The 144,179-nt window shown below is 39.7% G+C and overlaps 2 protein-coding genes, 1 non-coding gene and 1 pseudogene across 5 annotated transcripts; 2 read left to right on the forward strand and 2 right to left on the reverse strand.

Moving 5' to 3' along the window:
• Positions 1–2,161: 2,161 nt before the first annotated feature.
• Positions 2,162–69,463, forward strand: NR1H4 (nuclear receptor subfamily 1 group H member 4). 2 transcript variants are annotated; one of them, XM_055395372.2, is made up of 9 exons: positions 2,162–2,255; positions 18,195–18,560; positions 46,120–46,260; positions 48,426–48,559; positions 50,840–50,938; positions 51,259–51,358; positions 57,596–57,742; positions 66,603–66,716; positions 68,887–69,463. In XM_055395372.2, exons 1-9 carry the CDS (start codon positions 2,177–2,179, stop codon positions 69,123–69,125), a joined length of 1,419 nt encoding a protein of 472 aa, XP_055251347.1. In that variant the 5' UTR covers positions 2,162–2,176; the 3' UTR covers positions 69,126–69,463. The 2 variants fall into 2 exon arrangements, with proteins under 2 accessions (XP_055251347.1, XP_055251346.1); XM_055395371.2 differs by lacking the exon at positions 2,162–2,255 and adding an exon at positions 12,996–13,123.
• A 6,267-nt stretch (positions 69,464–75,730) lies between these two features.
• GAS2L3 (growth arrest specific 2 like 3) lies at positions 75,731–117,237 on the forward strand. Of its 2 annotated transcripts, XM_055396017.2 has the most exons (10): positions 75,731–75,846; positions 76,831–76,968; positions 93,524–93,571; positions 99,658–99,826; positions 101,787–101,902; positions 106,188–106,329; positions 106,978–107,041; positions 108,380–108,518; positions 111,505–111,612; positions 113,247–117,237. In XM_055396017.2, the coding sequence occupies exons 3-10, from the start codon at positions 93,548–93,550 to the stop codon at positions 114,558–114,560; spliced, it is 2,076 nt and encodes a 691-aa protein (XP_055251992.2). In that variant the 5' UTR covers positions 75,731–75,846; positions 76,831–76,968; positions 93,524–93,547; the 3' UTR covers positions 114,561–117,237. The 2 variants fall into 2 exon arrangements, with proteins under 2 accessions (XP_055251992.2, XP_055251993.2); XM_055396018.2 differs by lacking the exon at positions 76,831–76,968 and having other exon boundaries at positions 75,774–75,846.
• Positions 87,754–88,419, reverse strand: LOC129536861 (superoxide dismutase [Mn], mitochondrial pseudogene; annotated as a pseudogene).
• A 1,494-nt stretch (positions 117,238–118,731) lies between the features above and the next one.
• Positions 118,732–118,833, reverse strand: LOC129537367 (U6 spliceosomal RNA). The gene has a single exon (XR_008682019.2). It is a non-coding gene; the product is annotated as a U6 spliceosomal RNA (small nuclear RNA).
• Between the last annotated feature and the right edge of the window lie 25,346 nt (positions 118,834–144,179).

The following is a 144,179-nucleotide window of genomic DNA, read 5'->3' on the forward strand; positions in this document are numbered from 1 at the left end:
AACTGCAATACTTTGGCCACCTCATGGGACGAGTTGACTCACTGGAAAAGACTCTGATGCTGGGAAAGGTTGGGGGCAGGAGGAGAAGGGGACGACAGAGAATGAGATGGCTGGATGGCATCACCGACTCTGTGGACATGAGTTTGAGTGTACTCCGGGAGTTGGTGATGGACAGGGAGGCCTGGCGTGCTGTGATTCATGGGGTCGTGGAGAGTCGGACACGACTGAGCGACTGAACTGAACTGAGGTTGGTCATAACTTTCCTTCCAAGGAGTAAGCGTCTTTTAATTTCATGGCTGCAATCAGCATCTGCAGTGATTTTGGAGCCCAAAAAAATAAAGTCTGACACTGTTTCCACTGTTTCCCCATCTATTTCCCATGAAGTGATGGGACCAGATGCCATGATCTTTGTTTTCTGAATGTTGAGCTTCAAGCCAACCTTTTCACTCTCCTCTTTCACTTTCCTCAAGAAGCTTTTTAGTTCCTCTTCACTTTCTGCCATAAGGGTGGTGTCATCTGCATATCTGAGGTTATTGACATTTCTCCCAGCAATCTTGATTCCAGCTTGTGCTTCTTCCAGCCCAGCGTTCCTCATGATGTACTCTGCATATAAGTTAAGTAAGCAAGGTGACAATATACAGTCTTGACGTACTCCTTTCCTATTTGGAACCAGTCTGTTGTTCCATGTACAGTTCTGACTGTTGCTTCCTGGCCTGCATACAGGTTTCTCAAGAGGCAGGTCAGGTGGTCTGGTATTCCCATCTCTTTCAGAATTTTCCACAGTTTACTGTGATCCACACAGTCAAAGGCTTTGGCATAGTCAATGAAGCAGAAATAGATGTTTTTCCGGAACTCTCTTGCTTTCTCCATGATCCAGCGGATGTTGGCAATTTGATCTCTGGACTACCTTACCAGCAGCCAAATGTCTGCTCGAACTGTCACTTCTGCTTGATCTGGAACATTTTTCTGAGTGAGGAAGAAACAGAAAGCTATGAATAGTAAGGAAGTTCTAATAAAATCAATATTTGCCCAACAAACCACCTGTATTCTCTTCCTGAGTTGGCAAGAGTACTGGAGTGGGTTGCCATTTCCTTCTCCAGGTAAATATAAGTAGTTATCTGTAAATGATATGATTTCTTAGAAAAGATAGGAGGCCTTGGAAAAAGTGTTCTGAGAACATACCTTTTCATTATTCAACTTTTTTCATTACTTTTTCAGTGGGGTAGAAGACATATTGGAAGGAAGGAAGGAAGAACTAGAAATATAGGTAAAAGTGAACACCGCATCTCTTGGGTTCTTGGATATACTCTGGACATCTTCTCAGGATGAAACTTCAGACATTTGGGTGAGATTTACTACTTTTTTTCTTCTTGCCATAGCTTCTTTTACCCTAGATTAAATACACAACAAGGTAGACCATGAGAATGAAAATGTAAGCCCCTTAAATTTTCTATAAAAGGCAAAAATAAAGATCTTGGGTGAACATCTTCTGAATTTTTTATCTGCTAATATGATATCTACTCAACTTAAGAAAATTCCAAGGAATTTCCTGGTGGGCTGGTTGATTAGACCCTATGCTTTCACTGTTAAGGGTGTGGGTTCAATCCCTGGTTGGTGAACTAAGATCCTATAGGTTTCACAGTACAGCCAAAAAAAGAAAATGAAAAATTCTGGTAGGAAGTGATCTGAAATCATTTTTGTGTCTTGCAAAGACCTGTTCATCTTTAGTGTAAAATTTAAGAAAAATCATTGATTCATCCCATTTTTAATCAAGCCTTTTATATTTTTTTCTGTTTTTTCTATACACAAAATAGACATATCCAAAATATCATCATAGCTTGCTCAAATCTACCAAGTGCTGAAACAAATGAAAACATACGGTGTTTTCCCAGATAAATCAGAGAGTATCTAGTCTGAAAGCATATATCTTAGACATTTGTAAGTCCAAATGTGTGTAAAAATGGTAATTATCAAGGAAGGACATGTAAAGAAAAGCTATGATAAAATGTCTACAAAGGGAATCTTTTGTGCTTGTTAAAATTAACTTGCTCTGTCTCTCCCTCTTTCTTAATCATCTCCCTACCCTCCCCAACACTCTATGTATTTATTTACCTTTCAGGGGATTTTTTTGAAGACCACCATAACGAAGGTAATACATTCTCATAGAAAAGTTTGGATGGGATCAAAAATGAATCTCATTGAACACTCCCACTTACCTGCCACAGATGAATTTTCTCTTTCTGACAATTTATTTGGTAAGTTGTCAAGTTCATTTGAATATTAGTAAAAAAAAAACAAAACCACAATTTGGACATACAAAAGGAAAAAAACATAACTGATAAGTCCAGAGAGAATCCAGAAAATTTTTTTTGTTCTGAGTACTCCATAGACATTAGCTACTCCGCAAGGTTAGAGATAGATCAGACCTTGGATTCACTGAACCTAATAGTCTTCTTTTTTATAGATGAGAACTGCAAGAGTCAGAGAGTTTTGTGACTTGTCCAAGGCCATGAGGCTAGATAATTAACAGAGCTGGGAGTAGAAACACATTCCTGTCTAGGGATAATTCTAATATTATTATAGCACGTACTAAAGTATGAAATCATAATTCTTATGGTTTAATATTATACCTATTACAGGCTGAGGTTACTTCGATTATAGCTCTGTGCTGCGTTTCCTTTCCAACCGTCTTCCGGTACTGGGGGAGATATGGCTCAGTGTCAGGATTAGTCATTTAAACTGGATTGAGCACAAATTGTACTAAGTTGTTTTCAGTAGATCTGTAACTAGATGATACCATAAAATGATCTATTGCTCCACTTTATGCATTTATTAAAAAAACACCTCATTATAAAGAGTTTGAATTGAGAATATCAGCAAAATGTTGGCAGGGGCAGTATTTTGGGTGGGGTAGAGCAGCTTTCTGCCACTCTTAAAATAGTTCCCTTCTGCTTTGTAACTCTGCTGGGAGGCTTGGATGCTCCCAGGTTTTTATGCTATATTAAAATATGACCCATGATCGATGATGATAGTGAGAATGCAAACACTTGAAATTACACAAAATTCAATGTGTTAAGGCATCATCCCTTATTTGGTTGCAGAAATCCCTGAAAGATATTAATCAACAGCTTATACTATTACCTACTAGTCATTAGCATTAGTGTGCAGTGGTTTATCAGGTCATTTCTATAAGGTAGAGTGGCCCAATGATGTTGAATAAGAGAACCCAGACGCCAAACAGATAATGTAACAGGCTTTAATGGCTGCGCATCCCGGGCGGAACCCCAAGACCTAACAGAGCGAGGTCAGGAAGTCTGCACAGAACAAAGGCAAGAGGCAACTTATATAACTTTAGGCAAGATTTGAAGTGGTGGTCTCTCATAGGTCAGTTAGCCGGGGGCAAGACTGGGTTGGTTGCTGACGCAGCGGATTAGTTCTTGCTGTTTCTGAGCAGAATGCTGTTTCTGGACAGGAGGTTAGGAGGGGGAGGTTAGGAGAGGGTTGATTTCTACCAGGAACTGATACCTCAGGGACATTCTAGCAATGGGGGAGGGAATGAGGGAACAGAGCACAATAGTCAGTCTTTTTCTGCCAGTGGGAAGAAGAGAAGGGGGGAAGGGAAGAGACCAAAATGGCCATTGAGGTCCGACCTTACAATTTCCAAGGAGGGGTCATTATTATCTCTTTACATGTCTACCTGCCCCCATTCAGTTTAAGAGCCTCTCAGGGCAGCGACTCGGAGAAGGCAATGGCACCCCACTCCAGTACTCTTGCCTGGAAAATCCCATGGATGGAGGAGCCTGGTAGGCTGCAGTCCATAGGGTCGCTAAGAGTTGGACACGACTGAATGATTTCACTTTCACTTTTCACTTTCATGCATTGGAGAAGGAACTGGCAACCCACTCCAGTGTTCTTGCCTGGAGAATCCCAGGGATGGTGGAGCCTGGTGGGCTGCCATCTATGGGGTCGCAGAGAATCGGACATGACTGAAGCGACTTAGCAGCAGCAGCAGCAGCAGCAAGGGCAGGAACTATATTTTATTAATCCTAGTATCTACTTAATAAGTAAGAATCAAACAATAAATAATAGTAGGGAAGGAGAAAAGAGGTTTAAGGGGAAAAGATGTTTATCAATAACTCTGAGAGAACTACAGGCAGCAGTAATTATTTATGAAATGCCAGTTCTCAGACATACTTGCTACATCCCTTCCAGTTGGCTTTTCTTCATCCTGTGGATACAGTCAAGGGCAGTGGGACATAGACCTCCATGTCTGGACATTTGACCCTTTGCTTCCAGCCTACCCTTATATGGGTCCTTAAAAATATAATGTATAAATATCTTTATAATATTTTATCTACTCATCAGAACTCATAGGATGATTAGGACTGTAGGTGCAGATCACAGACTAAGGAAAGTTGCACTTGAGATGATTTTTTTCACATACAGACTCCATTTCCTGCTCTGAAATTTTATGACTGCATGTTAAGATCTCCAAATCTAAACTCTGATGTCATCATTATTAAACAAATCCATCCAGCTTTAATTTGTATATACATCAAGAGGAAACTAGATTTTTCTTACAAACTAGTCTACTTTAAGCAAGCTCATCAGACTGAAAGCTGACCTCAGTGGTGGTGAGGTGAAAAAGAGGTAAGTAGATAGAGGAAAAGCTGTGAAGGAGCTGTCAAGTTAGAAACATCTGAAAATGATTTCTACGGAAGCGTTGTGGTTCATGCTTTCTTTCAGTGGTGCTCTTTCCTCATCTCTCCTTTGCAGGACCACATCCTTATCCAGTTTCCTAACACTTTTTGTAGTGTTTCTTAGAATACATAGAACAAAATGCATAAGCTGCAATTCATGGCTGTTATTCTGAGTTGGAGAAGATTCCTTCAATCTTCTCTATTAAGTTCTAGAGCTGGGTCTAGTGTGTTTTTATTTTTCTCCCACATACATTTCCCTCGGGGCCTCTGTCTCACTATGTTCTCTCCATATGTTCAACATACCTAAGCAAAATCTGCCAAAGGGGAGGATGAAGAGCATTTTGTTATTCTTCCTGCCCATCTTCTTTCGTGTCTTGATGACACTGATGGATTCTCTGAACCTCCTACTCTGAGCCTAGGGTACAGAGCACCAGGGAAAAGACTGTGGCTCATGGATGAGTAGCGCATAGTACCTAAGTCACCACTTGTAGATCTTTAGATGTGCCCAAAATTCAGAAGAGATGGGAATACCAGACCACTTAACCTGCCTCTTGAGAAACCTGTATGCAGGTCAGGAAGCAACAGTTAGAACTGGACATGGAACAACAGACTGGTTCCAAATAGGAAAAGGAGTACGTCAAGGTTGTATATTGTCATCCTGCTTATTTAACTTACATTCAGAGTACATCATGAGGAACGCTGGGCTGGAAGAAGCACAAGCTGGAATCAAGATTGCCGGGAGAAATATCAATAACCTCAGATATGCAGATGACACCACCCTTATGGCAGAAAGTGAAGAGGAACTAAAAAGCCTCTTGAGGAAAGTGAAAGAGGAGAGTGAAAGGTTGGCTTGAAGCTCAACATTCAGAAAACAAAGATCATGGCATCTGGTCCCATCACTTCATGGGAAATAGATGGGGAAACAGTGTAAACAATGTCAGACTTTATTTTTTGGGGCTCCAAAATCACTGCGGATGCTGACTGCAACCATGAAATTAAAAGACGCTTACTCCTTGGAACGAAAGTTATGACCAACCTAGACAGCATATTAAAAAGCAGAGACATTACTTTGCCAACCAAGGTCCATCTAGTCAAGGCTATGGTTTTTCCCGTGGTCATGTATGGATGTGAGAGTTGGACTGTGAAGAAAGCTGAGCGCCGAAGAATTGATGCTTTTGAACTGTGGTGCTGGAGAAGACTCTTGAGAGTCCCTTGGACTGCAAGGAGATCCAATCAGTCCATTCTAAAGGAGATCAATCCTGGGTATTCATTGGAAGGACTTATGCTAAAGCTGAAGCTCCAATACTTTGGCTACCTCATGCGACGAGTTGACTCACTGGAAAAGAGTCTGATGCTAGGAGGGGTTGGGGGTGGGAGGAGACGGGGACGACAGAGAATGAGATGGCTGGATGGCATCACCGACTCGATGGACATGAGTTTGAGTGAATTCCGGGAGTTGGTGATGGACAGGGAGGCCTGGCGTGCTGTGATTCATGGGGTCGCAAAGAGTCGGACACGACTGAGCAACTGAACTGAACTGAACTGAAAATTCAAAAGTTTAACTCATAGGCTCAACTAACTGGAGAGCTGGACTCTTTTCCTATGGTCTAACTGTGTAATGAAAACCAGCCATTGTGTTGTTATAACAAGAGCAACTTAAGTTTATGGTATTGCACATGGATGGCTATAATTTCTTCCATCTAGATATTGAACACTGACCATATGCTCAGTGTTGGAATAAAGCAGGAAATAAGACAGGCAAGATCCTAGTGGAGAGTAAACTCTCAAGAAACAGGCAAAGGAATAAATAAATGAAATAATATCAGGTTGTGGTGAGTGCTATGGAAACAACAAAAGAGGGTGATGTCGTAGCAACTGGAAGAAGGAGGCCGCTCTAACTTGTGTGGTCAGGGGAGGCCTCTGAGGAGTTGACAACTGAGCTAAAAAAGACAGTCTTAATCTGAAGAAGTTTTCTGGGTAAAGGAAATGCAAATGCAAAGGCCCAAAGTCTAGAATGACTTGGAACGGCCTTGTCTTCTCATTTTTATTGAGGAAAGTTGAAAGAGTCTAGAGAACTGACTCTAGACCCCATATTTCCATTAATCAACATTGGTAAAAGGAGATTATTAGGCTGCAAATTCTAGGACACCTAGAACTAGCATTCAAGTCCACAAATCTCTAGAGTCATGTCAGGAAGTGGCAACTTGGACTCAGTGGTACTCACCTGACATATGATGTGGCTTTAAGGTGGTCCTGGGCATGGTCCCCCTTCCTGCAGGTCACCCAAAACGCCATAATTAAACCCCAAGACATTGACATTTAATTTAAGACATTGAGAAAGTGATATAAATGTTACTCAACAAATACTGATGAGCACTCACTAATGGACTGTGGTTACACTAATGACTTTGTAAATAAGGCCTTTCAGCTGCTTCCAGAGAGGACTGTGGGCCCCTCTAGAAGGCTTTGCTTAAGGAGAAGGGGAAGCCTTTCCATCTATATAAATGGTTACCCTGAAAAGCAGAGCCTGAAGCAAGGATTGTGTACAGACTTTATGTGAGAGATGACCCTAGGGAGCAGAAGCCAAGGACTGGAGTGATAAGACAGGGAAGGAGGAAAAACCAAGATGAGTGAATTATAGAGATCACTGCTGTGGGCAAGGGGAGCTTGATTGCACTGGGAGAAGCAGAGAGAATTGTCCACCGAGGTACCAGGCACTGGAGAAGTTATTAATTGACCTCTGGCTCCCCTTGGTTGAGGGTCACTCTGGGGGCATTAATGTCCTTGCACTTCTGGGCCATGCTTTTGCTACTCTCAGTGGAATCAAGCCGTGTGGTCTCCTGTGGCCTTGGAGAAGCTCTGGGCTAAAAGCAGAGATATGCAGCCAGCCTGCTCTTGAAATGACAGGGTGCAAGTGTGAAGTGAGTCCGAGCTTGTGCATGATCCCCTGCTACAGCTACAGTTGACGTGAGCGGTGGGCCAAGGATGCACACCATCGCCAGAGGGGCTGCCACAAAGTGCTAACAGGTTTCCCCCGCTACCAAACCAGTCGGGATACTGAAAGGAAAGCTAAGATGGGGTGGGGGAATGGTGTACATTTGTCTTATAGTTCTCTTTTTTTTAGGTTGCACCTTGTAGAAAAGAAGGAAAGAAATAGAATTACAGAGATGGGTCTGGAATCACCTTGCAAGATCCTTCAACTCATTCTGTGGCCAGGCCTGCCTCACAAATCCACATGGGGATCTAGCTCATTGGTCACTCAATCCATACACAGGACTCAGGACTGAAGGACATGGTGACCTAAAAAAGACAAGTTTCCTTTCCTTTGGGAGATCCCGAAAGCCAGGAAACTTGGTCAAAGATTAATTTGAGTGGGTTAAGAAAGACTTCTCTGATGAATGAAGAAGGCAGAGTCTTATGCAATTAGTACATAATAAAAGGTAATAATGACAAAGTCCACAGCTTCCCGTGGTGTGACATAATGAATAGGGTAGAATGTGACATGTCAATTAAAATCTGTCTTCTTTTAGCAAATTGTCGTTTAAGAACTAAAGGGAAAAAATAACAGAATTTGAAAGACTCAGAAAATAGAAAACCATTCTTATAATAGCAAAGAATAAGCAAGAAAATGTACAATCTTTTTTTACTGGAGTGTAATTGCTTTACAATGTTGTGTTAATTTCTGCAGTACAACAAAATGAGTCAGCTATATGCATATGTATATCGCCTCCCTCTTGGACCGCCTCCTAACCCACTCCCCACCCCACCCCCTCTAGATCATCACAGCACTGAGCTGAGCTTCTGTGTTACATATACAGCAGATTCCAAAATAGCTATCTATTTTGCACATGGTAGTATATATATGTCAGTGCTGCTCTCCCAATTCATCCTACCCTGTCCTTCCCCAACCTGTGTCCATGTGTCCATTTTTTATATCTGCCTCTCTATTCCTGCCCTACAAATAGATTAATCAGTACAGTTATCCTAGAATTCCATGTATATGTGCTAATATACAAGATTTGTTTTTCTCTTTCTGACTTACTTCACTATGTATGGCAGACTCTAGGTCCATTCACATCACTGCAGATCTTATGTTCCCATACCAACTATTTCAAGTACGATGAATCCAGTTCCTTTAGCTCGGTGTTACTGGGAAATGTTCAATGAATGTGAGTGGAAATAAGTGATGAAATTGAAAGAAATAAAGTTTCAGAGGCAATTGAGACTCTGAACTTCAGTTTTCTCCCCTGTAAATTGGGGTTAATAATAACGCTTCACTGCTTGTTGGAGGATTGAATGACTGTGTGGGAAAGTGCCCTGTAAATCTGAAGGCATCATAAAGCAGTATAGCTCCTCCAGGGTTTGAAATGTAGTTGTTATTATTTAAACTGTTGGAATGATAAGCACCACTTTACTTATTAAATGGAGGAAATTCTGTTGATCTTAACATTGTTGAGTGCTAACAATTTTCAAGGAGCCAACAGAAACCAACAGTATCAAGCTAAATTTCTGGGTGTTCTAAGGAAAAAAAACATGTTCTCTCATGTTGGCATTATAGCATTGTTAACAACAGCTATGGAATCTGCATTTTTGTGTTACTTTTATTATTGTTTCTAACAGTGTTTCCAAAGCCCCATTATGAATGAGGTCCAGCAAGTCACAGGAGGTCAGATCCTAAATAATCCTATCCACTTACACTTCATTTCCTTTAGCTACTTCTCATTACATTATGCTTTTCTCAGCTGTTGATGTTCATTTTCTCTGTATAGCTTTATTTTTATTGAAATCTGGTTCTTGCCTATGTCTTTTGCTTAAATTAATAGAAACTTTCAGATGTTGCAGAACCAGCCAGATGGTTTTAAAATACAATCAAGGGTCTTGAGCTGCAATGTTGTATAATATTTCTGACATTTGATTTCAAGTCTTTTTCTATCTCACTGAGTTTAACACAAGTCAATGTAGTTCTGACCTGGTGGGCGAATCAAAGCTGAAAGTTTCCAGAAGATGGAAAGATACCATTGTCTCAGACAAAACAGAGCTTTGCTTTAGCCTTATTTAAATATTTTGTTACTACCTTTTATTACCTATATCTCTTCCACAGATTGAAGCAGTCTCTAGGATTTTTATTAATTCACTGTGGCTTTGGATTTTGCTCTCCCAGGATTCTCAGATCTGGTACTGTTGCTATAAGTTAAAGAAATGGGAGAAGGAAAATAAAGATCAGTAGACCTTTCCCTATTACAAAATAAATTACTGCTTCTTTTAGATAGGGCATGCATCATTTGGAAGAGGTATGCAGTGAGGTACTGGCTGACCAGCTAGTTAGTGAATCCACTACCATCCAGGGCCTGGTTCTCAACCTTGCAGGCTAAGAAATAGGTCTCAGGGACTCTCAGGATAACCAAACTGAGAAAGGTTGATTATGAAATCAGGCTGCAAATTTATACATTTACAGTGGTTGAAAAAGAAAAATGTGATCATAACCACTGCCGTTTCTTGAGCCCTTTCTACATGTCAGGCATCATACGAAGTACATTTTAGATTGGTTAGTGGATTCTGCATTAAGTCCCCTCAAGGCTAGTCCCATATCACTGGTATGAGGTCATAGGCAGATTACTTAACTTTGTGCGAGTTACTTATCTCATTTAAAGAATTCTCAGAGGAATGCCTGGCACATTGTAAATACTCTATTTGCCATTAGTGTTAATTCTCATAACACTTTTATAGGGTAGATAATATACCATTACTATTCCCCTTTTGATGATGAGAAAATAGAGATCTAAGGATGTTAAATAATCTGCTAAGATTCCATAGATAGTGAGTAGACAACCAAAATATAGTCCAGACCAGGAAATCAGAATTGGATGATTAAGGATTCAGGCTAAGAGAACATTCCTGTTCACCTTCTCAGTGGAGAAAGTCTTTCCAGTGAGACTGTATCACTCAAATCTGTTGGTCAAGTCTCTTCTCAAGGATAGTTCTCAGAAAATCATTGCTAGAGTTTGCTCTGGAACTTCCCTTTTTTAAGGCATCATAGCTAATGCCCCCATTTGGCACAACTGACATATCATTCACATTGCTCCCAAGTACCATCTACAACAGTGCTGTCCAGTAGAACTTTCTGTGGTGATAAAAAATGTTGTTGGTTTACTTTGTCTAATGCAGTAACCACTAACTACCTGTGGCTACTGATCACTTAAAATGGGACTAGTGTAACTGAGAAATTAATTCTAATTTTATTTAATTTAAATTAATTTATACTCCGGGAGTTGGTGATGGACAGGGAGGCCTGGCGTGTTGCAGTCCATGGGGTCACAAAGAGTCAGACACGACTGAGCAACTGAACTGAATTTAAATTTAAGTCGCCATATATAGGCAGTGACTACTGTTTCAAACAGCACAGACCTTCAGGGGAAAAATGTATTTTGAGGATTGAAAGCAGCTTTGCAAATTGTGATTCTTGGTTGAGCAATCCAAACTGAAATACACCCAGGAACCATAACTCTGGCAATGAGGGCAGGTGTGCTTTAGCTTTTCGACCACAAGGCTTTGAGTGAGAAGACCGGGATTAGAGCCTTAGTTTCATCCCTTAATAGCTGGGTAACTTAAGACAAATCATATCACTTCACTGAATTGCCTTTCCAAGTCTGCAAAACAAGGTAAAAGATAGTGGGCATCAGAAATAATACCTTCCTCAAGGTGTGCAAGTAAGAATCAGGTGAGATAATGTGTGTGTGTGTGCGTGCTTAGTCACTCAGTCGTGTTGGACTCTTTGTGACCCCATGAACTATAGCCTGCCAGTCACCTCTGTCTGTGGGGATTCTCCAGGCAAGAATACTGGAGTGGGTTGTCATGCCCTCCTCCAGAGGATCTTCCCAACCCAGAGATCGAACCCAGGTCTCCCGCATTGCAGGCAGATTCTTTACCATCTGAGCCATCAGTGAAGGCCAGTGGATAGAGAGCCACTTTGTAAACCTGTAAAGGTTGTAGAAATGGCTTGCTGCTGCAGTGATTATTATGTTTATATAGATTATGTTGGCCTTTTAAAACTGCTTTCATACTTATTATATCATTTTATCTTCACAACAGGCCGATGAGGGAAGTAGGGCAGGAATTATTATCTATATTTTTACCATCTGTTGATATGTCTGGTTGCATTATCCTTGAGCTGAACCCCAGAACTACTGAGTCCTATTCTAAAGCCCTGCCTTCCAAAAAGTAACCCACAGTCACAAGCTTGGTATCCACAGATTATGCCACAGAAATTATTCTTACTCAGGAAGCAACCACCCTACACTGTGAATCCAAGGCTGAATAATTAAAATATCAATATAATGATGATGGGTAGCCACCCAGTGTGCTAAGCATTTAATAAATATTATTTTATTTAATCCTCATAATACTTCTCTGAGGTTGTGTGATTATCAGTCCCATTCTGCAGACGAGGAAACTGAGGCAGTAGTTTGTCTGTGATCCATAGAGCTAGTGAGTGCCAAGAAAGCCTGCATGTATTAGTTTGCTAAGGCTGGTGTAATAAAATACCACATATTGGGTGACTTAAATGACAGATGTATTGTTGTACCAGTTTGGAGGCTAGAAGTTCAAAATCAAGGCTGAGTTGGCTCTTTCTGAAGGCTGAAATGGACGGATCTGTTTCTGGCCTCTCTTCTTAGCTTGTAGATGATGTTTCCCTGTGTCTTTTTGCACCGCCTTTTCTTTGAGCTTCTGTGTCTGAACTACAGATTTTCCATTTGCATAAGAACACCAGTCATACGGGATTAGGAACCAATCTAATGACCTCATTTTAACTTGGTTACCTCTATAAAGACCCTGTCTCCAGACAGTGTTGCAAGTTGAGGAGCTGGGTAAGTATGTACAACTTCCACATACTTACTGTGGGGAGGGGACATAGTTCTACCCATAACACTGGGTATAAACCCAGATTAATTGGCCTCACACCATTCAGTATTATGCTTTCATGTTTCCTGACATTACAAAATTATACCATTCTGTACCCTTTTGAGAGGAACAAATGCCAAAACATAGAACATGGCACTAGACCCTCAAATCCACTTTTAGAGCCACTGAACCAAAATCTATGCTCTGAAAATTCCTAAATTGGAACGTGCTGCCCCAAAATGTTTATCTAAGAGGCTGGTTTCCAGCTTACCAGGCAATTTGGCATTGAGGACTTTTCTCATAAACATTTACAAATATTCTGCTCAGTAATGAAGTTAATCAGTAAACCACACAACCTCTGGCCTCTGTCACTCCTCACCTAGTCTCATTTTCAGTTGCTGTGAGTAAGTTAAGAATGGTAATGCAGTTTCAGGAGTTAGAAAATCCAGTTCAAATCAGTCCTTGTCACAGCCACACATCTTCAGGATTCGACATGGAAGTCATGAGCGTGAAGCCCGCTAAAGGTAAGAGAGTGTTCACAGCTGCTCGCGGTGGAACTTTTGCCAATGGACTGAGGAAACGTGGGGGACTTTTGCTTGAGATTTCAGCAATAGATCTCCATCAAAGATGGCTTAGTCAGAATCAGAAGACTGGGGTGAAAAGCTGGCTGGGGTGATTTTTGTAGGGTTCAAGGTAGGTGCGTATCTCATAGAAATTAAATCTAAATGTGTTTTCCCTACAATTCTTCACTGGATATTGTGTTAAAGTAGCACAGTTCTTCCAAGTTAAACACTAGGCAGCTGAAGTATTAATGCCCTCAGACACTTGAAAAAACATTTTAAAGTACATTGTTTAACGCAATGTTTTTAAAATGGCAAGTCTTAGATCCTAGTGGGTCATGACATCTATTTTGTGACTTGTGACCAGCATTAAAGATTTAGAATTGAATAAGTACAGTAGAAATATCAGAGTGCAGTCAAGGGTAAGGATAAGTGTTATTTCATGGAAATTTTGTTTCACATTATTTATACATAGGTTTATAAGTGTGTATAGGGATCATGGTATAAGATTTATTTCAAACTGTGAGTTGTGGTGAGAAAAATAAAAAGAAAAAATAAAAATAAAAATCCAAAAAAATTAATTGAAATAGTTTCACAACAGGTTTCTCCCAGTAGTCAATGGAAAATCAGATGAGTAAAGAGTTCAGCATGAAGCCCAGTATGTTTGTTTTCTCTGAACTAAAATATAGATTATAATTAAAATATAGATAGTATAAAGAATATTGTCTGTTTTCATATTTTTCAAAATAGAAGCTTACCTTTTGAATTTCCAGCTAGAGAAACTTATCATTTTTACAATAATTATAATTTTTAACATATTTCTGATTGTAGACTTCGCAGCATGTTATTTCGGTTAAATGTGTTATTTAAAAATGACTGAGACTGTATTTAGAAACGGAAAGTAGATAGAAGGCTGGAGAAACAAATTTCCCATCATTTCAATTTAATAAACATTTGTTAAAGATTTAAACTGTGTCAGGCACTGTGTAAGGTGCCACAAATGAAGGAAAAAAGGGAATATAATATTTAGTAATCTAATGTATTCCCCTAAAGTCCACAGACTAACCACAACAATAGCAAAAATGTATTGAATGTTTATGCTTAGTCAGGCACTGGGCAGTTTACATTCCTTTTCTTAGGTTATCTTTAACCTTTCACCTAGGCACTATATTTTGCTTCAATTACTATATTGTCCTATCCTTTTTAAAATCAATTTTCATTGGCATATAGTTGTTTTACAATGCTGTATTTGTTTCTGCTGTATAGCAAAGTGAATCAGCTATCGTGTACATATTTCTTTTTTTTCTGGATTTCCTTCCCATTTAGGTCACCACAGAACATTGAGTAGAGTTCCCTGTGCTATACAGTAGATTCCCACTAGTTAACCTATTTTATACATAGTAGTGTATTATATTACCCCAGCTTTATAAGAAAGGAGCAGAAGCTTAAAGAAGTTCAGTGTGTTTCCCAAGTTCATACTTCTAGCATGTTGCATGAATCCAGATTTGTCTGCATGGCAGGATGCTTGTAACGCATATGTCCTACCACCTTAAATGATGTAGTCTGAAATATGAGCCTGTAAACCAACAGAAGCAATGGTACCTTCTTCTGAGTGTGCAGTACCAGTGTGTGCAGAGGAGAGGAGATGAATTCTAACTAGGGAAACTGGATCAGGCTTCACAGAGCAGGCGATGGGTTGACAAACTTGGTGGGAAGAGGCACCAACATCACCAAGGCCTGGCACCAGGAATGGCAAACAATTTCACAAACCAAGTCGTATCATCTACTTGAGGAACCATGGGTTAGGAAATAAAGAAAGGACAAGAAGGCAGTTTTTCCATTCATGAAACATTTCAGCAAACATTCATGAAACATTTACCAGAGTCAGCATTGTGCCAGGGAGAAAAACTGGATATAATCTGAATCCTTTATTGGGCTCATCAGCAATTAACTACAGGTTCAAGAAAAAACGCCATCCTTCTCACGTGAACCTGATTCTCCCATCTGGGTACCCAGTGGTTCTGGTCACAAACTCCTTAGAGCTGTGCTGTTGGATATGGCCATCATTAGCCACATGTGGCTATTTTAAATTTTAATTATTTAAAGTTACAGAAAATGAAAAATTCATTTCCTCATTATCACTAGGCATGTTTCAAATGTTCACTATTCCACATGGTTAGCAGCTAACACGTTGAAAGCTATAGAGGGCTTCCGTCTCAGAAATTTCCCTTTGGTCTACTCCTTTAGAGAAACTATTAAATGCTACTAAATGACTCTCTACCCAGAAAATTTTTCTTCCTTTTACAGGGGGTCTCAGACTATCCTGAAGTCCATTCAAGTGTTCCCATTTAAGAACTCTTCCCTAAACTCCCACAGAAAATTTCCTATTATAAAGAAATCCAAATTCTCCTAATTCTTGCTAAACTGATTCTTAAGAAATCATTCATAAATTGTATTAAAGCAGAAATAAATTTACCTTTTCAGAAAGTACACTCTGAGGTTGACCTGCCTTTGCCCTCTCCACATCTTATGCTCTGTTGAAAAATTCTGTATTCATTTACTTGGTTTTATCCCAGCCCTTGACATACCTTACCCCTCCCCACCCCAAGCACACAGACAAGAGAAAGTCTGGGGCCTCTTCCATCTCTTCTCTGTCTTGTTCACTGTTTTATTCTCAGAAGCTAGTTCTGTGTTTAGCAAATTGTAATATATATATATATATATCTTATTTAAAAGATAGATAACGTATCAGAACAGATTAATGTGTATTAATGTTTACTAATTAACTATCAATTAACTGTCATTAGAATCAAGATTTCTTGGTTCTTTGGGAAACAAACATGCCTTTTTATGGTGTTTAACTTATCAAAACTTTTTCTCATAAACTGTGTCTTATACTCAAAACTACCTTATGAGATAGGAAGGCTGGTTGTTAGTAGCTTCGTTTTACAGAAGAAAACAGAAAAATGTTAGGCAGTTGTTTAAAATCTTGTAGTCAGTTCATGAAAGCTCTTCTTGTTCCACTATTTTGGAGCATGGTGTTCATGCTGGATTTTTTTCTTTAATTGTAAGTTGCCTGCATATTTATTGTCTCTACACTATGAAATACTAGAAGTGGATGTGCTTTGGGAACAAAGGTGTTATTTATAATACTGTGTGTACTGATATCATAAGCTCACCCTGTTTATTAATTTCATATAGTAGAATTGATGTCTTTGTGAAAGCTTTCCATTTTAATTTGAAATGATTCCAGAGATTGATATGATACTGATAACATGATTTGACTTGAGTTGGAACTCCATGGTGTCTCTTGATTTGTAAAAGATTTATTGAAAGAATGCTCAGAGATCCTGAATTTTGAAGAGAAAATGACTATACATTTCTTTATATTCTAGAGAATCAACATTCTGTCTTTAATTGATTATGTGACTTCAGGCAAGTTACTTAACCTTACTGGTACTGGACCTGTAGATGGAGAGAATCTGGGGCTGGAGGTGGGAATGGGGAGTTGAGTAGGGGTAAGATGGGTTGGAGGATAAATCTAGGTGAAACTAATGATTTTAATGCTTTTAACTATTTTCAGTTGTATTCACTCCAGGAATTTTAATCATATTTAGCTACTAAATAGATCAAAATTTTGCTTATGTTTTATCTTTTTTCTGTAATAATTTCATATTTTTATATTCTTCCATTTTGTGGTCATAAGAAAAAGCACCATTGCCAAAACTGTTTGACTGTCAGATATACTGACTCAGTGCTGATTTTATATAGATAAGTTGGGCATGAAAGAAACAAAATTGATTTCACACAGATACTGTATACTTTGTGTTCCATTAATCATTTCCTAGATCAATGCAGAAAGCTTTTTTTTTTACCAACTAATATTTAACGTACATATTTTCCACTTTGTCATTGTAGAAAGACTGTTAATTGTAATGCCCATAAACTGTTGGTCATAAACTTATAGAGGTTTTTGATATAAAGAAGAACTATAATATCATGAAGCATGGAGTCTTCTCTTTACAGATAAGGAAGGCCTAGGCAGTGTAGTAAGTACCATATAACTAGGTTCAGAACCAAGGCTCCCAGAACCCAGGGTCAAGGAATACTTCCCAAGAGAAGCTACACTTAATGAGAAATTTAAAGATAAGTGGAGAATAGTGAGATGATGTTCTTGGAGGGGGGTACCTGTGTGGAGGAAGGTTCCAGGCTCAGAAAGCAGCATGGGGGAGAGGTTTTCAGTCTGGAAGTAGCAAGGCACATTCAAGGAATATGGAAGTCAGAACATGGGAAATGGCTGGGAAAGAAAGAAATAGTAGGATCATGCATAGTCTTGCAGGCCTAGTTATAGGTTACCTGCAAATGGAGGCACTAAAGGGACTAGTAAACTCAAGTATAAAAGAAGGAAGAGAAAATATTTACCATCATTCTTTAAAGCATCACACATTTGAAGTCATCCCAGAGAGGAACAATTCAGCACATGAGCTTTGAAGTCAGACTCAAAGTTTAAATCTCAGCTACTTAAGTGTATAGGAATAAAGTTGCCTAACTACCCTCAACCTTGGAATACTCAGTTGTAAGTGAGGATAATACTATTACCCACTTCATAGGATTTCATGAGACAGAAATGACAAAAGACAGCATTTGTATATTTACCTGTTACCTTTTTTTACTATGAATTGTTGAATGTTTTCCAACTTTCCTTTTTGTTTTTCTTTTAAGCATCCTATATGTTTTCCTTTTTTACATGTTGGATATTTTCTTATTGATGTGCAAAAGCTCTTTATATATTAGTGATATGAGTGTTTTGTCTGTCCTCTATGTTGCAAATATCTTTCTGAGCTTTTAATTTTGTTATTTAATCTTTTAATAGTTTTTTTTACTGTAAAATGTTAATTTTTATGTTAAAATTTTAATCTAAATATTTAAATATTTCAGTCTTTCCTTAGAGCCTGTACTCCTAACCATATGCTAAACTGCCTCTTATTTATAGAATGATGATATCAATTCCAGTTTTGTTGTCACTTTTTTTCAGGTGTACTAACAGAACAAGTGGCAGGTCCTCTGGGACAGAATCTAGAAGTGGAACCATACTCACAATACAACAACGTTCAGTTTCCCCAAGTTCAACCACAGATTTCCTCTTCTTCCTATTATTCCAATGTGGGTTTCTATCCCCAGCAGCCTGAAGAGTGGTACTCTCCTGGAATATATGAACTCAGGCGAATGCCTGCTGAGACTCTCTATCAGGGAGAGACTGAGGTAGTGGAGATTCCCGTAACAAAGAAGGCCCGACTGGGAGCATCAGCAGGGAGAATAAAAGGGGATGAGCTATGTGTTGTTTGTGGAGACAGAGCATCTGGATATCACTATAACGCCCTGACCTGTGAGGGATGCAAAGGTAAACATCTTTTGGTTGGCAGTTTTCTCCTTATTAAGGTTTTTCTATATTTGTTGTTGAAATCCCTCAAACTGGATTCTTTCCTTTTCCCAAATAACTTCCCATTTCTCTTCTTCTGCTTCTCCCTCTTCTTATCTCCTCACCTCCATTGGGATGTCATAGGTTTCTAGGAAGATCTTATTAGAATATTTAGCTTGGATATAAGTAACATTTTCCCTATTCACAACCTCACATATAGTTAGAAGGAATTTATGATTGTGGTTTTGTTTGTTTTTATTGTCTTTTTAAGAAAGAGACATTGCTGAACTCCTCTGCCTTAAAATTAAGGTCAAGGAGAATAAGACTCTATTCAGTAAATATTTAAAAATACATTTTCATGTACTCTAGTTAACTGATCAAGAGACAGAGGAAGGCAAACAGAAGGAAACAAAAAGGAATAGCTGATAGTCAATAAATATTTCACTTAGCAGGGACATAGAAGTGCTGTAGGGGAACCAATAAAATTGCAATCCATATCAGTTCAGTTCAGTTCAATCGCTCAGTCGTGTCCGACTCTCCGCGACCCCATGAATCACAGCACGCCAGGCCTCCCTGTCCATCACCAGGGTAAAATACAACATATGAAACATGAAAGTGACTCAGTATGAATCCCTATGTGATCATTCTCCTAATGAGGGCACAAATGATAAGCTTGTAAAATTTCAGAGGAAGAACATAGTGGACTAGTTGGTTTATCTATTTATTTTTTAATTTGTTCATTCAACAAGTATTTATGGGATGCTACCATGTTAGCTTCTAGGTCATCGAAAGCTGATTAAGAACTATCCCTTGAGTAGAATCTGTTGAATGGTATGCCAATTTAGTGTTTCCAGATGCCAGTGATTGCCACAAAAATAAACAAAAATCTACAGACGAATGGTCGAGGACATTTCAAACTTTTGAAAGTGCAGATGATCAGGTTGTCTAAAACTTGGTGTGACTTCATGAGATTTTTTTCCCCAAAAGCAGTATTTATACCCCAAGTTAAAAAATTAAGACAGATCTATAAAGAAAAATTTAAAGATTCTTTTATGGCCTTCAAAATACTTTTATCCTTTTTGTGGAGAGTCAAGTCCATAAGGATAAAAAGAAAAATGTAAATTCTTTGAAGACATAGATTATGTCTTCTTCAGCTTTGCCACGCCTCATAGCATCTAACACAGTGTCTGGTATGTAGTAAATGTGGAGTAAGTGGTTTTTTGGAATGACATAATGAAAATCCATGCTCATCACTTCCTAAATAAGAAGGGACATAGCCTCAAATCTCCCGCTTCTAAAGCTGACTCCAGAGACTTTATTACTGCTCTTTGAGCTATTTGTTCAAGACAACACTGACTAACTTGGTGGCCAAAAGAAGAGAATCAAGTGCTCCATTTAGGCACTGAGATATTGGTATTATCCAAGCTAAGGGAATAGAACCCTGAGGTCAGTAACCTGGGCCAGATCGCCCCCTTACAGGTGGAGGCTGTGAAGGTGAAGGCTGGCGTGGAATCTGGTTCTCCTCAGAAGAATTCACAGCTGTGGTGGAGTGAGTAGAGGAAGACCAGAGTGCTGTGGACAACCATAAGAAACAGCAACTGCAAAAGCAGACGGGATGAGAAGCCCACCAAGGATACAGAAGAGAAGTCAGAGCTGGGAGGCTGGGAGACAAGTGCAGCGTCAGGAGACAAGGGCACAGAAGTCTGGTCCAAGGAGGACTGATTCTCAGGGCAGTTCAGGGAGGAAAAGCTGGATCTGAACCTGGATACATTTGTGAGAGCAGAGAAAGGCAGAGCTTTTCCATTGATTTGATATGAGACTTTGCCCCCATGATGACAGCAAAAGGACAAGAGTGCAAGACAGGAAATGAGACAGAGCCAGGCAGGGCCCATGTTCTATATCAAGGGTTGGCAAATTTTTTTTCTGTAAAGAGATGGATAGCAAATACTGTATGCTTTGCACTGTAGCAGTCTTTGTTGCAATTACACAACTCTGGCAAACTCAGCCATGAAAGAGTGGCTTTACTTAGCCTACAGAAATAGGGAGGAAAATAAAAAAGAGGTAGTGGATCAAATTTGGCTCATGGGCCTAGCTGTAATTTGCTGACCCCTGTTCTAGAGAACTAACTCTTCTTGACCTTAATTTTTAAAGAGTTGAGTCCAGCATCAGAATTAACTGGGAGTTGTGCAGTGAGAGAGCCCAACACTCAGGGTATGCATGCAAGAAAAATATTTCTTCTCTTATGTAACTGGGTTTAATCCAATTTCAAGCCCTGGTGGAAACCTCATTTCATTAACTCAGGATGATTCTACTGAATTTTTCTGAGATTTCCTCTGAATTCCAGAATAACATAGCGTAGTGGAGGGATTGGGCTTCCCAGGTGGTGCCAGTGGTAAAGAACCTGCCTGCCAACGCAGGAGGTGTAAGAGACCTGGGTTCAATCCCTGGGTTGGGCAACCCATTCCAGTATTCTTTCCTGGAGAATCACATGGACAGAGGAGCCTGGCAGGCTACAGTCCATAGGGTCGCACAAGGTTGGACACAACTGAAGCTACTTAGCACGCACACATGCACATGGAGGGATTGGGCCCAGGGGTGGGACTCAGTCCAGCATCTGTGGAGGAATGTTCTTTCTGGTCTTCAGCCATTAGTGGGAAAGGTCTCTGAGGCACTATCCTGGTGTCCTGACCACACTCCTCCTTCCTCTCCAGCCCCACAGTGTCACCTGGAATGCCTGGTTCTCCAGGGAAACCACGTGGCCATATCATTTGCTTCTGTGCCTCACTGGGTGCAGGGAACCCCTGGGGCCTCCCTGTACTCTCCCCTGGAAAAAGCACAAGAATCCCTCTATTTTAGGATTTCCCAATTATGTGGAATTCCTATAAGCTTTCAGTAAACCTAATCCCAGGACTCTTATCTGACAATTAGGGGGTGGGAGGGACAGAGTTCAGGACCTTCTCAGATATTCAGTGTGTCATTACTCTTTGATTATCTGCCTCTTCCAATTTGGGGAAATTTTATTAGTGTCTGGGATCTTGGGGCTTAGACTTTAGTGACTGAAAAGTCAATAATCGGCTCCATCATGCTTTCTTCATGAAAAATCTGTCTGCAATTCAGGAGACCAGAGTTCAATTTGTGGGTCAGGAAGATCCCCCGAAGAAGGGAATGGCTACGCACTCCAGTATTCCTGCCTAGAGGATTCCATAGACAGAGGAGTCTGGTGGGTTATATAGTCCATGGGGTTGCAAAGACTAGACACAAAGAGTCAGACACAACTGAGCAACTAACACACTTGAGGCAACAAGTGAAAATTGTTCTAGCTTAGTGAATAGGGAGGAGAATAGGGTAGAGTACAAGCCAAAGAACCGTCATCTGCAGGCCTAACAGCTTGGCCTACTTGGTGTCCCCACCGCACACCCCTTGGGTATCTCCATTTACCACACGCAAAAGGAATCTCACTCCATAATGTTCCATCAAAGGGAGTGTGAGCTCTGGGATTTGACAGGCATGCATTGAATCTGTACTTCTTGGCTGACTACGCAAGTTACTTACCATATTAATTAGTCAGTGTTCAACAAAGTAAAGCAGAAACGGAATTTCAAGCAGAGAAGAATCCATACAGGAGAAGTTGGAAGGGCAGAGGAGCAGCGTCTGTGCTGTGTTCCAGGAGGATAGTTGAAGTCACAGGCAGAACTGGAATGCCAGGGTAGTTGTTGTCCAAGAAGATGGGGAGTCAGGAAGCTAAAGAACTGTTGACTTCAGGAACACAGCACCATATCTGCCCTTTAGGGATCAGGGATCTGCCTTACTACAATTACTGGCTCCAGAGCTATGGCGTGCCTGCTAAATCTGTACATATAAAAGATGAAGGCCCTGTGACAACTCTCTTAGTGCCCTGCAAGCTAACAACTGGAAACCAAGATGCTGTCATAGCAGAACTTTGTGATCCTGCTTGCTAGCATAAACAGCAGAAGCACAGCTCTTGTTTCACTTCCACTTTTCAAATATCTTACAAGAGGATCTGTTTGGCAGAGGTTAAGTCATATCCACATTTAGCAGCAAGGGAATCTGGGAAAGACTGTGTTCAACTATCCTGCCCTTACAGTAGAGGGTGCATGCATCCAGTTAGCCAGTCCTTAGCTGACAGAATATGTAACTTCTTTGAACCTCCAGTTTTCAAACTAGGGATAATATCTATTTCACGGAGTTTGTGAGGATTAAGTTAGATTTTTATATGCAAAGATCCTGGTAGCTCTCTTGCCTTAGGATGCCACTCAGATCAGTCATGTATGTAATACTTTAAACACACATACACACTAATACATACCCACGAGAAATTTTTTTAAAGCTTAAAAACAAAGGAAGGATTTTAAACTTTTTTAAATTTCCTGATTTCACTTGTCTCTATATCTGTTTCTGCTGGAAATATTTTAATTTTTCTTGAGGTTTTATTTGATATAAGCACTTATGGCATCAATAAGATAAATTCTGATTTTTTTAAATGTAATAATTGCAGAACACAAGCATAAAGCCAAGTGACAGTGACTGTCATTTGTTTGGTACTAGATTAAATCGAGACCTGTCCCTCCCCTTCAGTTATCAGTGGAGCATATAGAAATATGCTAAGGTCTGGATGAATTTTGATTCAAACCTCAAGCCTCAGCTAACACAACTGATCTGCATCTGACTGGATATTTGAAATGGCTGCATTCACAAATAGGTCAATGTCACTCACAACCCATCTCCATGCCAGGAAAGTCTAGCCTATCAGTGAGAAAATAGTAGAACTTTTAAAAGGCATTTTATGAGTAAATGAGAGGCTTTTCATCCATTTGAACATATTTTTATATAAGGTAGTGAACCCACATTAGACTTAGTTCTGAAGTTTAAGAGAAGATTCCAGAATTATTGAAACAATTGTGGTATATTGGGCGAATATAGTGTTTCCAATAGATGTTTTGTTTATGGTTCAGAGTTGAGATACCCTGACTTACTTATAAACTTACTGAAATCCTATTTGATTTTGAGGTCTGATTTTATAAAATGCAATAAGGATCTCAAAGAACTCTATAGGTCAAATTATCTTAGAGTGTGATTCAAGGGGTGGGGTTTAAAGAATTTCACTGCATGGGATGCCTTTTGTAATAAGTGTTACAAAATCTTGGGAAGAGCAGGACTCGGAGGGCAAATAACCTGGATTCTAACCAGCTTATTCTCTTCCAAGTTACTTAATGTCTCTGGGCTTCAGAGTTCTTACCTGTAAAATGAGGATAATAATAAAGATGAGGAGGAGGAGGGTAAGATGATGATGATGATGGTAATGTGAGGATGAGAGACAGATAAATAACATATACTGAGTGATGATTTTGTTCAGGCTTTATCTGCAGACTTTACATGTACTAACACCTTTCATTATCAAGAAAGCCCTTTGACATAGATTTAAATAAGGTAATGTGTATAAAGCAGTTAGCATAGTATAAATTTCCATCCACTATTATTATTGTTATCACTGGATTGCCATGAAGAATAATATGAGACATTGATTTTAAAACATCTAGCTTAAGTCATGCTCAAAATTCTCCAAGCCAGGCTTCAGCAGTATGTAAACCGTGAACTCCCAGATGGTCAAGCAGGTTTTAGAAAAGGCAGAGGAACCAGAGATCAAATTGCCAACATCCGCTGGATCATGGAGAAAGCAAGAGAGTTTCAGAAAAACATCTATTTCTGCTTCATTGACTATGCCAAAGCCTTTGACTGTGTGGATCACAATAAACTGTGGAACATTCTGAAAGAGATGGGAATCCCAGACCACCTGACCTGCCTCTTGAGAAACCTGTAGGAAGGTCAGGAAGCAACAGTTAGAACTGGACATGGAACAACAGACTGGTTCCAAATAGGAAAAGGTGTACGTCAAGGTTGTATATTGTCACCGTGCTTATTTAACTTATATGCAGAGTACATCATGAGGAACGCTAGACTGGAAGAAGCACAAGCTGGAATCAAGATTGCTGGGAGAAATATCAATAACCTCAGATATGCAGATGACACTACCCTTATGGCAGAAAGTGAAGAGGAACTCAAAAGCCTCTTGATGAAAGTGAAAGAGGAGAGTGAAAAGGTTGGCTTGAAGCTCAACATTCAGAAAACAAAGATCATGGCATCTGGTCCCATCACTTCATGGGAAATAGATGGAAAAACAGTGGAAACAGTGTCAGACTTTATTTTTTTGGGCTCCAAAATCACTGCAGATGCTGATTGCAGCCATGAAATTAAAAGATGCTTGCTCCTTGGAAGGAAAGTTATGACCAACCTTGATAGTATATTAAAAAGCAGAGACATTACTTTGCCAACCAAGGTCCGTCTAGTCAAGGCAATGGTTTTTCCCGTGGTCATGTATGGATGTGAGAGTTGGACTGTGAAGAAAGCTGATCGCCGAAGAATCGATGCTTTTGAACTGTGGTGTTGGAGAAGACTCTTGAGAGTCCCTTATACTGCAAGGAGATCCAACCAGTCCATTCTAAAGGAGATCAGTCCTGGATGTTCATTGGAGGGACTGATGCTAAAGCTGAAACTGCAATACTTTGGCCACCTCATGGGACGAGTTGACTCACTGGAAAAGACTGATGCTGGGAAAGGTTGGGGGCGGGAGGAGAAGGGGACGACAGAGAATGAGATGGCTGGATGGCATCACCGACTCTGTGGACATGAGTTTGAGTGAACTCCGGGAGTTGGTGATGGACAGGGAGGCCTGGCGTGCTGTGATTCATGGGGTCACGGAGAGTCGGACACGACTGAGCGACTGAACTGAACTGAACTGAGCTTTGTACCTCGCACATTTGAGTGTTCAAAAAGCAAACCCTATTGTTATTTTGTTGATGAATTCCTGCTGTTTTATCGTTGTTATTCTTGTCTTCATCCAACCTCCCTAATTTGGATCATTTGTTGTTGTTGTTCAATCGCTAAGTTGTGTTTGACTCTTTGCGAGCCCATGGACTTGCAGCATGCAAGGCTTCCCTGGCTTTCACTGTCTCCCAAAGTTTGCTCAGATTCATGTCCATTGAGTTTGTGATGCTATCTAACTATCTCATCCTCTGCTGCCCTCTTCTCCTTTTGCCTTCAATCTTTCCTAGCATCAGGGTCTTTTTCAGTGAGTTGGTCCTTCACGCCAGGTGGCCAAAGTATTGGAGCTTCTGCTTCAGCATCAGTCCTTCCAGTGAATACTCAGAGTTAATTTCCTTTAGGATTGACTGGCTTGATCTCCCTGCAGCCCAAGGGACTCTCTAAAGTCTTCTCCAGCATCACAATTCAAAGGAATCAGTTCTTCAGCACTCAGCCAACTCTCACATCTGTATATGACTACTAGAAAAACCACAGCTTTGACTAGATGGACTTTTATCGACAAAATGATGTCTTTGCTTTGATTTTTAATATGCTGTCTAGATTTGTCATAGCTTCCTTCCAAGAAGCAAGCGTGTTTTAATTTCGAGGCTTCAGTCACTGTCCACAGTGATTTTGGAGCCCAAGAAAATAGCATCTGTCACTGCTTCCACTTTTTCCCCATCAATTTGCCATGAAGTGATGGGACCAGATGCCATGATCTTAGTTCTCTCTTCCTATTAGTAAACTAATTAAACCTCTAGCTGCTGGGAATTTGAATTAATTCAGTTTTGTAAAGTAAATATTATTAAATACCAGCTATGTTCCAGGATATGTTCTAAGCATAGGAAATGCAATGGTGAACAAAACAAACAAACTTCTTGCACTCAGTGTCACCATTTAAAGCAAAGTAGGAAAACAGTTCACACGGCTGAGCTAAAATAAATAAAAGGGAGAAATCAGTAAAACAAACAAAAAAGATTAAAATTACAAAAAAGATTAAAATTACAAAAGTGATAAAATAGTATCTAAAAGAACATGCAGAAAAATGAAATGGTAGAAGGGTGATTTCCAATGGATAAAAATTGATATTTTAAATAAATATAGAGCAGTGATATAAGAGAAAATGAAGACAATAAAAATTAGATTTAAACAAGAAAAAAAGTTTAAATATATAAACAGTATGTAAATATGAAAGTAGTGACTAAAGGGAACAGTGTAAGCCTCCAACTCCTGGAATTTGCCTACCTGGGAGTTTAAATGCTGTTAAAGACCTGCTAGGCAAACTCCTGCTGAGTGACTTTATACTTACCCTCATTCTTCCAAAGATACCCAGTAGGAGTGAGGGTGTCAGTGATTTTTGCTTTCAATTCCTTTAGGCACTAAGACATTTTATCAAATAAATGAGCACACGTTTTTCAAAAGTCAAATGGTAGAAAAGCCCCTGCCCAACCATTTCCACCTCAACTCCTGCTTCCCAGAGGCAAACACTGATAACCACTTGTGGTTTCGTTTTTTGTGTGTGCTTTGCATTTTGTTTTTTTGTCATTTGGATAGTCTCTATTTCCACAGAACTATCTTCCCTCCTTACAAACACAGAATTAGAGATATAGAGAAGGTGCATATAATTTTAAAGGTAATATTTCTTTATTATGCTCTTAATATCCATGGGATTAGCAGTAATGGCCCTCTATTTTTTTTTTTCTGATAGTAGTAATTTATGTCTTCTCTCTATCTTGATTTACTCAAGAGAGAGGAAGCACATATTTGTGTCAAACATTGATGGTGGTTCAATCAAGATGAGCACTGAATCAAGTGGAGGATCCTTTTCAGTTGTGGTGGGGTAAAGTGTGATTGGCATGGGTTTAAGAGAAAAGGGAGGAGATCAAGTAGAGACAGCCAATGTGGATTGCTCGTTAAAGAAGTCTTGTCATAAAGAGGAGCAGAGAAGCAGGGCAATGAATGGAAGGATGGGGGCTGAGGCAGGGTTTTATTTTAGGGTGGGTTTGGTTTAGAAGAGGACCAGTCCATCTTTAGTAAAAGGAAGGAAGGCAGATTATGTAGTACAAATACAGACAGGTTGATGGATTTCATGGTGGTACATGTGGAAATTCTCTTCTGAAAGGTTTAATTTTGTCAGTCAAATAAGAAGCTCAGCCATTAGCTGAGAGTTATAAGTATGGATGTGGTGTTGAGAGATTGAAAAGGAAAGGTTGTAACAAAGTCTAGGAGAGGAGAGGATGCTGACTAGGGACATGACAGGATTGCCTGCAGGATGGAGGACCCCACTCCAGATGTGTCATCAGGAATAAATAAAACTATTAAGATGGTTGTGTGTTTCTTCCTGGCACATTAAGGCTACATAAAACTATTAGGATGGCTCTCTTTTTTTCTGATAATAATAATTTATGTCTTCGGTCTCTCTTGATTGACTCGAGAGAGGAAGCACTTAATTGTGCAAAGACAATTCCCAAATGACTAGAAACAAGAGTAATCTCATTGAGTAGACAAGGAGATTCCTTGCCTACCTCTCTAAGGATGCTCTTTGTGTTTCTGTGGCCTGCTTTTCCCTGTCAGGAGGAAGGACAAGATTTTGCTGTTAGATGGAATGTTCTGGTTCTTGTCATCTGGGCATAAGGATTCCCTGTTCCTCCTTGCCTTCCCTCACTGACCCGGATTCATTGCTTGAGACTGCACGCAAGTACTACTGCTATCCCTGGCTTAGCATAGGGGCTGGCAAACTTTTTCTGTATGTAAAGAGGCAGAGAGTTAGTATTTTAGGCTTTGCAGGTATTAAGGTCTCTGTCACAACTCTTTGACTCTGCCATTGTAGTGCAGAAGTAGATATGTAAATGAATGGTTATGGTTTTGTTCCAATAAAACTTTATTTATGGATGCTGACATTTAAATGTCATGTAATTTTTCCGTTCCGTTTCGTCGCTCAGTCGTGTCCGACTCTTTGCGACCCCGTGGACTGTAGCCTACCAGGCTTCTCCGTCCATGGGATTCTCCAGGCAAGAATACTGGAGTGAGTTACCGTTTCCTTCTCCAGGGGATCTTCCCGACCCAGGGATCGAACCCGGGTCTCCCGCATTGGAAGCAGACGCTTTAACCTCTGAGCCACCAGGGAAAGTACAAATATTCTTCTTTTGATTTCTTTCAACTATTAAAATGTGTAAAAATCATTCTCAGGTTGTGGGCCATACAGAAATAGGGAGCTAAACGGATCCTTTAAGCTGTAGTTAGCCAACCCCTGGCTTAACCCAGTGCTCCTCATTGATGTTTCAGGGCCCTCTCTGCATCTACTTGTATCTGAACGTAGAAATTCCCCATTGCTACTACTCTTGAACTCTTCTGCACCAGTTTTGGGCCATGTTTCTTCGTAAATTTACTCTGATTTCTTTCTGAGGTTTGTCAACATTTTTGATACACTGATGAAGTTGTATTCAAACATTTTTATAGACTATTATATTTTATTTATTTTTTCTCTTATTTCATGGTATTTTTTTTTTCCCCAGAGGGAGTATAGAAGTATGATGAATGCCCTTTGACTACTTAGTTGTCTGCAGATTTGTCTGCTTTGGAGTGACATTAGATAATTCAAAGTCAGATCTTTTTAAACTTATTTACTTTGAGTTTGAGTGAACTCCGGGAGTTGGTGATGGACAGGGAGGCCTGGCGTGCTGTGATTCATGGGGTCGCAAAGAGTCGGACACGACTGAGCGACTGAACTGAAGGTAAAAAGATTATTACATATTGTAGTGGACTTCCCTGGTGGTAAAGCATCTGCCTACAATGCAGGAGACCCGGGTTCAATCCCTGGGTTGGGAAGATCTCCTGGAGAAGGAAATGGCAACCTACTCCAGTATTCTTGCCTGGAAAACCCCATGGATGGAAGAGCCTGGTAGGCTGCAGTCCATGGGGTCGCAGAGTCGGACACGACTGAGCAGCTTCACTTTCACTTTCCCTGGTGGTTAAGAATCTGCCTTCCAGTGCTGGGGACATAAGTTTGATCCCTGGTCAAGGAAGATTCCACATGCAGCTGGGCAACTAAGCCCAGGTGCCACAACTACTGAGCTCATGTACGGCAGTTACTGAAAGCCCACGTGATCTGGAGCCCATACTCTGCAACAGGATAAGCCATGGCAAGGAGAAGTCTGTACACCGCAACTATAGCCCCTGATTGAAGCAATGAAGACCCAGTGAGCCAATAAATAGATTTATTAGTTAATTAAAAAGATAAATGGTAGTGATACAAGTAAGTGTTGAAAAACCAGGTTGACATATTTTTGTGGCTCTTTTGAACTGTGGTGCTGGAGAAGACTCTTGATAGTTCCCTGGACTGCGAGGAGAGCCAACCAGTCCATTCTAAAGGAGATCGATCCTGGGTGTTCATTGGAAGGACTGATGCTAAAGCTGAAACTCCAATACTTTGGCCACCTCATGCGACGAGTTGACTCACTGGAAAAGAGTCTGATGCTAGGAGGGATTGGGGGTGGGAGGAGACGGGGATGACAGAGAATGAGATGGCTGGATGGCATCACTGACTCGAAGGACATGAGTTTGAGTGAACTCTGGGAGTTGGTGATGGACAGGGAGGCCTGGCGTGCTGTGATTCATAGGGTCGCAAAGAGTCGGACACTACTGAGCGACTGAACTGAACTGAACTGATTGAAGAAATAAAGGCGGAAAAGGCAATGGCAAGCCACTCCAGTACTCTTGCCTAGAAAATCCCATGGATGGAGGAGCCTAGTGGGCTGCAGTCCATGGGGTCACTAAGAGTTGGACACAACTGAGTGACTTTACTTTCACTTTTCACTTTCATGCATTAGAGATGGAAATGGCAACCCACTCCAGTGTTCTTGCCTGGAGAATCCCAGGGACGGGGGAGCCTGGTGGCTGCTGTCTATGGGGTCGCACAGAGTCACACACAACTGAAGCGACTTAGCAGCGGCAGCAGCAGGAAGAGATAAAGGGTTGGCGGGGGGGGGGGGGGTGGGACTTGTTGTTTAGTCACTAAGTCATGTCTGACTCTCTTGCCACCCCATGGACTATAGCCTACCAAGCTCCTCTGTCCACGGGATTTCCCACACAAGAATACTGGAGTGGGTTGCCATTTCCTTCTCCAGGGGATCTTCCCAACCCAGGAATTGAACTAGGTCTCCTGCACTGGCAGGCAGATTCTTTACCACTGAGCCATGAGAGAAGCCATTAGCAAGAACTAAATAGTTAAGACTAATTTTCATCAACTGTAATTCAAGAGTTTGAGATTTGCTTTTTCAAAAACAGTGATCTAAAACAGTCACCTGCCAGGTGATCAGGAGTCTGTTGTTGAGTTCTAAAATTTTCAGCAAGCAACTCAAAGAGAAGAATTGAGATCCTGAAGTCTAAGAAATTATGTGATGTGGACCAAGTTTACCTAGTTTAGTATTGGCAGCAATTCTCTCTAGTTTGTACTCCACTGCAGCTTTCTACCAGTGAGACAGATGTGGAAACGACAGCTGAGGTGGGAGAGGGAGAATAGGATGTTTCTGAAGAAGTTTTGATTTTTTGTTTTAAATATCTATTTATTTATTTATTTATTTAGCTCTGCTGGGTCTTAGTTGCAGCATTCAGGATCTTTAGTTGTGGTGTGTGAACTCTTAGTTGCAGCATGTGGGAGCTAGCTCCCTGACCAGGAATGAAATCCAGGTCCCCTGCATTAGGAGCGGGGAGTATTAGCCACTGGACCACCATGGAAATGTCCGCAAAAAAGTTTTGGGGATAGGGATGAAACTGTGGAGCATTTCACAGGAATTGGGGATTTGGGGACATTAATGTCAAAAGATAATTTTTAGGAATGAAATCTTACCAGAAGGAAAGCATGATATAGTGATTATGTGCATAGAGTTTGGAACTGAGCCTATCAGGGTTCAAATCTGAGCTCTACTATTTACTATCTGTGGGACCTTGAGCAAATCACTTAATTTCTATGTAACTCAGTCCCCTTATCTGTAAGAGGGAGATAAGAATAAGTCTACCTCAAAGGATTGTTATGAATGTTAAGTGAAACGCCATATGCAAAATGTTTTAAAGAGTCTGATACAAAATAAGTCATGTATAAGTGAGTGTTAGTCGTTCAGTCATATCTGACTCTTTGCGACCCCATGGTCTGTCCATAGAATTCTCCAGGCAAGAATACTGGAGTGGGTTGCCACTCCCTTCTCCAGTGGATCTTCCCAACCCAGGAATCAAACCAGGATCTCCTGAATTTCAGGCAGATTCTTTACCATCTGAACTATCAAGGAAGCCCCTATAAAGTGGGTTGTAGTGTCCTTTTTATGCTACAGTCTGCTGAGGCAGAACTAAACGCTGACTCTATTTAGGCCATAGATAACTAATTGCTTAGTCCTATGTGTTTGTTGCTGTTTAAAAATCCATGTGTTTGTTGCTGTTTAAAAATCCCCTATGATTATACAGTCGAAGTGACAAATATATTCAAAGGATTAGATCTGATAGAGTGCCTGAAGAACTATGGATGGAGGTTTGAGACACTGTATAGGAGGCAGTGATCAAGATCATCCCCGAGAAAAAGAAATTCAAAAATGCAAAATGGCTGTCTGAGGAGGCCTTACAAATAGCTGAGAAAAGAAGCGAAAGGCAAAGGAAAAAAGGAAAGATATACCCATTTGAATGCAGAGCTCCAGAGAATAGCACAGAAAGATAAGAGAGCCTTCCTCAGTTATCAGTGCAAAGAAATAGAGGAAAACAATAGAATGGGAAAGACTACAGATCTCTTCAAGAAAAATAGAAATACCAAGGGAGCATTTCATGCAAAGATGGGCTCGATAAAGGACAGAAATGGTATGGACCTAACAGAAACAGAAGATATTAAGAAGAGGTGGCAAGAATACACAGAAGAAATGTACAAAAAAGATCTTCACAACCCAGATAATCATGATGGTGTGATCACTCACCTAGAGCCCAACATCCTGGAATGAAAAGTCAAGTCTTCCTAAGTCAAGGGCCTTAGGAAGCATCACTACAAAGAAAGCTAGTGAAGGTGATGGAATTCCAGTTGAGCTATTTCAAATCCTAAAAGATGATGCTGTGAAAGTGCTGCACTCAATATGCCAGCAAATTTTGAAAACTCAGCAGTGGCCACAGGACAAGAAAAGGTCAGTTTTCATTCCAATCCCAAAGAAAGGCAATGCGAAAGAATGTTCGAACTACTGCACAATTGTTCTCAACTCACAAGCTAGCAAAGTAATGTTCAAAATTCTTTAAGTCAGGATTCAATAGTACATGAACTATGAACTTTCAGATGTTCAAGCTGGATTTAGGAAAGGCAGAGGAACCAGAGATCAAATTGCCAACATCTGTTGGATCATCAAAAAAGCAAGGGAGTTCCAGAAAATCATCTGCTTCTGCTTTAGTGACTATGCCAAAGCCTTAGACTGTGTGGATCACAAAAACTGTGGAAAATTCTCCAAGAGATGGGAATACCAAACCACCTGACCTGCCTCCTGAGAAACCTGTATGCAGGACAAGAAGCAACAGAACTGGACATGGAACAACAGACTGGTTCCAAATTGGGAAAGGAGTACATCAAGGCATATTGTCACCCTGAATATTTAACTTATATGTAGAGTACATCATGTGAAATGCTGAACTGGATGAAGCATAAGCTGGAATCAAGATTGCCAGGAGAAATATCAGTAACCTCAGATATGCAGATGACACCACCCTTATGGCAGAAATAGAAGAAGAACTGAAGAGCCTCTTGATGAAAGTGAAAGAGGAGAGTGAAAAACTGAGCTTAAAACTCAACCTTCAGAAAACTAAGATCATGGCATCCAGTCTCATCACTTCATGGCAAATAGATTGGGAAACAGTGGAAACAGTGAGAGACTAGTTTTTTGGGCTCCAAAATCACTGCAGATGGTGACTACAGCCATGAAATTAAAAAGATGCTTGCTCCTTAGAGGAAAAGCTATGACCAACCTAGCATATTGAAAAACAGAGACATTGTTTTGCCAACAAAGGTCTGCCTAGTCAAAGCTATGGTTTTTCCAGTAGTCATGTATGGATGTGAGAGTTGGACTACAAGGAAAGCTGAGTGCCGAAGAATTGATGCTTTTGAACTGTGGTGTTGGAGAAGACTCTTGAGAGTCCCTTGGGCTGCAAGGAGAACCAACCAGTCAATCCTAAAAATCATCTCTGAATATTCATTGGAAGGACTGATGTTAATGCTGAAACTCCAATACTTTTGCCACCTGATGCCAAGAACTGACTCACTGGGAAAGACCCTGATGCTGGGAAAGATTGAAGGTGGGAGGAGAAGGGGACAACGGAGGATGAGATGATTGGATAGCATCACCGACTCAATGGACATGAGTTTGAGTAAGCTCCGGGATTTGGTGATGGACAGGGAAGTCTGGTGTGCTGCAGTCCATGGGGTTGCAAAGAGTTGGATATGACTGAACTGAACGGAAAAAGCCAGGGGAGGACTTACCTGGTGGTCTAGTGGTTAAGAATCCTTGCTTCCACTGCAGAGGGCATGAGTTTGAGCCATAGTCAAGGAACTAAGATTCTGCATGCCTTGGGCCTTGGTGAAAAAAAAAAAGAAAAAAAGCCTTAAAAGTTTAAACATCAACCAACATTTTATTGATTTCAAATTAATGGGTGGCCTACTGTCAGTCCCTGGAGTCCAGTATGTGCATGTGTGTTTGTATAGGCATGTGTGTATGTATGAGTTGGGAGTATATGGATTCTGTCTGTATGTGAAAAGAAAGTATTAATTGCTCAGTTTTGTCTGACTCTTTGCAACCCCATGGACTATAGCCCACCAGGCTCCTCTGTCCATGAAATTCTCTAGGCAAGAATACTGGAGTGAGTTGCCATTCCCTTCTCCAAGGGATCTTCCCAGCCAGGGATCGAGCCCAGATCTCCTGCATTGCAGTCAGATGCCCAGGGAAGCCCCAAACAAAAAAGCAGGATGTCCAGTATTCTGCATAATTGAGGGGTCCATTTTACCATAGCTATTCACCTGCCCCCTCCAGGAATCCTCCTAGTGCAACATACTCCTCAGATGGCAATGCCAGCCCTGTCTACTCATCTCTGATTACCAGGGAGCCTCTGTTCCTCAGAGAATTTTCTTTCTATTCATTTTCAAATGGCTTTTTTGATATGGGCATTGTTGAATATGCACTAGATAGAGGCAGAGGTATGTGTATGGATGGATTTGCATAAGTATAAATAGTGTATATGTAGCCTTATTTAAGTGATATAATGATAGTATTGTGTTGCCACCTCAGAGTGAAAGCTAATTAATTCAGCTATTGAGATGATAATGATTTCCTTCTCAGTATTAATTCAATATTAACAGAATAAAAACAAAAAAAACCCTGCAGAATTGTCCTTTGACTCATCTTGGAATAAGGAATTTTATTTATGTTTATTATTGAACTATCAGTATTGATTATGATTTTAGAGGGAATCATCCTTGGGAGGGGCAGAGAATAAGTGGAAATATTAACTCAGGTAGGCTAAAGTGGTCATTGAGTTCAATCATTTGGTACCAGGAAAAAAAATTTTTTTTTGTCTATAGTTTCTTTTGAAATCCATGATCTGGTATTTGCACTCCCAATATCAAGTCTTTTTTTAGACTTCATGTGGTTAGATTTGACATTTAGGAAAACGGTAGTATCTTTCCTACTGAGAGTTACACTAGCTGACAAATTTACAAGCAAGTTTATGACTTTTTTAACCTTGACAACTCTAACCTTTTCTTCATATTGAGTTAGTTATCCAGGCCTGAATGTTCCTGTTTCCTCCTCCCTGTTTTCTCTGCCTCTAAGTCAGGCACCCATCACCCTCTGGCCATAACAGCCTCTTGTCTCCAGTCTCCCTGTCCCACCTTGATCTTGCTCCAAGGTATCTTCCCAACATACAGATTAAGTTAGACCCTCCCCTGCCAAAACCCTTTAAAGGCATTTCAGCTTCTTTGCTTGGAGTTCAAGTTCATTTAACCATATTCTGTCACATGCCCTCATCCAGCTCCCACTAATTCTCCCCACACTCTACCCTCCCATCAGTATGGATTATCTACCCTTCTTTGGAATTTCCATAACTCCATGCCATTGCTCATTTCCCAGTCTTTCCTTTCTCCTTCAAAGTCCATGTTTTAAAATTCTACTTATTCTCTGATGTCCAGCTTAAATTCTGATTCCATCATGAGTTCTGTGACTCCCCCTGTGCTTAGTTGCTCAGTTGTGTCTGACTCTTTGTGACCCAGTGGACAGTAGCCTGCCAGGCTCCTCTGTCCATGTGGATTCTCCAGGCAAGAATACAGGAGTGGGTTGCCATGCCCTCCTCCAGGGGATCTTGACCTGCAGGGATTGAACCCAGGTCAAGTCTAGTGTCTTGAGGAAAAGACATATGGACTCAGAATAGCCCTAAATAATTCCAAGTGACTTCCCCTACTTGAAATTAATCAGGGTCCCATGGACGGAGGAGCCTGGTAGACTACAGTCCACGGGGTCACAAAGAGTTGGACAGGGCTGAGTGACTTCACTTTCACTTTCTTTCATTCCCAGCCCATATAATGCCTTTTCCTCAGACACTAGACTATCGGGGTCCAGCCCCGATACGACCCAGGGTATCCTCAGGATGAACGGCGTCGGCGTTAGAGAGAGAGAGAGACAGACAGGGGCTGATGATTCCTTGGTTTACGCTGGAAACCAATAAAACCCCAGCACGGGGCTTGCTCTGTTTACGTAGGCCGCAGGCGCCCTCTCGAATCACTGGAGGTACCCCACCAGGGCACCCCCTCGAGTGGGTCTTAGAAGCCCAGGCAGATAAGTAAACTCAGAGGGCCCAGCGCTCCAAGGATCTCAACCAGAAAAAGGAGAATAGAGAAAAGGATGGAAAAAGAGAAAGAACGACACGGGGAGACCAAGCTTCAGTGAGCAAGGCCCAAAACTTTATTTTCCAGTGCTGCTTTTATACCCTAAGTTGTGCACATAAAAAACAGAGAAAGAGAGGTATAGAGTCACGCCAAAATCACGCGGGGTCAGCAGTCTTGACCCTTATCAGGATCAGGGCTCATTTTTGTATGTCTCGTGATATACAAAAGTTTTGGGTGGTTTACATCATCTTCTGGCCAGGTGGCCTGCTAACAGTTTATGGCCCTCTCTCCTAACAAAGGTTAGTTAGCTAGAAAAAGGCTTATATTCTTTTAAGTTGATTTTCCTAAAGTCAGGTGCTATACACATGACAAGGTTACATTCCTATAAGGTACAGGTGTAGTGAGCTACAAGAAAGGAATTTATTAACTTAAGATCTGATGTGGTTAAATCAAAGGCTACTACTTATATTCTCTATATGTGATTAATATATTTCCAAGGATACAACAGATACAGGAAACTTTGCAGCAAGCATTGATTCAACAATGAAATCTTTTCTAGTACTATTCTAATGATTTTAACTTCTTCAACAGATTCCTGTATTTTAGAATATTAGGCTTTCTGTCCTTGCATGGCTGGGAGGCTATAAACAGTCACACTCATAGTTGTAAGAGCCCGGACAAACTTGTCATGCAAGTTAGAAAGCTATCAGAGGGGCTTGGATTGGAACACTCCTATTAAGCCTAGGAGAACTTTTAAACTACAGCTCTGAATTAATGTTTTCAGAGAAAGGTGGTTGGGGGGAAGCCCCTGTAAGTATTAGAGGACTTGGTAAGAGGCGTAAGATAGTAAAGCAGTCAGACTCCAGTTTTCTTTGGGGTAGATGCTCAGGTAAGTCCAGGGGGTTCCTCGAGCCCTGATTAGCCTTTGCCCGTCAGGCCTCTTCCCCAGTTGACCTTTGCCACAGGTAGGATTTCCCTCGCTGGCTCCCGGCACTAGACTTCTCAGTGATGGGAAAGTGTCATATACTTATCTTACTAGAACAATTTTATTGCCTTCTGCTTGGAAAATTTTAATAACAAATGTGCAAGTCTCTAAGTCTATGATGGAACTGCTGTCTCCCCTTTAATGTGGCAGATCCTTCACAAGAATTTAGTGTGGCCATGGAATGATCACTTTTTCATCTACATTACAATAATTCATTACTTAATTAGCTCTCTTATTACTCTCCACTGCATTATACTGTGATTTTACTTCTTTGTCTTGCCACTAAGTTGGAAGCTCTGAGGAGAGGAATGTTTTCTTCATCCTGGTATAGCTCTTGCATTCTTTGATGAAGCTTGCAGATAGTAGGGAGTTAATATTAACTGATTCTCTCGTGATGTGAGAGGGGCAATTATAGCCTCATTGTTAAGAGTGTGGAGTTTGGTGCATGACTGCCTGGATTTGAACTTTCTAGTCCACCTATTAACAATGTGCTCACAACCAAAGTTCTTAAACTCTATGTACCTTTTTTCTTCATCTGTAATATGGGGATACATAATATTATCTTCATAATAAAATTGATATAAAGACTAAATAAATAATACAAGTGAAGTGGTTAGAACAAAAGCCAGTGGGTGTTTGGTAAATGTCAGCTATTATTCCAATAGGCTGTTAAAATAGAAGGACACAGCTGTCTCAGTTTTGACAGAGGCAAGAAGACAATAGGTGTTATAATTCTAAGCAAGCCCATCTTGTGGTGGGTAGTTAAAGACTAGTTAAATATCATGCCCACTTTGAAGGTTTGGAGTGAGGAGGAATTTACAGAGGGAGCTTTAAAGGTTTAGGAAATGTGACTAGTGTGCTGGGAATCCCACATCCCCATTGCAGAGGGGTGGGGTGCAGCTGTCTGCCCCTGGGGGCCACCAGTGGAAGTTCAGTTCAGTTCAATTCAGTGCTCAGTCGTGTCTGACTCTTGGAACCCCGTAGACTGCAGCACACCAGGCTTCCCTGTCCATCATGAAATCCCGGAGCTTAATCAAACTCATGTCCAACGAGTCAGTGATGCCATCCAATCATCTCATCCTCTGTCATCCCCTTCTCCTCCCACCTTCAATCTTTCCCAGGAACAGGGTCTTTCCCAGTGAGTCAGTTCTTGGCATCAGGTGGCCAAAGTATTGGAGGTTCAGCTTCAACATCAGTCCTTCCAATGAATATTCAGGACACATTTCCTTTAGGATTGACTGGTTGGATCTCCTTGCAGTCCAAGGGACTCTCAAGAGTCTTCTCCAATACCACAGTTCAAAAGCATCAATTCTTCAGTGCTCAGCTTTCTTTATAGTAGTCACATCCATACGTGACTACTAAAAACCATAGCTTTGACTAGGCAGACCTTTGTTGGCAAAGCAATGTCTCTGCTTTTCAATATGCTAGGTTGGTCATAGCTTTTCCTCTAAGGAGCAAGCATCTTTTAATTTCATGGCTGTAGTCACCATCTGCAATGATTTTGGAGCCCAAAAAACTAGTCTCTCACTGTTTCCACTGTTTCCCAATCTATTTGCCATGAAGTGATGAGACTGGATGCCATGATCTTAGTTTTCTGAAAGTTGAGTTTTAAGCCCAGTTTTTCACTCTCCTCTTTCACTTTCATCAAGAGGCTCTTCAGTTCTTCTTCTATTTCTGCCATAAGGGTGGTGTCATCTGCATATCTGAGGTTACTGATATTTCTCCTGGCAATCTTGATTCCAGCTTATGCTTCATCCAGTTCAGCATTTCACATGATGTACTCTGCATATACGTTAAATATGCAGGGTGACAATATGCAGCCTTGACAAACTCCTTTCTCGTTTTGGAGCTAGTCTGTTGTTCCATGTCCAGTTCTAACGGTTGCTTCTTGACCTACATATAGATTTCTCAGGAGGCAGATCAGGTGGTCTGGTATTCCCATCTCTTTCAGAATTTTCCACAGTTTATTGTGATCCACACAGGCTAAGGCTTTGGTGTAGTCAATAAAGTAAAAGTAGATGATTTTCTGGAGCTCCCTTGCTTTTGCAATGATCCAGTGGATGTTGGCAATACGATCTCTGGTTCCTCTGCCTTTTCTAAATCCAGCTTGAACATGTGGAAGTTCACTATTCACGTGCTGTTGAAGTCTGGCTTAGAGAATTTTGAGCATTACTTTGCTAGTGTGAGATGAGTGCAATTGTGTGCTAGTTTGAGCATTCTTTGCAATTGCCTTTCTTTGGTATTGGAAGGAAAACTGACCTTTTCCTGTCCTGTGGCCACTGCTGAGTTTTCAAAATTTGCTGGCATATTGAGTGCAGCACTGTTACAGCATCATCTTTTAGGATTTGAAATAGCTCAATTGGGATTCCATCACCTCCACTGGCTTTGTTCATACTGATGCTTCCTCAGGCCCCCTTGACTTCACTTTCCAGGATGTTTGGCTCTAGGTGAGTGATCACACGATCATGGTTATCTGGGTCATTAAGATCTTTTTTGTGTAGTTTTTTTTGTGTATTCTTGCCACCTCTTCTTACTATCTTCTGCTTCTGTTAGGTCCATACCATTTCTGTCCTTTATTGTGCCCATCTTTGCACGAAATGTTCCCTTGGTATCTTTTAATTTTCTTGAAGAGATCTCTAGTCTTTCCCATTTTATTGTTTTCCTCTATTTCTTTACATTGATCGCTGAAGAAGGTTTTCTTATTTCTCCTTGCTGTTCTTTGGAACTCTGCATTCAGATAGGTATATCTTTCCGTTTCTCCTTTGCCTTTCGCTTCTCTTCTTTTCTCAGCTATTTGTAAGGCCTCCTCAGACAACCATTTTGCATTTTTCATTTCTTTTTCTTGGAGATGGTTTTGATCACTGCCTCCTACATGATGTCTCAAACCTCCATCCATAGTTCTTCAGGCACTCTGTCTGTCAGATCTAATCTCTTGAATCTATTTGTCACTTCCACTGTATAATCATAAGGGATTTGATTTGGGTCATACCTAAATGGTCTAGTGGTTTTCCCTACTTTATTCAATTTAAGTCTGAATTTTGCAATAAGGAGTTCATGATCTGAGCCAGTCAGTTCCTGTTCTCGTTTTGCTGACTGTATAGTGCTTCTCCATCTTTGGCTGCAAAGGATATAATCAATCTGATTTCAGTATTGACCATTTGATGATGTCCATATGTACAGTCTTCCCATGTGTTTTTGGAAGAGGGTGTTTGCTGTGACCAGTGAGTTCTTCTGGCAAAACTCCGTTAGTCTTTTCCCAGCTTCATTTTGTACTCCAAGGCCAAATTGGCCTGTTACTCCAGGTATCTCTTGACTTCTTACTTTTACATTCCGCTCACCTATAATGCAAAGGACATCTTTTTTGGGTGTTAGTTCTAGAAGTTCTTGTAGGTCTTTATAGGACCATTTAATTTCAGCTTCTTTAGCATTATTGGTCAGGGCATTGACTTGGATTACTGTGATATGGAAAGGTTTGCACTGGAAATGAATAGAGATCATTGTGGAGAAGGCAATGGCAAGCCACTCCAGTACTCTTGCCTGGAAAATCCCATGGATGGAGGAGCCTGGTAGCCTGCAGTCCGTGGGGTCGCTAAGGGTCGGACACGACTGAGCGACTTCACTTTCACTTTTCACTTTCACACATTGGAGAAGGAAATGGCAACCCACTCCAGTGTTCTTGCCTGGAGAATCCCAGGGACGGGGGAGCCTGGTGGGCTTCCATCTATGGGGTCACACAGAGTCGGACACGACTGAAGTGACTTAGCAGCAGCAGCAGAGATCATTGTGTCGTTTTTGAGATTGCATCCAAGTACTGCATTTCAGACTCTTTGTTGACTATGAGGGCTACTCCATTTATTCTAAGGGATTCTTGCCCACAGTAGTAGATACAATGGTCATCTGAGTTAAATTCACCCATTTCAGTCCATTTTAGTTCGCTGATTCCTAAAATGTTGAAGCTCGCTCTTGCCATCTCTTATTTGACCACTTCCAATTTACCTTGATTGATGGACCTAATGTTCTAGGTTCCTATGCAATACTGTTCTTTACAGCATCAGACTTTACTTCCATCACCAGTCATATCCACAGCTGAGTGTTGTTTTTTCTTTGGCTTTGTCTCTTCATTTTTTCTTGAGTTATTTCTCCACTGTTCTCCAGTAGCATACTGGGTACCTACCGACTTGGGGAGCTTATCTTTCAGTGTCCTATCTTTTTGCCTTTTGTTCATACTGTTTCATGCAGTTCTCAAGGCAAGAATACTGAAGTGTTTTGCTCTTTCCTTCTCCAGTGGACCACAGTGGACCACATTTTGTCAGAACTTTCCACCACGCCCCATCCTTCTTGGGTGGCCCTACACAGCATGGCTCATAGTTTCATTGAGTTAGACAAGGCTGTGGTCCATGTGATCAGTTTGATTAGTTTTCTGTGATTGTGGTTTTCATTCTATCTGCCCTCTGATGGATAAGGATAAGAGGCTTCTGGAAGCTTCCTGATGGGAAAGACTGACTGAGGGGGAAACTGGGTCTTGTTTTGGTGGGTGGGGCCATGCTCAGTAAATCTTTAATCCAATTTTCTGTAGATGGGAGGGGCTATGTTCCTTTCCTGTTGTTTGACCTGAGGCAAAACTATCCTTCAAAAGTCAAACTCTTATCTTTCTCCATCAGAGGACAGAGAGACTGAAAAACACAATCACAGAAAACTAACTAATCTAATCACATGGACCACAGCCTTGTCTAACTCAATGAAACTATGAGCCATGCCATGTAGGCCACCCAAGATGGATGGGTCATGATGGAGACTTCTGACAAAACTTCTGGTCCACTGGAGAAGGGAATGGCAAACCACTTCAGTATTCTTGCCTTGAGAACCCCATTAACAGTATGAAAAGGCAAAAAGATAGGGCACTGAAAGATGAACTCCCCAGGTCGGTAGGTGCTGAATTAGAATCAGATCATGAACTCCTTATTGCAAAATTCAGACTTAAATTGAAGAAAGTAGGGAAAATGGCTAGACCATTCAGGTAAGACCTAAATCAAATCCCTCACAATTATATATGGGAAGTGAGAAATAGATTTAAGGCACCAGATCTGATAGACAGAGTGCCTGATGAACTATGGACAGAGGTTCATGACATTGTACAGGAGACAGGGATCAAGACCATCCCCAAGAAATATAAATGCAAAAACGCAAAATGGCTGTCTGAGGAGAGCTTACAAATAGCTGTGAAAAGAAGAGAAGTGAAAAGCAAAAGAGAAAAGGAAGGATATACTCATTTGATGCAGAGTTCCAAAGAATAGCAAGGAGAGATAAGAAAGCCTTCCTCAGTGATCAGTGCAAATAAATAGAGGAAAACAATAGTATGGGAAAGACTAGAGACCTCTTCAAGAAAAATAGAGATACCAAGGGAACATTTCATGCAAAGATGGGCACAATAAAGGACAGAAATTGTATGGACCTAGCAGAAGCAGAAGATAGTAAGAAGATGTGGCAACAATATACAGAAGAACTATACAAAAAAGATCTTAATGACCCAGATAATCAGAATGGTGTGATCACTCACCTAGAGCCAGACATCCTGGAATGTGAAGTCAAGTGGGCCTGAGGAAGCATGACTATGAACAAAGCTGGTGGTGGTGATGGAATTCCAGTTGAGCTATTTCAAATCCTAAAAGATGATGCTGTAACAGTGCTGCACTCAATATGCCAGCAAATTTGGAAACCTCAGCAGTGGCCACAGGACAGGAAAAGGTCAGTTTTCCTTCCAATTCCAAAGAAAGGCAATTGCAAAGAATGCTCAAACTAGGGCACAATTTCTCACACGCTAGCAAAGTCATGCTCAAAATTCTCCAAGTCAGGCTTCAACAATACGTGAACCATGAACTTCCAGATGTTCAAGCTGGATTTAGAAAAGGCAGAGGAACCCAGAGATCAAATTGCCAACATCCATTTGATCATCAAAAAAGCAAGAGCGTTCCAGAAAAACATCTATTTCCGCTTTATTGACTATGCCAAAGCCTTTGACTGTGTGGATCACCTCAAACTGTGGAAAATTCTGAAAGAGATGGGAATAACAGACAACCTGACCTGCCTCTTGAGAAATCTTTATGCAAGTCAGGAAGCAACAGTTAGAACTGGACATGGAACAACAGACTGGTTCCAAATAGGAAAAGGAGTACGTCAAGGCTGAATGTTGTCACCGAGCTTATTTAACTTATATGCAGAGTACATCAAGAGAAACACTGGCTTGATGAAGCACAGGCTGGAATCAAGATTGCCTGGAGAAATATCAGTAACCTAAGATATGCAGATGATACCAGTCTTATGGCAGAAAGTGAAGAAGAACTAAAGAGCCTCTTGATGAAAGTAAAAGAGGAGAATGCAAAAGTTGGCTTAAAACTCAACATTCCGAAAACTAAGATCATGGCATTCAGTCCCATCACTTCCTGCCAAATAGATGGGGAAACAGTGGCACACTTTATTTTTTGGGCTCCAAAATCACTACAGATGCTGACTAAAACCATGAAATTAAAAGAAGCTTACTCCTTGTAAGAAAATTTATGACCAACCTAGACAGTATATTAAAAAGCAAAGACATTACTTTGCCAACAAAAGTCCGTCTAGTCAAAGCTGTGGCTTTCCCAGTCATCATGTATGGATGTGAGAGCTGGACTGTAAAGAAAGCTGAGCATCGAAGAATTGATGCTGTTGAACTATGGTATTGGAGAATACTCTTGAGAGTCCCTTGGACTGCAAGGAGATCCAACCAATCCATCCCAGGGGAAATCCGTCCTGAATATTCTTTGGAAGGACTGATATTGTAGCTGAAACTTCAATGCTTTGGCCACCTGATGCGAAGAACTAACTTTTTTAAAAAAACCCTCATGCTGGGAAAGTTTGAAGGTGGGAGAAGGGGACGACAGAGGATGAGCTGGTTGGATGGCATCACCAACTCAATGGACATGAGTTTGAGTAAGCTCCAGGAGTTGGTGAAGGACAGGGAAGCCTGGCGTGCTGCAGTCAGTGGGGTTGCAAAGAGTTGGACTTGAGTGAACAACTGAATTGAACTGAATGAAGATAATAGCAACCTCCTTCAAAAGTTCCCATGCACACACTGCTGCATTCATTGCCCCCAACCCTGCAGCATAACCCCACTGACCCAAGCCTCTGCTAGACTCCTGGACACTCATGGGCAAGTCTGGGTCAGTCTCTTGTGGGGTCACTGCTCTTTTCTCCTGGCTCCTGATGCACACAAGGTTTTATTTGTGCCCTTGAAGAGTCTGTTTCCCCAGTCCTGTGTAAGTTTTTGTGGCTCTGTGGTGGGGTTAATGGTGATCTCCTCCAAGAGGGCTTATGACATACCTAGGTCTCCTGCACCCAGAGTCCCTGCCCTAGTGGCAGGCCACTGCTGACACATACCTCCACAGGAGACACTCAAACACTCAACACCAGTGGAAAAAGTATGGGGCTTATATGGGAATTAGGAAAAGATATCCCTAATCCCCAGATAAGGTCTGTACACTAAGGAGCCCCTGCTGCCCTGCGCCCAATGGAAGGGTCGTCAACAGGGTCACATGAGGGGACTGACAAATATTCCCCACAACTGAGGGACACCAGAGATTGATGTGTGACTTTCACCTGAGAGGTTGAAAGGTCAAGAGGGCAGGTAGCTGACTGCTCATAGATAGGTGGGAGAAACTTTCTCTGAGTTTGTTGGAGCAGAGAAAATGGCATGGAGTTAGGTCTATGCTAAAAGAACCACATGGAGGGACCTCGGAAGAAAGAGAATGGAGGGGAATTGCCAAATTCCTAGAAGCAGAGGGAGATACAGGCCATGGGCTAGAAGAGAGAATATTTGCTGTCATCAAGGAACTTCAGAGGAGAGGGGAGGAGTTCTCAAAATAACACAACCAATGGAATAAACAGTCAATTTCAGAAACTTGCTAGATAGAAACCAGCTTCTGACAACACCAGGCAAGTAAACACTTTCCTGTCACTTCCTCCCCTGCCTCCCACAATTCTTTCTTGATTCACCACAGAAGTGCCAGGAACTATGGTCATCCAGGTTCATGGGTGGAGGAGGAAAAAGAGAAGCAGAGAGGGATTCAGTCAATCCCTTGCCCTACTCCAGACAACTGAACTGAAGCAGCAGTGGGTATGGCTACATCCCCTTCAGGGAGATGCTTATTTTTAAAGCAAGGTTCGCATGGTTATTATTATACCAAGCTGGTATGTTAAGTACTGATATGAAACCTTAAATGTGACCTCTCCCTGTCTGCCTGGTAAACAGTCCCTTGTTTTTTAAGACAGCTCATTTCTCACTTCTGATTCTGACCTCTGCATCCAGAACTGACCATTCAGCCAGCTTCTTTGCCCCAGCACAGCCCAGAAACATGGAATTTCACTGATTTGGTTGTTTGCATCTCTTTGTTCTCAACCAACCTGTAAACTGTAAGAGGGCAGGGATGACTTATTCAGCTCCTTACCACTGGCACCTCGAGCTCATTAGCAGGTAACTGTCTCCCTGTAAAGATACACTAATGAAAGCAATCTATCTTTTAAAACTGAGGGTTTTTCTAAGAGAGGCTATCATTCAAGTGTGCCTTTATTTTTGAGAGATAAATCTTTGAAATAGCAGCCAATCTGGACCACGCAGTGCAACTGAAAGGACATTTGTCACAGGTATGGTCGAGGATGGCCTGGGTGCCCTGCAGGGGTTCGTGAGAAGATGCTCTGCCATCTCTGAATTCGAGTGTGTTGTTGGGAGCCTCTTACTCCTGTCTGTGTTTCTTCCCCAGGTTTCTTCAGAAGAAGCATCACCAAAAACGCCGTGTACAAGTGTAAAAACGGGGGCAACTGCGTGATGGACATGTACATGCGAAGGAAGTGCCAAGAGTGTCGACTAAGGAAATGCAAAGAAATGGGAATGTTGGCTGAATGTATGTATACAGGTATTTGCATCAAGCAATTAAATTCCACTAAAAATCTCTTAAGGAGGCAGATGTCAGGTAATTCGTATGATTAGAATGGTAGGTCACAAATTGAGGAAGGGACTTAGTAAACCATCTAAGTTCTTGAAAAGAATAATGAACCATTGAAATTGTCCAAACTGTCAGCTGCAGAGCACTTCATACACCTGAAAGAAACAGCTGTATTTTGGTGTCCATTCTTGCGATGAATTATATGTGAAATGAAGTGGCTTTAACATACAGCCAAAATAGCATGTTTTAATTAGCTACAAAGAATAAAAGTCTAAAAGTTTCCTCCAAATATGATTTAATATCCTGCTTACTTATTGTTTAATTAGCATAAAAATTCACAGCTGTGGGGAAAATTAAGAATGTTTTAAAAGGTATAACTGCCTCTGAATTGTCTAGATAGAGTTTTAAACCAAGTCGTTTTATTAAGACTCCTTCTCTTTGTGCAGCTTTGAACCAATTTGTATAGGTTTACACAGGAAATTAACTACTCCGAGTTTTAATATAATTTGGTCTTTCGATCAGATAAAGAGACACTGTATTAACTGCTGGCTTTGTGAGAAACCGTAATCTTCATCAGAATTTGAAATGCACGCTAGTATGTAACATATTAATTTTTCATTCTGAAAATTCTGCAGAACCCTCAGATTCTGAGATACGCCCTCATCCTTCTCAAAACACAAATAGACAAACAAATGTCACCAAGGAGATGTTAAGATTCAGAGAGGGAATGCCACATGAAATAAAAACCTCTGGAAGGTGACTCCAGTTCTATTGTTCCCCAACCACAGGCAACTGGGATGGACCCAAAGAAATAATGCCTGCAGGAAGGGTGAAAAAATAGGGCAGTGTAAATAATCCAGCTCTGGATGGATGAAAGTTTTATAGTGGCTGATCACAATCTCTTCTTAGCATGTATGAAACAAGAGACTGCGGCAGGGGCTGCGGCTGGAATCCAATCTTACAGTGGAAACACTCACTTCAATTCTAGGTGGTTCATGTTCCTCATCACTTAAATATGAACCTGTTCCAGCTAAGTCCTGAGGACATTTTTCATATCCTACCTACAAAAGTCTATAATATTATTTCTGAAAACACAGACTCATCCAGCAACAGATACAGGAACTTTTGTATGATCCTATAAAATACATGCCCTGGACAAAGAAATTCGTGGAAATTTGTTTCATTAACATTGAAAGAATGAGGAAGTTAAATGGGAACATGGGAGATTGTTCTCCACTATTTTAGATTGTTCTGTTTAAGTGAAAATTCATGATGATATTGTATTATTATTCAAAGTGTGAAAGTGTTAGTTGCTCAGTCATGTCTAACTCTGCGACCCCATGGACTGTAGCCTGCCAGGCTCCTTCGTCCATGGAATTCTCCAGGCAAGAATATTAGAGTGGGTAGCTAGTACCTTCTCCAGGGGATCTTCCCTACCCTGAAATCAAACCCGGGTCTCCTGCATTGTAGGCAGATTCTTTAAGTTTTGAGCCACCAGGGAAGCCCCATGATTATTCAAAAAAAATTTTCAAAGTCCCCTGAAGTTATTTTCATCTATAACTATATTCTCAATAATTTATACAATTCTGAAAATTAACAGAACTTTAAGATTTTTCCCTAAAGGATGTTGACATCATTTTACCTAACACATTTACTTCTGTGTTTAATGTAAAGTTGAATATACTTCTTACAGTACATTATGTAAACATCAATGAAAAATAATATTAATATTATGTTTTGAAACACTAGCTTTCGGGGCTCCCCAGGCCAGAAAGAGGGTGAGTGTCATTCACCTTCTTTTATTGACTACCTTACACTTGTACAATGCTTTGTTATTACAGATTCTTTGTTTACTCATTTAAAAAAGTGACCTAGTCATATTTAATCTACAAAAAACTCTATAGGGTAAATATCATTTACATTTTAGCAAGGAAGAAACTGAGACTCACAGGAGACATATTTCTTGTTCAAGGTCAAGTCTTACAGTGTCAGCAGGGCTAGAATCAGCTCAGTGCCAGATGGCAAAGGAGACCTTTAGAGCTGACTATAGCTCAGCTGCCTTGTGACCACACACACCCAGTAGGACTTTCCTTGGATGGTGAAGACTCTGCTTATTTTTTCAGGCTTGTTAACTGAAATTCAGTGTAAATCTAAACGACTGAGAAAAAATGTGAAGCAGCACACAGATCAGGCCATCCATGAAGACAGTGAAGGACGTGACCTGCGACAAGTGACCTCGACGACTAAGTCATGCAGGGTAATGATGGGCCACAGTGTTGGTCAGAACCAGTGGCTGCTGAGCTTCCAGGATGTCGTGGCATGGGCGGGGGGCTTTCAGACGAGGGCCACAGCCACAACCAGGATTTCATTTCAAGTGTGCGTCAAGTGGATTTCTTCTTTGCTTTTTAATTATTTATTTAAAATATTTATATATTAATTTTACTGTGCCAAGTCTTAGTTGCACCACATGGGATCTAGTTCCCTTACCAGGAATTGAACCCGGGGGTTCAATTCAATGCCTGTGTTGGGGGCATGGAGTCTTAGCCACTGGCCCACCAGGGAAGTCCCTCTTCTTTGCTTTTTAATCAAAAGAGTAATATATGCTTCCATGTAAAAATTCAAAAGATAGCAAAAGCCATTCCCTTCTCCAGGGGAGCTTCCCAACCCACGGATCAAACCTGGGTCTCCTGCTTTGCAGGCAGACTCTTGACCATCTGAACCACCAGGGAAGCCTATGGAAACATGGATGAAGTAAAATAAGTGCAAGTTCCCCATCTCCTTGACTCCATTCCTCTCCTGCATCGCTGAGTTTGCCAGTGAGAATGGCTTGGGATATAAAGAGGATTTTTTTAAACCACATATTGATGACATTTTTTTCCTTGTCATTGAGAAGGGAGGCTCAGACCAGAAAGGATGTGTATTCAATAGAGGCTTGTGGATTAGTCCTTCTCAAGGGGTAAGACAGGGTGAATACACATCTGTGGATCAATAGAGAAAGGCCATTTCCACCGAGGTCACCAATTACTCAAGAAATCCTTTCAGCTACTTGGACAAAACAGAGGAACAGCATCTTGGATGCTTGGCCAAACATATGATGATGGTGCACAGGACTTTTGGAAAAATTTTAACTTTCCATTAGTTGAAAAACCAGTAATCCATGATCAGTCAAGTCATACTTTTCTCAATATTATACCACTGATGAAAATGTCATCCATGTTTAATTTTGCAACTATGTTCTGTTGAATTCATTTCAAAAACTTAATTTTATATTAGAAGTACAGATAACCCTTAAACAACATGAAGGTGATTAGGGGTACCCACTCTCAGGCAATTGAAAATCCTCATGTCATTTCACATGCTGCTGCTGCTGCTGCATCACTTCAGTCGTGTCCGACTCTGTGCGACCCCATAGACGGCAGCCCACCAGGCTGTCCCATCCCTGGGATTCTCCAGGCAAGAACACTGGAGTGGGTTGCCATTTCCTTTTCCAATGCGTGAAAGTGAAAAGTGAAAGTGAGGTCGTTCAGTCCTGTCTGACTGAGTGACCCCATGGACTGCAGCCTACCAGACTCTTCCATCCATGGGATTTTCTAGGCAAGAGTACTGGAGTGGCTTGCCATTGCCTTTTCCGATTTCACAAGCTAGCCCTCCAGTAACCTCAGTTCTTCATCCGTGAACTCAAAAACCAGCCACAGATTCTGTAGTGCAGCAGAACATGTTTAACAAGAGAAATTCATGCATAAGTGGACCCACATAGTTCAAACCCTGTGTTGTTCAAGGGTCGGCTGTATTGCTTTGCCATGGTGCTTTGTCAATAATACTTTGGCAAAGGAAGCAACGAGTTGACACAATTAGTCTCATCTCACAAAACATGCTAATCAGAGGGAAAGAGGTGTTTGGCATCTGAATTGTCCAGATTGATGACTCACTACTTCAGGGGTTGGTAACATTTCTATAAAGGACCAGATATTTTAGGCCTTGGCCACACAGTCTCTGTAAGAACCATTCAACTCTGCCATGGTAGTACACAAGCAGTATAGACAATACACTGAAAAGCAAGTGTAGTGCTGTTGAAATACATTTATAAAACCAGGTGGATTTGGTCCATGGGCTACAGTTGGTTGACCCCTGTTCCACATAACTACACTTATGTGAGGTCTCCATTTTATATGTGGGAAGCTGTTCTTAGTTATGATCAAACTTTAAATTTTTAGTAATTTTGTGAATTGTCTTGATAGGCTTCATATCCAGATTATTATTTCTTCATAAGAAATACATGAAAGGAATATTTTGCTATCCATGTTTTGTAGATAGGAAAATTAGCCACTTGGGACAAATTTAGTGAAATGTGATATAGCTTGTCCAATGGCCCAGAGAAAGCAAGTACACATTATAACAGAGTGCATGCACAGTTTCTGCCATATTTAGGGCTTTTTTCAACAGTTTCTGCTAGTGGTTTACTCTAGATGAATGTATATATGAGAAACATGCCTTATAACCACCTTCCCTAACACCTTTTATTTTTTTGCCAGTGTAGGAGAAAACTGAACTCACCCCAGATCAACAGAATCTTCTTAATTATATTATGGATTCATATAGCAAGCAGAGGATGCCTCAGGAAATAACAAATAAAATTGTATGTACAATATCTGAAAATTATGTGTTTGAAGTTAATATTTTCTGGAGCTTTGACTACCTTGGAGGTCAAATTTATATATGAATATGTTACTTTAAAATGATTATGGCTTAGAATTAAAGTTATACTTTAAACTTTTTGCTACATTAAACAAAGAGTAAGTCTCATATTTAGCTTGGTAATAGCATTTGTTCTCCAAAGATCTGAAAATATGAGTTGGGTCTTAAATTTTATTATATAAATATGTTTCTGTAGTCTAATAATTTTATGTTGATTTCTATGATCTACTTATTGTTTGCTTTTTTTCCCTTAAATTTTAGTTAAAAGAAGAATTCAGTGCAGAAGAAAATTTTCTCATTTTAACGGAAATGGCTACCAGTCATGTACAGGTTCTTGTAGAATTCACAAAAAAACTTCCAGGTATCTTTGCACATACTTACTTCTCTACTATTCTGTACAGTATTCTTGTGACATTGAAAGGCAGGTGTCTGTTTATTATTGAATGGGAGTCATCTCACATCTGCTCTTAATTCATGTGTCTACTACAGACATGAAATATTAGAGCCATATCATGTTCCACTCATTTATAATAATTCACCAAATGATCGATTAAAAATTGAAACTTTGCAGAATTGTTATTTGTCCATTTATTAATCCAATAAGCATTTTTGATGCCGCAGCAGCAGCAGCAGCTATACTAAGTGAGAGGTGCTCAGTCATGTCTGACTCTGTGTCTCAACTGCTGTCTCAGATGGTCAAGAATCTGCTTGCAATTTGGGAGACCCAGGTTTGATCCCTGGGTTCAGAAGATTCCCTGGAGAAGGGAATGGCTACCCACTCCAGTTTTCTTGCCTAGAGAATTCCATGGAGAGAGGAGCCCGGCAGGCTACAGTCCATGGGGTCACAAAGAGTCAGACACGACTGAGCCACTAAGATGTTCCCTTTCACTACACTAAGTACCTAACAATTACCTTCAAGTAGAGTAACTAAAGGCTAAAAAATTTTTAACGTATACAAAGAGCTGTTTGAACAGAGAGAAAGTGGTTCCTAATTGTACCTGAGAAAGACCAGAAGGCTTCAGAAAGAATCTTATTTGATTTGGGTATAAAACAATAAAAGGAGTTTTCCTGGTGATATGAAAAAAGGGGCATTCCAAGTTGAGAGATCTACTTGTGAAAATGTAATGAAGCATGAACAAGAATAGGATTATTAGAGATGGGAGAGAAGATTCAGTGTATCTATGGTGGGCTCCTTGGTTTGACATAAAGCAGATTGGTACCAGACTGATGAGGACATAACTAAAGGATTTAATTCTTATGCCCTGGATGGTAAGGAGTTTTGGTGGCTTTATTTATTTATTTATTTTTGAAGTAGAACAAGATGAAATTTATGTTACAGAGATATGACTTTATTGGGTTTGTATAAGATGGATCAGAAAAGGGAAGCATTGCAGGTAGTCAGAATCAGTTAGTATGCCTACTGCACCAATCTAGGTAAAGGGCTTGAAATAAAGCAATAGCAGTGAAAGAGAAGAGGAAATGAAGAGAGACTCAAAAATTGATAGGACTTAATGAACAATTGTATGTGGGGGATGAGGGAGAGGGACTTATCCGTAGTCATTTAGATTGTGTGTGCATGCTCAGTCATGTCTGACTCTTTGTGACCCCATGGACTGTAACCCACCAGGCTCCACAGTCCATGGGATTTTCCAGGCAAGAAGTGGATTGTCATTCCCTTCTCCAGCTGATCTTCCCGACCCAGGGATTGAACCTGCATCTCCTGAGTCTCCTGCATTGGCAGGCAGATTCTTTATCACTGAGCCACCTTGGAAGCCCCATTTAGATGGTGCCAGTGCAGAAATTGGAATTCAAGATTCTTATCTCCCAAAGTTACGCCCCTCCCCACCCTCCATTTTCCAGCCGCATTATCAATGCTAAGTCAATAGGTTTAAGTTGTTTCAGTGTTTTAAAAATATGTTAGTACATTAGAAACCCATGGTCTAGTAGAGTATATACCTGGTATAGTAGAACAACACTGTAATATTGTTATAGAAGGTAACTTCTGATGTAGGATTTTAATTAGACATTTAATTTGCTTTCTTTTGCTAGCATTATGCTATTATTTTATTAAATGTGTCATGGATAGACATAAGGTTATGTAAAAGTCATAAAATGTGGGGAGAAAGTTCTTGTTATCACTGAAACATTAATATAGCTCATTCCTTTATTAACAATGAAAGAGAAACTTAATTTGTTGTATGCTAATTTAGCTAACTGGAAAAGAGTCTGATGCTAGGAGGGATTGTGGGTGGGAGGAGACGGGGACGACAGAGAATGAGATGGCTGGATGGCATCACTGACTCAATGGACATGAATTTGAGTGAGCTCCAGGAGTTGGTGATGGACAGGGAGACCTGGCATGCTGTGATTTGTGGGGTCACAAAGAGTCAGACACGACTGAGCGACTGAACTGAACTGAACTGAATTTAGCTAAAGCAATCTTGATCAAAACCAAGATTGTACAAGAGTGGAAACTGTGTGTCAGGGATAGAACTGGGAAAGGGAGAATGTGATGTCCTTGGTTGTTTATGGGAAAAGGTTTTTCAGTTCAAATGGTCAGTTGGTATTGAACCAAGGAATGACTGAAGAAAAGAAAGAATCTTATTTACAAGAAGGTAGCTTATCTGAAAGCAATGGCAAGAATCTTTTACACCTCTTCATTTCCAGTGCCTAACATAGTTCCTGAGGGAGAGAAACAATTAATGCATGTTTAAATAAATAATGCATGTTTTGTGAGTAAAGTAGAAGGAAAAAAATTTAAATACAGCAGGACATTAAAGACAAGAAAATCTTGAGAAACTAAGAATATTGATTAACAATAACTTTAGAAATGACATTATTATGTATAATAATAATAGTGATATAATACCAGTATGAAAGGGTGTTTTGTGAAAGACACAGCAAGTCTTTCAGCACTTTGAGTATAACCTGTGCCAGGCACTGTCCAGGGTGCTGGAGACTCAGCAAGGCTCCTGCCCTCAGAGGAGCTCTTAGAGTCTTTAAGGTAGTGACTTTTTTTTTTTAAAGAGACAGAAAAGACTCAAACTCTTAGAACAGGGGAAGGTTATTCATTACCAATAGGAAAAGAGATGGTTACAGCAGAGCTGCTACGTAGAGAAGATGTTCTGAGACTTGCCTTGGTCAGGCATTTGTGACACTGAGATGGAAATGAGACTTCAGGACTGATTTAAGTTTCTGAGTTATATTTCAGAAAGAGAAACAAAAGGGCATAGCCTCTAAAAGTGTGATTCAGAATCTTGGATAAGAGGTAGACAGGGAATATAATTTGAAAAAGCTTATTCTTTACTCTCACGCTCTGATTTTATACTTGGGAAAAATACAAATTATGGAAAAGGACTTAAATGTTTGCTTATCAATGGGGGGATGAATTTAAAAGATTAATGGACTTTGATAAAAAAAATTCCTACCAGAGACATTTCCAAACCTCCTTAAAATCATACCTCATAGATATGGGTCATCTCAGAAGGCAGGCTCAGCAGGCAGGCAAAGAAGGAATCTTTCACTCCATTTTTAAAGTTTTAGATGGAAAAACTCTGAATAAATTGGTGTCCATTGTAAGTAATTCAATCGCCTGACTCAATGCAGAAATATATGCAGCAGAAAGTTAGGGTTAGAAAGTCCCCTCTTCACCGACCTGTATCATCTTTATTCTATGTTACTGTTAATAGACGTCTGGTTTGATTTCTTTCACATATTTTTATCTCTACAAACATACACATACCTAGGTTTTTTTAATGTTTATGAGATCATATAATATGTATTTCTTTGGGAGTATTTTTTTTAAGCATCTATGATTTCCCATGTCCATATGTGTAAATCAGCCTCATGCTTTTAAGAACTGCATAGTATTCTATTGTAATAATAATAGTTAACATTATTTAAGTACTTACTGTATGTCAAAAACTGTACTAAGCATTTAATGAAATTGCTTCATTAATACTTCTGCCAATCATAAGGAGCAGGTACTTTTATAATCCCCATTTGGAGATGAGGAAAGTGAGGCATTGTTTGCTAATACCACAAAGATAGCAAGTGTCAGAGACAGAATTTTATTCCAGGCAACCTGATTTTAGAGACCTTATTTTATACTGTCCTCCATACTGTCATCATATTTTATACTGATTTACCATAATTTATTTAAGTAATCACCATTAATGGTCTCTTGCTATGTTTTTAGTTCTTCAATTCATTCATTTATTTATACTGTCCTCCATACTGTCATCATATTTTATACTGATTTACCATAATTTATTTAGGTAATCACCATTAATGGTCTCTTGCTATGTTTTTAGTTCTTCAATTCATTCATTTATTCATTGAACAAGTATTTTTGAATGCCTGTCATCAACGTCAGATCAGTTCAGTTCAGTTCAGTCGCTCAGTCGTGACCGACTCTTTGTGACCCCATGAATCACACCACGCCAGGCCTCCCTGTCTATCACCAACTCCCGGAGTTCACTCAAACTCATGTCCACAGAGTCGGTGATGCCATCCAGCCACCTCATTCTCTGTCATCCCCTTCTCCTCCCGCCCCCCAATCTTTCCCAGCATCAGAGTCTTTTCCAGTGAGTCAACTCGTCGCATGAGGTGGCCAAAGTATTGGAGTTTCAGCTTTAGCATCAGTCCTTCCAATGAACACCCAGGATCGATCTCCTTTAGAATGGACTGGTTGGATCTCCTTGCAGTCCAAGGGACTCTCAAGAGTCTTCTCCAGCACCACAGTTCAAAAGCATCAATTCTTTGGTGATCAGCTTTCTTCACAGTCCAACTCTCACATCCATACATGACCACGGGAAAAACCATAGCCTTGACTAGACGGACCTTGGTTGGCAAAGTAATGTTTTTGCTTTTTAATATGCTATCTAGGTTGGTCATAACTTTCCTTCCAAGGAGTAAGCGTCTTTTAATTTCATGGCTGCAATCAGCATCCGCAGTGATTTTGGAGCCCCCAAAAATAAAGTCTGACACTGTTTCTACTGTTTCCCCATCTATTTCCCATGAAGTGATGGGACCAGATACCATGATCTTTGTTTTCTGAATGTTGAGCTTCAAGCCAACCTTTTCACTCTCCTCTTTCACTTTCATCAAGAGGCTTTTGAGTTCCTCTTCACTTTCTGCCATAAGGGTGGTGTCATCTGAATATCTGAGGTTATTGATATTTCTCCCGGCAATCTTGATTTCAGCTTGTGCTTCTTCCAGCCCAGCGTTCCTCATGATGTACTCTGCATATAAGTTAAATAAGCAGGGTGACAATATACAACCTTGACGTACTCCTTTTCCTATTTGGAACCAGTCTGTTCCATGGCCAGTTCTAACTGTTGCTTCCTGCGTAGTGACTTTTAATTCTTGGCATTACTCTCTTCTCTGAATTCTGTTGCTCTTTAATGCTTTTCCAGGGCATTTAGACTCTGATGGCATTAGTTTATTTCTGTCTGTGTTCATGTGTCCATGTGTGTCTGTGTATTAATACATACATGCACACGAGTTTGTGTTTCCTGTTCATTCATTTAGTCATTATAAAATTATTTAACAAATAATTCTTGGATACAAGTTATATGTCAGGCACTTAGAACAAAAATGAATGAATTAAACAGGCAAAGTTTCTGTCTTCAAAGTTTATACTCTAGGAGAGTGGCAAACAATTAACAAATAAGCCAGTAACCCTATAGTATCATGTCAAACAGTGTTGTTATATGAATGAAAATAAAGACGGTAGGGACTAGTGAGTGCTAGGAAGTACTATTTTAGGTAGGGTCACCTTGAAGCAGAGACCTGCCTACAGTGAGGGAGTGAGGCATGGGGATAGTTGGAGAAGAGCAAACACCTTGAAGCAAAATTAGACTTGTGGGCTCACAGCAGAGCCAGGAGTCAGTGTGGCTGGAGCATAATGACTGAAGAGGAGGTGATGAAGGAGAAAATGGGGTCAAAGAGGCTGCTGGGGACTGTAGCCTATAAGCCTGCAGAAGGACTTTGGATTTTCCAGGCAGCGTTATATATTTCCTCAGCTTATCAGTTCTTTCCCATATTTCTCCTATTTTCTGTACCCTGCATGTGCAGTGTTGAGCTCAGAGCAGACACCTCAACCTGGCCCTGATTGTGTTTTTGGCAAGGAGGGTAGAATGCCACTTCTTCACATAGATTAAAGACTCATGAGTTGGTCAAATATTCATTTAAACCTCTGAGTACATGTAAAATGTTTTCTGGCTTGTGGATACTTCCATTGTACAGAGTTAACCCTCTCTGACCCTTTCTGACATGACTAAAATAATGGTTCAAAGACAATATGCTTTGTCTCCAGTATTTCATCTGAATCAGCCTGTGTCTTCCATAGTGTACAAGTATACATATTTGGTGATGTCCTTTTTTGCCCAACTCATTGAACAAATCCTGCTCAATAAAGATAAAAGTCAGCTTCTATTTGGGGTGTACAATAGATACTTATTAACTCGATTTGGCTACTCAGTCTTAAAACAATTCCAAAGTCACTTTATGGAAGTGTTCTATCAGTGGGGATGATGAAATATTGTTATACGACATTCAACTTTTTGATACTGATTTGATTATCATCTTCATTCAGGATTTCAGACATTGGACCATGAAGATCAGATTGCTTTGCTGAAAGGGTCTGCAGTTGAAGCTATGTTTCTCCGTTCAGCTGAGATTTTCAGTAAGAAACTTCCAGCTGGACATACTGACCTACTGGAAGAAAGAATTCGAAAGAGTGGTAAGTAATTTGGTTAATGGTAAAAAGCGTTTGTTCCTGCAAGTAAGAATTTGAATATGCCATGAAGTCAGGCCTCTTGCCTGTCTTATGCAGTTTATGCCTATTGTGACTAGCGTGGAAAATGACACAAAAAAGAAAAGATGCAATTTAAATAGATGCAAATTTTGTGACTTGGTTCAAAAATTCTTGTTGTAATAGCAAAATACCAAAAATACTCTTTTCACTGCCTTAAGATGAAGGACCAAAGGAAAAAAATTTTTTTAATATTGGAAAATTAGTCTGATTTTTAAAATAACATAAAGGAGTGGGATTATTCAGTCTAGAAAAAAGATCCATTTATTCAGAAACTTCAGCTATGAATGACTATGTATCACGCTATTAATCTATCTCAGTTCAAAGCCAAATAAGAAATAATACCAATAGCAACATTTATACATCACTTATTGGGTTTCAGGCACTGTTCTAAATACTTTATATATTGGTTCCTCAAATCCTCACAGAAATCCTTTAAGTACTATTATTCTTCCAATTTTATAGATGGAAAAACTAAGACGGAGAGTGGTTAAATAATGTTTTCAGAGATAGACAGGAAGCCTAACTTCAGAAGCCACGTGTCCTAACTGCTATACTTCACTGCCTCTCAGATAAAATGAAATAATGAATGAATAACACAGTTTAACTTACTGTGGAGGAGTACTGTGATGGGGAAGGTATGGAAATGAGAATGTATGGTCTTTGTGCTCGGGGAACTCACAGACTCGTGGAGAAGTAAGGTGTGTAAGCAAGTGACTCCAAAGGAGTGTAAGAGAGAGTATAAGGAATATGTATGCAAAATGAAGTTGAAGCATAGAGATGTGCCTCCCTCTGCCAAATCTTCCTGGTGAGTCAGAAAAGGCATGTAAAGTTACAGTTGAATCATGGAGGATGGTTATGAACTTGTTGAGCCACAAGTCTGAAAAAGGCATTCCAAGAGATATAGCCTTTACAATATAATAATATAGAAACTTCAGGTACAAAGATGTGGAGAAATGAGAGAGCTTCCATGTATAGGACTGACAGATACCTTGATATTGCTGCAAGATAATATTTGTGGAGCTGAAAAGGCAGGGAATGCTGGATTATTAAGGATGTTGAATGCCACAAAAGTAGCTTTAGTTCTTATGTAACTGGAATTCTTGGTAATATTCTGAACAGATATGATATGACCATAAAAGTACTATGGAAAGATCTTTATTGTGAAGAAAGGCTTGGTGGAATTAAGACAAGTAGCAGGTCTCTATAAAGAGACCAATGCAATAACTAGGTTAGAAAACATGAGGGTCTTACAGACTAAAAATATGCAGTGATCAAAAAGAAAAAACCTTACTTGATAACATAAGTTACAGGACTTGTAATACTGCGAATTTCAGAAAAGCTCAAGAATGAAGTTTTCTAGAACAGTCTGTATAAAGAAATATGCATGCCTCCGGCTCATAAGATACTTCACCCAAACATCAGCCACATATTGTGACAATGAAAACCATCCAAATTCATGTGCTGCTTCATATTTTTAATCTATGGTGATGCTTCCCTTTATTAATATTTATGAATTTACTTCCCCCAGTGGATTCTCAGAACATTGCCTTTTCCCCACACCATATAAAAACCTGATCTTGCAAGATGACCTTTCAGAATAACTTTATTTTTATGCAAATATAACACATTCTTATTTCTATTGTATGTTTAATTCCAGAATAACATAACATTTCAAAGTTACCCTGTTTAAGTCTACAGAACTCTTTAAAGACTATAATGTGAAATTTCTTTTCCTGTTCTTCAAATTCATACTCTTTTGTTTGGTATTATTAAATCCCATTACATCCTCCAAGATACTGTCTCCTGAGATACATTTATTTAGTAAGGATTACATTGTTTATTTATGTTAATTGAGGCTTCAGAATATATTTCTGATACACCTGTGGCTGAGTTGTTTTTTTCATAATTCTAGTGCATCAGTTTTTTACTCCTAATGTGGTATTATGCAAAATTTATTTATAACCTTGAATTTTTAATAAAAATAGGAATAATCATATGATACCATAAAATATGATAGAACTGAAAAGGGCTTGCTGACACTAATTAGTTTACATTCTTACATTAAGGAAATTAGCAATAAATTCTCACAGATTTAACAACTTGTTCTGTTCTGTTCACTTCAAATAGAAATAACCTCTGAAAACTATAGTGGTTTTTGGTCTTTTTAGATTACCCACAACAGACATAAGTGAAATATTCAATTCAGTAAGTGTTTATCAAGATGACAATATACCTTGTGATTTTGCAATGGTTTGCTTTTACAAGCATCATCTTCTTAGTATTTCCAATGGCCTCTAAATGTGAGGGCTACGTTCCTATTTTATAATTGGGGAAACAGGCTTACATGGGCTGGGTGACCTGCCCAAGGTCATACAGCTAATCAGTAGGCTATCAGGAGATGAACACACGTGTTCTACTCAAAGCCCAGCACTGTTTCTATACATTGTACCTGTCACTTGCTAAAATCTAGTATTTGCCCAGCTACTAGCTGGTAGGGAATATAAAGACCCAGTAAGACACGGTTCTTCCCCTTTGGTTGAGTGAGAAGGCACAAGCAGCAGCTATCAATCTGAAATTGCATTTAAGCAAATAATAGAATGAATAGAGACAATGAGGTCAGAGGAAAGAGAGGTGCTTATCAGAGTGATGAAGTTGTTGTAGCATACTAAAGCATACCGTACATAGTATATTTTTTCTACTTTTTAAAATATATATGATTTTGCTGCTTTAACTTTGGCAACTTACACAAAATGAAAATCGTTATAAAAGCTAAATTCTCTAATGAAGCAGATTTAGGCTGTCAGTTCATAGACTGTCTTTGAAAGAAAGGTTGGAAATGTACAGAGACAAATGACAGAATATTTATAAGAAAGTTTTAATTCTTAAACTTTAGAAATCTTACAACTTCTCATGTTGCTTTTCAAAGTGGTCACATGATAATTTTGGCATGGGACAAATTTGGGGGTCAAATTGTAGGAAGAAACCCCTTCAAAAAAAGAGATAGTATTAAAGTAACACAAATGTCAATATTTCCATTGCCTCTCAGCAGTATTCCCCAAGCCTGTTTTGCTTGTCCAGTTTGGGACATTATGTATTTCTTTATGCATTTGTCTCCTCCATCAATCTGTAAGCTGCTTGAGGACTGTTCCCAGCACAAACACAGTGCCTGGCACAGACAAGGTGCACAAAAATTGGTGAGTTTGGTTGAGATGAATCTGAAATTTGACAGTCCAAACCCTGGCAACTCCTAAGCACCATTATCCTAAGATAAATTTTAGCCACCCAGAATACTGGAAAGTATTAAATATCTTAAATATTTTAATCAAGACAACAGTATGGCAAAAATGACTCACTGATTGGAGGTTAGCAATTGAAACAGAGGCCAAGGTCCAATCTCTTCGCACCACAAGAATATTTCCATCGTCTGAATGGCATCCTTTCTCCTAGTACATCTCACAGCTATGTAACCTTCATTGCTAGGAACAAGCAAGACATAATATGGCATAATTTAACAAGCATTTATTAATCTCCTACTGTGTTTCCAGTTGGATGGTAGTTACTAAGGACACAGATATGAATAAGAAACATCTTTATTGGTCAGGCAGTGTGCCAAGCACTGGGGATAGGGCAGTTGACTCCTGTTCTTATAAAATGTAGATTGTATTTCACACTCTAATGGGAGGGAGAGATATGAATTGTGAGAGGTGCTATAGAATTGAACATAGAGGAGGGAACAATTAATTCTGCTTCAACATGACAGGAAAAGCTCCACAGAAAAAGCAAAATTTGAATTTGGCCTTGAAATACCAGTAGGGTGTCCTAGCCAAATGAGGATGCCTTGTATATGTGCATTTGTGTTTGATACACACACACATATCTCTGCTTTATTTTTGCCCCCAATTAAAACTAGGAAGTTAATTAGGAAATAAAGACATTGACATTTAAAGTAACTTCAAAGAGTATAGCGTTAATTCTATCACATGGTTATTCTCTCAGAGAATATTTATCATTGGAAAAATAATTTTATCAATCACAGACTTTTTTAAGGAAAACAAAAAACAGAGAAGCAGAAACAGTGATTTTTTTTTTTTTTTTAACAACTAACATTTTCATGGTAGGCTTTGTGATTAAATTGGAAAATAGCCCCCTCTTGTGACCAAAAATCAACTAATTGGACTTAGAACAAGTTTCTGGAGGAGGAGGAAGCAGGAAAATAGGAAAAGACTGCCCCTTCAGGATGATGTTGTTGTTACGTTGCTTATGTTAGAAATTGCTGGCTCAAAAATACTTAAAGCATCTCTTTGTTTATGTTGGCATGATTAATTCTGATTATCCACTCTAATTCCAAAAGCAACTTTATATTTATCTATCCTGTAGGAAAATAATTTTTTAAACTTTTCTATTATTTATTTTCTACATTTTCTTTATGTTCACTGTTGGTCTTTCCAATGAACATTTACAAGATGAACATTTTCAATAAACATTTTAACCTGTTTTTTTTTCCCCCAAAATTACCAGATGCAATTAGATAGCTAATGGTATCATCTTTGGAAGGTGAAAGGGATTTAGGAAAACAAAATAAGAAATTAGATAGTCAAAGATGATTTCATAAATATTTTCAAACCAATTGCCTGCTTCCCTGGTAGCTCAGTTGGTAAAGAATCTGCCTGCAATGCAGGAGATGGCGGTTCAGTCCCTGGGTTGGGAAGATCCTCTGGAGAAAGAAATGGCAATCTACTCCAATATTCTTGCCTGGAGAATCCCATGGACCAAGGAGCCTGGCAGGCTATAGTCCATGGGATCACAAGAGTCGGACACAACTTAGCGACTAAACCACCACCAACCTTATCTCCAAACCTTTAAGAATTATTTAAAATAATGACAGTTGTGAGTTATTTTAGGTAACCACAACTGATGAGTATAGTACTCAAATATAGAAGACTGCTGTTTCTCAAAAGTGAAAAAGAGTGGCCTTATTAGCAAATACAGATCTTTGCTTAGCTTTAATACCTAGAAAAATACTGAGGCAAATCACTGATCAGCCAGTTTGTATTCATCTCTAGCAAACTGCAGAATGCAAAAACAAAACAAAAAGCAAAAATACAGCTTTGTAAATACAAAAGTATATGAGCTTAATCAAAGATTAAGATGGAATGAATGTATTGACCCAATTTCCTGAATAATGACAATAATAGTTCTTATTATGACTATTTGCTCTAACATTTATGAGGTTTTAACATTTACTGAGAGTTTACCATGAGCCAAGCAGGATGCTGCATCTGAGCTGGTGGCTCAGATGGTAAAGAATTTGCCAGCAATGTAGGAGATCTGGGTTCTATCCCTAGGTCAGGAAGATCCCCTGGAGGAAGTAATGGCAACCCACTCCAGTGTTCTTGCCTGGAGAATTCCATGGACAGAGGAGCCTGGAGGACTACAGTCCATGGGGTTGCAAAGAGTCGGACACTACTGAATGACTAACATTTTCACTTTCACTATACTAAGTACCTAACAATTACCTTCAAGTAGAGGAGAAGGCAAAGGCACCCCACTCCAGTACTCTTGCCTGGAGAATCCCATGGACAGAGGAGCCTGGAAGGCTGCAGTCCATGGGGTCGCTGAGGGTCGGACACGACTGAGCGACTTCACTTTCAATTTTCACTTTCACACATTGGAGAAGGAAATGGCAACCCACTCCAGTGTTCTTGCCTGGAGAATCCCAGGGACGGGGGAGCCTGGTGGGCTTCCGTCTATGGGGTCACACAGAGTCGGACACGACTGAAGTGACTTAGCAAGCAAGCAAGCAAGAGTGACTAAAGGCTAGGCCTGGTGTTAAGAACTCTACATATTTTATCTCACATAATACTATTGTTACAATTCACATTTCACAGATGAGGAAACTGAGGCTTAAAGAGTTTAAGTAATGTGCCCAAGATCAAGTCATAGGTCAGCTTTTAGACTCAGACTTACTACCTCTTTAACTACTATGTCTGTTGGCAGCCAGGACTAGTAGTCCAAGCCTACATACTCCAGCCGTCTGAATTTTAAGTTGTATCTAGCTTGATCATGGGCATTCACTTCAATCTGTAACAGCTGGATAGAGGGAAGTCTTCCAGACGATGTCATCCCCAAGTTGTTCAACAAAGACACTATTGTTAACAGAGCCCACTGGGGTCGATTAAGCATTGAAGGGGAGAAAAGTGCTATTTTGATTAAAAGAGAGAAAGGCCAGGGATTCTGTTTGAGAAGATTCTTCAGATTCATCTAAAGATGAGGATTCAGACTTTCTGATCCTGTGAAATATACTATTAGATGATAATTATACTCTTTTCAGCATTTGGAATCCAATTTTACTTTGGTATGTTTCGACTTAAGCTCTAAGGCTTTAGATCTAGTTTGGGATGGAATAGAGTTGTCTATTGTGAACCAGTTCTGGGAAACTCAGTCTCATCTTAATTCATCCATAAGTCACAACACAACCTTTATTTATTTATTTTTTCTGCACAATTCCCTAATCAAAGCTTTTTTGGAGTGGGGCCAAGCACAGAACAGGCACCAAACTAATAGCTCTTGAATGACTGGAGGAATTGGCACAAAGGAATCTTAAATTATGAAGAGGAGTAAGTTATAAAGGAGGAGGAGGGTATTGCAAGCAGAGAAAATAACATGTACAAAACTGAGCAATAAGAATTGTTTAGGGAACTCCAAGTGCCTGAACATGGCTGGAGTAAAGGTTGTGTGATAGAAAGATAGTACCCCTTAGTCACAACTAAGAGCCAGGACTCTGGGGTCTACTAGCTTTGGTTTGAATCCTGGTTCCACTTTTCACCAGCTGTGTGTCTTTGGTCAAGTTTTGTAACCTCTCTGTGCCCATCTTATGGGGTGTTAGGAAGATTAAATGAGTCCCAGTGCTTAGAACAGCACCTAATACATAGTGAGTACTCAAATGTTAACTCCTATTGTTATCATGTGGGTGAGTAGTCGATGGTGGGAAAGGCAGGGGACAGGGCCTAGAGTTTCCTATGTAAAAAGGAAGGCATTTATGCCAAAACCATGGTGAGTTTTTGAAGGTTTAAAAGACTTGGGGAGACATGGTGTGGTTTGATTTTTAGAAGGGTGATTCTGGGATGGATTGAAAAGGACCACACTGAAAACAGGAAGACCAGTGAGGAGGCAGGTGGAGTAATCCAGATGAAAACAATTAAAAACTTAAACTAGGTCAACCAAGTGCCAGGTGAGAGCTAGCTGGTCAAATCCAGAGGACTCAGCACCGGACTGAGTTAGAGGGAGGCTGAATCTTGGTTATGGGTGGAGACATTGGGTGGGTGAGGATACCAGTCACTAAGAATGGGAACACCAGGAAAGAAGTGTATTTGGAGGAAGATGGGGAATTTAGTTCTGTACATGGTGTCTTCGATTTTGGACATGCTGAGTTTGAAGAGAAGAGCCAAGTACCATTGCCTGGTAGGCAGTGGATAAACAGTTTGATACTTCAGAGAGAGATTGGAACTCTGTTAAGAAACTCTAGCTAATGTATTAAGTAGAGTTTAGACTTCCGGACTAAAGAACAATAATTTTTTGTTGGTTAAGATCTAAAGGAGATCAATCCTGGGTGTTCATTGGAAGGACTGATGCTAAAGCTGAAACTCCAATACTTTGGCCACCTCATGCGACGAGTTGACTCCCTGGAAAAGACTCTGATGCTGGGAAGGATTGGGGGCGGGAGGAGAAGGGGACAACAGAGGATGAGATGGCTGGATGGCATCACCGACTCGATGGACATGAGTTTGAGTGAACTCCGGGAGTTTGGTAATGGACAAGGAGGCCTGGCGTGCTGTGATTCATGGGGTCGCAAAGAGCTGGACACAACTGAGCGACTGAACTCAACTCAACTCAAGATGCTGTCTATGTCTTGATTTTAGATAGTGATATTTAAAAGATTAACTAAGCCCCATCTAGAATATGGTGAAGTTTCTTTTGGTAATTCAAGAATATTATCATTTATTGTCACACAGTTGTGACTAAAACAAAGGCACAGTTCAGTTCAGTTGCTCAGTCGTGTCCGACTCTTTGTGACCCCATGAATCACAGCATGCCAGGCCTCCCTGTCCATCACCAACTCCCGGAGTTCACTCAAACTCATGTCCACAGAGTCGGTGATGCCATCCAGCCATCTCATTCTCTGTTGTCCCCATCTCCTCCCACCCCCAATCCCTCCTAGCATCAGACTCTTTTCCAGTGAGTCAACTCTTTGCATGAGGTGGCCAAAGTATTGGAGTTTCAGCTTTAGCATCAGTCCTTCCAGTGAGCACCCAGGATTGATATCCTTTAGAATGGACTGACTGGATCTCCTTGCAGTCCAAGGGACTCTCAAGAGTCTTCTCCAGCACCACAGTTCAAAAGCATCAATTCTTCGGCGATCAGCTTTCTTCACAGTCTAACTCTCACATCCATACATGACCACGGGAAAAACCATAGCCTTGACTAGACAGACCTTTGTTGGCAAAGTAATGTCTCTGCTTTTTAATATGCTATCTAGGTTGGTCATAAAGGCACAATCAAGATCAAAGATAAATCATTGATTAGTTTATATTTTAAGGATTTTGTTAACTGATCCTTTTTGCAGTGCCTCACCTTTAACTGGGGTATTTATATATAGTCATTATTTAAATGTATACATATGGGTATACATATTGTCTGTGTGTGTATAATGTGTTTGTAGTTTTACACTTTTTAGTCATTCAAACATTTTATTATGTCTCTGCAATTTTTCAACTTTCCCCTATAGGTATCTCTGATGAATATATAACGCCTATGTTTAGTTTTTATAAAAGTGTTGCTGAATTGAAAATGACTCAAGAAGAGTATGCTCTGCTTACGGCAATTGTTATCCTCTCTCCAGGTAATTTCAATGTTATATCTTTATTTTTATTCCATTTTTCGGTTTTCCTCTTAAGGATAGTAGGAATATTAAGGAAAATCTTGGATAAAAAACATAAACAGAAAGCAAAATGGCCTATAATTCCATCACTCAAATTGAACCATTGTTAACATTTCAGTGTAGTTCTTCTAGCCTTTTTCTGAACATCATGCTCATTCATTTAATAATTGCATTTTGAATACCTTTATACACTAAACATGTCTCCAGACATTGCGGGATATAGCACCAAAGAAACAGACAGGAGGTAGTTTACATCCTAGCAGAGTGAGAAAGACAATGAATAAAGAAACAAACAAAAAGAATTTTCAGGGAGTGGTAATACTACAAAAAGAATAAGATGTCATATAAGGAAAGAAAGTGGCAGCAAAATGCTGTTATAATCAGTAGTCGGGGAAGGCTCATCTAAAGGGTTGAAATTTGAGCAGGACATAAATGAAACTATATACTTTTTTAACATAATAAAGAATATACTGTCTTTATTCTTTTTCCATGTCATTAAAAATCATATTGGTAGAATTTTGTTGCAATATGTACATCATGTTGTATGATGTATAATCATTTACTCAGTTGTTACCATGTTTGGATATTCAAGATGTTTCCAGATTTGTCATTGCTGTTGTTTTAAACAATGTTGAAATGAATCTCTGTACATAAAATTTGTCTATATTTTTTGATTAATTATTTGGGAATAAGTAATGTCATGTTCCTGATTTGTAAAGCTTAATTACAGTGTTAGCCTTAAAGCATTTTAATATATGATACTGTGGCAGATGCTATTAGTAGTTGTTACTTTGTTTTACCATGCCGCTGCTGCTGCTGCTAAGTCGCTTCAGTCGTGTCCGACTCTGTGCGACCCCATAGACAGCAGCCAACCAGGCTCCCCCGTCCCTGGGATTCTCCAGGCAAGAACACTGGAGTGGGTTGCCATTTCCTTCTCCAATGAATGAAAGTGAAAAGTGAAAGTGAAGTCATTCAGTCGTGTCTGACTCTTAGCGACCCCATGGACTGCAGCCTACCAGGCTCCTCTACCCATGGGATTGGAAAAATTATAATTTTAGAAAGAATGACCCAGAAATTCCACTCCTCAGAATATACTCACCACAAATGACGCTTATGTCTATTCTTGGGGTTACCTTTTGGGTGCATTTGTCACCAACTCCAAGCTCATACTGCTCTGCACATGGTGGTCCAAAAAATCAAGAGATGAGTTGTTAAGATAAGGAATAGCAACTTTATCTGGAAATCCAGCATATTAGGATGGTGGACTAGTGTTCCAAAGAACCATCTTACTGAAGTTAGAATTCAGGCTTCTTTTATAATAAAATTGGAGTGGGTGTAATTGGTTGCTGCAAACTTCTTGGTGCTAGAATCCTTTGTTCTTGCAGCTGTCCAGGTAGTTCTGGTTATAATGTTACTATAAACCACCAACAGGACAAATGTTATTCTCTGTTCTGCAACATTTTATCTCTAAATGAATGGAAAAGTGTCTTACCTTTAAAGGTCAGAGCCTTGAGAATGGGTTATTCTGTATATTTCAGGCTCCAGGCAACATTCTATTACAAAATGCAGCACTCCAGTACTCTTGCCTAGAGGATGGAGGAGCCTGGTGGGCTGCAGGCCCTGGGGTCTCTAGGGGTCGGACACGACTGAGCGGCTTCGCTTTCACTTTTCACTTTCACACGTTGGAGAGGGAAATGGCAACCCACTCCAGTGTTCTTGCCTGGAGAATCCCAGGGACGGGGGAGCCTGGTGGGCTTCCGTCTGTGGGGTCACACAGAGTTGGACACGACTGAAGTGACTTAGCAGCAGCAGGGTTAAGATGACTAAGCACAGGTAACAGAGCGCACAGTTTAAAACCAAAGGTGTAGTGTGTAGTCTTTCCTGAACACATTGATTGGAAGGAGAATTTAGGCAGGCCTCTGGGGGGCAGTAAAGGTTTTATAGCTTGATCTAATTGTGATTACAGGAATATATATACATGTGTGTAAAAATTCATCAATGTGAATACTTTGCCCATTTTAAGTGTACAGTATTTATAAGTTACAGTTCAAAGAAAGTTAACCTTGCTGTAATTATGCCAAATTTTACTTTTCCACTTTTTTTGTCATTTTATTTTGAACTTGAAAAACAGATAGACAATACATAAAGAACAGAGAGGCAGTAGAGAAGCTTCAGGAACCACTGCTTGATGTGCTACAAAAGTTATGTAAGATTCATCAGCCTGAGAATCCTCAACATTTTGCCTGTCTTCTGGGTCGCCTGACTGAGTTGAGGACATTCAACCATCACCACGCAGACATGCTTATGTCATGGAGAGTGAATGACCACAAGTTTACCCCACTTCTCTGTGAAATCTGGGATGTGCAGTGATGAGCACTGCAGAGGCAGCGTCCAGCTCTTCCTTTTCCTGATGTAAATCTGATACATAACTTTCTTTTATTGCATTTGTACCTGGCTTCATCCCAGAATTTCCCTCTATATTTATGTGGTAGTTATATAACCCTAACAATTGTAAATATGGGGCTAGGTTGAAATACTCTCTCTATATTGTATTTTACAAAGCTTTAGGGAATTTTTCATTCAAATTGGCATGCCCGGTTTGCCAAATTAAATCAATCATTACTGTAAGTCTGTTGAAATAGGGGAAGCTCTCATTTTGCTCTTCATCTTACCTTATTGCATATATTTTATTAAAGAGTTGTGTTCAATTTGGGCAATAAACTGAACATAGTGGCAACAGGCTTTTCTTTGGGAACAAAATTAGAAACATATACAAACTTATTTCTTTAAACAATGAATGGCATCCTATTGAGTCTGAGGGGGTAATTTCCAAAAAGATAAACTCTTACAACATAAATAGTGCTTTTCTCATCCCTGGAAGTCCCGGTGAACATTCATTTGTGATAGCCCTTTGATAATTTCTTATTCTTCAGAGTTCACCAAGCATAGCATACAGAAGAGTTAATGATTCTCACATAAAATATTCCCTCAAGCAATTTCTTTCCCTACTTAGGGTCCTGAGGTGGCATTTACAAATTCAGAGTATGCAGATAACTCCAGTGATGGGACATTCCCTTTTCTCTCATAAACATGCTCTCTATTGGCTTTAGCGTATTTAATTACTGATTTTTCATTTATTTGTTTGTTTTGCTTTTGGAAAACACTCCTTCAGCTGGGTGCACAGCTGTGTATACTTCCCCTAAAGCAGGAATTAGTTCATTTCCTTCCTTCATTGTTATATTGTTCCATTCTTCCCACCATCCTCCAGTAAATATAATAAAACACCTTCTGTAAGTAATGGGTTTACATGTCCCTTACTCCTGAAATCAGCCAAATTGGAGCTTGCTTAGCAGCAAAGAGTTTTTTATTTTAAAATATTAAGGCAATCCTGTAGTTCTAACAAAAGCTAGTCAGTAGAAAAGGGAGTGAGTTGGGGCTAACATTAGTTGAATGCCATTTGTTTCAACAAGAAAAAAGACTTGAGTCCCCACTAAGTAAAATCTTTATGCTAATCTCCATAGGAGATATAAAGACGATTAAGACCCAGTAACTGCCTGGAGGGGCTTAAAAGAAGAGCAGAGGAAAGTGCTGTGGGCTTACCTGGGAAAATCTTGTAGAGGAGGTGACATTTGCCCTGGGCTTGGAAGAATAGTCAGGACTTCATGGGTCAGGGTAAGAAAGGAGAGGATTCAAGGTGAACACGGTGGCGGGAGCTAAAGAAGGGGAGGTGGGGGAGTTGTACAGATGTCTAAGGACCATAAGAAATGTGGGCCAGAGCGGGAGGGTGCACAGTACCTTCGTAAGCCTCAGTTTCACCTCTGCAAAATAAAGATCTCAGTACCCACCATCAAAAGGGATTGAGCTGATGAATGAAGAGTAAGTGGGAAGTTGCAGACTCAGCAGGGAAGTGGGTGGTGAAGAAAGGACATTTAAGACAGAGAAGTAAATTTCTGGATGCCTGAAGGGTCAGTTTGGGGAACTGAGTGGTTTGGTGTTTCCAGATCCTAAGGCATGTGGGGGAAAGCAAGTGGTGGGAAATGAGCTGGAGGTGAGGGTGTCCTGTAGATGGAGATAGAAGTTAATCTCTTAGGTTTGGATTTATTCAGGTGGTTAAAACCTTATAATAGCAAGTATTATAACTAGTCCCCAGTTCCTGACATGGAGATTCTAAAACTCTTGGTATTTCCTGAGTGATAGGAGGAACTTTAGTATTTATAACAAGATCCTTTCACCGAGTTAATGCTAATAAGGTGACTCTTGGTAGGCCTCTAGATGCTTCAGGGTAGAGGATGGTTGCCAGAGGAACCAACCACGTGATTAGAGGGTTAGAATTCAGTCCCATTCCTCGAACTCTGGGGAAGGGAGAGGAACATTGAGATCGATGTCAGTTGTCAATGGCCAATGATTTAATCATTCATGGCTATGTAATGGAAATTCCAATTCAAAAAAAACCACTAAATGATAGTATTTGGAGAACTTCTGGGCTGGTGAACACATCGAGGTGCCAGGAGGGTGACGTGCCAGAGAGTGTGGAAGCTCCACACCCTCCTCCATTTACCCTTTGTCTCTTTCATTTGACTGTTCCTGAGATGTAGCCTTTATAATACACTGGTAATAGTAAGTGAACTGCTTTCCTGAGTTCTGTGAGCCAAACCAGCAAATTAACAAACCTGAAGAGGGAATCACCTATACATATCTCATTTCCACATAAGGGCACATTTTGAGGTTCCGAGACAGCGTATTAAAAAGCAGAGATATCACTTTGCCGCCAAAGATTTGATACTTTCAAATTGTGGTGGAGAAGACTCTTGAGAGTCCCTTGGACAACAAGAAAATTAAACCAGTCCATCCTAAAGGAAATCAGCCCTGAATATTTATTGGAAGGACTGATGCTGAAGCTGAAGCTCCAATACTTTGGCCACCTGATGTGAAGAGCTGACTCACTGGAAAAGACCCTGATAGTGGGAAAGACTGAAAGCAGGAGAAGAAGGGGATGACAGAGGATGAGATGGTTGGATGGCATCACTGACTCAATGGACGTGAGTTTGAGCAAACTGGGAGATAGTGAAAGACAGGGAAGCCTGGTGTGCTGAAGTTCATGGGGTCACAAAGAGTCAGAAATGACTGAGTAAGACTGAACAACTAAGGTTCCCGGTGGATATGAATTTTGGAGGGGAGGCTATTCGACTCACTATATAAATATAACATTTTAGTATTGATCATAACTGTTATAAAATTTTATATTATTGAATACATACAGATAATATTTGTTAATGTAAATCAATAACATCTCTTTAAGATTGAACTTAGTCTTATTTTCAGTGTTGGCTCTCAATAGATCATCTGCTGAATGAGTAGTTTAATTGACTGAGTGTATCAAGATCTCTGTCACCCCCAGATTTCATCCAGTGGTTCACACAAGGTGGAATCCATGGGTTGACAGCTAAGGTCAGCATTAAAAACAATAGCAGAAAATACAAAATGCAGAACAAAACAACTAATACATCAATCAAAAGAAAAAAATCTCCAACAACTACAGTAGACTTCAAGCAATAAAGGAGCATTCTTATAGGGTTGTGAAGAAACCAAATTGTATTTCAATATTCAAGGATTATGAGATTATGAGTGACTCTTTTGTGTTCTTTAGAGACGTGTAGTCAGATGATATTCCTAATGTAATAACTTGAAAAATTTAGATCTCCAAGCATGATGCTTTCATCACATCTGGAGAAAGTCAGAACTATTAAATAAAATACTTTGTCATCTGATAGAAGCAAACTGGTGAGGCTTGCTTTGCATGTTATGACCATGCCAATTTCAAGTGAGAACACCTAAAACATTACTATTAACCTAACCACCAATTAGAAAACCTACACATGAAAGTAAATTGCAGCTCACTAGTTGAAACCCTCAATTACTAATTGCAGTGTTAAAATCAAGGTAGGTAAGATGGTGAATGTGCTTAGGAGGTGGGTACTAGGGGGGTGGGGTACTAACTGAGAATTCTTGTAAAAGTGAGGTTGAGAGAGCAACATGGGGGACTTTTTTTTATTCAAAAGGGAAAAGCAATAAGAATCTAAGAATCTAGAAGGGGAACTTCTCACCCATTCCCCACCTTTAACCAATGAGGAAGATGGGCTTGGAGGATCTGATTTGAACAGATTTCCTGACTCTGGATTCACTTTTCACCACACTGTCCTTTATAAGCAAGAGGAGTTACCAAGTCAAACCAAATAGACAATGAAAATATAAAGAAACCAGCCATGAAAATACCCTGCTGCCAAAATTTCAGCAAATGGCTTAGAGAAATATTAAGTGGTGTGTGTGAATGTGTGTGTGAGTGTATTTGAGAGAGAATGTATACATACTTAACATAGTTTCAATTTTTAATAAATAGTATTCAAATGTTTAGATACATAGCATGCATGTAAGAAAAAATAGAACTGTTAACTATTGACTCATCAAACAAAATCTGTGTGACACAATTTACTTATTCTTAAGGTTCTGGAGAGCAGTGTACATATTTTGATATTTGGGCTCAACAAATGCCACATAAAATCAGAACTCCACTCGAAATTTGTCTGAATGAAATGGTATGACAAATTGCCTCTTTACTTTCAATAGAAACACTGTAAAACTGGTTCCCAACCTTTTTGACACCAGGGAAGACAGTTTTTCCATGGACCAGAGTGTGTGTTGGGGGGGTGGGGGCTGGTTTCAGGATGATTCAAGTGCATTGCATTTATTGTGTACTTTATTTCAATTATTATTACATCAGTTATACCTCAGTTAATCAGGCATTAGATTCCAGAGCCTGGGGACCCCTGCTATAAAACATAGGTTGATTTGAACACCAGGTCGTGTGAAAATGGATCTCCTGCAGTCATGGACAACAAAGCGTTCTGTTAAAGACACCAGTAAAAAAGGAGCAACCACGCTTGGGTATCAGATTCAATGATCACTTAAATGTCAACTTTTTGATGACCATCTTTACTGGGCTAACCCAGAAGGTAAGCGCTGCAAAAGCAGGACCCCACTGCTTACGATGGAGTCTGGTACAGAACAAGTGCTTAAGTGTGTTTGTTAAATTGACTTCTCAAATCTCTGTCTCTTGCACAAACCAGTTTAACCAGCTTCAGACCTAATTTTCCAACCATATCTTCTGAAGACCTCAACATGCACATTTGTCTCACATTTCAAAGTGAACATGACCTCACACCAAAATGCATTCATTATTTTTCCTCCAGTGTTGTTTTCTTTGTGTTCCTTAGATTGGCATCACTGTCATATGATACCAAGTCCAGATAAATCAGCCTTATAAGTATCTCCAGACATCTCTTTCTCACTATCCTTTCTGAGCTAGTTTAAGTAATTATAATCTTTTAATTTTTAGAATTGCTGCCAATCTTACTACTGTCTCCAAAACCCTCAAAAATATTTTTTCCCCTAAAACACAAATCAATCACAATCGCTTGCAAGAAAGAATCTAAATTCCATAGTATCTACAAAGGTTTCCTCTGTGCTACTCCTCCAGCCTGATTTATCAATACCTCTAAAACCCTAAACTTGTCATTCAGAACTACAATTCCCAGACCATTCCAGATGCTCTCACATCCCTGGAAGCTTATTCTCTCTGCCTAGAAAGCACTCCTCACTCCTAATTATCCTCTCCTTTGGCAGATCCCTATTTGTCCTTCAAAATTCAAGTCCTTTCAAGCCTCTGACCATCACTCTTCAATACTGTACGGTTTTCCTCTTTCACAGATTCTCTGATTTCCACTGAGTTTTTACCACGTTGCTGAGCACTTTCAAGGTAAAGACTTTTCTCTTTTTAGTCTTTCAGCAAGCAACAGTACCTCTTCTTCTTCTTCTTCTTTTTGTTGTTGTTAAGTGAATGAAGGAATAAATGCTAAAGAGCATCTGCTGCTGCTGCTGCTAAGTCGCTTCAGTCGTGTCCGACTCCTTCCGACCCCATAGACGGCAGCCCACAGGCTACTCCTTCCCTGGGATTCTCCAGGCAAGAATACTGGAGTGGGTTGCCAATTCCTTCTCCAATGCACGCTAAGTCGCTTCAGTCACGTCCGACTCTGTGAGACCCCATGGACAGCAGCCCACCAGGCTCCTCTGTCCACAGGATTCTCCAGGAAAGAATACTGGAGTGGGTTGCCATTTCCTTCTCCAGCTAAAGAGCCTCATTCCTGGTCAATTCCACTCTTTACAGATGGGAAACTGAGACCCAGAAAGGCGACATAATTTGACAAAATAAAGCTGAAAGAAAGGGCCTGGCCTTACAGGCTTTCGTCTCTGACTTTATCCCCATATTAACAAGTCATGTTTAGTGATCAGAGACCTATCTTTTATTACATTCAAGACCAGTCTCCACTTTACCTCAACCCTCCTATCTCTCATTGTGCTGCGGTCAAATCCTTCTCCCTCCTCCCCCACACCCTATGGTGTTTCCCGAAGGAACAGCCAACATCCTCTTTCTGCTTTCAGTTGCGGCCCGGAACTGCAGGGTTTCTCTCCCTCTCCCCACGCCCCTCACAAGGATGACAGTTTGTATCCGGAAACGACAGCGCCCTCAATACAGTGAAATTTCGGTTGGATTTAGGATTGGGAGGGGCTCTTAACAGATCAGGATAAAACTCAGGGCAACTCTGAGCAACACTCCAGGATGCTTCGAGAAGGGACTGATTCACCTCTCCTGCTAATCTGGACAAATAGGGTTTATTGTTGTCGCTGAGGGGCCAGATGAAAGGACGTGCCCTGTGACCAAGCCATTTTCTGTGCAAAGAGCGACTTGGCCGCCGGACTTGTCTGACCCTAGGCAGAGGAAGGAGACTAGTCCCTTGATCCAGACGCACGCGGGTCTCGTGCTCCCTAGAGGCCTGGAGGCGGGGCGGGGCTTCCAGCCACGCCCCCTCTCCGCCTCCTTCGAAACGGGCCGTGGCGATTGGTTCCTTCGAAACGGGCCGCGGCGAACCCTGAGCCTGAGGCAGCCGCGGCGGCGGTTGGGCAGGGGCGTGCCGGCCAGGCACAGATTGAGCGAGATGTTCAAGCAGGGAGAAGTGACCCTCCTGCGCCTGTGCGGGTGAGTACTTCTTTGTTTGCCGTTCTCTTTTCCTCGCGAACTCTTACTCGGCTTCTTGGGGCTGCGGCGCCTCAACTGGCACTGGAAGAGGCCTCGCGCTCAGCCCACTCAAAAGGTTGGTTCAGTAGGGGCTCCGAGCTGCGGGATTCAAGTTGATGTGCGATTGGTCCGCTGCGAGTGTCGCGTGCGCTGATTGGTCCCTGGGGCTGTCAAGATGAAGCAAGTCCCTGCCTTCTCCTGCCCACCCAGGTTTGGTGCAGGGGTCACAGGTGTGCTGGGGCGGCAGGTGTGCTAGGCGGGGGATGAGGTAATCACTTGCTGCCCCTCAGCTTTAGAATCCAGGAAGAGATCAGAGTCTGAAATTTAGCCTCTCCAGAGGCACCTTTGTTTCCAAGCACCTAGCTCATATAGGGTCACTTAATTCCTCGGTGTCACCCCTGGGAAGAACTGAGGTAGTCACTGACCTTGGAAGGGAAATTGCAGATAGTTATTTTGCCATCTGGCAGAGGGAAAAGTTTGTTCTCTGTTCCCTCCGGTCCACGCAAGGGTCATGTCGCCGAGATGAACGGAAAGAGGGAACGTACCTCAAGGCTGTGAGCGCTGCTTTGCCCACCCGCACGTCTCGGTTTGAAGGGTGCGTTGCGGGAAGTTTTGTAGATTGCCTTGGAAGTCGAAGGAAAATTTTAGAGCCTGTGCTTGCCATTCAGTCGCTCCTGGTTCCTAACTAATCTCTTCGAACCGCGGGATTGAGGCTTACTGATTTAGAGTGCTTCGTGGAACGTCTGTTAGAGAAGCTGGTCAGTCCTTATTAAGAGAAGAGATGTTTCTTTGCCGGCCCAGGCTAGGTCAGAGTTTGCGTGTAGCTTCGTTTGTGTGAAGAGTATTAATACCTACTCTCTCAGAAGAAATGCATGTTGTGAACTGCTGTCTGATGTCCTCAATTGGCACTTAAATAATTAGGAATTGGCATTCTCGCCACCTCAGATTCCCTCTAGGAGGAGATTGGAATGGATTTGAATGAAGAAGTGGAAACTGGTGGTAGTCGTCTGGTGTAGGTCCTGATACGTGTCTGTCTGACTCATTTATTTCAAAACCTCATTAAAAACCAACGGACTTTGCATGGTAGGTGTGTCTGCTATTTCCACATTAATGAATTATAAGTAATATTTCTTTTTATGTGTTTCTAAGTGTGGGGGCTCTGAAGTCACATTTTACTATGTGTGTGACCTTAGGCAAGTTATTTAATCTTTCTAAGTCTATATTGCCTACTGTGTAAACAAAGGTTAATAATAAATAGTTGCTACCTTATTGCTGTGATGGTTGTGAAGATCAAATGAAATAATCCCTATAACTAGTTTAGTTCGTTGCCTGACACATAACTAGCATTATTTCTGTGCTGCTGGGCAGAGAGGAGCAAAAGGTGAAGGCAGTGCCAGAGGTAGTGGTATTAACATTTATCATTCATTGGTTTGTACAAGTAAAGTACTCATTACTGTTTATCAGTATGAGATGGTTGGATGGCATCACTGACTCAATGGACGTGAGTTTGAGCAAACTTAGGGAGACAGTGAAGGACAGGGAAGCCTGACTGGCTGCAGTCCATGGGGTCGCAAAGAGATGGACATGACTGAGGGACTGAGCAACAACGACAACTGTTTATCAAACGCATTATTACCTAGCTTGTATAAGGTAGATGCTTTACTTATATATTGTTAAACCTGTTAGTAATCCTGCAGTGTCATTGGTGTTTTCTCCATTTTATAGATGAGGAAACTGAAGCTCAGAGAAAGAAATTGAGCTACTGAGGTTCACCCAGAATTCAGTCTAGACTGTCTCACTCCAATGTCCAACCTCTTTTTTTAATCACACTACTCTTGCATTTATATACCCAGAATTAAGCTTCTTTGCACAAAGTTGTTTGTATGGCCCAGGTTCATTTTTCCCATGGGTTTCGGTTTATTTTGACTACTTTATTAAGAAATAGTGGTAAGTAATTTGTGATGGTAAATCAAAGTATATGGTAAAGAAATAATGTCAACAGTATACTGCTATTACTAAAAAACTAAATGAGTCCAATATGTTTGGAGATTGATCAGTTCAAAAGTAATGTTTCCTAATTTATATATCCCCATTCAGTTTTTGCGTATTTACTGTACTTTTTACTAAGCAGCACTCTTCCCACCCCCCACCCCCGTCAATTTCAATTAAAGTTTGGAGATAATGAAAGTTCAGTTATTTCAGTAATTGTTTTTCAAGCTGACTGTTGTGAGGAAAGTAAGGGGTTAAGGTTAATGCATACTGTTATATTTTACTTTCTTACAGTAAATTGGCTGTATATGTTTATGTGTGTGTGTGTTTTACTTTCTTCCTATTATTTGTTTCTCCCTCTACTTTGTTATTTTTAAATCTTTAATGAAACTTGCAGTGTACATAGTATTTGAGAGAATAGGAAACTTGAGTCTGTCAGTCAGTTGTCTCACTTTGAATTTCCCTATTTTAATTGAAATGTAACCACCATAGAGAAATGCCTCAGAAGTAATGTTTACAAGATGCAGGCAATAATTATAATTGTTATCTCTTCAGTGTTTCTCCTTCTAAAAACTCAAAAAGTTTTCTCAGTACACTGTTACAAAATAGGGGTTTTAACAGAAAGTTGCTATGTATCTGTGTCAATGAATTACCAATTTTCAAAGAACTAGAATGTAATGAAATGTAGCAGATACACTAAATGCAGTTTCATTTTTACTGCTGAAAGGGTCTTTTACAATATTATGACCATCAGTCATAGGTTAGATATTGCTGAAGTGCTGACTGGTAGAGATTTCTGCCTTCTCTCACAAAAACAAACTTTTCTGTAAGAAAGTATAATCTATGGTGAAGGGCTCACTTTACATAGAATTTTAAACACCGTGACTTTTGTTTTCCTTTGATGGATGACTTGTTAATGGTTTTGATTGCCAAAATAAAATTTGCTGTTGAAAAAATTACTTAACTTTGTTCAGGAATTTGTTTCTTTCACCCTCACACAGTTTAGAAAACACTGTGACCAGAGTAACATAATTAAATACTGTCCTGCAGATTGCTTTTGGTTGCATGACATATAATGGACATCTTTTCATATCAATACATACAGTTCTTATTCTTTCAAGTGGACGAATGAATCCACTGTATGAATGTCCTGTATGTTATTTTAGAGGTTTCCTGATTTAATGTTGTTTTTACATTTCTTTATGTTAGTGTATATGTATGTTTTCCATTGTATACATATGCCTGCAATGTGGGAGACCTGGATTCTATCCCTGGGTCGGAAAGATCCCCTGTAGAAGGAGATGGCAACCCACTCCAGTATTCTTGCCTGGAAAATCCCATGGATGGAGGGATCTGGCAGTCCATGGGATTGCAAAGGGTCAGACACGACTGAGCAACTTCACGTTTCACTTTCATGTTTTCCATCAATTCTTTTAGTCTATCATATATAAAGGCAAACTGATTTTAAGTTTTTTGTTTTAAACATTTCTTGGCTCCTTCCTCTCAAAGCCAACTGTGTGACAATCTCTCTCCACCTCTATTCTCACATTCCCTTCTCTGGCTCTGACCTTTCTGCCTCCCACTTATAAGAATTTTTGTTATTACAATGGGCTCACCAGGATAACCTCTCATTTTCTTTGGCCCATAATTTACTCAATCAGCGGGGTCCATTTTGCTCATGGAAACAGTATATTCACAGGTTTGGCAGTTATTACATAGATGTCTTTGGGGTTCATTATCCCGTCTACTGCAAATGGAGTTTATTTAAAAGATGTAATAAAAAGTATCCAGTAGGACAGCCATATGAATTCCTGAGTAGTATATTGACCCCAGAGTCCTTGCCTGTTGGCACAGCTCTTCTGTCTTGTCTTGTTCATTTGGATCCTCTGCTAAATGTACACCAGATATAGTCTTTTTTTTTTTTCCAGTGATTTTATATCAGGTAGCTCACTTGACCTGCTGGTACCTTGACTAGTAACTACTTCACATATTTCTCCTCGGACATGTGTGATGGGAGGCAAGATTATTTATCAATTCAGGTCCCATAATAAACAAAAATGAAAAATAATAAATAATACCCCCAAAAGTTTCCTGTTAGATACTTGTTTGCTGTGTATCAGTTTCCAAAACTTGCACCACATTTTACCTATCTGGTTTTTCCTAGAGATGTTCACACATCCATCTTCCACCACAAGTGTTTTCCTAAACTTTCAGCTTGAATACTTCTCTTAACACTACTTCCAATAGCAATCCTGTAATAGACTTGCTTCCCTGGTGGCTCACATGGTAAAGAATCTGCCTATAGTACAGGAGACCCAGGTTCAATCCCCAGGGGAATGGAAGATCCCCTGGAGAAGGAAATGGCTGCCAACTCCAGTTCTTGCCTGGAGAATTCCAAGGACAGAATTCAGTCCATAGGGTCGCAATTTGGTCAAGCAGTGTACAGAACTAATGAAGAAATAGTATAAAGCACTGTATAAATAAGGAATTGGGAGAAATGCTAGGTGAATTCAAGAGCTACAGATATAAGCAGAATTAATTTAGGTCAATCAGGAAGGGCTCCTGGGAGAAGGTAAATCAGAAGAGTTGTAAACCTGGAATAATCTAGATGAGGATTCTGTCCCTCTTGTTGACTCTTTCTCTCCTGTCTAAATGTTGGATTTTCTCAGGACTTGTTCTAGGCCCTAATCACTGCTTTCTCCATTTCTTTCTCCAGAAAGGTCTCATTCTTTCTAGTGGCTTTATCTCCCAGGGATTGCTGACAATTTCTATCTCCTCCCAAACTTTCTTCTCAGCTCTAGATTTCCAACTGCTAAAATGACATTTTGCTTGAATGTCATTAAAGACTTCTCAAATTAAACATGACAAAATCACAGTGCCATCTCTGCTGGGTTCCCTGCTTCAGTCTGTTCAGATGCCCATCATCCTCATCTCACTAAACACTGCCATCATCTATTTGCTCAGTTGCTTAAACCAGAAAACCTGGAGTCGTTCCTGATAATTCACTCTGCCCTGACATCTTTGCCTTCACCCTCCATCTCTAACCATTATCAAGTCTTGATTCTTAACTCCAAAATAGATGTTGGATCCATCCACTTCTCTCTGGTTGAGACATTGTCAGCATCCCTGCTCAGTCACCATCATTTGTCGCTGAACTGCTGCAGCGGGTCCACTCCTCTTCCCCTTCCAGGCTGCTCTCCATCTCATCTCCTATGTGCTCAGTTTCCTTTGCTCTCCCTGTTTCCACTCCTCTCTGCTTCTCCTTCTCTCATTGAAGCCACTGATTCTTATCCCCACAGCTCTACCCACTTGTCCTGTTTCCTTCCCCCTTTTCTCTGTTAAACCCATCACTATTTTGCTCCCATGTCTCCCACCCCCGCTGCGGGAGATCTATTAAAACTATGAATTACATTATGTCTTTCTTTTGGTTAAAACTCTTCCGTGGCTTCCTACTGCACTTAGAATAAAATCTAATTTCCACAACTTGGTTTTGTGTGGTGGGGCTACTGCCTAACTTTGCAGCCCTATCCTAAGGCACACATGCTGCACGCTTCGGTCATACTGGGTTCTTTCAGTCCTCAGAACACACCAAATGCTCTCTGTTCAGAGTCTTTGTACAAGTATTCTCCATGTATAGAACTTTTCCTCTTCTCTCTCCCTGGCTGATTCCCACCATTCTTCAAGTTCATGTTTTCCTCTGGCAAAACATTCCTATATCACTAAGTCTAAGTCTTTAAAGTAGGCCTCTGCTGTTCTCTCTCTGTTCTTTCCTCCAAAGCAATTATCATGATTTAACATTGTATATTCATCTGTGTATTCACTAATGTATCAAAAGGCAAAATGATAGGATACTGAATGAGGAATTCCCCAGGTCGGTAGGTGCCCAGTATGCTGCTGGAGATCAGTGGAGAAATAACTCCAGAAAGAATGAAGGGATGGAGCCAAAGCAAAACAAATATCCAGTTGTGGATGTGACTGGTGATAGAAGCAAGGTACGATGATGTAAAGAGCAATATTGCATAGGAACCTGGAATGTTAGGTCCATGAATCAAGGCAAATTGGAAGTGGTCAAACAGGAGATGGCAAGAGTGAACATAGGCATTCTAGGAATCAGTGAACTAAAATGGACTGGAATGGGTGAATTTAACTCAGATGACCATTGTATCTACAACTGTGGGCAGGAATCCCTTAGAAGAAATGGAGTAGCCATCATGGTCAACAAAAGAGTCCGAAATGCAGTACTTGGATACAATCTTTAAAATGACAGAATGATTTCTGTTCATTTACAAGGCAAACCATTCAGTATTACAGTAATCCAAGCCTATGCCCCAACAAGTAACGCTGAAGAAGCCGAAGTTGAACGGTTCTATGAAGACCTACAAGACCTTTTAGAACTAACACCCAAGAAAGATGTCCTTTTCATTATAGGGGACTGGAATGCAAAACTAGGAAGTCAAGAAACTCCTGAGGTAACAGGCATATTTGGCCTTGGAGCACGGAATGAAGCAGGGCAAAGGCGAATAGAGTTTTGCCAAAAGAACGCACTGGTCATAGCAAACACCCTCTTCCAACAACACAAGAAGACTCTACACATGAGTCAACACTGAAATCAGATTGATTATATTCTTTGCAGCCAAAGATGGAGAAGCTCTATGCAGTTAGCAAAAACAAGACCAGGAGCTGACTGTGGCTCAGATCATGAACTCCTTATTGCCAAATTCAGACTGAAATTGAAGAAAGTAGGGAAAACCACTAGACCATTCAGATATGACCTAAATCCAATCCCTTATGATTACATGGTGGAAGTGAGAAATAGATTTAAGGGACTAGATCTGATAGATAGAGTGCCTGATGAACTATGGACAGAGGTTCGTGACATTGTACAGGAGACAGGGACCAAGACCATCCCCATGAAAAAGAAATGCAAAAAAGCAAAATGGCTGTCTGAAGAGGCTTTACAAATAGCTGTGAAAAGAAGAGAAGTGAAAAGCAAAGGAGAAAAGGAAAGATATAAGCATCTGAATGCAGAGTTCCAAAGAATAGCAAGGAGAGATAAGAAAGCCTTCCTCAGCGATCGATGCAAAGAAATAGAGGAAAACAACAGAATAGGAAAAACAAGAGATCTCTTCAAGAAAATTAGAGATACCAAGGGAACATTTCGTGTAAAGATGGGCTCGATAAAGGACAGAAATGGTGTGGACCTAACAGAAGCAGAAGATATTAAGAAGAGGTGGCAAGAATACACAGAACTGTACAAAAAAGATCTTCATGACCAAGATAATCACGATGGCATGATCACTGACCTAGAGCCAGTCATCTTGGAATGTGAAGTCAAGTGGGCCTTAGAGAGCATCACTACGAACAAAGCTAGTGGAGGTGATGGAATTCCAATTGAGCTATTTCAAATCCTGAAAGATGATGCTGTGAAAGTGCTGTATTCAGTATGCCAGCAAATTTGGAAAACTCAGCAGTGGCCACAGGACTGGAAAAGGTCAGTCTTCGTTCCAATCCCAAAGAAAGGCAATGCCAAAGAATGCTCAAACTACTGCACAATTGCACTCATCTCACACTCTAGTAAAGTCATGCTCAAAATTCTTCAAGCCAGGCTTCAGCAATATGTGAACCGTGAACTCCCAGATGTTCAAGCAGGTTTTAGAAAAGGCAGAGGCACCAGAGATCAAATTGCCAACATCCGCTAGATCATGGAGAAAGCAAGAGAGTTCCAGAAAAACATCTATTTCTGCTTCATTGACTATGCCAAAGCCTTTGACTGTGTGGATCACAATAAACTGTGGAACATTCTGAAAGAGATGGGAATACCAGACCACCTGACCTGCCTCTTGAGAAGCCTGTATGCAGGTAAGGAAGCAACAGTTAGAACTGGCCATGGAACAACAGACTGGTTCCAAATAGGAAAAGGAGTAGGTCAAGGTTGTATATTGTCACCCTGCTTATTTAACTTATATGCAGAGTACATCATGAGGAACGCTGGGCTGGAAGATGTACAAGCTGGAATCAAGATTGCCGGGAGAAATATCAATAACCTCAGATATGCAGATGACACCACCCTTACGGCAGAAAGTGAAGAGGAACTCAAAAGCCTCTTGATGAAAGTGAAAGAAGAGAGTGAAAAGGTTGGCTTGAAGCTCAACATTCAGAAAACAAAGATCATGGCATCTGGTCCCATAACTTAATGGGAAATAGATGGGAAAAGAGTGGAAACAGTGTTAGACTTTATTTTTTGGGGCTCCAAAATCACTGCGGATACCGATTGCAGCCATGAAATTAAAAGACGCTTACTCCTTGGAAAGGAAAGTTATGACCAACCTAGATAACATATTAAAAAGCAGAGACATTACTTTGCCAACCAAGGTCCGTCTAGTCAAGGCTATGGTTTTTCCCGTGGTCATATATGGATGTGAGAGCTGGACTGTGAAGAAAGCTGATCGCCGAAAAATTGATACTTTTGAACTGTGGTGCTGGAGAAGACTCTTGAGAGTCCCTTGGACTGCAAGGTGATCCATCAGTCCATTCTAAAGGAGATCAATCCTGGGTGTTCATTGGAAGGGCTGATGATAAAGCTGAAACTCCAATACTTTGGCCACCTCATGCGAAGAGTTGACTCACTGGAAAAGACTGTGATGCTGGAAGGGATTGGGGGTGGGAGGAGATGGGGACGGCAGAGAATGAGATGGCTGGATGGCATCACTGTCTCGATGGACATGAGTTTGAGTGAACTCCGGGAGTTGGTGATGGACAGGGAGTCCTGGCGTGCTGTGATTCATGGGGTCGCCAAGAGTCGGTCACAACTGAGCGACTGAACTGAACTGATTCACTAATGTACACAAATGAATGTAGTGGTCCATGAGAGCATCACATCTGTTATGCTCATCACTGCATCTCTTGCCTGGGGTGCCTAGTTTAATAAGGGGTGTGAAAAAATACTTGTCAGAAAAATGAAGTAATGGACACTGCTTGGATGAACATGTAGTCTGAATAGTGATAGAGCCACAGAAACGAGCAAAACTGGTAGAGAGGATGCTGAGGAGACAGCTTGAGTGTAGCAAAGAGCCTCTTTGTGACACATCTGAAGACTTACTCTAGCAATGGACTTGTATGTCAGAAATCCATATATAAGTATATTCCCAATTAGGTTGTTGGTATTTTAGAGTTTTTAATGTTCATTTATGGGCTTCCCTTGTGGCTCAGCTGGTAAAGAATCTGCCTGCAATGTGGGAGACCTGGGTTCAATCCCTGGGTTGGGATAATCCCCTGGAGAAGGGAAGGACTACCCACTCCAGTATTCTGGCCTGGAGAATTCCATAGACTGTATACAGTCCGTGGGTCACGAAGAGTCGTTCATTTATAACCATATTACAATATGTTGTAAATTTTTTATGTTAGAAAAAAGAAGCTTTCCAAATTACATTTAATGATTTCTCAGTATTAGTTTTGTTGTCTCTTTCTAATTTGATGAATTATGTTAAGTGCACTGTAATTATGTTTCATCATGGTATCATCACAACAACTCACTTGTTAAGTGCTAGGTATGTGTCAGGTACTTTATTTGCATCACCTCATTTAATCTTTACATGAAGCAGACAAGGGAGGTGGTGGTATCCCATTTACAAATGAGAACATGGATTCAGAGAAGTTAACTACCCCGAAGTGAAAAAAGAAAGTGAAGTCACTTTGTCATGTCCAACTTTTTGCGACCCTATGGACAGTAGCCTACCAGGCTCCTCCATCCATGGGATTTTCCAGGCAAGAGTAATGGAGTGGGTTACCATTTTCTTCTCCAGGGGATCTTCCCAACCCAGGGATTGAACCCAGGTCTCCCACATTGCAGGCAGACACTTTACTGTCTGAGTCACCAGGGAAGCTAACTAACTATCCCAAGATTATCTGAAATTCAAACCAGATGGGTCTGCTACTTTCTGCCACCCCAATGGTGCCTTTATAGTGACTTATTTTTTACATTAAAAAACATGAACTCTGTTCGGTATGGATTCAGTCGCTAAGTCCTGTCTGACTCAATGCAACACCATGGACTGCAGAACGCAAGGCTCCGCTGTCCTCTACTATCTTGGAGTTTGTTTAGATTCAAGTCCATTGAGTTAGTGGTGCTATCTAACCATCTCATCCTCTGCCTTCTCCAAAAGGATCCCTTCTCCTTTTGCCTTCAGTCTTCCACAGCCTCAGGGTCTTTTCCAATGTGTTGGCTCTTCGCATAAGGTGGTCAAAGTATTGGAGCTTCAGCTTGAGCATTAGTCCTTCCAATGAATATTCAGGGTTGAGTTCCTTTAGGATTGACTGGTTTGATCTCCTTGCTGTCCAAGGGACTCTCAAAATCTTCTCCAGCGCCATAATTCGAAAGCATCAATTCTTTGGCACTCAGCCTTCTTTTTGGTCCAGCTCTCACATCCATACATGACTACTGGAAAAATTGTAGCTTTGACTATATGGACCTTTGTCAGCAAAGTGATGTCTCTGCTTTTTAATACACCATCTAGGTTTGTCATAATTTTCCTTCCAAGGAGCAAGTGTCTTTTAATTTCATGGCTGCAGTCTCCATCTACAGTGATTTTGGAGCCCAAGAAAATAAAATCTGTCACTTTTTCCACTTTTTCCCCTATTTGCCATGAATCAATGCGACCAGATGCCATGACCTTAGTTTTTTTAGTGTTGTGTTTCAAGTCAACTTTTTCACCCTCTTCCTTTGCCCTCATCAAGAGGTTCTTTAGTTCCTCCTCACTTTCTGCTATTAGAGTAGTATCATCTGTATATCTGAGGTTATTCCACCCAGCAACCTTGATTCCAACTTGTGGTTTATCCAGCTTGGCATTTCACATGATGTACTCTGCATATAGATTAAATAAGCAGGGTGACAGGGTATATTGTGGAGTACTGTTGTACTCCTTTCCCAGTTTTGAGCTAGTCAGTTGTTCCATGTCCAATTCTAACTGTTGCTTCTTGACCCACATACAGATTTCTCAGGAGACAGGTAAGGTATTCTGGCACTCCCATCCCTTGTTGTGCATGGTCAAAGGCTTTAGTGTAGTTAATGAAGCAGAAGTAGATGTTTTTCTGGAATTCCTTTGCTTTTCCCATGATTAAAAAAAATGTTGGCAATTTGATCTCTGGTTCCTCTGCCTCTTTGGAACCCAGCTTGTATGTATCCAAGTTCTCAGTTCACATACTGCTGAAGCCTCTAGCATGAGGGATTTTTTTTTTTTTAAGACAAAATTTCACAAAAGTCTTCATTTTTCTTGCTACGGAAGAATTCAGAGGCGCTACTATTTCCTTCTCATAATAAAGCAATTCTCAGCAATCAAGTCATATATATTTTTAATGACAAAATGGTTAGTGTTAACCCTATGTGATCAGAAAATAATTAAAGACTACAGGGTGGTAACTATCAGAAATAATACTGGACAGAGGATTACTAACAGAGCAATTTTCAATAGAAAACTGAGCATTTCCCTTGGGAAATAAATTTAATATTCTATTATTAAGCAACTGGGGCAAAAAAGATTAGATTTTCTGTAACTGCGATTGAACAGGATTAGAAAGGCTGCATGGGGATGAAGTTTTTTTGATGATTTTATGATGACAACTACCACCTTCTAGCTAGTTTAGCTCTCCGAAGAAAATGTTCAATCAAAAGGCTAAATCATACAAAGCACTTAACATTTTCAAACAGTTGCCTAATAAACTTTTAAAAGAGATTATCCAAAGCAGTGGATTATTTTTATCAAATATTTGAACAAGCCACACTCAGAAACACTACAATGGAGCAGCTTACTGGTTTATCTGGTTCTCTGCACTACTACAAAAATAGTCAGAAAGAGCTTGGTGTACTCAGGGTAAGGCTGACGGTTTACTTGCTGCAAGCCGTGTATCTTGCAGTTACATTCTCCCAGTTGATCACATTCCAAATGGCCTTCAGATAATCGGGCCTGACATTTTTATACTGAAGGTAATAAGCATGCTCCCACACGTCAGTCTCCAGCAGGGGGATAAGACGTGTTGTTCCTTGTAGGGGATCCTGGTTAGAACAAGCAGCAATCTGTAAGCGTCCCTGCACATTACTGAAGCCGAGCCAACCCCAACCGGAGCCTTGGTCACCAACAGATACAGCAGTCAGCTTTTCCTTAAATTTGGCAAAGGAACCAAAGTCACGTTTGATGGCTTACAGCAATTCCCCTTTGGGTTCTCCACCACCGTTAGGGCTCAGATTTGTCCAGAAGATGCTGTGATTGATATGGCCCCCACCGTTGAACTTTAACGCAGGCTGCAGAGCTATCTGAGCTGTAACATCACCCTTCTCCAGCGCCTCCCCGTACTTCTCGGCGACGTTGAGGTGGTTCACGTAGGCCGCGTGGTGCTTGCTGTGGGAAGTTGCATTATCTGCGCGTTGATGTGCGGCTCCAGGACGCCGTAGTCTTACGGCAGGTCGGGGAGGCTGTGCTTCTGCCGGGAGCCCAGCGCGCCCAGGGCCGGCACCAGTCTCCTGCTTGTGCTGCACGCCACCTGGGACAACATGGTGGATGCCGCCCGTGAGCCTCGGAGTTCGAGTCGCCGCGCCGTGCTGACCTGCGATGATCAGCATGAGGGATTTTGAGCATAACCTTGCTAGCATGTGAAATGAGCACAATTGTAGTTGGAACATTCTTTGGCATTGCCCTTCTTTGGGATTGGAATGAAAAGTGACCTTTTCCAATTCTGTGGCCACTGCTGAGTTTAACAGCTTTGTCTTTTAGGATTTGAAATAGCTCAGTGGAATTGTCACCTCCGCTAACTTTGTTCATAGTAATGCTTCCTAAGGCCCACTTGACTTCACATTCCAGGATGTCTGGCTCTAGGTGAGTGACCACACCATTTTGGTTATTTGGGCATTAAGACATTTTTTGTAGAGTTCTTCTGTGTATTCTTGCCACCTCTTCTTAATCTCTTTTGCTTCTGTTAGGTCCCTACTGTTTCTGCCCTTTATTATGTTCATCTTTCCATGAAATGTTCCCTTGATATCTCCAGTTTTCTTGAAGAGATTTCTAGTCTTTCCCATTCTATTGTTTTCCTCTGTTTCTTTGCATTGTTGATTTATATAGGTGTTTTTTTTTTTTAATGTTTCCCTACTGTTCTCTGAAACTTTGCATTCAGCTGGATTTATCTTTCCCTTTTCCCCTTGCCTTTAGTTTCTCTTCTTTCCTCAGCTATTTGTAAAGCCTCCTCAGACAACCACTTTGCTCCTTGAATTTCTTTTTCTTGGGGATAGTTATGGTCACTACCTTCTGTACAATGTAATGAACCTCTGTCCATAGGTCTTCAGGCACTCTGTCTACCAGATCTAATCCCTTGAATCTATTTGTCGCTTTCCCTGTATAATCATAAGGGATTTAATTTAAGTCATACCTGAATTAGTGGTCTAGTGGTTTTCCCTACTTTGTTCAGTTTAAGCCTGAATTTTGCAATGAGAAGCTCATGTTCTGAGCCACAGTCAACTCCAGGTCTTTTTTTATTTGCTGACTGTATAGAACTTCTCCATCTTCAGCTGCAAAAAATATAATTAATCTATTTTGGTATTGACTGTCTGGTGATGTCCATGTGTAGAGTCTTCTCTTGTGTTGTTGGAAAAGGGTGTTTGCTGTGACCAGTGTGTTCTCTTGACAAAACTGTTAGCCTTCATTTTGTACTCCAGAAAACCAAGCCTGTTATTCTGTGTACCTCTTGACTTCCTACTTTTGCATTTCAATCCCCTATGATGAAAAGGACATCTTTTTTTGGTGTTAGTTCTAGAAGGTTTTATAGTCTTAATAGAACCAATCAACTTTAGCTTCTTCAGCATCAGTGGTTGAAGCGTAGACTTTGATTACTATGATGTTGAATGGTTTGCCTTGAAAACGAACTGAGATCATTCTGTTATATTTGAGGTTGCACCCAAGTACTGCATTTTGGACTCTTTTATTGCCTATGAGGGCTAATCCATTTCTTCTAAGGGATTCTTGCCCACAATAGTAGATATAATGGTCATCTGAATTAAATTTGCCCATTCCTGTCTATTTTAGTTCCCTGATTCCTGAGATGTAAATGTTTAGTCTTACCATCTTGTATTTGACCACATCCAATTTACCTTGATTCATGGACCTAACTTTCCATGTTCCTGTGCTATATTGTTCTTTACAATATCAGATTTTACTTTCACCACCAGGCATATCCACTGAGCATATAATGAGCATATAATGCATATAAACTGAGCCTTGTTTCCACTTTGGCCCAACCACTTCATTCTTTCTGGAGCTATTAGTAATTGCCCTCTGGTCTTCCCCAGTAGTATATTGGACACCTTCCAACCTGGGGGCCTCATCTTCTGGTGTCATATCTTTTTGTCTTTTTATACTGTTTGTGAGGTTCTCGCGGCAAGAATACTGAAGTGGGTTACCATTTCCTCCTTCAGAGTACCATGATTTGTCAGAACTTTGCACTATGACCCGTCTGTCTTGGGTGGCCTTGCACGGCATGGCTCATAGTTTCGTTGAGTTACGCAAGCCCCTTCACCACGACAAGGCTGTGATCCATGAAGGGGATGGTATGAATACAGCATTTCTATTTTCTCTTCTAGGCAACTAAGAAATATTTAACTCAGAATTTTAAAACTGAGAAGATAGTTTTTTTTATTCCCCTGAACAAATCAGGATATTTTCTTTAACTATTTTTCTAAATGAAGCATTAAAAATGATGAAATGTTTTTTGACACACAGAAGGGAGTACAAAGTAATGTAAGAACACTTGTGTTCTCACCACTTCTCTTGAATGAGAATCTTGTTGGTACGGTTGCCTCTGTGCATTCCATCCTAATCTCACCTTCCTTCCTTCCTCAGCAGTGACCACTGTGCCAACCTGGGCATTTATCATATCCCTGCAGCTTATGTGTCTTGGAAGTTTTTTGTCAGCTGGGTGCTATCAGTGTGTGGCAGTGGCAGTTAATGTTATTTTTCTGAGGAATCTTACTTTATTTCTTTGTTTTTTGGCCATTATTTTACAAATTGGCCCCTGATTTGTTCTAGGACTGAACCATGCTACTTGCGCTCTCCCCACCATATTTTATTAATATAATGTGAGTGAGGAATTAAAATGTACTCAGTTTCAGAGCCTACAGCTGTGGAACAAAGGAGCAGGTCCACAGGCTGGCATTTTTTTTTTATTCACATCATGATCTGAAGTCAAGTTGGTATAAAGAGACTTACCATAAATAATCTTAAGGATCTCATTGCTGAAACTATTTCTGAGTGGTGTTGTTCAGTCAGTAAGTCATGTCCAACTCTTCTGTGACCCCATGGGCGAAGTGGACTAGGCCCAGATTCAGTTCAAGTTTCAGGTAGATGAGCTTATTACGTGCTTCTAACATTTTCTCCAGATTTAAAAAATTGAACATGGTATTCCTCACTTGTGGTTTGTCTTGTTGAAGACTCCCATTAGCAAATAGTCTGGCCTTGGTCACATGAGAGCTTCCCACCCCCCCCACCCCCTCAAGATCTAAAGGAAAAGGCTTCCTCAAGATGGCACAGAATTAAAGTAGTCTTCTCCAAAAAGACAAAAAACAGAAACCAAAAAGGCCAGTAAGTTGTTAATTAAGATGCAGCTCCAAAATGAAGAGTTGCTGATTCAGTGTAATTAGTTTATGTGGAAAAAAAAAATGTAGAGACAGATACTTTTAGCGAAAGATAGATAAGAGGAAAGTAGGTAATAAGCTGAGTAAGAAGCAAGAATTGCAGTTGTGATACAGGTTAGGAACTGGGCTAGCAGTAGACAAGAAGCTGCTTTTGGGATTATATGCTTGAGAGAATGGCTCAAAAATATCACATCACTGGCTCTTAGTATCTGGAACATAGTGAATACTCTGGAGTTAATTGATGATTCACTGATAAAAAGTCTCATCAACTAATAAAAGTTTTCCAGTAAGAGCATGTGTTTGTGTACATGATAGTTTTCCACATATGAAGAGATGTTATAATTTATCTGAGTAACATTTATTAAATAACTACTTTTAAAAGGTAATCAAGATGGTTATCCTTTTGTCATCTTTAAAGTCGCTCTATGAGATAAGAATGATGTGGGAAAAGATATATATGTATGTGTATATATATCATATTTAAATAGACTCTGCTAAAGTTCAGTGACTGAAGATCGTGCACAAATTCTTCATTTCTTTCATAAAACTAATTTTGTTGAATTTTCCATAAAAAGTGCAACTGCTAAACATTCTTGTGATAGCTTCTTTGTGACTGTGTCACTGTTCTTGATTTGCACACGCCTTACAATTTAAGCCTTCTTTTGTTTGGGGTTGGCAGTTCCAACTGTTCAAGCTCTTGTCTGATTATGTGGGACTCCTTATTTTAATGGGAGCAGCTTCTCTGCTGCATTTTTAAAAAATGGTCTCGGAAGCTTTTTACTGTGGATCTTTGTTAGGGACAAAGGATTATTTATGCTAAAGGAAAATGTATTCCCGACTGAATTTGCTCGTGGGAAGCATAACAAGCTCATTAGTAATGCTCAATTGTACTTTGGCCTTTTGCTAGGGTAGAGAGAAGAAAAAATGATATCAAGAACGTTCTGCTGTTCTTTGCCTTCTTACAAAATCAATGTGATGTGTAACATCAGACTTTTCAGTTAGGTTTAGTTCCATTTCAGCTTTGGTACCAGAAGTGTTCCTGAGAGGAAAGTGGAATGTGTAGTGGTCACCGTGCCTGAGGTATGTTTGGTATGACTTAGGGGAAGAAAGTCACTTTTCCTGGGAAATGGATAGCATTATAGCCTTATAAGCCATTTTCTATTTTTTCTTAGAATGTTTTAATGGTGGTTTACAATTAAAAAAATAGACCAGTATACTACACTGCTCTCAGCAATCTAAAAATTCTAGGTTTTATATAGTCTATATTATTCTGAATGTTTTCAAACTCTTTTTTTTCCTCTGAAAATATATTAAAGAATTGTATTAATCTAACTTAATTAAAGTTGTATTTTTTTTTCTTGTAGGTTTCAAGAATAGTACTTTTGGGTTTGAATTCCTGTTCCTTTTGGGTTTTTGGCTTTAACACCTTGTGGAGAAAATAACTTATAGAAAGGCATTGAGTATTGTTTCATAGTTAAAATTGTTTTTTTTTTCTTTTTTACTTTTATCATCTGGTAGAAGAGGCTTATGGTGTAGCTTGTGAATTTATACGAAGTTTAGATGAACTTACGTGATCTCTTTGTAAAGATCAGATGAAAGATACTTTCAGTATCAGTCGCTGTGATGTTTGTATTACATTATACTTACAGTGTCTTCACAGGGAGAAATTCTGGGGCATTTTTCATATAAAACTAAGTTTTATTGTTAATTTACTAGTCAGATGCTTCAAGAGTTTCATTGATATTAGTGCCAGAAACTACATATTAAAGTGTTTCAGATTTTCCTCTTTCAAATGAGGAGTACTTTTATGAAGAAGCTAGGAGTATGATTGAATTCTCCTATCATCAAGTAACTCTAAATAGAAGAAAAAGTATTAGGTTTTCCATCGAATAGAATAAAACAGATTCCTTATAAGTTGAGGGTTTAGGGGAATGGAAAAGCTACCATTGTGTGAATATTAATGTTCTGTTTTACTTTCAGAACAGCAGTGTCATTTCAGTATAGATGACCATGCTGCCTGCAATTCAAGTAAGTGGTTTTCTTGGGAAAATATATATTTAAATTAATGAGATCAATGTAACAAGATTACAATAGTTAGTAGAGTTATCACAAATTTTTTTTATTGTACTAGTTTTTTAAACATCAAATATAACAGAAATACTCTATTTTTACTTTCTAGTTCTAAAAAGACTTAATTTTAAGCATTCATTTATACTGCATATTTGTAAGAATCAAAAATACCTTAGGATTGGTGAGTTCATCTTAATTATACTACCCCAGGAAAAAGAATATTTTGTGATTTTCTTCTCATTAGAATTTAGGATGTGTTTGTAGTTGAAAGAGCTTTCAATGAAAACAAATGAAAAGTTTTAATTTTAGATGATTGTACATTTGTCCTTTAATGCCTGTAAATAACATGGAATTAAAACTTAAAATTTAAAGTGTGGATTTTTTTGGTTAGTTTTTTGGTGAGGAGAAGCAAGATGAAAATAATGAGACAAACTAGAATAATCTTACATTTGAATTTGATTGATTTCCAGAGTTAGTACTTATTCTTATATCCTTTAAAGTTTTTTTTCTTTTGATATACATAGAACATGACTGAATTTTAACTTAAAAACTGCCCTGGAAGGTCTACTTAGAAAGATGCAAGCAACTGATAGTAAAGTTTGCCTTGGAAAGTGAGAATTGTAGAGTCAGTCAGATTTCATGTCTGATTTTAGTTCTGCCGCTCTGTGAGATCCTGGCAAGTTATTTTACCTCTGAGTTCCCACTTCCTTGCCGCTAAGGTGAGGCTAATAGATAGCACTTATTTTTTAGGTAGTTGTGAGGAATCAGTGAGATAACAGGAGCAAGATGTGTCCTGGAATGTGTTACATAGTAGGCACTTAGGAAGTTTGGTTGTATCATTGGTACAACAAAATTACCCAGATGTAAAACTGGAGATTCTACCTGTGTCATGAGAGCCTTTTTTTTTTTTTTTTTTTAATTAAAAAAGAAGATATCAAGATAACAGTGGGTGATAGCCTAGAGAAGATAATTTATCAAATGGTTAAGAACAACTCAGGCTGTGATGTTGCTTTCTCTCCTCCTGTGCTGTGCAGCTCTGTCTTCCAACTCTGCTAGTAAACACTTTCATAGTGTTTTCCTTTTGGGCTTCCCTGATAGCTCAGTTGGTAAAGAATCCACCTGCAATGCAGGAGACCCTAGTTCGATTCCTGGGTCAGGAAGATCCCCTGGAGAAGGGAAAGGCTACCCACTCCAGTATTCTGGCTTGGAGAATTCCATGGAATGTGTAGTCCATGGGGTCACAGAGTCAGACACGAATGAGGGACTTTCACTTCACTTTTAACTTGGCAGTTATGGCAGTCTCCCAAAAGGTCTTATTTTTCCTATTTGCTGCTGCTGCTGTTAAGTCACTTCAGTCGTGTCCCACTCTGTGTGACCCCATAGACGGAAGCCCACCAGGCTCCCCCGTCCCTGGGATTCTCCAGGCAAGAACGCTGGAGTGGGTTGCCATTTCCTTCTCCAATGTGTGAAAGTGAAAAGTGAAAGTGAAGTCGCTCAGTTGTGTCCGACCCTTAGCGACCCCACGGACTGCAGCCTACCAGGCTTCTCCATCCATGGGATTCTCCAGGCAAGAATATTGGAGTGGGTTGCCATTTCCTTCTCCACCTCCATCCATTTCCGTTCCGTTCCGTCACTCAGTCATGTCCGACTCTTTGCGAACCCGTGGACTGTAGCCTACCAGGCTCCTCCGTCCATGGGATTCTCCAGGCAAGAATACTTGAGTGGGTTACCATTTCCTTCTCCAGGGGATCTTCCCGACCCAGGGATTGAACCCGGGTCTCCTACATTGGAGGCAGACGCTTTAACCTCTGAGCCACCAGGTCCTCTCTAATCCACATTGAGTATGCTCAGAACTTCTTATTTCTAAAAACCATTTTTATCTGAGTATTTACATCTGTCTCTTTTTATCCGGGTCTCTGCATGTCATCAATTTCATGTTGATTATGTTTTCTTCCTTATTGAATGCTTTTTATCATTGCACATTGACCATATTTTTCTCATTTCCATCCTACTGGCCATTAATACTTTCTTGATGAATTTTTTTTTTTCACAGTGTTTTCTTGTAGTTTCATGAACCTTTCTCTTATCTAGATTACACAGATCCACCTCTAGTGATTTCTTTTTCAAGAGTACTTTTGACATCCCTCATGGAAGTTTTTACTTCTTTCCCTGGTGAATGTGAGAACATCCTAGGATTTTCACCTCTTTGCTAATTAGGCTTCATTAGTCCTAAATGCCTTGCAGAGAGGAGGCACCCAGTAGACAGCTGTTTTCAATTTGTTTCTTATTCACTTAATTCATGAAGGTCTTCCTTGCCCCTTTTTATGACCATGGTTCTGATTGGTAAATAAACTTACAGTCTAAAAATCAGTGAACTATAGCTCCTAATCTCTTTTGGGTCCTAGTCCCTTTTGAAAACCTGACAAAAAACAATGAACTCTCTCTCTCTGAGAAAAGGACTGTTTGTACATAGGCCTAAATTTTTGCCTAAATGTCAGTTAGGTTAAATCAGTAAGTTGTGTACTGATTCAGGTTCTTCTGTAGACTGCCTATGGTTAGGAATCTTTACAATATGACAGTTTTCAGCATGTTTGAGGACAATCTTTATACATGCAGACTTTGTTATTAACATCTAACTTTTAACAACATTAATATGCTAATTGCTTTACAGTGTTGTGTTGGTTTTTGCTGTACAACAATGTGAATCAGTCATAATTATATATATGCCCTCCCTCTAAAGCCTCCCTCCCCTCCCCACCAATCCCACCCCTCTAGGTCATCACAGAGCACTAGGCTGGGCTTCCTGTGTTATATAGCAACTTCCCACTATCTGTTTTACACTTGATAGTGTATACATGTCAAAGCTACTTTCTCAACTCATCCCACCCTCACCTTCCCTGGCTGTGTCCACAAGTCTGTTCTCTACTAGGTTCATCAGTACTATCTTTTTTTCCTAGATTCCATATATATGCATTAATATATGATACTTGTTTTTCTCTGCCTTACTTCATCTGTGTAAGAGGCTCTACCTCACTGAAACTGACTCAAATTCATTCCTTTTTATCAACCCAGGTTTTTATAGTTTTCTGTTTGCAATAATAGGAATATCCAAGTACTCTTCTCCCTAATATGGCAAGAAATTTAGAATGACTTTTGTTAATTTTAACTTCTCCATTTTTGCACACGATTTTTTTGAGACCACCTTCCTAGCTAATATACATTTTTCCTTGACAAACATTCACATCTTCTCTGACTTTTGTCAGCTTAGTTAAACGACAAATAACTAAGGTGCATCTTGAATTTGATGGGCCAAAAAGTCATTTGCCAGTATCTGTTCCTCAATTTTTCAGCTAATATTTTTGATTGCATATCATGTGCTAGGTCTTATACTGAGTCCTGAGATTACAAACAGAAACAAGATGTGCTTATGAAGGGAAGATTTAGATATTAAATTGCTGCTATACTCCCTTTGAAATAATTCTAAGAGAATTTGGGGAAATAAAATCTTTTTCCTAAAACTTTATAGGATCCTCATTTATTTTTCTGAACCACTGCCCCTCAAATAATTTTGTTTCTGTTTGTCTTTGGGTACTTTTAAGTTTTGCTACTCCTGCTTGCCTCTGGTGGTATATATTCCTTGTCTTTCTTTGCCTTTGGGATTTTTTAAAAATGTGTTTATTTCTTACCACAGGAGATTGGAATTGGCTCATTTTTTTCCTTCAAGTTTGTCTGTGATTACGACTTTTAATTTGATATAGTTAAGACTTGCCTCAAATAAACTTCAGTGAGTTTAATATATTTTAGGGGGGAGATTATCCACTTTTAAAAATCAAGAAAGAACTAGATTCACTTGATATTGCCTATATTTATGCCTCTTTTTTAGAAAACTTAAAAAATTTTTTACTTAAAAGCATCACAAAGCTACAACTAATTGTTAAGTGTAGAACAGAAGTACTTGTTTGCTGAACCATTTGAAAATAGGTTGCAGATCTTGTGCCCCCTTACTTCCGAACTTCAGTAGTGTATTTCTCATGTGCAAGGACTTCCTGCTATAAAACCATCGTTAAATCATCAGAGTCAGGACACTGGTGTTGGTGCAATACTGCTGTCTAATATTCAGACCACTTTCAAATATTGCCAGTTGTCCCAATAGTGTCCAGTTCAGAATCACATGTTGCGTTTAGTTGTCGTGTCCCTTATTCTCCATCAGTCCAGAGCAGTATCTCAGTCTTTGCTTTCTTTAATGACCTTGACACTTTTGAATATTATAGACCAATTATTTTGTAGAATGTCTCTCAATTTAGATTTACCTGATATTTCTTGTGATTAGATTGAGGTTATGCATCTTGGCAGGAATATCACAGAGGGATGCTGTTTCATCTCACTACATCCCATCAAGTGGCATATGATTTTGATTCGTCCCACTATTGATCATATTCACTTGTGTCACTCAGTTAAGTTGTGGCCTGATAAGTTTCTCAACTGTGAAATTACTCTTTCTTTGTAATAAGTATTTCTGTGGAAATACTTTGAAACTGTATGAAAATCTCATCCCTCATGAGAATTCCAGTTATTTCATTTGTTTGTATCTGCGTGAACTCAGAGTTGTCCATTTTATTCAGTGTGTTATAATTCCCTTACATCATTATTTTGATGCTCAAATTGTTCCTAATTTAGCCGGCAGAAGTCCCTTCAAGTTGACTTCTGGGTCCTTTTGCATGTCTCCATCATTCTTTAAGTACTTCTTTGCTTTCTGGTAAACAATACTCCATTCCTACACCATAGAGATCATTCTGATTTTCTCTCAGTCCACAGTTATACCTCTCTTCTTTGGCAGGAAGAAACCTGGCTCCAACCTGATAAACCCTCATGTCTCCCATTGTTACTGCCACTTCTCCCTAAGTTGATGCCCTTCTCAACTCAGTTGGGTTCTGACACCCTGCACCGGGACATTCCCCCATTGTCCCCAGTGGACACCCTCCTTACCTTGCCTAGGGTCTGACATTGTGCTTGGGGCTGTACCCATGTGTAGTAGATACCCTGTCACCTCACTCAAGCTCTGACCCTCTGTTTCTCCCCTCCTGTGAGAACCCCTTCACCACTTGGGCTCTGATACCCTTTCTTCAATTTAAATTTAGCACAGTCTTTTCTCTCAGTAATTCTATATTAAAAGCACATCTAATTATATTTCAAAATTTGCAAGTGTTGGTTTGATAGAATGTTTATGTCAGTTTTTATTTCAAACCAGAGGTTGACCAGTTAGTAAATATTTTTGACTTTGTGAGTTGGTAGGCAGAATTGAAGCTATTATGTAGGTGCTTATGTAACTACCATTTTAAAATGTAAAAATCATTTTTAGCTTGTGAGCCTTGCAATAGCAGGTGATAACCAGATTATATAGGTTTTTTAGATAACACTGTTGTTAGGATTTAAAGTTTATAAAATGCCATCTGTGCACTCATTCGTTTATTTGTCCATTATTCAACACATATTGTTAGGCCCAGTGCTACATTCTACAAGTGTGTTAGTCGCTCAGTCATGTCCAATTCTTTATGACCCCATGGACTGTAGCCTGCCAGGTTCCTATGTCCATAGAATTCTCCAGGCAAGACTACTGGAGTGGGTAGCCCTTCCCTTCTCCAGGGGATCTTCCCAACCCAGGGATCAAACTCAGGTCTTCTACATTCTACAGAGATGTATTATTAACTCATTTTACAAGCAAGATGCTGAGACTCTGGTTAGGTAACTTGTTAAACTTACTCAGCTAACAAGTGAAAGAAAAATAATTATGTGTTAACTTTTATCCCCTTGATTTGACAGTAGAATCCATTAGTTAGAGATTCACTTATATTTGTCACAGAATTAAATATGGAAAGTAAGTCAAGTATCTAGACTAATAGTTTGCTTCTAGTTTATTAACTTTCTGTGAGCTGCTGAAGCTCTGTATATGTGTATATTAAATATAGTCTATGATTCATTATTTAAATAAACATTGGAATCCTGACTTTTAACAAGTTGCACCCATTGGTTGATGTTTTCTCTAGGTGTGGTTTGGAGAAGACCTGCCTCTAAGTCCACGGAGTCCTCTGACCCCCAGACATGGGCCAGGTTTGGCTGATGTTTGTCAGTATGATGAGTGGATAGCTGTGAGGCATGAGGCCACCCTGTTGCCCATGCAAGAAGACCTGTCAATCTGGTTAAATGGTTTATTAGGTAAGGCTTGCAAAGATACTCAAAATTGTATTCTCTTACCCAGTGAATGTTTATTGAGAATCTTACTCTTTGTCAAGGAATCATTGTTCCAGAGGTTGGGGATCCTCTAGTGAAGGAAATATTTGATGCCCTTATTTTCACCAAACTTACATTCTATCTTACAGAAGATATTGTGGTTCACTCTGACCCCCAGGGCTTGAATAGTAACCAAGTTTGAGGCTTAATGGTAGAGGTCAAGTAGTGGTCAAGTAGTAAAAGCTGTGAATAATCAATGTTTTCATTGTTAATATTAAAAAAAAATTAAGTGTATTGGTCTAATTTGGGAGTCTATATTTCATTGATTCCCACCCCCCCCCCCCCACCTTAAACTTGTGTAAAGCATGAGATTCTGGGTGGAATATATGCTGTAATTAAAATGATTTCTGTTTCCCTGGTGTCTCAGCTGGTAAAGAATTCAGCTGCAATGTGGGAGACCTGAGTTTGATCCCTGGGTTGGGAAGATCTCCTGAAGAAGGGAACGTCTACCCACTCCAGTATTCTGGCTTGGAGAATTCCATGGACTGTACCATCCATGGGGTTGCAAAGAGTTGGACATGACTGAGCAACTTCACTTCTGTTTCTGAAGCTCTGAGGGGCACAGGCATATGAAACCTAGGAGGAAGTGTTGGGATGGGGAATACATGGCATCTTACTTCTTTACTCAGAGGGTGTGAGTGCTCTGAATTTTCCCCCCAGGGGCAGGGGGTAGGGGAAATCTTTAAATAACAGAATTTTGTGTAGCCTTCCAAAGTTTTCATGAAAAGGTATACATACATCTCATCTATGGTCTTTCAAGGTAATTAAAAACACACTAAACACTCACTCTAAAGATCGCATATCAGTTTGAAGATTTAGATAATTTTTTTGAAGTTTATTATGTAATAGTGAAGTGAAAGTGGCTCAGTCGTGTCCGACTCTTTGCGACTCCATGGACTATACAGTCCATGGAATTCTCCAGGCCAGAATACTGGAGTGGATAGCCTTTACCCATCTCCAGGAGATCTTCCCGACCCAGGGATTGAAGCAGGGTCTCCTGCATTGCAAGCGGATTCTTTACCAACTGAACTATGAGGGAAGCCTAGGGTCTCATAAGGCCCAAGTCAAGTTGCTGACTGAGGTGGACTCTTACCTAGAAGCTGTGGGGACAAATCCACTTCCATGTGAGTTCCATTTGTTGGCCAAATTCAGTTCCTTATAGTGTAGGATGTCTCCATGCTGGCTGTTGGGGTGGAGGGTGGGTGTCAGCTCTTTCAGAGGCCACCACAGGGAATTCCTTGGCGGTCCAGTGGTTAGAACTCTGCGCTTCCATTGTATGGGGCCTAGGTTGGATCCTTGGGCAGTGAACCAAGATCCCACAGGGACAAAAAAGGCCACTGCATTCCTCATCACACGGGTCCCTTCGTCAGCAAGCCAGCAAGGGCTCCAGTTTTCCTCATGCTTCACGTCTCTGACTTCCTCTTATTATGTAATAATGCATCCAAAAAGAGGATTTTAGAGTTGAAAAGCTGGTATTTCCTGAATGTTTGTTATGTTGCTCTTTCATTTTTAAATTGCAACAAAGTCCATCTTATAGAGAATCTTTCTTGTGCATGCAACTGTAATGTGCAGTGAATCAAAACTGAATAGTGAGTATTGAAATATAAAACACTTCGGTGTTTTTAAATGAAATAAAGTAAATGTCATTTTATTTTTTCTGTGCTTCTATACCACAGATATTTTTGTTTCATTTGTTTTATTTTGTTTCACTTAATTTGACATTATCTGCTGTTTTAACTGTAATATCTAAGAGTGAATACCTGGGGTCTGATCTAGTGTTTGTCTAGTGTTTCAGCTATAATCTGATTACATTTAATTAAATTTTAGCCATATTGTTTGAATTTACTGTTTCTGGAAGAATCTTAGCTTTGAAATATGTTCTTAGGTGTTGAAGTTAAGGCCGAAAGGCTATTGGAAGAACTTGATAATGGAGTGCTATTATGCCAACTGATTGATGTTCTTCAAAACATGGTGAAAACATGCAACTCTGAAGAACCAGTGGTAAGAAAATGTTTGACAGTAGTGATTTTGTACTTTGGTACATATAGATTTGTTTATGGACGCTTTTTATTTCTACAAGGTTATAAGCTACCACCTCAAATATATGTAAATCTTGGATAATTTACTTAACCTTTTTGAGCATCTGAAAAAAATTCTCACTTGTAAAATGGAGATATTAACATTTACCTTAAAGAATATAGTTTCGAGGAGTCAGCAAAATTAAATGAGATAATATAGAGATAGTGGTTAGCTTAGTGCCTGGTATATAGTAAATATGTAATAGCTAGCTCTGCCTGAGAATAATAGTACCTTCCTTATAGGATTACTTTAAGAGTTAAATGAAAAAAGAGGTTATGACGGTTCCTGGAACACAGTTAAGAGCTATCATCATCATCTTTTTATTCCTTATATACTATCTTGGTGTTAAATTCTATAAGTATTGGTTGAATGAATAATACTTTTCTTAGACAGTTTTCCTCCATTGTCCATGAGGTTGTGATTTGAAGTAGATAAGGCTTCCTCTCTTTTTATCAAATATGGATGTTTTCATTCATGGGATCTGAGGTTTGTGACTGTGGGTCCTAAGCATGAGCCTAGTGGTGGTAGAAATATAAAGTAGTACCATCTTTATAGGTAAAGATATATATATTTATATATATATAGGTAATATATATCACATTGAAAATAAAGCATATTGTTTGATAAGTAACATAATTCTAATTCCAGGAATTTATTCTAAAAAAATAACCACAAATTCACAAGAACTATTGTGCAAAAAAAATTTAAGAACAACCTAAATGCTCATCAGTAAAGAAGTTGTTTTAGTATCTAAATAGTAGAATATTATCTGTTCATTAGAAATGACTATTTTATTTATCCTAAGGATGCCTGCAACCTGTCATTAAGTGTGCATATGCACTTACATAAATCAGACTACAGAATAGTGACTTTATGTAGCAGTATGTAGGGACACATATGCTTGTGTGCAGAGATGTCTTACTGAAATGTGGATGAGATTTCAGTTGCTGCTAACCATCTTTGCATTTGGCAGTGCTGTTTGATTTTATATATATATGTGTGTATATATATATATATATATATATATATATATATACAATTAGAAAAACTCAGAAAGCTATTTTAACTCTGGAAAATAATAGCAACAGGAAGGACATATAAGGAACTGGTAATAGTGGTTATCTCCAAGGAGTAGAAGGAACTGAGGCATAAAGGTGGGAGAAAGACATACCCTACTATGCCTGCTGCATTAAAAAAAATCATATACATGAATTTCTTATTTCAAGTAAAAATTTAAGACAAAACTGAAAACTGCTCCTCAGCAGGATTATTTGGTCCAGATAATAAAAATAAAAACATAGGATTCTGTAAAACTTAGATCATCGATTTTCAAAGATCTTGAATTAAGAATGGGCTACGATTTCATTGGTGAAGTTCTCCTCAAGAAACTCAGAACCATATTTGTAAATCTGCAAATAAGGAAGTAAGCAAAAATTAGTCTGTCTGTAAACCTTTAGCAACAATAATTTTGTGTTTGTATTTATGTTTGGAGAGATGTACTATCAAGATGTGCTCTCATGTCATTCTTAAAATCTTCTAGAACTAACACCCAAAAAGATGTCCTTTTCATATAGGAGACTGGAAAGCAAAAGTAGGAAGTCAAGAAACACCTGGAGTAACAGGCAAATTTGGCCTTGGAGCACAGAATGAAGCAGGGCAAAGGCTCATAGAGTTTGCCAAGAGAACACACTGGTCATGGCAAACAACCTCTTCCAACAACACAAGAGAAGACTCAACACATGGACATTACCAGATGGTCAACACTGAAATCAGATTGATTATATTCTTTGCAGCCCAAAGATGGAGAAGCTCTATACAGTCAGCAAAAACAAGACCTGTAGCTGACTGTGGCTCAGATCATGAACTCCTTATTGCCAAATTCAGACTTAAATTGAGGAAAGTAAGGAAAAGCACTAGACCATTAATGTATGACCTGAATTAAAATCCCTTACAGTGGAAGTGACAAATAGATTCAGGGGATTAGATCTGATAGAGTGCCTGAAGAACTATGGATGTTGGTTCATGACATTGTTCAAGAGGCAGTGATCAAGACCATCCCCAAGAAAAAGAAATGCAGAAAGGCAAAATGGTTGTCTGAGGAGGCCTTACAAACAGCTATGAAAAGAAGAGAAGTGAAAGGCAAGGAGAAAAGGAAAGATATACCCATTTGAATGCAGAGCTCCAAAAAATAGCAAGGAGAGATAAGAAAGCCTTCTTCAGTGATCAATGCAAAGAAATAGAGGAAAACAGTACAATGGAAAAGACTAGAGATCTCTTCAAGAAAATTAGAAATACCAAGGGAACATTTCATTCAAAGATGGGCAAAATAAAGGACAGAAATTATATGGACCTAACAGAAGCAGAAGACATTAAGAAGAGGTGGCAACAATACACAGAACTACACAAAGGAGATTTTCATGACCCAGATAATCACCATGGGTGATCATTCACCTAGAGCCAGACATCCTGGAATGTGAAGTCAAGTGGGCCTCAGGAAGCATCACAACGAACAAAGCTAGTGGAAGTGATGGAACTCCAGTTGAGCTATTTCAAATCCTAAATGATGATGCTGTGAAAGTGCTGCAGTCAATATGCCAGCAAATTTGAAAATTTCAGTAGTGGCCACAGGACAGAAAAGGTCAGTTTTCATTCAAATCCCAAAGAAAGGCAATGCCAAAGACTGTTCAAACTATCGCACAATTGCACTCATCTCACACACTAGCAAAGTAATGCTCAAAATTCTCTAAGCCAGACTTCAACAGTATGTAAATCATGAACTTCCAGATGTTCAAGCTGGATTTAGAAAAGGCAGAAGTACCAGAGATCAAATGCCAACATCCGTTGGATCATCAAAAAAGCAAAAGGGTTCCAGAAAAACATCTACTTTTGGTTTATTGACTATGCCAAAGCCTTTGACTGTGTGGATCACAACAAACTGTGGAAAATTCTTCAAGAGATGGGAATACCAGACCACCTGACCTGCCTCCTGAGAAATCTGTATGTAGGCCAGGAAGCAACAGTTAGAACTGGCCATGGAACAACATACTGGTTCCAAATAGGGAAAGGAGTACGTCCAGGCTGTTCATTGTCACCCTGCTTATTTAACTTATATGCAGAGTACATCATGAGAAATGCTGGACTGGATGAAGCACAAGCTGGAATCAAGATTGCTGGGAGAAATGTCAATAATCTCAGATATGCTGATGACACCACCTTTATGGCAGAAAGTGAAGAAGAACTAAAGAGCCTCTTGATGAAAGTGGAAGAGGAGAGTGAAAAGGTTGGCTTGAAGCTCAACATTCAGAAAACTAAGATCATAGCATCCAGTCTCATCACTTCATGGCAAATAGATAGGGAAACAGTGGAAATAGTGGCAGACTTTATTTTTTCGGGCTCCAAAATCACTGCAATCATGAAATTAAAAGCAGAGATGTTACTTTACCAACAAAGGACCATCTAGTCAAAGCTATGGTTTTTCCAGTAGTCATGTATGGATGTGAGAGTTGGACTACAAAGAAAGCTGAGCGCTGAAGCATTGATACTTTTGAACTGTGGTGTTGGAGAAGACTCTTGATAGTCCCTTGGACTGAAAGGAGATCCAACCAGTACATCCTAAAGTAAATCAGTCCTGAATATTCATTGGAAGGACTGATGTTGAAGCTGAAACTCTAATACTTTGACCACCTGATGTGAAGAACTGACTCATTGGAAAAGACCTGATGCTGGGAAAGATTGAAGGCGGGAGGATAAGGAGACAACAGAGGATAAGATGGTTGGATGGCATCACCAACTCAATGGAGATGAGTTTGAATAAACTCCAGGAGTTGGTGATGGACAGGGTGCCTGGCGTGCTATAGTCCATGGAGTTGCAACCAGTCAGACATGACTGAGTGACTGAACTGAACTGAACTGCTAATTTTGACCAGATTGTTTTCCTAGAAATGATTTTCTGGAATATATTGGGTTGGCCAAAAAGTTCATTTGAGTTTTTCTGTGCCATCTTATGGAAAAACCCAAACAAACCTTTTGGCCAACCCAATACTTACTAAAAAAAGCAAAATAATTTTTGAAGATGCATTTCTCCCTAGTGCTGTGTAATCTTTAGCTACCTTCAAGGGACTAAATATTTATTAATGCCCATGTTAAAATGGATATCTAATGAAAATATTCTTGATACTTGTTGAAATTATTCCTTTGTTTTTTCCAGAATTTTCCAATGAGAAAAGTGCCCTGTAAGAAAGATGCTGCATCTGGTTCATTCTTTGCTAGAGACAATACTGCGAACTTCCTTCACTGGTGCAGGCACATTGGGGTTGATGAGACTTACCTCTTTGAATCTGAAGGTTTAGGTAAGTGTTGTCGTTGTATTGCAGCAGGATATTTTTGTATGCCTCATTTCTAGTTTTTCTTTCCAAATAACAACTCAAATGTCACATCTCATTTTCTTAGAAAAATTTATGTTCTAAATAGATGAGAAACAATTGGAGAATCAGATTCCAAATCAAATACATGATTAAATTTTTCATTTTTAGTTATAAATCCTATATATCTAGAATGGCCTAGACAGACTTTACTTCCCAAATGAGTTGGCTATGGGAAAGTTCTGGACTAATGTTTATTAACTAATTAATGTTTTAATCAAGAATTACTCAACAGAGTCTAAATTACTGGTAATCTCTCCTTGACCATATAATTATGGAAATAACAGAAGGTCAAATGATGTATACTCATGGTGTTTAGGTTTACCTCATAAACAGAAGCTGCTAACTTGGTTATCTAAATGGATTAGTGTTTTTGACAATTCATTTAAAAAAATCATGCTCTACTGAAGAATTATTCATGTATTTTCTCATTTAATTCAATAGAAGCATCCGTGCAGTGACCAAACTGAAAGCTATCTAAGTTTTTTACTTGACATATATTCCCTCAAAGCATTTATATATGTTAACTGCCTGTTTAATTTGCCCCTTAAAATATGTGGTCTTATTTTTTCACAGTTTTGCACAAAGATCCAAGACAGGTGTATCTTTGTCTTCTTGAAATTGGTCGAATTGTCTCAAGGTATGTATTCCACAATATTTCAGACTTGTGCAAAGTCATAAAGATGTTTTAAGCTGCTTTATTTTATCTAGAATACTATTTTATATAAATTAAAATAATTTTTAATTGGAATAAAGTAATTTACTATTTTTTCTTTCTTTTTGTTCCTTTAGTAACTTTGTTCACGTGAGCTGTATCAACATTTGCTTGTTCATATAGCTTGCCTTTATTTAATATTAAACTATAAAAGTGGGCACTTAGATTTTTTAGGTTAAGAGTAGAATAAGAGCATGCAACCTTTAAGCAGTTCAAAGTGAGGCAAGTCCTTTGAACACAAAGAGGGTTTGATAAGAAGGCCAAGGTTTGGTATTCTCCATACCTAGTTCAATTCTGTCTTTACTCATGAGCTGATTTTTAAAGGTATCTTTAGGATCCCAGATTGAATATTTGGAGCATTCAGTAACCCAAATATATATGCTATGTTATAAAGGTGATAATCTGAATTTTTGGCAGTCTCAGTTCAATTCAGTTCAGTCGCTCAGTCGTGTCCGACTCTTTATGACCCCATGAATCACAGCACGCCAGGCCTCCCTGTCCATCACCAACTCCCGGAGTTCACTCAAACTCATGTCCATCGAGTCGGTGATGCCATCCAGCCATCTCATTCTCTGTCATCCCCGTCTCCTCCCGCCCCCAATCCCTCCCAGCATCAGAGTCTTTTCCAGTGAGTCAACTTGTCGCATGAGGTGGCCAAAGTATTGGAGTTTCAGCTTTAGCATCAGTCCTTCCAATGAACACCCAGGATTGATCTCCTTTAGAATGGACTGGTTGGATCTCCTTGAAGCTCAACATTCAGAAAACAAAGATCATGGCATCTGGTCCTATCACTTCATGGGAAATAGATGGGGAAACAGTGGAAACAGTGTCAGACTTTATTTTTTGGGGCTCCAAAATCACTGTGGATGCTGATTGCAGCCATGAAATTAAAAGACGCTTACTCCTTGGAAGGAAAGTTATGACCAACCTTGATAGCATATTAAAAAGCAGAGACATTACTTTGCCAACCAAGGTCCGTCTAGTCAAGGCTATGGTTTTTCCCGTGGTCATGTATGGATGTGAGAGTTGGACTGTGAAGAAAGCTGATCGCCGAAGAATTGATGCTTTTGAACTGTGGTGCTGGAGTAGAGTCTTGAAAGTCCCTTGGACTGCAAAGCATTTCTAGATGTTCTGATGAAACTACTGGTATAAGAGAGTCATACAGACTTTATTTAAAATTAAAAGATAACCTATTGTGATATACATGGAAGTACTTGCCTCAGACTTCACTTGATTGATGAGATCTCATAATTGATTTTCCAGATATGGGGTTGAGCCACCAGTATTAGTAAAACTTGAGAAAGAAATTGAACTAGAAGAGACTTTACTTAATACTTCTGGGCCTGAAGATTCCATCAGCATTCCAAAATCGTGTTGTCAGCATGAAGAGCTGCATGAAGCTGTAAGTAACTGTCACACTTACTTTCAACTGTGATGCGTCAGAGTCTCATAGTTTGCCAGAAGTGTTCCTCTTTCTTTTTTATTGTAATTGAAATGGGGAAAAAAATGTAGCATGAATGTAAGTGTTTATTGCACTGTTATTTGTAAGGGTGAAAAATCGGAAGCAATATAAATACTCTCAAATTGGACATTGGTTAGGTAAATAGGATTCATTATCTTTACAGAATAATCATTTTATGTGATCATTATGAAGACCGTATAGCAATAAGAAAAATGTTTATTTTGTATAAAGTATGTATCAGAACAAGGAGAATGAAAATAATGGATGTTAGGGTAGAGACTTCACAGATGATTTTAATTTCTTTAGCTGTTTCTTTAATGTTAAAGTGTTAATTATGCAATAGATAAAACCAGAAGACAACATTTTTTTTAGTCATAGTACTTATTTCTTCATTTAGATTCACGACCTTATTTATATTGTGGATTAGTGCTAATTTGTACTGCTGAATAAAAGTGGTGTTTGGTATTTTGAACAAAGAAAATAAGTGACCTTTAGTCTTGTTATGAAAACTGAAAGAAAACACATTTCTTGAAACCTGTATGTGCTGTATGATGAATATATTCAATGTCCGCCTATACATACGTGATCTGCCAGAATATTAGGATCATGTCTAAAATAGGGAGCAATTATCTGATTCATTTTTTTGAGTGCTGTGAAGAAGTATAGAACTGCAGTTCTGTGTACCTAAGAAACTTTAATGGATAGAAAATAATGACTGAAATAATTACCTCCTTTCAAATTACTTTTTTATCAGATTTATAAATGGTTTAAATAATAATAATTATGGTAAATAATTATAAATTCTTTCCCCAAGTTCAGATTATTTTTAGTCATCCTTTGCATGTGGTATGTATGTGTGTGCATGAATGCGTGTACATATACATGCACATATACCCAGACTATGAACAAGGTAAACTTGATTGAATGTCATATGAAAATCAGTTCTATTTATAATCATGCTATTTTGTTAAATGAATGATGTTGTGAGATAAATCCAGACACTTCTGATTGGGCCCCGGATGAATCCTTAAGAGTCGTCTTGGGTAGATAATGAAAACATAAGACAATCATAAATTTCTGTTAGTGCTCAGCTACATTGAGTATATCTGAAGAGACTTTCTTTAATATCATGTCTGTATTCAGTTAACTGAATTTGTTTAGATATACTCTGTATGACAAGTAGTTGAGAAAAATAAACATGGTCTTGATTTTTCAAAAGTGTTATTTTAGGAGAACAAAATATTTTCTATAGTGGCTGATATGTGACTTTTTTTCAAGTCATACATATCTCAGGAAATATTTTCATTGAGTCAATTGATTTTAATTTCCATGTTTTGCATATAGAATTCCTAAATTTTTATTTCAGTTTTTACCATTTTTAAGATATTTACTGTAGTTAAAAATTCTGTAAACCCCTTGAGGAGTAGAGGTAGTTCAACTCTCATCTCCATAGCAGACTATTTGAAACAAAGCAAGTGTTTTTAGAAGAATGTCTCTTGAGTTGAAATTTTTAGAATTTACTCTATCTTCAGTTCAGTTCAGTCGCTCAGTCGTGTCTGACTCTTTGCTACCCCATGAATCACAGCATGCCAGGCCTCCCTGTCAATCACCAACTCCCGGAGTTCACTCAAACTCATGTCCATCGAGTCGGTGATGCCATCCAGCCATCTCATTCTGTCATCCCCGTCTCCTCCCACCCCCAATCCCTCCTAGCATCAGAGTCTTTTCCAGTGAGTCAACTCGTCGCATGAGGTGGCCAAAGTATTGGAGTTTCAGCTTTAGCATCAGTCCTTCCAATGAACACCCAGGATTGAATCTCCCTTAGAATGGACTGGTTGGATCTCCTTGCAGTCCAAGGGACTCTCAAGAGTCTTCTCCAGCACCACAGTTCAAAAGCATCAATTCTTTGGCGATCAGCTTTCTTCACAGTCCAACTCTCACATCCATACATGACCACGGGAAAAACCATAGCCTTGACTAGATGGACCTTGGTTGGCAAAGTAATGTCTCCCTGTCTTAGGTGAATAGATAAAAATATGTCTGTGTCTATTTTAACAGTAACTTTGGAACATATCTGAATATTCCCCCATAGTATTACTGTAGCATAGCACTGGGGACAAGTGAAAATTCTAAGTTAAACTTTATCTGACATATATGTATAAACTTTATCTGACATACATATATTTTTAATTCTTTATTCTGTTGGCTTTCTTGGCTTTAAATTTTGTTGTTGTTTAGTCACTCAGTTGTGTCTGGCTCTTTGCGACCCCATGGACTGTAGCCCACCAGTCTCCTCTGTTCATGGGATTTCCCAGGCAGGAATACTGAAGTGGGTTGCCATTTCCTTCTCCCTGACTTGACATATATTAATTCAGGTCTTAAAACAATTCAAGCTTAGTAATGAACTCATACATTTCTTGTGATCTAATGAGTGTGTTTTGAATTGACTTCACTGTGTGCGTATTCACAGACCTTTTCTGGTGATCAGTGAGTACACACAATGAGTCTGACTGCACTTGGGCAGAGAACAAGAGAGAGACTCAGTACTTCATCACTGCTGACTTTTATTAGATTAGTGAATGTCTAAGTCTCAGATGGTAAAGAATCTGCCTGAAATGTGGGAGACCCAGGTTCGATCCCTGGGTTGGGAAGATCCCCTGGAGAAGGAAATGGCAACCCACTCAAGTATTCAAGCCTGGAGAATTCCATGGACAGAGGAGCCTGGAAGGCCACAGTCCATGGGGTAGCAAAGAGTCAGACATGACTGAGCTACTGACACACTCAGAAGATTAAAGATAATAGTTGAACTGTCTTTAAATTTTTATCTTTGAGTTTGATTTTTCCCAGCTGTCAAATACCCTTGCATTCTAATGTTAAAGTAGTTTTGGCATAAGTCCTAAATCTTTTTATTCATTTTTAATCTTAGGTTAAACACATTGCTGAAGACCCTCCTTGTAGTTGTTCTCATCGGTTTTCTATTGAGTACTTATCTGAAGGACGATATCGACTAGGAGATAAAATACTTTTTATAAGAGTAAGTCCACCATTTACATCCTGTTACACTCAGATCTTTTTTTAAAATTAATTTTCATTGAAGTATAGTTGATTTACAATGTTGTGTTAGTTTCTGCTGTACAGCAAATTGAATCAGTTATATGCATACATATATCCACTCTTTTTTTAGATTCTGTTCCCATATAGGACATTATAGAGCATTGAGTAGAGTTCCCTGTGCTATGTAGTAGGTTCTTATTAATCTTATATATATGTCAGTTCCAATATCCCAATTTATATCCCCACCCCTCCCCACATTCAGATCTTGTTTTGAGCAACTAACATAGGGATAGCTAAGACTAGACTTTGGATATAATTGGGGGAAAAAATATCTTTGAATACCTCAGGTAACATTTCATTTTCAGACTTCCTAGGAAGGAATAGTTTTCTATCATGAGAAGAAAGAAGCAAAATCAGAACATCTAATAAGATTAAATGTCAGTAAGAAGAAAAATAAATAGAAATATTGTAGTTGATAATAAGACTTTGGGTTTTAAGTAGGAAGCCTTTTTTTTTTTGCTGACACAGTATCAGCATCTATACTAATATGCTAATATACATGCTCATTTTCTTTCTTTATCCCTTCTGCAATCTGCTGTTGATTAATTGTCCGTGTTGCTGATAAGGAGATTCAAGTTTTACCTGTTCAGCATTCTGTCCACTTCTGATACAAGAGCTGTTTTATTCCTCAGTTAGGAATTTAATATAAAAGTATGTAAAAATATCCAATTTCACTACGCACATTTTCTTTGATTTCATGTATTATTATTAGATCCCCATACCCCACTCAGCTCACCCAGAAACAGGTACATGCACTTTCTGTCTTTTAGTTAACTTTCTTTTCTTAAGCAGTATGATACAGTGACAGTGTACAGAGCATGGGATTTGGAGTTAAAATTTGCAGAGCAGTCTCGTACAACTGTGTTGATTTGCCTGTTGAATGAATAGGGGCCTGAGGTCCAGCTTAGGCTGCGCTGGCAGACCCAAGATGTACCGTTTCTGCATGAAGGCACCATTTGGGGTCGGCAGCCTTGTGAATGTGAGGCCAGGCCAAGTTGGTGATTTGGGACAGTCTCCTTAATCTCTCAGAGCCATTAGTTCCTCATCTGCAGAGAAGAACTAGAAATAGATTATATCAAAGTTTTGGAAAGATTAAATTGATATAATTCATGTGAATGTAATTTATTAAATTCTGAAGTATAAAATTTGGTCATTTTTATGGTTCTTTTGCAGTTGTCAGTGTTTTCTCTGTATTATGAGGCATTTTTTCCCTTTTCTCCCTCTTCTTTACTATCTCTACTCCTTTCTTCCTACAATAGTGAATTCTCTACTTAGCAGTGTTCTCCTTGTTGTTTTGCACTTAGTAATTTGGATTTTTAGGATGTAAGCTGTATGTAAATATCTTCCTTACAAACTGGAAGACTATTGTTAGTGTCATGATTCAGTATGAATTAAATGTTAATAATACAAGAAAGAGACTATCAATTTATAGTGAAGCTGGTGGCAAATATACTACATTTCATAGTCAGAGACACCACAGACTGTGACTGCTAATAAATTATGGCTGCACCTTACAATTTTACAGCTTTATTTTTTGCTTTCTTTTGGGGAAAGATGCTTCATGGAAAACATGTCATGGTCCGTGTCGGTGGAGGCTGGGATACTCTTCAAGGATTTTTGCTTAAATATGACCCCTGTCGAATATTACAGTTTGCTACGCTAGAACAGAAAATTCTAGCATTTCAAAAAGGAGTTTCCAATGAAAGTGTGCCTGATTCACCCGCCAGAACACCTCAGCCTCCTGAAATGAATCCTTTGTCAGCAGTTAGCATGTTTCAGAAACAAAACTCAAAACCTGGCACACCGGTTGGTATTCCAAGGGGCAAAGAGAAGCATGTACATCTGCCAGCTGCATTGCCATCAGCATCTTCCCTGAAAGGAGGGAATCTGGCCCCGGGGTCAGTCCGTTCTAAATTGACAAATTCTCCAGCAGCGTCTTCTCATCTCAAACTCAAGTCTTCAAAGAGCATAACAAAGAAACCACAGGCTCCTTCAAACAATGCATCATCTTCACATGCTTCTTTAAATCCAGTGGGTAAAAGCACTTTTTCACCAGCTTTATCAAGAGCAGCACCTTGTGTATCTGAGTCGTTGAGAAAATGTATCTCATCACCCAGTACTCCTAATACCAAGCGTGTTCCAGCCCAGAAGTCAAGAGATGTGCCTGAGCCTACACTTCTGCCAAATAAGTGTTCTGGAAAAACTGAACCAAAGCATTTGAAACACAATCATGTACCTTCCAGGGATCATGCAGTCTCTCCCTCGGCTGCACATTTAAATTCATCATCAAAGTGTCCAAAGCCACCTAAGGCACATCTGCATGTGAGGCCTAACCCTTCTTCCTTCCAGTCCCCTGCAAAAGTGACAACCAGTTCCAAAGCTGTCACCAGGAGTCTGGAAACACGGGCTCAGCCCCATGGTAGAGCTCCTCAAGCCCAGAAACCTAAGTCGGCCCTGAATTTAAACCAGCCACTTTCTGTATCCTCAGTTGCTCCTGCAAAAGCTGCACAGAAATTGAAAGATAAGAATATGGTTTCAGTTGCCAAAAAGCAGCCTCAGAATAAAAGCACGTCCCAGAAGACAGGACCCAGCTCCTCCAGGTCCCCGGGCCGTACCCCACTGTCCATTGTGAGTCTTCCCCAGTCTTCTGCCAAACCACAACCTGAACCAAAGTCAGTACAGACTGCCACCAAGAGCCAGTGCTCAGCTACTGGGCCTCCCAAAAGTGGCAAAGCCTCAGTTTCAACCAGGAAACCACCCTCATCTGGCAAGGAGACGGTTAGTGCAGATAAAAAACCTTCTGCTAAAAAGAAGGAAGACGATGGCCATTATTTCGTTATGACAGGAAGTAAGAAACCTAGAAAATAAATATAATGTGTCATTCTAAGAAAACAGGAGAAGAGAAAGAGAGTGAATGTGTTAACTTCACATCCTAAAAGGTTTCTCCTATTTGTGTTTATCCAAATAGGTTCAGACATTAAGTACAATAAGAGGGGGTAGAGGCTGGGCCCAGGAGAAGTCTCATCAGAATTCACATACCTGAATTCACCAGAAGGTACCTTTTTGAGGCAGACAGTGGTAAAAGCACCAGGAGGTTCTTATGAGTTGTAGACATTTATATCATTTTCCATCTGTGAAATTTTTGTTAATGTTTCCCCACTAAGGGAAACAAAGTCAAATAACACTACTAGGACTGTAACCGTAGTTGCTATACTTTGAGTATGCGTTCAAATATGGCGGTTATTACCTGCTGATAGCAATAGAGGTGCTTTTATGTTATTGCATTATAATTTAAAAGCAACGTTTTGGCACTTGTCTTGGCACCTAATTTAGGTTCCTGTTCAGGATTGTTGAAAGGAACAATACCGAGTACTGATGGCTGCTGCACGTTTGCTTGCTGTTACACTGAGTGTGGGAGAATTATTACTACTTAAAATTTTGTAAGCTTTCCAAATCAGAAAGAACTGATTTTTTAACTGACTTATATTAACATCGATAATATTTGTTACCAGTATTTTTGGTAAAAAAACAAGATATAAAAATATAAATAGAAATTTGGAAAAAAGTTCATGTATTGTTTATAAGAACTTATATTTTTGATGGACATTGTGCAATGTGAAAGGGGAAACAACTTAGTTTTAGCATATTAGAAATATGTTTTAATAATGCAATTTTCTATGAGTGCATATGACAGTTTTTACATTAAAATAATGTTAACATCAAAATTATATTTTTACAGTCTCAAAATTAAGGTGATAGTGAAGAAAAAGTGCTGCATAAAAATTCTATCATGTGATTGTTATTTTTCTTTATACTAATACCCATTCTAATTAGTTTTCCAGTTACTTTTTCTTCATTCAAGTCATGCTGCCTTCAGTTTTCCAGTGTCAAACAGACAGTCAGTATGTACCGTTTTACCCAGATGATGTAATGACTACATAGACTCCCTCAATCTAATGTGTTTGTAAATAATATGTTTTTAAAGAGATTGTGCCTATTTAAAAAATTATTAATGTACTTTCAGAAGTTTTAGGGATGTGTTTAATAACTTTACAGTATTATCAGTTATTCCATATTGAGGTTTGTGTTTCCCTATTTTAAACTAAAATGTGTTCTCTAAAGAAAAATAATGGTTCATCAAATATGCAATCACAGAATAGCCATCTTAAGCTGACTACTAATGTTTATAGATTATAAAGCATGAAACTTTTGTATAAAACTAAGTGATCTTTTGTCTGAGGAATAAAGACAAAAGTTATATGCAAGCTAGTTTTTGAAATAATTGATGCTTCTCGTAAAAGAGATAGTCACCAGAATAGTTTAGTTTCACTGATGGTCTGAGCATTGAGGGAGATAATATTTACATCTTTGGAAAGTGAAGTCAGGATTCAAGAAGTACTATTTACATTTCTAGTGATAAGAAATATTTACTGTATCTTTCAAAAAGGAAGAATTTTACCTTCAGGAAGGTGTTTATTCCTTTGTAAGACCCAACAGTGCTTCTGTATCAGTAACATCTGGAATAAAATTGTTATGTGGCACAAATTCCAAGAACTAGTTTTTTTTTCAATTGGAAAAGAAGAACAATTTTTTTCAATTGGAAGTTAATTCATAAATAGTCCTATTTTCATCAGGCCACTGATAGTAGGGATTTCTAATTCCTATAATTCTGTTTTAATTTCACACTTTGATGCAGTGAGAATATTCTTGAAATACTCATTTTATCCAATATTCATGGTCAGAAAATAAAGCTATTTTTTTTAAAGTAAGCAATGGCTGAAAGATAATTCCTTCTAATATATTTTGATATGCTCTTAAAAGACCTAGTGTTTCTAATTGTTTTCACAGTTTTAAAAGTACATTGTTGAAGTTGGGAAAAATTTTTCATTTCTTAATAATAGTGCATGATTTTTAAAGTTCCTTTTTGTTTAATATTTAATAAAGTGAATATTAACCTTAAAGTACTGAAGTACCTGGAAGAAGAAATAATGTGTACTTCCAAGAAAGAATGGAATGTTTTTCCATTGGTATAATTTGTTTTTGTGAATAACATGTCAAAGTAACCTTCAGGGGAAAATGAAATGCTGACTATTTTTGCATTGTTTGAGCCTTACAGTAGGTATTTAAAACTTAAATCTTCAAAATGTTTTGATAAGTTAGATAATCTCTAACTTTCTTCTTCACACTAAATTTACAGTGCTTAAAGGATAAGGGAAATTTTTTGAGAAAAAGATTGCCATAACTTCTGTGATGTATAGCTGATATAAAAATCTGTTACTTTTTTAAAAGCCATCAGTAACAATTGTCAAGATACAGTCTTGTATCCAGGTTTGCATACTGACTCCATTTGAATCCAAATTTATGTATATTTTCTTGGACTGGCAATGTTTGTATCAGATTTTAACTTAAATATATTTTCTCAAGTATTAAAATTTAACATATATACCAAGTCCTCAATTTACTTTTTTGTGTGTTCTGAGTATATTCTGATCACTTGGTTCATGTGAGAAATTGCATATATGATGCAACTAAGACCCGATGCAGCCAAATGAATAAATAAATATTAAAAAAATAATGTTGATGTTGATTTATCTTAAAATAGGTGTTTATGGTGATGAAGTGATTTAAGAGATTGCAATGACAAAACATTAATATATAATACTTCTTAATTGTCGGCATTCTGCTAGGCACAATATTTATTGCATGGTGTTGGCATGTAGTGTGTTCTCTCTTATAATTTGGCTAGTCTTATGGTTTCATATAATACATTTTATCTAATTTGACCAACTTTCTTAAATTACTTTTGATAAATTATTTCACAAATTATAATGAATGAATTTAGTAGAATGGATTAATGTTGGGTGTGATTGTTGAGGACCTCTAGTGGTCAAATGTGGCATTGTTGAAACATTTTTATCAACTTAAATCACTTTTCTACAACCTCTCTTGAGTTATGGGAGATAGAGGAATAGGACAGTCATCACATTCAAGAACCTTGGGTTTATAGAGCACTGTGAAACTGATGAAGCACTTTCAATTAATTAACATCCAGTCTTCTGAACAGTTCCATGAGATAGTATTATCTTCTTTAGAATATAAACACCATAAAGACAGGAATTGCATCTGTTTTGTTTGCCAGTGTTTTCCAAAGCCTAAGCCAATGCTTGGCACATAGTAGACACTCAGTAAGTATCTGTTAATAAAAAAAGAATGAACTCTTTTTGTCGATGAGGAAACTAAGGCTCAAGATAATTGACAGTAGTAAATATAAAAATATCCTAGTAGGATTGCTTAATTGAATTTTATTTAAAGGATAATTTTACCTATTTATAATTTTACACAAATTTGATTTGTTCTTTGTGTTAATTTGATAAAATAGGAATTTAGTGGCATCTTCTAAAAAAATCTGTTGGAATATCACATCCTTTGTTTTCTTTATTTCTTCCTTTATTTAATTGGTTTTGATTTACTCTTTATTTGCATCATTTCTTTTTAGATTCTGCATATAAGGGATGTCACAAGATATTTATTTCTCTGACTTTACTCAATGTGACTGTCTCTTAAGGAATTACCCTTTATTTTAAATATTCTAAACTTGAATAGATTTATAGAGATCAGTGTATTCTTACATTTTTAACTTTCTGTCTCTTTTGCTTTCTCGTATACAGGGTTATCGTTACCATCTTTCTAAATTCCATATATATGCGTTAGTATACTGTATTGGTATTTTTCTTTCTGGCTTACTTCATTCTATAATAGGCTCCAGTTTCATCTATCTCATTAAAACTGATTCAAATGTATTCTTTTTAAGTGCTGAGTAATACTCCATTGTACCACAGCTTTCTTATCCATTTGTCTGCAGATGGACATCTAGGTTGCTTCCATGTCCTGGCTATTACAGACAGTGCTGCGATGAACATTGGAGTACACATGTCTCTTTCAATTCTGGTTTCCTCAGCGTGTATGCACAGGAGTGGGATTGCTAGGTCGTATGGCAGTTCTATTTCCAGTTTTTTAAGGAATCTCCACACTGTTCTCCAAAAATATGGAACGCTTCACAAATTTGCTTGTCATCCTTGAACAGGGGCCATGCTAATCTCTGTATCATTCCAATTTTAGTATATGTGCATTTTTAATTTAATATTTATAAAGCACTTACCTGTATTCAAAGTAAGTTCTAGGAATGATGAATGTTTGCACTTAATCCTCAGGACAATGTCATGAGGTTGAGGTGCTCTGTAACTATTTGCTGGATAAATGAATGAAAAAAATAAGTTAAAGGTGGCACAAAATACTTATATTGGCAATTAAAATAAATTCCCTGCTAGTGCAGTGGAAATAGATTTTGGTGAAAGGTACTACTTGCAGGTGACCCAAGAATCTCCAGGTTTAAAAACATTAAAAAAAAAAAAGTTTGCCCTTTGAGTGAACAGAAAAAATAAATTTTCTTCTTCTTCCAGGAGGAATAAATAAATTTTAATTTCTGTCACACAGCCCTGATAAGGTAATACAAAGTTGTATCATGTAATTTCAGTAATTACTTCAATAATTCACTGCACCATGCTAGGTTCTCAGGAACCCTATAATCATCTGTGGAAGAATATGGCAGACTGTGGTGTATGTGTACTGGAAGAGGAGTGGAATGTGACGTTTCTTATTTCATTCCCAAGCCCTGAGGTAACATGAAACAAGTACCTTTAAACAACGATTTGTGATAGTTTCCATTTATGTTAAGCATCAGTGAAAATAATTTTTGAAGTTCAAGAAGTCCCAGGTGTCCTTAAAGATTGGGGAAAATAAAAAAGTCACCACTGAGAATGACAGCCCTTGAAATCAATGAAGCCCAAAGGGGAAGTGAAGAGGCCAGGATGGTCTTCCGAGGCTACTCTAGCAGGAACTGAGAGTTCTGACTTTACCCACTGCTTCCCCCAACAGCCCTTCACCTGCCTCACCATACCCCCCACATCACTGCTTAAACATCACTTACTCAGAAGCTTCCAGACCCTCCGAGCCTTGGTTGGATGCTTCTGTGTACCTTCTCCACACCTTACACTTGCCCTGTCACTGCACTGCCACCTAACAGAACTTTCCCACTGACTTACCTCAGTTCCTCACCAATTCCTCACTTGACAGTTGCAGATCCTGCATTTAATGTCTGCGTTTAATGCCTAAATGTTTGTGGAGGCAAAAAAGTAGTCTTTTACTGATGGAAATAAGCATCCGTATGTATAAAGTGACCCTCTAATTTAATATTTTTGGCCCACCTACTGTTAAAATTTGCCAACAAAGGTCCGTCTAGTCAAGGCTATGGTTTTTCCCGTGGTCATGTATGGATGTGAGAGTTGGACTGTGAAGAAAGCTGATCGCCAAAGAATTGATGCTTTTGAACTGTGGTGTTGGAGAAGACTCTTGAGAGTCCCTTGTACTGCAAGGAGATCCAACCAGTCCATTCTAAGGGAGATCGATCCTGGGTGTTCATTGGAAGGACTGATGCTAAAGCTGAAACTGCAATACTTTGGCCATCTCATGCGACGAGTTGACTCACTGGAAAAGACTGATGCTGGGAAAGATTGGGGGCGGGAGGAGAAGGGGATGACTGAGAATGAGATGGCTGGATGGCATCACCGACTCTGTGGACATGAGTTTGAGTGAACTCCGGGAGTTGGTGATGGACAGGGAGGCCTGGCGTGCTGTGATTCATGGGGTCGTGGAGATTCGGACACGACTGAGCGACTGAACTGAACTGAACTGAACTGTTAAAATGATTTTTTTCCCCCCCTGGGGAAATGTCATGGCAGAGTTTGGAAAAACATAGATGACCTGCTTATTTCTGGAGGGGAGTGGAGAGGAGAAGCAGGGAGGGCAGTAATCAGAGAGGCCTTGAAGTTATGGATTTCTTCTGTTACTTTCAGTTCAGTTCAGTCGCTCAGTCATGTCCGACTCTTCACAACCCCATGGACCACAGCATGCCAGGCCTCCCTGTCATGGACCTCACCAACTCCCAGAGTTCACTCAAACTCATCTCCATTGAGGCGGTGATGCCATCCAGCCATCTCATCCTCTGTCATCCCCTTCTCTTGCCTTCACTCTTTCCCAGCATCAGAGTCTTTTCAAATGAGTCAGCTCTTTGCATCAGGTGGCCAGAGTATTGGAGTTTCAGCTTCAACATCAGTCCTTCCAATGAACACTCAGGACTGATTTCCTTTAGGATGAACTGGTTGGATCTCCTTGCAGTCCAAGGGACTCTCAAGAGTCTTCTCCAATACTACAGTTCAAAAGCATCAATTCTTTGGCACTCAGCTTTCTTTATAGTCCAACTCTCACATCCATACATGATTACTGGAAAAACCATTGCCTTGATGAGACAGAGCTTTGTTGGCAAAGTAATGTCCCTGCTTTTTAATAGGCTGTCTAGGTTGGTCATAACTGTCCTTCCAACAAGTAAGCATTTTTTTAATTTATGGCTGCAGTCAACATCTTCAGTGATTTTGGGGCCCAGAAAAATAAAGTCAGCCACTGTTTCCCCATCTATTTGCATGAAGTGATGGGACTGGATGCCATGATTTTAGTTTTCTGAATGTTGAGCTTTAAGCCAACATTTTCACTCTCCTCTTTCACTTTCATCAAGAGACTCTTTAGTAGTTCTTCACTTTCTGCCATAAGGGTGGTGTCATCTGCATATCTGAGGTTATTGATATTTCTCCCAGCAATCTTGATTCCAGCTTGTGCTTCTTCCAGTCCAGCATTCCTCATGATGTACTCTGCATAGAAGTTACATTAGTTCCAGAGAATGTTGCATTTTTATAGAAGAAAAATGTTAGAAACTTCTTTCAATTGTCTATACAGGTTTTTGTTTTAAAACATTTATTTTCGGGGTTGGGAGAATTTACTCAGAGCATCATATATAGACTGAGGTTAGCAAGAGTCCTGCTGCTGCTGCTGCTAAGTCACGTCAATCGTGTCTGACTCTGTGTGACCCCATAGATGGCAGCCCACCAGGCTCCCCCGTCCCTGGGATTCTCCAGGCAAGAACACTGGAGTGGGTTGCCATTTCCTTCTCCAATGCGTGAAGGTGAAGTCGTGTCCAACTCTTAGCAACCCCATGGATTGTAGCCTACCAGGCTCCTCCATCCATGGGAGTTTCCAGGCAAGAGTACTGGAGTGGGTTGCCAGTGCCTTCTCCGAGCAAGAGTCCTGCTACTACCTAATTCTGTCCTCACATTGAACAGATGAGGAAACTCAGGCCCCAGAGAGTTTGTTAGTAGAGCCCATTAGTTACCGAATTCATACCACCTGGGAGCAACAGAGTGACTGCAAGGCAGTGGTCCTAGGGGGCTATGTGAGTCACCCTGATTGCTGGTCCCTTCAATGTATCATAAATGCCCTCATTCCAGCCCAGCAGACTCCTTGTATTACCTGTATGGATGATTGGTTCCAGAGCAATCTACTGGACCATAAGGCAGTGAAACTTCATCAATTTGCTCATTTAGCAAACAGTTCTGAGTGCCTCCATCATGACAGTCACTGCTAGGGATACCATGGTAAGACCACCCTGCTCTCCAGGATGTGACAGTCTTTATTCAGGTGATTAACAACAACAAAGTATGATCTTTTTGACTGTAGCCCACTCAGTTCTTTCTGGGGTAAGACACTTTGGTGAGAATAGCCTGCCTTTTCTCATATTGCTTCAGATCAGGAGCCCATCAGTTCAGTTCAGTTCAGTCGCTCAGTCGTGTCCGACTCTTTACGACCCCATGAATCACGGCACGCCAGGCCTCCCCGTCCATCACCAACTCCCGGAGTTCACTCAAACTCATGTCCATCGAGTTGGTGATGCCATCCAGCCATCTCATTCTCTGTTGTCCCCATCTCCTCCCACCCCCAATCCCTCCTAGCATCAGAGTCTTTTCCAGTGAGTCAACTCGTCGCATGAGGTGGCCAAAGTATTGGAGTTTCAGCTTTAGCATCAGTCCTTCCAATGAACACCCAGGATTGATCTCCTTTAGAATGGACTGGTTGGATCTCCTTGCAGTCCAAGGGACTCTCAAGAGTCTTCTCCAGCACCACAGTTCAGGAGCCCATAGAAAACAAAAAAAAACCCATGTTATTTGTATCTGAGCCTCAAGAACAAGAGTCATTCGTCACCAATTGTTACTCAGAAAATGGAGCAGAGAGGATCAAATCTTAAACCAGGCATTGGAAACAGAAATCTGAGCTTTCTCTGCATAAGCCATTACTTAGAAATTAAGAAGCACACATCTCTTAATGCACAAAGATGCTCTTCTAGCTCCATAGGATGTCTCCTGTGACAGTGGGGATTGATTCCCACCATTCCCCCTCCAGAGACTCCACCTTGACCTTAACAAGTCGCCCTGCCACAGACAGAGGCAGGATCTCAAACTAGCTGCCTATAGGAAGGCTGGTCTCTCTCCAGCCACCTCAGTAGGTCAGAGGAACACATCTTTGAGCAGATGCTCTCAGTGATTTGACATCTCATTACTGCTTCCTGCTGCCCCAGCAGATGACAGGAAACTTGTCCTGTAAAGTTGATGGCTATGGCTCATGGAACAGCACCTTCTGGGCCTCTGCAGCATCTTGGCTGTCCTGCAGCCCAAAGGAACCCATAGGTGTCCCAAGGAGACCTGCTGTGTTAGGTCAGCACTTCTGTCTTCAAGAAACAGATTCACTTTGGTTTTCTTTAGTACTGGGCTTTATGGATACACAGAATCTAGAGGACAATAGGAATCTGGCAGCAACCCAGAAGTATCTGTTCAGTGAGCCTCACAGAAATTGGCACTGGAGTCGCCCAGAAGCACAAGGAGCTCTAGAGTCAGGTAACCTCATCTCCCTTCTGCAGCCTGAGTTTCCCTCTTCACTCTGGTGCTCTGCCAGGAACATTCTCCAGCCAGCCTCCAGGTTTCTGCACCTCTTTGGGTGTTTTCTTGCATCTTCTCCAAAATTATCCAGCCAACCAAACAACCAACCAAGAAACTGCCTGGTACCATTTACCAGTTCAGAGTCTCAGTGAGAATCTGATTGAGTTAATTACCATTGTTTTTGTGCCTATTTTTTGCTCCAGGCCACTGCACAGGTCAACCAATGAACTTACTGCTCTCCATATACCCATCCCCCTTGATCAACCAACCTGGTGAACAGATAGGTCACGTGGTCTAGAGCCTGGCTACCTTGATGTAAAGACAGCTTGGTTCACTTGTCTTAGAGCCAGTTTTCCTTAAAAGGCTGGGCATGACTGATTTGTCCAGTCCTCTTGGTAAACAAGCCCAGAGTTAGGTTGGATTTGGTCTGAGGTCCCAAGGGAGGTCTCTTTGCATCAGGGAGCCTTCAATTTCTAGCACTGACCTTTTCTTTCAAGATCGTTGAGTCCAATATGATGGTAGATGTAATCCTCCCAAATCTAAATCCATATTTTATGGCTAGAAATGTACAGATATATATATGTTACTAAGGATAAGTTTAAGTAATGTTCAAATCAGCAAGTTTTATTTTACCCCTGATTTGAACAGTGGGCCAATTTGGGAAAACCGATGTGTGTCCAGCCCACTGTGGGGTCTTCCAAAGCCCTTTTCTGAGAGGGAGAGAGAATGTTCTAGACCCTTGCTTCCCAATTTCTAGAGAAGACACTCCAACTATTACACTACAGCATCAAAACAAGCAATTGATTTAATCAGTTTGTTAAAAAAAAAAATAGGCAAACCAGTGCTTGAGAATCATGTAAAAACAACCAAGATTGGTTGACTTTCTTTTGGTGGTTTTAGTGTTTTATAGACACCGTCTGAGATGCCCAGAATGCATTGTATCAGCCAGAATCATTTCTGTCCCTGAAATTCTGTCCCCAAATGACTTTCAGTGACTCCTTGAAAATGTTCAAGGGCTTTTACCTGCGCCGAGTCTTTGATTGTTTTCCCTAAGAAATTCCTGTTAGATGAAATGGCACAGCTGTATAAGATAAATTAAGATTGATTTTTATTTAATAACACTAGTTTTGAAGCTAGTAGAGATGCCAAATATATTCACTGCTGTCATTTGCCTCTTTGGAGAGCAGAACTTTGCTGTTCCTTACAATTCTTCCTTGTCTAAGTGATTACAGGAGGAAACAAAAAGAAGCTATTAGTAGATTTCACCACCATATTTAGAGCCTTATCCTAAAACCTGAAGAGGTTCTGAAATCACTCTTATATAGAACTCACTTTGTGCCAGATACTGTTCTAAATGCTTTCCATGTAGGAACTTATTTAATGTTTACAACTCTATAAGATAGATTCTATGACTATCCCTACTTTATAGATGAGAAAACTGAGGTACTGAGATATTTCTTCCATCCTCTGTGTTGAGGCCTGATACTTCATTATCTTAGACAAATCCTTGGTTTTCAACTCTAGCTTTCTCCAGAAGTGGTTCACTGGGCGGAGAAGCATGGGCTGGTCACAAACTGTCACCTGTGTCTCTTAAGTAGGGGTCTTGGCCATGTGTTCATGTGTCAGACCTGTGGTGTGCTGGTGTGCACAGGAGTCGCACAGCCCTTGGCCTCCCTCAGAGCCAAGGCTAGCTAAGTGTGCCCTCTCTTACATCCAGTTTCTCTCGTTTCCCCAGCATTTCCCTGCTAATCCTACAGACAGGCTCAAGTCTGACCACACTTTCTTCTTTTTCTCCCTCATCCCCAAGTGGCCACCACGTGTTGGTCAGGATGGGCTAGACTTTGCTGTGGAAAAGCACTCTTCATGGCTTGTAGCAACAGAAGGTTACTTCTCAGTCATGCTGGATGTCCATCAGGGCCATTGGGGGCTCTGCTCATCTTAGATGCTTGGGGACCCAGGCTGATGGAAGCTCCATACTTACAACACTTCAGCACTTACTGTGTCAGGGGAAATGGGTGTGGGAGTGGCCGGCTTTTTGAAACTTTTTGAAACTCCTCCTTTGATCTTCCTGATGCAACTGATTTTTCTCACAGTTCTCTGACCCTTCACTCCTGTGTTTTTGACCTGTGCGCCCGTGCTGCCCTTTACATGTAGCTGCTCCCTAAGGACCATTTCTTGGCCCTTTTCTAGCAAAATATATTTCCTTCCTTCCTTCCTTCATTTCTGTGTGAATGACTTCAGATCTTTATTTTTCAGCCCAGTTTCCCTGAGTCTCACTTCTACTGTCAGTAGTCATCAGCCTTCTCCCATTACTACCTCAAAATCTCTTACCTCAAAAGAAAATTTCCATCTCTACCAAATCTACTTTTCCTCCAACTCCCATGTTTCTGTTGACATCCCTTCCTCTTCTCATACTGAAACATTCAAACAATTTTAGAATGTGCCTCAGATCCATCCCCTTACCTGTGCTGCTGCCCAAGTTCACAGCCTTCTCACCTCTCCTGGCAGACAATAGCCTCCCAATAACTCTTTGATCACACTTTCAGCCTCTCTGCCTGGCTCAAGGCTGCACATTGTACAGCTCTAGGAGCACCATTCATGATGTGTTCTAGGTCAATGGCACCCCCCAGAGTTGTGCAGAGGACCTGCAGGCCTGCACTGAGCCTATAGTCATCTGCCTATAGTTCCACTTGAATCCTGACACACAATTAATTGCTCAAAAACCTTCCTGGACTTCCATTCCAATCTGAGTAAAGGCCAAATATCCTGGCAGTACCCCTCACAGGTCCAGATGGGAGTCACCCTCTCTCTTCTGTCTTCTACATCAAAAGGCATTATAGTGATTTAAGAAGAGTGTTTCCTTTACCTGCTCTATGAGTGAAAAAGTAAATTAATTGAGAGATTAAATTAATAAAGACTATTTGTTGCTAAAATAGTGGAAAACATCAAGCCAAAATGGCTTAAGTTTTAAAAGAGAGTGTATTGGCTCACATAAATGAGAACTGCAGAGGGCATGTCTTACCACTTTAGGAATAACAGGATATGGGGCTCCGCAAAGGTCCTCGGGACTCCTTGCCTCTCTTTCCACTTCAAGAAGCTAAAACCACAGCAGGCCTGTCTGGCGGGAGCTAAAGCAAAGGAGGAGAGGCAGCTGCCACCACAGATGCTGCCCAAGAGGAGGAGGAATGTTCTGACTGCCCCTCCCTGTGTCCTCTGGTGGCCCACCACTGCTGCCTTCCGTTGGCGCACCCCAGAGTGGGGAATGCAGCCAGAAGGAGAAAGGGAAGAGGCAGGTCTGAGAGCAAACAGGTGAACCACCAGCACAAGCGCCTCATTCAGAGTCACACAGTGCTAAGTGGTGGAGCCTGTCTTACGCCACAGCTGAAGCTCTGAATCCTGCCACCCGTGCTGCAGCCAGCAAAAAAGAGTGTTCCAGCTGGAGACGTCTGTGTGAGTGAAAGTAGCAAATTCTGGAACGTGTGTGGAAATAGAGGGTCCCCTTGGGCTGCAGTGTAAGGTGCTTGCAGAGGAACAGCAGAAAAAGGGTCCACGCTACAGAGAGTCTGAAGGCCTGGCTCAGGAATTTGGTCTTCGTTCAGGAAGCACAAGGAAAATTACCAAAGGAAAAGTAAGAGATAAGGTAATTAATTTATAGCTATAAAGATGTCAGAGAGAGGAAGGAAATGCTTGGTCTCTCTTCAAACAAAATCAAAATACAAAGTGAAATAATTCTCAAGAATGAAACTTACATAATAGAGAGTTGCTTTTTTTTCTACTAATTTTTGTATAGTTGCCATCTTTGATACTGATAACAGAAATTAGGAAATCAAAAGCAAAAATAAACAAGTGGGACAACATCAAACTGAAAACTGCATAGCAAAGGAAGCCATTAAAACGAAAAGGCAGTCTATTGAATAGGAGGAAATATTTGTAAATCATGTATTTGATAAAGGGTTAACAGTCAAAGTATATGAAGAACTCATACAACTCAGCAGCGAAAAACCAAACAATCCAACATGCAGATAGCCAGCAGACACATGAGAAGATGCTCAACATCACTAATCATCAGCAAAATGCAAATCAAGATCACGAGATATCACCTCATACCTGTTAGAATGGCTTTTATCAAAAAGACAAGAAATAAGTGTTGGCCAGGAAGTGGAGAAAAGGGAACCCTTGTACATGGTTGGTGGGAATGTAAACTGGTGTAGCCATTATGGAAAACAGTTTGGAAGTTGCTCAAAAAATTGAAAATAGAGTTACCATCAGTTCAGTTCAGTTCAGTTGCTCAGTCATGTCTGACTCTTTGCAACCCCATGAATCACAGCACACCAGGCCTACCATGCTGCTGCTGCTGCTGCTAAGTCACTTCAGTCGTGTCCGACTCTGTGTGACCCCATAGACGGAAGCCCACCAGGCTCCCCCGTCCCTGGGATTCTCCAGGCAAGAACACTGGAGTGGGTTGCCATTTCCTTCTCCAATGTGTGAAAGTGAAAAGTGAAAGTGAAGTCACTCAGTTGTGTCCGACCTTTAGCGACCCCACGGACTGCAGCCTACCAGGCTCCTCCATCCATGGGATTTTCTAGGCAAGAGTACTGGAGTGGCTTGCCATTGCCTTCTCCGGGGAGGCCTACCATAGGATCCAACAATTCTGTTTCTGGGTATATAACTGAAGAAAATGAAAGCACTGATTTGAAACTATATATGCACCCCAATTCTCATGGCAGCATTATCTATAATAGCCAATATGTGGAAGCAACCTAAATGCCCATCAATGGATGAATGTATAAAGAAAGTGCCATATGTGTGTGTGTGTATGGACAGGGAGGCCTGGAGTGCTGTGATTCATGGGGTCGCAAAGAGTCGGACACGACTGAGCAACTGAACTGAATATGTATAACTGGAATTATTCAGCCATAAAATGGATGGAAATCTTGCCATTTACAACAACATGGATGGACCTTGAGGACATCATGATAAGTGAAAGAAGGCTGGCAAGTGCCATCTGATCTCATATATGGAATCTAAAAAAAGAAAAAAAAAGTCTTCACTCTTTGTAGTACCTAATAAAGTACTTAGTACCTAATAATGCTCAATAAATATTTGTGGAAAATATGAATTTTAAAAAGTGTGGTAATGGTAGATCAATGAAATGGAACAGAGAAGTTAGAAACAGATCCACAGAAATACACTCCATAAATTTTTGACAAAAGTGCTAAAGAAATTCAGTGGAGGAGAGACGGGTAACTTTTTAACAAGTGGATTAATAAACTGTGGTATTTTCTTAAAATCACATAGCACAACAGGAATAACTACTGCTACACACAACAACATAATGAATCTTACAATGATTGTCAAAAGCATCCATATATGAGAGCATAACAACAAAAAATAGGAGTGAACATTCATTCAGGTGAGGACCTACCATGAGCTGGGCTCTGAGTCAGGGCTTTAGAGCAGGCCAACATGAATCGTTTGTTGGGCTCTTCTAACATTTCCATTCCCTTTTGAAGTTACAGGAGAACACCACACGTAATGACCTGTGATCTGAAAGGAGCTCTGTGGTTTCTAGAAAGTACACTAAATGAGTGTTCACTTTGTACTCATTTTGTGGTTTTACATCTCAAGGTTATATGCTTGAGCTGGATTTATTTGAAGTTGAATGGCTTGACCTCGCTTGCAAATGATATCGATGGAATGTACACAAAAGAGATATGTCCACTAAGAAGGAAAATGTCTCTGGGTGAGGGCAGTAAACTAGGAGATTTTGCATCTTTTGTGGGGAGAGACTGAGTTAGTGATTAAGCCCCTTGATACCTTCATTTCTTTAATCACAAACTGAAGATACTTGTTATTTAATAATAAGTATATAATCTTCAACAACACAGATGCCCCAACTAAAGGTCTAGCTGTGAGCCATACAACATTAGGCACATCACCTAGGGGACATTAAATATTATATAAACTGGGTTGCTATAGGAGGTTAGGTGGTTAGCTTTACAAATTTTAATCAACAGGCAGTGAGTCAAAAAAATATGAATCCCTAGGTGGTTAGAAAATTTAGTTCAACCTCAACCCCCTGCCATGACCTTACGCTTGAAACCCATTTGTTCACTCATTCAACATTTATTAAGTATTTTCTAGCTTCCATGATTTCAGCAAGATTTATTAATTGCCCATATATGCCCAGTTTTGAGCAATGGTGAATAAAATAGATACAGCTTGATCCTAAGGGAAGTACTGTTTATGCCCATGGTTAATACAGATTGCGCTGTCAAAAAGCTCTCTCTTTAGCAGGAAGACAAATTGGTGAGCAGACCTGCAGACAAGATGTGATGCGAGTATGAAGGTGTTCTTTGGGAATGAGTGGTGAGCTCTCCAAGTGTCCAGAGAAAGCTTCTCTGAGAGCTAACGCAGTGGCTGGACCTTGAGAGAAGCAAAGGAGTTCCCAGACTTTCAGGGAAGCACATTTTGAGTAGAAGTGGCAGGATGCTGAGGTATGGAAATGTGAAACATCATTCACAGTTTGGAATTTAGGGCTCTGAAGGTGTGGGAACAGGCGGGCAAAGCCGAGCCTCATGAAGGCTGTGAACCATGTTTCGGAATTTGGGTTTCATTGTGAGGCACATGAAGGCAGTTGATAGATGTGAAACAGAGAAGTGACATGATCAGGTTTGCCTTTTAGGAAAATTATCCACCAACATTGTGACTCCTGGAGCCACTACAGGAAAAAGATTGATGCAACTTGGCCACTCACTGGAAGCCCGGATGCAGGCATGTGGGTGTGTGTGATGGAAGGAGGAAGGGGGAGTCTAGGAGACTCCCAGGCTTCTGGGTTTTGGCAGCAGCCTCTTTACAACCCCTAGGCTCCAGACTTTTCACACTAAAAAAGTTTTGCAGATGACAACCAGATCTCTCTTCCTTGAACAGATCTTTTGTCATGTTGCTTCCTTGTTACAAAATTTTAAGTGTGTCTTACTCTGAAAATGTGAACTTCTGAGCTTCCTTCCAAGGTCCTTTGTTGGGCCTACCCAACGTTAAATCCTTCTACTCGCCTGAACACTCCTTTTTCACTGCCTCACAAACACCCCTGTCTCTTCCATCTCAGTGCCCTTGCATCTTCCGTCTGCATAGCTGAGGTGCACCATCCCGAAGGCTAGCCTGGCCTAATCTCCCTCATGTGGCCTTCTTGGAGCCCTTCATGCCTCACTGATCTGCTGTGTCTTTGTCTCCTGTAGTCTGGGGCGAGTACATAAGAGAAGAACGTGAGCCTCACTAGGGCAGGGATTTTGTCTATTTCACTGCTGTATTCGCACCCTTGGAAGAGTTTCTGAAACATGACAGGTACCTGATAAGGAATGAATGAATGAATAATAATGAATGAATGACTATTCGGCGCTCCATAAATATTTAAGAAAGAAAACATTTTCAAGAAATAGAACACTTGATGGATTTGATCATTCGTGAAGTCAAGAAACATATACTGATTACTCTGTGACAAGTATCATGATGGTTTCTGTGTATTCAGTGTATTCAAAAAGTCATTACACTTTGAGTCCACAATGAGAACAAAATCATTATCAGAATCAAAATCTGATGAATATTTATATTTTAACAGTACAAACAGATAGGGAACAGTACAAACAGACTTTTACTTAAAAAAAAACCCAGAATTTCATATCCCTTAGATTTCAGCATTTTCAAAGTCTGATAATACCAAGCTTTGGTAAAGGTGAATGACTATTTCACTTTTTTCAAAGGAGCAAAAGCCATCCTCAAACACAGCTTAATTGAGGGAGAAATTAGTCCAGTCATGTTGGAAGTCACTTTTCCCGTTATCTTGTAAAAGTGAAGATGGGTGTGCAAGATAGTCCAGTAAATCTACTCTACACAGAAAACTCTCAGACGTGTGCCTGGGGACAAAAACAACAGTGCTAATGGCAGTACAGTTTGAAATGAACAGTTGGAAACAACCAAAATGCCTCAGCAGCAGCAGAATGAGTAAGTTAATCATGGTTGTATCCCAGTGGTGGAATCTTCTGGAGCTGTGACATGAGTGAACTTGATATTAATTATTATATTATAATATTTATTATATTAATATAATATAATTAATAATCACATAATATATATTATATAATTATTTTATTATATATAATAAAATTATATATTTATAATTATATATAACTTAGTTATATATAATTATAATATAATTATATTATTTAATACTAATTATAATTATATTTAAATATAATTTAAATATATAAATAATATATTAAAATATAATTGATTATAATTATATAATTAATCTATCATATAATATTATATAATTAATCTATTATATAATATTATATAATTAATCTATTATATAATATATAGTATAATTAATATATTATATTAATTATATTATATTAATATAATTACTTATATGACTCAATCTCACAAATGTTATATCAAGTGAAAAAAAAGCAAGGTGTAGAATAATAACGTATAAGGATCCTCTTTGCATGAAGTTTAAACATAGACTATAATATATTATTTGTGAATCGATATAGATGTAGTAAAAGTATAAAATATACCTGACAGGGTGACTAACCATCTCTGCCTAGAACTGTTTTACCACTGAAAGTTCTATATCCTAGAAACCCTCCATTTCCAGGCACAACAAAACAATTGGTTGTCTTACCTGAAGAAGAGAATCATCAGGCTCAGAGTGAGGGTTATAGGCACGTTCCTGGCAGTCCAGTGGCTAAGACTGCGCTCCCAATGCAGGGGCCCGGGTTCGTTGCCTGGTCTGGGAGCTAGATCTCTCATGCCACAACAAAAATCCCAACTAAGACCTGGAACAGCCAAATAAATAAATATTAAAAGAGAAACTGGGGGTTGCTTCAGGAAGGTAAGGAAATGAAATTGGGTAAAGGTGCATTGGGTATAATTTAGCTGAATTTGTAGTGTTCTGTTTTGTAAACTGGAGTATGAGTATGTATGTGGTTATTTGTTATTTTATTCTCCATTCGTATATCTGAAATATTTCATAATTAAGAAGCAAAACAAGGAAGTTCCTATAATGACTGCTGTGGCGTGACAGCCAGTGCATCTCCAGCTTTCAGGACTGAAGCACTTGCTCCTGCAGCAACCTGGAGTGCTGGCAGGTTCATCATCTTCCTCCTACCTGAGTCTTGAACTTCCTTGATCCCTAACTGCCTTTGTTTGAATGGATCCACTTCATTTCTGGCGCAGCCTGCAATCAGTGACTGCTTGATACACGGATGTAAAGGCTCATTTCCTCGTTCCTCAGTTCAGGACCCTTACAAACGGCCCTCCAGGCTCCAGAGCTCCCCGTAGAGTCAGCGGAGGTGTCTGTTGTGATAACATCACAGGCCACCTTCTTGTGCCCAGTCTTCCCTCCTTCCCCTCCCTTTCCTTCCCTTCCCTTTCCTTCTCTTCCCTTCCAGGTGTTGCCCTGAGGATGCTCCCTGGTAGATGGATGCAAGCACATCTCCATGTCAGTCTTTCTCCAGGGGAACTTGACCTGTGACCCTGTCCTTCCAAGAAAAAGAGAGAGAGGCAGAGAGACTGAGATCACAAATTATAAAAATAGTTCCCCTGCCTCTATATTTTTCTTTAGGCCCTGCCCACCCCTCCTTGTATCCCAGTTGATTTTTAAATCTCAGGTCTATATACTACACAAAATTCTAGGTCTGGATGTGAAAAAGAAATACTCATTATATTTTAATGAACAATAACAAAATGATACATTTTTTCTCCCACAGAGGGGTTTTGTGGGTCAGAGAATATTCTCACTTCCGATTTTGTTTTTCCCGCCGAAAGAGTCATTCAGAGGAATCAGGTGATTCTATCTGAGCCAAGTTGTGTGATTCTGGAAAAACAGAAACAGAGTCTAAAACAGTACCTAACAAACCACTGACTTGTGTGATGCAGATAATAAATACTTGGGAACAGAGAGAAAGGGAGTCAGTGAGATACAGCAATGGGATCAGGCTCAGAACACACACAGATTAAAAATAAATGAGAGAAAGAAGGAGCATCTTGAAGCAGTCATCTCTCCACAAGCCTAACAGATCTTGGGGAAAGGTCAGTCATTTGATCTTGGGCCATAACCTAAAAACTGCCAAAACCACTCTCAGTATGACCCCCTCCCTGTCCTGATCCCCATAAGCTTGCACCCTTGATCTTGCACCAGGATATCTTGCAAACTCCAAGACTGCAGGGCTCCTTCCCGTAGAAAGACACACACACCCACCCTGCCAACATTCCTACTGTGGTTCCTAAGTGTTAGTTGCTCAGTTGTGTCCAACTCTTGCGACCCCATGGACTGTAGCCCGCTAGGCTCCTCTGTCCATGGAATTCTCTAGACAAGAATACTGGAGTGGGTAGCCATTTCCTTCTCCAGGGAATCTTCTCAACCCAGGGATCGAACCCAGGTCTCCTGCATTGGCAGGCAGATTCTTTACCAGCTGAGCCGCCTGTCTCCCTCGCTGAGTTCCTTGATGGGAGCTAGCTCTGTTTAGCACTACTTTCTAAATTCTACTGCAGCAAAGTGCTCTTGAAATTGTCTAGATTTAAATCCCAGGTCCACTGCTCACTGGCTGTGTGACCTTGGTCAAGTAACCACACCTCAGTGTCCTCAACTATAAATCAAGAATAACACTCCTAATATAGATAGGAGGTCTAAGCAGGAAAATGTTTCCAAAGCATGAAGTGAAATGCTTGAAAAACCTGTGCAGAGTTTAATAAATGATTGATCAGTTGAATATTTTAAATGTAAAAATGATTCTAAGAAGATGTAGGAAAATAACCCATTAATATTTCAATACTATGCAAATTTTTAAAAACTTGACTGTGATGTAGGATTAAAATAAATCTAGTGAGGAAAGAAGGGAGGATTAAACTTCACGTTCCTACCAAACCATCTGTAGAAATGATAAAATTAGAAAATTCTTGTGACAGAGAATTGTCATGTTTGTTGAATTGAATTGCGAGGAGGAAAAAAATGGTCAGGTTCTGTTTAATGTTATAATTCCTATGAGAGTAATTAAAATCTGAAGTTTCTGCTGCTTTTTTTAGAAATAATGTCTGCTTGAAATGAGCTCTAATTGTCCCTATTTACACACTGGTTGCGAGAGCCCATCCCAGGCAGGCAGACAACTCTGTAATTAGCTCCCTTCAAGAACAAAGCAATGACCATCTTTCAGCTGCTTTCTGGCTTTTGAGCTTAGGAGGCAAAGGAGAGTTTTTGGCTTGCTTGCAAAATGGAATTTAAATCTGCCACAAACAGTCAGTTGCAAGAATGATAATTGCACAGTTTGTTACAATTGATTTATACAGGCCCCAGGAAAGAATGAAGAGCTTCTGGCTAAAATTGTCAAATGAATAATCAGTGATGTGTGAAATTTTCTCTTTCTGAGATTTTAATGGCTGCATTTAGAATAAAATGGTGACGTTGACCTATTTCTCATACAGTGAATAAACCAGCTGATATTTTGGGTTGTCTCTTAATCATTCTCATTGATATCACCCTTTTCAATATCTACTATGATCTGCTTTTTATTAATATTTTGCACATTTCAGATGAAGAATTTTAATGAAAAAAATTTAGTATCTACTTATTTATATGGCTATGTCGGGTCTTAGTTGTGACATGTGGGACCTAGTGCCCCAATCAGGGAGTGAACCTGGGCCCCATGCACTGGGAGTGCAGAGTCCTAGCCATTGGACCACCACGGACTCCCCTCCACCAAATTATTAACTCATTGATTACATCTTGTAAAAGAATGTATGCAAAAGTAAAAATTGTGCTACTGAACCCAACAAAAACTTGTGTGTGCCACCAAAATCTTTTGCAAAGAGCATATAAACTGAATTACCCCCTTCACTACCAACACCACCTTGCAAAACACATATACAATACAGATGCACACATATACACATTTAGCTCAGAAGAAATGGGATGATTCCACTTTGGTGTGTCACATGAAAATATCTTATTTTGCTTGTTTCATTCAATCTAGAAGTCTCTTTATTGTGTGAATTTAACCTGGATGCATTTATTGTGATTACTGATATAATTTGGACTATCTCTGCTACTTTACATTGAGTTTCTACCTTCATACGTTCTCTTTTTTTCCCTTCTTTCCTGACTTCTATTCTGTTCCCCAATGCTACCTTCTTTTCACCAATTTTCAAATATTCTACTTCTATTCTTTTAAGGATTACATTAAATAAAAGTTCTAACACACATGTAAAATACATCTGTCAAAGAAAACAAGGAACTTAGCATGTTTATCTTCCCTCTTAATCTCACTCATCACCGTCTTTTATGTTATTATCTAGAATTTTAGGTCTATGTTGTCTCTAAATAAGAAAAAATAATTATTTCTATTTTTGTAAACCATCATTATTTCTATTTTATAGTCAATAATTGCATCCTTGAAGTCAAGTGGGCCTTAGGAAGCATCACTACGAACAAAGCTAGTGGAGGTGATGGAATTCCAGTTGAGTGATTTCATATCCTAATTGATGATGCTGTGAAAGTGCTGCACTCAATATTCCAGCATTTGGAAAATTCAGCAGTGGCCACAGGATTGGAAAAGGTCAGTTTTCATTCCAATCCCAAAGAAAGGCAATGCCAAAGAATGCTCAAACTATCATATAATTGTACTCATTTCACACGCTAGTAAAGTAATGCTTAAAATTCTCCAAGCCAGGCTTTAGCAATACGTGAACCGTGAACTTCCAGATGTTCAAGCTGGACTTAGAAAAGGCAGAGGAAGCAGAGATCAAATTGCCAACATCGCTGGATCATCAAAAAAGCAAGATTTCCAGAAAAACATCTATTTCTGCTTTATTGACTATGCCAAAGCCTTTGACTGTGTAGATCACAATAAACTGTGGAAAATTCTAAAGAGATGGGAATACCAAACCACCTGACCTGCCTCTTGAGAAACCTGTATGCAGGTCAGGAAGCAACAGTTAGAACTGGACATGGAACAACAGACTGGTTCCAAATAGAAAAAGGAGCATCTCAAGGCTGTATATTGTCACCATACTTATTTAACTTATATGCAGAGTACATCATGAGAAACACTGGGCTGAAGGAAGCACAGGCTGAAATCAAGATTGCTGGGAGAAATATCAATAGCTTCAGAAATGCAGATGACACCACCCTTATGGCAGAAAGTGAAGAACTACTAAAGAGCCTCTTGATGAAAGTGAAAGAGGGGAGTGAAAAAGTTGGCTTAAAACTCAACATTCAGAAAACTAAGATCATGGCATCCGGTCCCATCACTTCATGGCAAATAGATGGGGAAACAGTGGTTGACTTTATTTTTCTGGGCTCCAAAATCACTGCAGATGGTGATTGCAGCCATGAAATTAAAAGACGCTTACTCCTTGGAAGGAAAGCTATGACCAACCTAGACAGCATATTAAAGAGTAGAGACATTACTTTGCCAACAAAGGTCCATCTAGTCAAGGCTATGGTTTTTCCAGTGGTCATGTATGGATGTGAGTTGGACTATAAAGAAAGCTGAGTGTAGAAGAATCGATGCTTTTGAACTGTGGTGTTGGAGAGGACTCTTGATAGTCCCTTTGACAGCAAGGAGATTAGTCCTGGGTGTTCACTGGAAAGACTGATGTTGAAGCTGAAACCCCAATACTTTGGCCACCTTATGCGAAGAGCTGACTCATTGGAAAAGATCCTGATGCTGGGAAAGATTGAAGGCAGGAGAAGAAGGGGACGACAGAGGATGAGATGGTTGGATGGCATCACTGACTCAATGGACATGGGTTTGGGTGGACTCCAGGAGTTGGTGATGGACAGGGAGGCCTGGCATGCTGTGGTTCATGGGGTTGCAAAGAGTTGGACACGACTGAGTGACTGAACTGAACTGAACCTTCCTCATAGATTTCTTTTTCTTCTTCCTGTAGCAGTTTTTTTCAGGGAAGATTTCTGGATAACACACTATTTTAGTCTTTGCCTGAAAGTATCTATTTCATTCTCTCTCTTGCTTTCTTTTAAAATTATACTCAATTGTGGGAATAAGGAATACTTTCACATGATACAAAATTCAATTAAGTTATATATTATTTTAGTTGGGTATAGAATTCCATATTCAGTATTGCTTTTCCTTGGCACTATGGAGATATAACTCCATTTATTCTGGCATCATTTTGTAAATTAGAAATTTTGCATCTGTTTGATTGTCATTCTTTTTAGCTTCTCTGCTGGCTTTCAAGAAATTTCTCTTGCTGTTCTGCAGTTTTGCTTCTACAATTAAAAGAGTGGATTTTTTAAAAAGTTGTCCTGCTTGATATACATTTTAATATGCCTTTGATATACTTTTTTATTCTGAAAAGTTACACCAGAGCATTATAATCTGTTTTTCATATCTCAGTTTCATTTTCACATTTTTTTTCTCATTTCATCTCTGTGTTTTATTTTGGATCAAGCCCTCCCTTTTAATCAGTGATTCTTTAACTAAATCTAGTCAACAGTTAATATCTTTCTCATGTCAATGATTACTGTCTTATTTTCCATAATTTTTAATTGGTAGTTTTTCATAATTCTTTGTTCTTGATTATAACTTCCATCCTTTATCTCTTTTAAGATTTTAAATGTAAATAAAAGTCCTTTGGGGATTGCTGTACTTCTATTTCTTTGACTATAAAAGTTCCTATTTGCTTGGAAGGCTTTTAAGAAACAAGTATAATATCAGCCACCTTCAGCTTAAGAGCTGAAAGAAAAAACCAAAAACCATCCACTAAGAGATCAAGCTCTTGATCCTATCATTTTCTGTTAGGACTTTGTGTAAGTTGTTATCTGCCAATGTCATATCCTCATGCTTAAGAGTTTTTTATGTTATATTAATTTGTGTCATCTTATAAAAACTTTGGAGGATAAGAAGATCAGATATTATCTCCATTTTACAGATAAGAAAGATGAGACTCAGGAAGATGCTATTATTGAAATTTTTATGGCTAGAAAATATGGCAAAATCAAGATGAATGCCAAATATTTTGATTTCCACTTCCTTGCTCTTCCCATTTCATATTATAACCTCTCAATATGCATCTCATTAGTGGGGAACCCTTTTTCTCATCTCCTGATGTTTCCTTCCCATGAAGGACATTTCATCAGTTTAACTCCTGACCTCTTTCCCTTCCCTCTCTCCAGCCCTGGGTGGTAGTAATTTACTTGACTGGTAGATTGAAGAAAAATTCTTCCCTAATTCTCTTTGTGAAGGAGCTTGCTTTCCCAGAGGAAAGATCTACTCTGCTCTGTAATTCTAGGAGATATGTGGTAGGTGGGTTGGCAGGTGGAAGTTAGGAAGGTTTTCTGGTTCATTTCTGCCTGAAATTTAGTACTTAAATTTGCTTAATCCGGTCAACAGGCCTATTTGGTTAATACTCTAAACTGGACCCTCCAATCTAGTTCCTATTATGAATCCCATTGATATTCTGGCTTCTATCTTTACTCATTATTTTATATCTCAACTTGCTCAGAGCCTGGTCAAAGAATAGAGGTTACCACTTATTGGGCATGTCCCTGGAAATCGCCCATTTAATCTGCAATACTCTAGGGAGTTTAGAAATAAGAATGAAGTGTGGGAGCAAACAATCATGACCAAATCCTGCAATAACCACAGGAATATTGCATGACTCAGAAAATATATTAGGGACTTCCCTAGAGATCCAGTGGTTAAAACTCCCTACTTCTGCTGCAGAGGGCACAGGTTTGATCCCTGCAGGGGAACTAAGATTCCCCCCATACGTTATTTGGTGTGGCCAAAAAATTATATTAAAGAAAGAAAGTATATTAGACACGAAAAGAAGTTAGCTGGGAGGATCCATTTAAGTATTAATAGCAATTGATAGTCAGAAATGATGAAAATGAAACTCATTCTCTTAGCAGAAAAATCAATGGACCAGGTAACAAATTAACCTCTATTCACTGCTTAAATCTCGAGGAGCAAAAATAAAATCAATATATACCAAGTATGCAGTGGTTCAAAGAAACAGCATCAGAAATGAACACTAAGGTGAATTGTTAAGCTTATGGCAAAAATCTATTTTATAAAATAGCCTTACACATGAGCTTCTTTCCTTAAAGAACATCTTGATAGTCACCTCTTTCAATGCAGCCTGCCCAGATTAACACGCAACCAACTTTGTTTTTAAGTATTTACTATATAGTGGGGAAAGAAATGGCAACTCACTCCAGTATTCTTGCCTGGAAAATTCCATGGACATAGAAGCCTGGTGGGTTATAATCCATCAAGTCACAAAGAATCAGACACAACTGAGTGACTAAAGATGAGCACACAGTGCATACGAGACACCTTTTTATCCATAAAATGTACACAAATACATGGGTGAAAGCTCCTTACCAAAGAAAGAAGTTTAGCAAACTTCCAAGTAGGGAAAGAAGAAAAATTTACCACGAGAAGCCCTTTCACTCTGGGCCAGACCTGGCAAGGCTGTGAATGTGTATTTGTAGATCCTGGTTCTTGTGGATTGTGTATTCATGTGTCAGAACACCAAACACATCCCTGCTCAGGTCAGAATAGATACCACACAGCGAATCCCAGAGGGATAGGAGCAGATCTGTATCTCTGCATCATCCCTGGTACCTCCTGGAGCTGTCAGTGTGTGGGGTCCATGTGTGTGTGGTGGCCTTTTGTTCACCACTTCTGAGCATCTAACAAGAGAGTCACCTCAGGATGCTTATTGCTACTGAGTTTGTTGCTTTTTCATTTACCAATGAAGTAACATGAGACCAGTACTGTATATCATTTTAGAAATCTATGCTGAAGATGGTGTGATGTGTGTGCAGTAGATATCTCAAAATAGAAGTGTTGTAAAGCATTTGGTGGCTTCTCATAGTGATTTTTTTTCTTTTCTATTTTGGAATTTTTTCCTGGATGCTTCTAAAATGACACTCGTCTGCGAGCCTCCAAACTTCCTGAGTGGGCACAAATTGAGTCTTACGAATAGAATGGGAAAGACTAAAGATCTCTTCAAGAAATTAGAGATACCAAGGGAACATTTCATGCAAAGATGGGCTCAATAAAGGACAGAAATGGAATGGACCTAACAGAAGCAGAAGACATTAAGAGGTGGCAAGAATACACAGAAGAACTGTACAAAAAAGATCCATGACCCAGATAACCATGATGGTGTGATCACTCACCTACAGCCAGACATCCTAGAATGCGAAGTCAAGTGGGCCTTAGGAAGCATCACTACGAACAAAGCTAGTGGAGGTGATGGAATTCCAGTTGAGCTCTTTCGAATCCTAAATGATGATGCTGTGAAAGTGCTACACTCATATGCCAGCAAATTTGGAAAACTCAGCAGTGGCTACAGGACTGGAAAAGGTCAGTTTTCATTCCAATCCCAAAGAAAGGCAACGCCAAAGAATGCTCAAACTACTGCACAATTGCACTCATCTCACATGTTAGCAAAGTAATGCTCAAAATTCTCCAAGCTAGGCTTCAATAGTACGTGAACTGTGAACTTCCAGATGTTTAAGCTGGACTTAGAAAAGGCAGAGGAACCAGAGATCAAATTGCCAGCATCTGCTGGATCATCGAAAAAGCAAGAGTTCCAGAAAAACATCTATTTCTGCTTTATTGACTATGCCAAAGTCTTTGACTGTGTGGATCACAACAAACTCTGGAAAATCCTTAAAGAGATGGGAATAACAGACACCTGATCTGCCTCCTGAGAAATCTATATGCAGGTCAAGGAACAACAGTTAGAACTGGACATGGAACAACAGGCTAGTTCCAAATCAGGAAAGGAGTATGTCAAGGCTGTATATTATCACCCTACTTACTTAACATATATGCAGAGTACATCATGCGAAATGCTGGGCTGGATGAAGTACAGGCTGGAATCAAGATTGCCCAGAGAAATATCAATAACCTCAGATACGCAGATGATACCACCCTTATGGCAGAAAACAAAGAAGAACTAAAGAGCCTCTTCATGAAAGTGAAAGATGAGAGTGAAAATTTTGGCTTAAAACTCAACATTCAGAAAACTAAGGTCAAGGCATCTGGTCCCATCACTTCATGGCAAATAGATGGGGAAACAATGAAAACAGTGAGAGACTTTATTTTGGGGGGCCCCAAAATCACTGCAGATGGTGATTGCAGCCATGAAATTAAAAGACACTTGTTCCTTGGAAGAAAAGCTATGAACAACCTAGCAGCACGTTAAAAAGCAGAGACATTACTTTATCAACAAAGGTCCATCTAGTCAAAGCTATGGTTTTTCCAGTAGTCATGTATGGATGTGAGAGCTGGACTATAAAGAAAGCTGAGTGCTGAAGAACTTTTGCTTTTGAAGTGTGGTGTTGGAAAAGACTCTTGAGAGTCCCTTGGGCTGCAAGGAGATCCAACCAGTCCATCCTAAAGGAAATCAGTCCTGAATATTCATTGGAAGGACTGATGCTGAAGCCAAAACTCCAATACTTTGGCCACCTGATGTGAAGAACTGACTCCTTGGAAAAGACCCTAATGCTGGAAGGATTGAAGGTGGGAGGAGAAGGGGACGACAGAGGATGAGATGGTTGGATGGCATCACCCATGTGATGGACTTGAGCTTGAGTAAACTTTGGAAGTTGGTGATGGACAGGGAAGCCTGGCAAGCTGGTGTCCATGGGGTCGCAAAGAGTCGCACACAACTGAGCAACTGAACTGAACTAAACTGAACTGAATTTATGTCCCCCACTGTGTGTGGATACAGATTGTGCTGAAAAAATACTTGCTAGATGAAAGACTGGTCACAATACCAAGGGAAGAAAGAACTCTAAGCTACCCTGAGACTCATTAGTTACTCTAACTTAGCATCAGGCTCCGGATACTGCAAATGAATTCATAATGGAGAGCAGAGAGGTCAAGCTATAGGGAAGAATAGTTCCAGCAGTGGGAATTTTTTTCTTGAAATCTAAAATGTTTGTATATCAACTTTAATTATGTGCTAGTGGCTTCAAACAAAAGAGCTCTTTAGTGCAAGTAATCTAAAAGTATTTTGATCTGTCCAAAATAAAGTTAATTTTAGTAGGATTATTGGTCAATGTTTACACATGTTTTTATAGTTCTTGACACCAACTACTTTTCCAACAAGTTTTTTTGGTTTCCAACACCACCAGAGGGATCAGAGCATACCTTCCACACCACTACTCTCCCTTCCCCAACTCTAGGTACCAATCATTTTTTTCCCCCTAAAATTTTACTCACTTAATGAAAAATGATGTGTATGCTCAGTTGTGTCTGACTCTTTGTGGCCCCATAGACTGTACCCCTCCAGGCTCCTCTTTCCATGGAATTCTCTAGGCAAGAATGCTGGAGTGAGTTGCCATTTCCTTCTCCAAGGGATCGTCCCAACCCAGGGATCAAATCCACATCTCTTAACATCTCCTGGCTTGGCAGGCAGGCAGGTTCTTTACCACTAGCGCCACCAAATGCTAGTTCATTTTTTGCTTGTTGTTTGTATTTCTTTGGCTACCATTGATTCTGAACAATTTCTCCTATTAATGTCCTTTGCTCATTTTTTATCCCCAGTGGTCATAGTGGTCTTCTTCTTAATGTGTATAAATGCTATTAGAAAATGGTAAAAAATATATATTATGTCCTTGTTGCCTGGAGGAGGGAATGGCAACCCACTCCGGTATTCTTGCCTGGAGAGTCCCTGTGGACAGAAGAGCCTGGTGGACTACAGTCCATGGGGTTGCAAAGAGTCAGACACGACTGAGTGACTAAGCATATATCCTTGTTGTGTATATAGTTTTTTTCAGTCAATGTATCTTTTGCTTGGTTATATTTTTGTGTGAAGAAGTTTCAAAATCGTGTGCAGTGAAATTTCAGTCTTGTGATATCTTTAACCACTCCCAAGTTCAGAAAGTTGCACTGCCCCCAGAAGTTTGATAGATATTTATTTTACTTAAAAAAAAAGGCCTGAGTTTTGTATATAGAGATTTAATCCATTTGAAATTTATTGGGATACATGTGTGAGATAAAGATCTAAATAATTAGTTTCTGCCAAATTGACAAGCAATTATCTTAGTACCATTATATTCTCTCCTCTGTTATTTGGTGATGACTTTGTGAAAAATCATTTAAATTCTTCTGTGTAATAGTATCTATATCTTCTGTGCTTATTCTAGTCCAATGATCTGTCAGCTATTCAAAGATTACCACACTATTTCAAATTATCATGTAAGACTCTTTTCCTATATTACTGCTGCTTTTTGAAAATTATTCTATATTTACCCCGACTCTTTGTGACCCCATGGTTTGTAGCCTGCCAGGCTCCTCTGCCCAGTGGAATTCTCCAGGCAAGAATATTGGAGTGGGTTGCCATTCCCTTCTCCAGGGGATCTTCCCAAACCAGGGATAGCACCTGGGTCTCCAGCATTGCAGGCAGATTCTTTACTGTTTGAGCTACCAAGGAAGTCCTTAAAATATATTCCTTTTCTTCCCATGAAAATGCTTCTGTTGGAATTTTGTTTGGGTGTCTTTCACCTAAAAATGAAATCTACAAGGAACTACAGAATCTACAAGGAACATTTTCCAATATGGTA

The sequence above is a fragment of the Moschus berezovskii genome, chromosome 6 (genome assembly GCF_049115385.1).
Source record: "Moschus berezovskii isolate FMDL1 chromosome 6, NW_MosBer_1.0, whole genome shotgun sequence".
Taxonomy (NCBI): Eukaryota; Metazoa; Chordata; class Mammalia; order Artiodactyla; family Moschidae; genus Moschus; species Moschus berezovskii.

What these genes read in the sequence shown, in the direction of transcription:
- GAS2L3 (XM_055396017.2), top strand. Translation starts at nt 93,548, where the DNA reads ATGACCATGCTGCCTGCAATTCAA. An exon ending in CTGGTTAAATGGTTTATTAG is followed by an intron (nt 99,827 to 101,786) that starts GTAAGGCTTGCA and finishes ATATGTTCTTAG; the next exon opens with GTGTTGAAGTTAAGGCCGAA. An exon ending in CTTTGAATCTGAAGGTTTAG is followed by an intron (nt 106,330 to 106,977) that starts GTAAGTGTTGTC and finishes ATTTTTTCACAG; the next exon opens with TTTTGCACAAAGATCCAAGA.
- NR1H4 (XM_055395371.2), top strand. Translation starts at nt 13,015, where the DNA reads ATGGTAATGCAGTTTCAGGAGTTAGAAAATCCAGTTCAAATCAGTCCT. An exon ending in AATGGGAATGTTGGCTGAAT is followed by an intron (nt 46,261 to 48,425) that starts GTATGTATACAG and finishes TTATTTTTTCAG; the next exon opens with GCTTGTTAACTGAAATTCAG. An exon ending in ATTCACAAAAAAACTTCCAG is followed by an intron (nt 51,359 to 57,595) that starts GTATCTTTGCAC and finishes ATCTTCATTCAG; the next exon opens with GATTTCAGACATTGGACCAT.